Source organism: Pelodiscus sinensis, chromosome 7, assembly GCF_049634645.1.
Source record: "Pelodiscus sinensis isolate JC-2024 chromosome 7, ASM4963464v1, whole genome shotgun sequence".
In the NCBI taxonomy this organism is placed as follows: domain Eukaryota; kingdom Metazoa; phylum Chordata; order Testudines; family Trionychidae; genus Pelodiscus; species Pelodiscus sinensis.
This window is the reverse complement of record NC_134717.1, coordinates 31,862,600-31,976,392: the sequence shown is the minus strand read 5'-3', so window position 1 is coordinate 31,976,392 and position 113,793 is coordinate 31,862,600. Positions and strand designations below refer to the sequence as shown.

The 113,793-nt window shown below is 43.5% G+C and overlaps 1 protein-coding gene and 1 long non-coding RNA gene across 2 annotated transcripts; one reads left to right on the top strand and one right to left on the bottom strand.

Annotated features, from left to right (window-relative positions):
* Window positions 1–4,737: 4,737 nt before the first annotated feature.
* On the top strand, window positions 4,738–111,521 carry LOC142830295 (uncharacterized). Its single transcript, XR_012905449.1, has 3 exons — window positions 4,738–4,817; window positions 110,394–110,504; window positions 110,697–111,521. It is a non-coding gene; the product is annotated as an uncharacterized LOC142830295 (long non-coding RNA).
* On the bottom strand, window positions 7,299–28,930 carry UPP2 (uridine phosphorylase 2). The gene is given in 9 exon segments (XM_075932905.1): window positions 7,299–7,480; window positions 8,180–8,318; window positions 11,991–12,205; window positions 14,452–14,542; window positions 17,537–17,631; window positions 18,907–19,063; window positions 25,301–25,364; window positions 25,366–25,416; window positions 28,905–28,930. Coding segments are annotated over 9 exon segments (1,020 nt in total).
* Window positions 111,522–113,793: the final 2,272 nt, after the last annotated feature.

Genomic DNA, 113,793 nt, shown 5'->3' with positions numbered 1-113,793 from the left:
AGTTCTTTGTTTCTTTTTTACAGTGCAAATATGTGTAATAAAGATAACAGGGCTGTGCCCTCTTCTCACTGTGCTCGCCTACCCCCTGTCTGACTGCTTTTGCTTTACTAAGAGAGCCTGTTGATGTTGATGATGTCATTCTGTTGCCTGGCAGGAATATTTTGTCATCCATAAGGCAAAAAGTTTTTTATATAGAGAGATCATATAAAATGAGCACAGTACAGTTTGTATTCTGTGTGTAACTGAAATAAATATATTTGAAATTATAGAAGACATCCAAAATATTTAAATAAATGGTATTCTATTATTGTTTAACAGTGCAATTAAACAGATTTATTGTGATTATTTTTTAATCTCTTGACAGCCCTAATCAAAAGCTTTACTAAAGTTCTGATATATCATATCTACTGCTTCCTCCCTATCCACAAGATACATTACCCTGTCAAACAAGAAAACTGGGTTGATTTGACATGATTTGTTCATGACAAGTCCATGTTGACTGTTAATTTATCACCTTATTTTCTTCTATATGCTTACAAATTGATTGCTTTCTTGTTTTCTCCATTATCTGTGTGGGTGCCAGTGTTAAGTTGACTAATCCCATAAGGCCTGTCTACTTTTTATAGATCAGTACTATATTTGCCCATTATTGTTGGGGTTTTTTGTTTGTTTTGTTTACATGGTAGAGGACCAACTATCACACTTTGTTGGGTCCTGAAACTCCTCGGGGAGGAATCCGGCCTTGCTTCTCAGGTATTGTAGTCCCAGAGAGATTTGGTTGGCATGGCAATGCCAAGTCCATGAGGGGTGCCAAAAAACACAGGGCCTCAAGCAGTCATTTATTTCCTTTGTGATTAAGAGTAGGCCCAGAAGGTAACTGCAGTAAAGTAAAATATTGTCAAAGCATTACCACCTTTTACTTCTGCATAAATGCTGGGGAAAATAAATGTTAACATGAAGCAGAGATTGTCTTCTGAGGCACAGGAGATTGAGCCTATACTAACAGTCTTATTGTTTTTGTTTCTGTTCTACCACAAAGAATTCATTTTTTTCTGCCACTCCCTTGAAATCAACTTCAACTGCTGAACCTTGTGCCATTGTGCAAATTGCTCATCCCCCAACACTGCCTGTGTGGAAGGGAGCAGGACAGTATCACCTCAGTCAGCAGAGCTCCCAGGACATATTAACTAGAGTTGATTGAATTGTTTTTGATTAAATGGAAATTTTCTCACAAATTTAATCATTTTAAAATAAATTGTAGGAAAAAAACCATTGCCACAAAAGAATTTCCAGTTTTCAGGGGGGGTTGACATTTTTAAATTAACCCCCAAAAATTCTGTGAATTTTTATGAAGGAAAATGTCTTCCATGTGCAAAAATTTTCACGGGAAATAAAATATTTCCCAACCAGCTCTAGCACTAAAGTTCTCACCAACCGTGCTTATTTTCTCTCCTCTTGCACTTGGGTAGAACAAGGCATGGAATTCTAGCTGGCCCCTTTGCATGAGCATAAGATATATGAGATATACATTAAATACTGCTCAGATTGTCCCTCAGTTTGGTGTTGGTAGCTTTGAGTTTGTGATAGTTTGTTGTAGCATTATTGACTTCCTGCACTTTGGCTAACCCTGAGATCAACTTATTTGTAATAGTGAAGTCTTGTAATATACTTTATTTCTATGAATAAAAATAATTCCCTAGTCAATAAATAGCTTAAATGTTAATCAGTGATGAAAGGTCAAGTATCCAACTGGCACCAAATTTGTTTGGCCATATTCTACATATGCCAAGGTACACTTTCTCAGTCTCTTACCATTTTCAGGCAAAAAGGAAAGCAGAAAGGCCTTTACATTGAAATTTTGAAAATCAGCTTCCCAAGGTCATAGTTTTCTGAACTCTGTAAACTGTTAACTGAAAGCCTTATAGAACATCAAACTTCACATCATTAAGCAGAGGGCAAAATAGAAAAATGAATGTTCTTGCTTACCACAAAGCATTCTGGGAAAATGAAGAGTTCACTATAATTGTTTAATTTAATAATTAAGAATATGGTTCTCTAAGCTATAATATACTCCCTTTAATGTTTTTGAGGATAAATAAATTATTGCATGCAGTGTGGTAGTGACGTTTTAGATGACTACAAGAAGGAAATTGGAGTTAGTGGGATTTGAGGAGCCATAGAATTTAAAAGTCCTCAAGTCCAGCCTCCTCTTAAAATAAGGAATAAGGGGCCTTTCAGAAAAGGTTTTATTTTCTGAAAGATCTGCGTCTAGACCGGCGCTTTTTTCCGGCAAAGCTCCGAGCCGGAAAAAAGCGGCAGCCGTTTTTATGCAAATGAAGCGGGGGGGATTTAAATCCCCGCTTCGTTTTGCAATTGCGATGTGTCTAATTTGCATCCCTTTTACGGAAAAGGGATGCAGTCTAGACACAGCCTCTATGTCTCTTTTCTGACAGAAGGATCAAGCCAAAAGGTATCATCGATCAAAAAGTTAATTGGGAGTGTGATGTAGGAAGTCTTAAGAGCACTGATCCACACTAAACCTCGCTCTAGCAAGTGCTATTAATCTCACTTTCTTTAACAGCAAATTTAAACACATTTTTAAAAACATTGTAAAAAAGACCTTAAACATTGTTCACTAAATGCTCTGATGGTACCATACAGTTACCTTAATTGTGTGGAAACTGATGGATTTTTAAGGGATTGGTATTGGAATATGAAACCACTTAGCCCTAAATACCCAGGTTTGATTTCAGTCTATTGCTAATATTTGAAGTCAACTAATGTGGTGGTGTTGTTGCTTATGTAGAATCAGTTGGTACTCTCTACACAATGCCTGCTGGATAGGTTTCAGTATCAGAGAAATATTCCTGCAATTGACATTATTTTTAATTAAAACAGTTTTGAATTAAGACATTCAGATTTGCAGTACAGCATATAAAATACGCAGAAATTAGATATGTACAATTACATTATACAATCTGTTAAGTACAATGTTGTCTATAGGATCCTTACTGACAATCCCAGCAGAGAACATAAGAGCAGCCATACTGGATCAGACCCATGGTCCAGCCCACCCAGTATCCTGTCTTCCAACAGTGGCCATTGCAAGATGTGTCAGATAGAATGATTAGAATAGAATGATGTGACAACCCCAGCTTCAGTCATTCACTGCCAGCTTCTGGCAGTTGGAGGCTTGGGACATCCAGAGCTAGGGGTTGCATCTCTGACCATCATGACTAATAGCCATTGATAGACCTTATATACATGAACTTTAAACCCACTTATAATATTGACCTTCATAACATCCCCTGGCAAGTAGTTCCACACGTTGACTATGTGTGGTATGAAGTATTAGTACTTCCTCGTGTTTGTACTGCTGCCTAATAACTTAATAGGTTGATCCAAGGTTCTTGCATTATGTGAAGGGGTAAATAACACTTTCTTCTTCGTTTTCTTCACACCATTCATGATTTTATAAACTTCCATCATATGCCCTGTTAGTCATCTATTTTGCAAGCAGTCTCAGTCTTTTTAATATCTATTCATGTGAAAGTTGTTCCATATCCCTAATCACTTTTGTTGCCTTTCGCTATATCTTTTTTGAATTCCAATATATCTTTTCTGAGATGGGGTGACTAGAGTTGCATAGAATATTCAAAATGTGGGCATACCATGGATTAATGTAGTGGCTTTGTAATTTCTGTCTTATTATCTATCCCTTTCCTAATGGTTCCTGACATTAGCTTTTTTTTTTTTTTAATGCTGCTGCACATTGAGCAGATGTTTTCAGAAAATTGTCACCAGTGATTCCAAGCTCACTTTTGTGAGTGGTAACAGCTAATTTAGACCCCATCATTTTGTCTGAATAGTTGGGATTATATTTTTCCAGTGTGTATTGCTTTGATTTTATCAACAATGAATTCCATCAGTTATATTCTTGCTCAACATTGTGAGATCCTCTTGTAGTTCTTTGCAGCCTGCTTTGGACTTAACTATTTTGAGTAATTTTGTATCATCTGCAAATGTTGCCATCCTACTGTTTATCCTGTGGCAGCCCGAGAGCCGGGAGCTACAAAAGCCTGGAGGAAGGCAGATACATGAGGGCTGCGTCTAGACTGGCATGATTTTGCAGAAATACTTTTAATGGAAAAGTTTTTCTGTTAAAAGTATTTCCACAAAAGAGCATCTAGATTGGCACGGATGCTTTTGCGCAAAAAATGCTTTTGCGCAAAATCATCTGTGCCCAGTATAGATGCGCTTTTGCACAAGAAAGCTCCGATGGCCATTTTAGCCATCGGGCTTTCATGCGCAAAAAATTAAGGTGCCTGTCTACACTGGCCCACTCGCACAAGTATTCTTGCTAAAGAAGGCTTATCCCTGAGCAGGAGCATGAAAGTATTTGCACAAGAAGCACTGAATTCTTACATTAGAATATCAGTTCTCTTGCACAAATTCAAGCGGCCAGTATAGACAGCTGGCAAGTTTTTGTGCAAAAGCAGTCGCTTCTGCGCAAAATCTTGCCAGTCTCGACGCACCTGAGGAGTTGGGTATGTGGGTTTATGTTCCCTGAGTTGGCTTTCAGCGACTGCAGCCCAGCCATTAGGACACCTGAAGCCCATCTGGAGTCAGCCTGGGGGGAAGGCTGATTACAACACCTGCCACCAGTTAAGGCTTCTGGGCACACCATAAAAACCTTCCCTCAGGCAAGGCAGGGGGAAAGAGAAAAGGGATGGACCAAAGGAGAGGTGAGGAGAGGCAGAAGACAAACCCAGAAGGCTACATGCCAACAGGGCCTGTTCCAAGACACCAGGGACGAGGTACCCAAAGAGTGGTTGGGGAAGTGGCCCAGGGAGGGGCTTCTCCTCAGTAGTGCAAGGGTCAAGCCTTAGGGCTCTGGACCGGAATCTGGAGCAAGTGAGTGGGTGAAGGTTTCCCCCCAGCTCTCTTCCTAGCTGGTGGGCTGCCAATAAGGAAAGGGGTACCCTCGGAGTATTGAAGGGACTGACTTCTAAAACCATGGCCTGGCCAATGATGAAGAGGGCTCTTGGAGCGGGATACCCTTGCCTTCTCGGCAGTGGTAGGGACGCTGCAAGCCTCTGAGGCACATGCAAAGACCCTGCCAGGAAGAGCAGAACCCAGGGAGCTTAGCCCAGTCTTGCCATAACCCCTTTTTCCAGATCATGAAGAGCCCAGGACCCAGTACAGATCCCTCGAGTACATTGCTTTTTAGGGGTTTAGAGGTATCGGTTTGACATGAAACTTGAACTGCCCATTACTCTTACAGGTGAGACCTCCAGCTCAGGCTGAGGCATACTAGTAATGAGGTTATGTGGGGGTGGAGAGCCTGTGCAATACCTGTTCTATAATTAAATGGAAGACTTCAATTCAAATTGTACCTGAGGCCTGATTCCTTTCACATGCCAGTGAAAAACAGAAATAATTACAGTGAACCCAGTGTAAAATAGCATAGGTGACAGGAGTATCAGAGCTTAAATGCATTAAACAGATTTTTAAAGGTATTATTTTCTGGACTTACTGTGGGTTGTTTTGGGTTTTTTGTTTTGTTTTTTACTTCAACAGCTGTATGATCTTAGTGTTATGAACATCAATCTTAAGAATGCTTTTATTGATGGAACAGGGGAAATTCACATAACTAAAGTGATGTCCGTGAAGAACAGGTTGACCTAGTTTCACATTCTGGTATCTTCAGTGTATCGGCAATTGGTTTGCAGTGGTTTGACGGACCAGGGGAAAGCAGTGCAGTGCACCAAGCTGTAATGAATGCACCATACTGGCTGTATTTTAAGGATGTTCATTGTGGTGAATTTTTTGATTCCATGAAGTCTTTAATCTCCAATTAGCTCATAAAATTGGGATTCTCCTGTATTTAATGAATGTTGGCCATACATATTGTGGGTGTAAGCCAGCCCATGAAAAAGATTTTTGTAACAGTTTCTTCTGATTTAGTTTTATATTTAAATGCTAAAAAAGTGGTCATTTTGCAGACGTGTTCTCTACTTAATGTGATATATTAAGTTTATAAATATTTAAAATAACATTACAATTATAAATTATTACAAGATTGTAAGATTTTCAAAATTCATCGCAAACAAGACTTAAAATGGATCATAAAAACAGGGCCTGAGTCAAAGCCCACTGAAGTCATGCGAAAGTCAAGTCAGTGGCCTCTGGATTAGACCATAAGTTAAATAAAATATCCAAACCACAAAGAACCTTTTAGCCATTTACACACCTGAGATGATGATTTGTATTTCTAGGTGCTGATTAGCAAATACATATGGAGAGATAGTACTTTTAGTAATTTACACTTAAATTCAATTTGGATCACTAATATGTATTCTCTCTTTATAAGCTGCCTCTGACCTGTATTTCCTGAAACTCAATGAAGAACAATAATGCCACAAATGCTGATTTACTTTGGTTTGAGTTTACCTTGTTTTGGTTTTAAGCCAAGCTCAAAACAGGTGTCTTTCTAGGTAATCACTCCACCATTAGAAACATGTCATTTTTGCGATAAGAAGTATTTTTGTGGCTTACACTTTTGTATTCTAGTAATACTTACATGGTTTCCATGTTACACCCTTCCTCAGATGTATAAATATGTAAAATTTAAACAAAACCAGTCCTAGGTAGGATTGGATTCTGGAACACTACTGGGCAGATGTTCAGAGGTACTGAACACCCATAGAAGCTGCTGAAAGAGTATATGGGTCAACACCGTATAGATCAGGTACAGTGAGTCCCACCTGACTACTTGTGATTCCATTCAGGGCTGGCCTTACCAGGTGAATTGAGCTGGCTGCCTCCGGTGCTATACTGTATGTGTGTGTGGAGAGGGGGGCACTAGGACCCAGAGAATTGAGACTTTTCAAAGTTTTGGCCCAAGCGAGGAGGTATGGGGGCATCATTTGAGCTCTCCAGGTCAGGTGCCAAAATGTTGTGGGCCAGCCCTGATTACATTCCTCTGTTTTTATATCTGTAGAGGGATCTGATGTGGACAGTGTATCTTTTATAGATAAACATAAATTTTATAAGAATGTGTATGCTGTAAAATACCCTTATAGGACAAAATGACTATACTTGTAACTGGCTTCAGAATTTTCACTAATTATGGATTGAAACAATTTGGAATTTCCATTCTGCATCATTATAAACAGTTTCATTTATATATGAATTCATCATACAGCAACTCTATTTATGTCTTCCTATATATATCAATATACAGAGATAAATACATAAGGCATTCATTTTGTATACTGGCAGGGTATAATTTTTCCTTAGTGATTCAGGAAAATGGCATTATCCAGTAATTCCATTAGGTTATATAACCCAAGACGCTTCTTGATAAAAATTGAGATCCACTGCTGAGGCCATCGCTGATATTCTACTAGAACTTCATGGGATGCCTTGATCTGGTCACCTTAAAGTCAGTTAAGGAGTGCCCCCCACACAACAGCAGCTACAAGAAAAACAAAACCACTCTTCTAATTAACTCACAATATACCAAATATGCATGGTATTTGCTATAGTGAAGCATTATGTTCCTAGGCCTACGCAGGTAATTCAGGGTTATTGGGAGACTTAAATTAAATGAAGGGCTCAATATATCTCTCTGGAAAAGTGTATGTTGCACTTCCTAGAATTGAGGAGCCACTGTTCTGGAGAAACAGAGGCTATCGCATCACAATGGGCCTCCCTTTGCAGTGCTTCAACTGAAATCATTAAGCTTTATTCTGAGCTCCTTCGAAGCTCAGTTGGCCGAGGTTGCCTGGCAAATTCATTCATCACACTGCACTGAAAAAATGGACCACAATATGTTAGGATAAGATGAGAGATCTTGGAATCCAGTAAAAGAAAACCAGAGACGGAGGCATTGCCAGGAAACTTTTCAGAGCTGGACTGAGTAAAACTTGGATTTTGCCAAGACAGTTGTTTTTAATATGCCTTGGACTTCAAAACAAGCAGTTTCAGGTAAGCATTTTTGAAGTCACTGGATAAAAAGTGTTTCTATACTTTATAGTGAAAGAAGTTTGGAATGCATTTTCAGTTTTCACATTGTATAAATCCTCAAGCTGACGATATTCATATAACTTTAGGAAGTGCAAAAGTGTGTGAGAACAAATATGAAAAGGAAATGGCCTGTGACAAGAACCCTTACCTTTAAGACCACAAAGTCCACATATAGCAGCAAATACTGTTGATTCCATTTCAATATTTCTAACACCACCATCATAAGCTCTTTTCAAGTACTCCAACTTTTTTCTTTGGAAAAAACATAATGCTCCATCTAATTGTCCCTGGAAGGAAAGAAAAACCTGAGTGCTCATCCATTTTCTAAAATATGGTTTTACAGTCAGAGGTAAAAGTAAGGCAGTGAACCGCAATGGGTTGCTCTGGTAAGAGCTTTCTGGGGCACTCTCCGGCAGGAGGAGGCTATGTGCTCCCAGCCAAGCTCCTGAGGCTCTCCTGCAGGCTGTGGTAGTAAGCAGCAGGCAGGTCAAAAGGGCTGGCTTGGGGCACCTTTTAGGGAGGGCAAGGGACTAAGGGAGGTTGCCCGCCCCATTCCTACTGGTGTTTCTTGTTGCTTGCTGTTCCCCTTCATCGCTGTTGGGGAGCGAGAGAAAAGCACCTAGCATCCCTGAATTCCTCTCCTTCCTGGCTAGTGTGAGGAAGAGAGCAAGCAGAGAAATGTGTGATCTACACTGAGTTTTCTCCTCACTCCCGTACAGTGATGGAATGGGGAAGAGCAAGTAACATCAGTAGGAATGAGGTGGGGTCTTGAGCCCTTCTTCCTCCCAAAAGGGTTTCCTTGCCCTTCTACACTCCCCTCATACACCTTAAATTGCTGCCCAGAGATGTGCTCCAGGACACTTAAATTTCTTATAGGTACTGTCATACTGCATACCCCCAAACCTTGTGCCCTGAGCCCCAATATGGGGCAATACAACGGTACCAGTAAAAAATGTAAGCTACTTTCACTCTTTCTTACAGTCCTAGCAAAACTGACTGGCATCTCAGACAATTTCCTTCAAAGTTCAAATTTTGTCTAAATTTCACTTAAAACTGCATCAAATAATTTAATTGGCACTATTAAAATAATTTATTTCTTATTGCATTTGTCATGTATTGTTAAAGATAATCTAGTATAACAAAATACAACTGAGTTCGCTATAGAAGTTTTAACAAAAGCAAGACCAAAAAACCACACGTGCATACAGATGTGGTGGCAGATTGTCAGCATGTAAATTGGCATAATTCTGTGAGTCTCTTGCAGATGAAATCCACAAAATACCAGGTTTCTTTAGAAAAGGATTAAGAAATTTAGGTACACATGCCCCTAAATTTGTAGAGACAAGGGAGATGGAAAAGACCTTTTAATCTAAAGTTGAACTCGTTTTATAAAAGGCAGATGGGTAATTATAGGAAAATCAAAGTAGTTTAAGACACTCCATCTATCAGTCTATCAGGGTATGTCTACACTACCCCTCTAGTTCGAACTAGCGGGGTAATGTAGGCATACTGCACTTGCAAATGAAGCCCGGGATTTGAATTTCCCGGGCTTCATTTGCATAAGCTGGCCGGCGCCATTTTTAAATGCCGGCTTGTTCGAACCCTGTGCCGCGCGGCTACATGTGGCACGGGCTAGATAGTGTGGAATGGCTTGCTAGTTCGAACTATCTAGCCCGTGCTGCGTGTAGCCGCGCCGCCCGGGGTTCGAACAAGCCGGCATTTAAAACTGGTGCCGGCCGGCTTATGCAAATGAAGGCCGGGAAATTCAAATCCCGGGCTTCATTTGCAAGTGCGGTATGCCTACATTACCACCCTAGTTCGAACTAGGGTGGTAGTGTAGACGTACCCTCACTGTTGGTCCCTAATCTCCCTAGTTTAGAAGGGGAGACTAGATATTTATGTTCAAAATGCTTTTAGTTATTGTTATCCCATAGGTTATTTGCAGCAGATGGTGACCAGTCCAGAGGACTGATAAATTTTGCTTAGAAAATAAGTAAATCATTCATTGCGTTCAAGTTGCTGTGACTTTATGTATGGTTTTTAACTGAAGGTCTTAAGTTTGGCTATACTTAAAACTGTATAGCAGCACTGCTTCAACTGTAGCACTTCAGTGTAGACAGCACCTGCACCAATGAGATGGATTCACCCATCTATGTCAGTATCCACCTCCCCAAGAGGCAGTAGCCAGGTCAACAGAATTCTTCCACTGACCCTGCGCTTTCTACTAGGCACTTAGGTTGGCCTAACTCCATCATTTAGGGTTGGCCTAACTCCATCATTTAGGATAATAGATTTTTCACACCTCTGAGCAACATAGTTATGCTGACTTTTCTACTGCTGACCAGGTCCCAGAACACTTTCTAGTAGACCTTAAACAGCCTCTACACAGTTGCTTGGAAAAGTCTGTAACAGAGATGAGTAAGACTCAAACCTGGAGCTCAATTAACATACCTTTGTGGTACCATTCTCTTGAATTTGCCTGTAGGTCTGATATCTAATGAAAGAGAGTAGTTCTTGCAGTCATTATCTCAGTTAAAATTCCTTTAGAAGGGTTTCTTATTAACTAATCTCTGAGTGGGGTAATTATCAAAGGACCAAAAAAAGCTGCTTACTAGTTATTGAATCCATATTGCCCAGTCACCTCTCCCACTTTTGAGACTTTGGATGTTTGTTGAATAAGCAGGAAAAGGAAGTGATTTGAGGTAGAAAGTATTGAAGCTCTTTATAGGTCTTTGGTTCTGGAAGTCTGGATCTGTGCTTCTGAAAGTCTGGATCTGTGCAGGAGCATGTGTATAACAACGGTGGACACAATTCGTTTAGTGAGTTCTGGTTGTATACAAGAGACACGTGCATATCTCTACAAGTGTGGCTTTACCGAGGCAATTGACTCAGAACTACAGCTCCTGGTGAGTGACCTATCTTGCTAACTTCACTGATTGTTTTTACTAGTATTTTCTAATTGGATTTTGATCTTCAAAGAATGAATCCTTTATTTGTGCTGGTATTTCTCACTTGGGTGTTATGTCCTCAGCTAAGGCAAATGTACACCTATTGCTTTACTAACTTGCACAGACCTTTTAATTTTATTGTTGTTCCTACTGTTAATCCTCTTACATGGCTTTTTATTTAAGTGAAACATGGCTTTTAGCCACATACAAATGGCTGCATTTGCAAGCAGAGACAAAGGTTTATAAATAGTCATCCAATTATTAATTGTCCATTTATTCTGTTTCATCCACTATGCAATCAACATTTAATTTTGTAAAGGAAACGGTTCCAGGATATTGCTAGGGAACTAAGGTTTATTTACACAAATGCCACACACTTACTGATATTTTTCTTCTGTTTGGTAAGTATGAAGCTATAATCCTGTTATAGGAAGTAACTTAGTTATAGGAAGTAACTTAGTATAACCCATCTGTTAAAATTATGTTAAGATTATAGACAAGGGGCCATTTACTGTAACTGCTTAATGTTATGTGCCTGTTGCTTTCAGAGATTCCCTGAATATATTCTAGTTTCTCTGACTTGGTATGGCTAAGGGACAGCAGGAAGTGCCATCCAGGGAATCCTATAATTTCCTAAGGGAATCAGTGCTATCCAGAATGAATTGTAAGGTTGATTCACTGCCATGGTTATAATAATAGTGTCTTTGCCGATGTGTTTTATTACAAAATTTGACTAAGTGGCAGATACAATATAGGCCAATTACACAATGGTTAATGGTTCTGTTATTGATATGACATATTATGAAAGTAGTTTCATTTCTGACCTGTAAGCAAGTCTCAAATATATGTTATCTTAATCAAATCCTGAAGTCCTTCTGTATTTTTTACTCAGTACATACAAAGGCAACTCTCCTACTGATTGCACTGGTCATTTTGCCTGAGCAAGGGTTTCAGGATCTAGTTTTATGGTGGTTTTTTTCCCTCCCCCCAAGAATAGAAAATTAGTGATACTCCTCACCTTCAAAAGTCATAGGTACCCATAGTATGCCCATTAAGAGCTGGGAATTTCTGAATCTCATGGTTGCAGTTCAGTAGCTCCTCAGCAAGGTCCTTATCCAGTTCTGTGCTTCGTACAACTACATTATCCAGTATCACCTGTTCAAAGCGAGCCTTAAAAAATGAATCCACTGCAGTGTGTGTTATTACAATAGTTCCAGGTTCAATGACTACAGAAGTGAGGAATGGAGATAAATTAAATTATAATCTATAAATATCATATGGCACTAACCAAAGAAGAAAAGAGTTACTTGGTGTTGCTCATGTCCTTAATTTGAATTTTTTCTTCTTTTTAAATCATTGATCTGGGGTGGGGCTGGAGGTGAGGGGTTCAGTATGCAGGATTCCCTGAGGAGAGGACTACCTAGCCCTCTCTCGCCACAAACTTGGGGCCAGGTGAGAAGTGCCTGTCCATTGCCACTGCAGCTCCATCAGGCACAGCTGGGGGAGGAATACATGAACACGCAGACAGACACACAAACAGACTAGCTCTCTCATATAATAGATAGCTGTCCTTCTCCACCGCTGCCCTCTGCTGCCCCAATGAGGTTATATTTGTCCTAAGTCCTGGTCCCCATCTCTAGCTCTTGTTACCCCCCTGTGGTCATTATACAATATAAGTGTCCCTGCTAGCAGATACCTCCCTTTCCATTTTATAAGAGATCACATTTGAGGCACATCCCATTGTCCTGGCACAAACCCTGGCCTTGCTTTGTGTTCTAAGAGGAAGCTGCATTCTGAATTTGGTGATCTTCGCTCTTACCATAGGAGGACTGCTTAGACAGACAGACAAATTCAAATATATAGTAGATTTATTACAGTAAAATCTTAATAAATATGAATGTTTATTGGCAAAATATGAGAGGACCATTCAAATATATACAAAGTAAAACTCCGTAAATGCATATGAAGGGTTACAAAGTGGGTATGTGGGCCATAGGCTATTTATTTGTTACTTTGAACCCAGATAGGGGAAGGAAAGTTTATGTATAACTATTGGTTTCTATATATGATTTGTCTATGTTTAATGTACATTTGCTCAGGGTGAAAAGATTGGCATATACTTAAATTGATTTCTAACTCTCCCCACCCTTCCCCCCAAAAAACTGTATCTTAGGCCTTGTACTGCTAAAAGCTAAAGGAGATTCTTGTTTATCTGATTTCTCATGGGCTTTGGGCATTTTGAGCAGAATATCAGCATTTTGTCCCACTTCTGCCATGATATTCCAAATGACCTTAGATTAGTTAAAGTACTTTACAGTGCTCCTCAATTTGGATTTAATCCTCAAGGGTTTATACAGTCAGGGTGTGTCTAAACTACATGGCTCCATCGATGGAACCATGTAGATTAGGCTGATCGGCAAAGGGAAATGAAGCCGCGATTTAAATAATCACGGCTTCATTTAAATTTAAATGGCTGCCGGTCTGAGCCAACAAACAGCTGACCTGAAAGCCCTTTATTGACCTCCCCGTTATGCCTCGTAGGATGAGGTTTACCAGGGAGGTCGATAAAGGGCTTTCATGTTGGCAGGGGAGCGTCCAGACTAGCGCGCTGACTAGCGCGCTTATCAGCTGTTTGTCGGCTCAGTGCGGCAGCCATTTAAATTTAAATGAAGCCGCGATTATTTAAATCGCGGCTTAATTTCCCTTTGCCGAACAAACAAATCTACATGGCTCCGTCGATGGAGCCATGTAGTTTAGACATACCCTCAGTGTTCTCATTGGAGGAAATGGAAGTTTTGTCTGCATCCAGACTTGAATGATCAGGACTGCCTTATTTCCATTATATGGTTATTCTCATTCCTTTCAGAAAGTTGGTTTGAATTCCTAGTTTCTGAACTTCAAGTTAATGGAATAATTATTATTGACTGAACACTTCCATTATAAGAGAGATTTCTTAGTCCCCATTCCTTGCCTGTCTTTCCATTCATCCTTAGACTGTAAGTTCTCTCACACAGGAACTGTCTCTCCATTCATGGTTGTATAGCACACTGCACAATAGAGCCCCAATCTTGATCAGAACCTTAGGGCTTGATTTACCAAAAAAACTGATTATATTTTATTACTATTAAGTGGGTGAAAATTATTCTACTGCGGCTGAAATTGTTCATGCATGGTATCCACTTATGGGTGAGTAGTTTGCCAGATAAGAATACATTTCTCTCAGATATTTGGATCTGAAAACAGTATTCTTTAGTTGTATTAGATTTCAAGATATCATGAATTATGAACATGTAAACCTGCTAAGCCAGCCATTAGAAGTTTGATATTCATTGACCTGACATAAAATCTCTTGTTGTTTGATGTTTGAAGACCTGAAAAAAAAAGTGTAAAGCTCCTAATAATTAGCTCTATTGCTTAGCTGTGTTTTATTAAACATCCTTTCCACCTGGCAGTAGCAAAGCTGGTCGCTCACCTAAGCCCCCAGAAGTACCGATGCGTATAATAGTAACATCACAGCATTTTGCATTGTATAATAATTTGATTAGTTCATGAAACTTCCATTTCTATTATGCAATACCCATCCCTTGCTGTTGAGAGGACAGAAAATGAAGACAATCATTAATTATCATTTTTGTTTAAGCTGATACATACTTTAAAAATTACTTCAGAATATTACTAGATAGCCAAAGGTATCCTGTTCCCATTGATGTCAACAGGATATTTCTGTGGCCAAAACAAACTCTAAATCATGCCTACATAGACTGGGGTATCCATGTGTGGCATCAGCTCCTCTGAACTACTCTCTCTGATCTCACTCGGCAAGGTTATCCTGCTGATGGTTCTCTGTATCTACTGTGCTCTCAATCCACATACCTCTTACTGGACAGCATATAAATGGAGCTCACAAGAATGGTGTCAGGCTAAGCAATAGTTCCCATGGGCGTTTTTCTCCAAGTGTATGATGCCATGTAGAAAGCTCTTTGGTCTCAGTCTTGTTTTGCCATGCTTGGGAGCAGCTCCCTGAAAACTTCTACAAAGCTACCTCTTTATCCACTTTCAAATTCCTCCTCAAAACTCTCCTACAAAATGGCTACTGCCTAGCATGGTGACCAACACTTTTTCTTTATTTCATCTTATTTTGAGATTGTAGGCCAATTGGGGCAGGGACTGTCTTGCTGGTCTGTGGTTATATTGAGCACAATAGGGTCTGTTCCCTGACTAGGGCTCATAGGTGCAATAGTAATATCAAAGAAATGTAAATATCAGAAAAACCCCTCTGTTCTTTTAACTTTATTTCGAAAACACGATTGCAGTGTGGACATAAGTGAAGTATTTTTCAGAAAAATGGCTGTTTTTCCAAAAAAAAAAAACAACCCTGCAGTGTAGACATGCCCTCAATGTCTACATAGGTCTATTTTTAGCCTTGTAGAGAAGCCCAAGTCAGTTGACCTCATGCTGAGGGTGTGTCTACACAGCAAAATTATTTCAGAATAATGGCTGTCATTCCGAAATAGCTATGTGAATGTCTACACAGCAATTCCATTATTTTGAAATAACTTCAAAATAACAGATGGCTTATTCTGACTTCTGTAAACCTCATTCTACAAAGAATAACACCTATTTCAAAACAGATATTTTGAAATAGCCCCTTACCAGGACCATTCTAAGTTATTCCTCCTGGGACTCTAAATTGAGGTAACACGTCTACATTAGGGAAGTCTGCCTCGGACTAATTTTGAGGCTTCCCTGCAGTGTAGACGTGCTATTTCAAAATAAGCTATTTCAGAACAGCTTATTTTGAAATAGCCTGAGACTTGCTGCCTTGGGTCTTCCTTTGCAGTTTCCTACTACAGTAAAATTCCGATAATCTGGCACCGTTAGGACCCAGGGGGTGCCGGATTATCAGATATGCCAGACTATCGGAAGGGGGGAATATGAGCGGTCTGGCCCCAGACCCCTCATAGCCCCCCCCCTTCCGATAGTCCAGCTCTGCCCCAGGCATCCCTGATTCAGCCGCTGCTGGTCAGTTTCAGCAGCGGCTGAATCGGGGACACCTGCAGCAGAGCAGCTGGAGTGCTGCCAGGTTGGTCCGGTAGCGTCCACCCTTGGCGCTGCGAGACCAACCCAGCAGCACCCCAGCTGCTCTTGGGGATGCCTGGAGCAGAGCAGCTGGGGTGCTGCTGGGTTGGTCCAGCAGCGCCGCTCCTAGGTGATACTGGACCAACCCGGCAGCACCCCAGCTGCTCTGCCCCAGGTATCCCCAAGTCAGCCACTGCTGAAACTGACCAGCGGCTGATTCCAGGAAGCCCGAGGTAGAACAGCTCTGCCTCAGGCTTCCTGAAGTCAGCTGCTGATCAGTTTCAGCAGCGGCTGAATCGGGGACAGCTGGGCTGCTGCCGGGTTGGTCCCGCAGCCCCGAGGGACAGCGCTACGGGACCTACCCGGCAGCACTCCAGCTGCTCTGCCCCCAGTTTCCCCGATTCAGCCGCTGGTCAGTTTTAGCAGCGGCTGAATTGAGGAAGCTGGGGGCAGAGCAGCTCCAATGGTCCGGCTGCCCGGAGCACTTCCGGGTTCCCGATGGTGCCGGACCATCGGAGTTTTACTGTACTTTCATCTCCTGTGCCTACAGTCAGTCCAGGGAGGATGCCTTTTCCCTAAATTTGTCTTGTCAGCAAATTAATTTTTCTTTCAAAAACCCAGAGGCATGAGTTTCTAGAGAGGTAGGATCTATTTTGGTGCAATGGCAACATCACTGTGCAGTGTGTCCCCATCTCTCTCTCTTTCTTTGTTATAGGAAGATGATTTTATTAATTTTATTGCATTTTGTGTTATCATACTTTTATATTCTTATTATTCATGCACCACTGCCTAAGTTCCTTGTTAGTGCTGTGAAAAAAATATTCTTATGAAAAATAGCCAAGGCAGAAATCTCACAAATACACCTAGTGTTTGAGCCTGTTTGCATCTTGCTAAAATATGACATAGTATCCTGATAATGTCACAATTTTCACTGAATTTATAGACTGAGCAGTAATAAAAATATCATTATTTCCTCTTTTGTTTTTCCCAGTGCCGTCTGTGTTCTAGGCTCAGTGATCTCCTTAACTTCTCATGTGGGTAAAGTTAGGATTACTTAGATGAGTAAAGTGCATGTGATTGCAGGATTAAGATTTTATGTGTTGCCAAACATATTGTAGACATAAACAATAATAGCAAAATAAGATTGCCATCAGGCTTTTAGTAGTTGATTGTAATATTTTCAGCTAAACTTCATAGTTTGTGCATGATGTGAATCTATTTGATCTCTTGAACTTTAAGGTTGGTGAGCTCAGCAAAATGAGCCCTCTTTCTGTTGTAACACAGGAACCTGCAAACTGAATAGGCAGGATGCCAAGAAATATTGCAGAGTGACTGAAATGTAAGAATATTTTTTTAATATAAATCATCATTCTTGGTTCTGATCCAACTACTATTGAAGTCCTTGACAAAACTCCCACTGGCAACTCTGGGAGCAGGAGCAGGCTCCATGCCTATTAATCTTTTGTTTACATGTGTACTAGAAGTGTGGAAAAGTAAAAGGAAAATTCATGTGCAAACGTGAGGATGTGCGCTAGTCCATGTATTGAAAGTAAGGGAACATGTTCATAGAAACCTAAAGAAATCAAGCAACAGTAGATTTTCACAAGGCTTATTAAAGTTTAAAATGTAGCTTTTTAGCATGACTAAAAGCTTTTATTAGTGTTAATAGCTGTAATTTTTTTGAGGGTAAGAGGAAAAATTTGCCACTGGATTAGTCCATTATGAAATAAAAGCACAGAGCATCTCTAGGGAGCTGGTAAGGTACTTAACCTCTATGCCTTGGTCTCACTGTAAAAGGAGGATAATTATACTTTACTACCTCAGAATATTGAGACGTTTTAATCAGTTAGCACCTTTTGGATCCTCTGATGGTGGACACAAGAGAAATGCAAAGAGACTAGGAGTAGTTTTGTTGATGTTTCCAGCTTGTGACAAACTGACAATAAGGCCATGTCTATATGCACTACAGTGGCACAGCTATAGTGCCATAGCTGTGCCAATAGTACCCCATAGCTAAACAAACTACTATGACAGAAGGGGTTTTACAGTTGCTGTAGGAACTCCATCTCCCCAGGCACAGCCAACTTAGTTAACACAAGCTAGGTCTACACCAGGTCTCGGGGTGTGAATTTTTCACACTTCTGATCACCATAGCTCTGTCGATCTAAGTTGTAAGCATAGACCAAGTCTAAGAGATGTGATGGAAGAAAACTGCCCTGTGGTAATCACTGTGTTTAAACCATCTGGCAAGTTGCTGGCTTGTTGACCTATACTGTTGTTTCTAAATGCACTACCTCTAGGAAATAGCAAATAGAGAATAATGTAACAGTGTTAGCTGTTAGCCCTTTTGAAGAACCCAAAACTTTCCTATGAGTTGAAAGCCGGGTCTTTATGGCTTGGGAGATAGGAACCTTTTAGCTCTAGGACACAGATTTGAATCTAGCTCAGGTCAGTGATTCATAGAATTTATTACAACCTCATGGCTTTTTGACAGCCAACATGAAATTAACTTGATAGGTTATTCAGTTATCAGTGCATAAAATTACCACCATAACTGACACCATTGTTGGCAGTTTCAACAATGAGGCCTTGAAATGAAGGATATAAATACTCAATTAGCTTCTCACTTCAACAGGCAATTCCGCTAGGTCAGCGTACTATGGATGTTGCTGCAATGCAGTTCCCCATATTGTACCTATTCAGTGTCCTGGGCTCTCAGTCCAGCAGCTTTCAGAAGCTCTAACTTCACATGAAACATTTAAAAAAGAAATACACGCAGAGTGCTAAATTCTTCAGCTATTGCTGGACTGAAAATGGAAATGTTTTGTGTACACTGGAAAATACTTACACTGACAGAGCACTGGACCATCCTTGTACATAGAGTACCGATCTGTCCCAGCACAAATATCTTTCAAGTCTTTCCCATCTCCTTCAAGTCCAAGTTCATTGTGCATGAGCTGAGCAAAAGCTTTCATTCTATAAGGGCTGTCACCAACACAGACAAACTAGTAGAAATAAAATATAAGATTCTGTATCATTCTAGCTAAAGCAGGGATTAAGACTCAGTCTGCACTTCTAATGTTATACTCAGTTGCTCTAGTCCTGTGGAATCATATATCCAAAAGGAACAAATGTGAAAGTAAAGCAACTACAAGATTCAATTATCTACTCTTGTAATTTTTATAAGGAGATTCTTTTTAGAAACATTCAGTGTTTTATAATTCCAGCCCCATCACAAATGCTTCTTTTTAAAAATATGCCAACACAGTGTTTTAGAAGGATTAACAGTTTATAAGACCCATATCCTAGCTAGATAACCACTGCTCATATTGTAAACTTGTTAGGGGACCTGGATTTCTACTGATACTATCAAGTGTTTATTTGGTGGGCTTTATGGTTAGAGGATGAAACTCAGATTCTATTCCTATTTGTTAGGCTCTTCTAAGATATATTGATCAAATGTCCTGCTGTTGCCACAGGCTTCTTTCCAGACTTACTAGACAAATTACTTAATCTCTTTGGGTATGTCTACACTTGCTCCCTAGTTTGACGTAGGGATGCAAATGTAGCTGACCGAAATTGCTAATGAAGCAGAGATTTAAATATCCTGTGCTTCATTAATGTTGTTCTGCTCTCCAGCTGACTTGAACCAGGAAGTGCACTCCAGGACATGTTAGTTCAAATCAAACCTCCTCAAAAAATGAGGAGAAATGTTAGTTCGAACCGAGGGGCTTGATTCGAACTAACGTGTCCTGGAGTGCACTTCCTGGTTCAAATCAGCTGGCGAGCAGAATAATGCATGGTAGAGATTATGCTAATGAAGCGTGGGATATTTAAATCCCCACTTCATAAGCAATTTTGGTCGGCTACATTTGCATCCCTAGCTCAAACTAGGGAGCAAGTGTAGACGTACCCTTTGTGCTTCAGTTTATCCCTCTAAAATGGAAATAAGAGCTCTTACTTTACCTCACAGAACTATTGCGGAACTTATGTTTGTAAAGTGCATCAAAATCCTCTGAAGGTGCTGTGAGTACGTAAATGCATTTATTAGGGTTTCTAACCATTGTTCATGGGAATAACAAAACAGGTTATCGCTGTTAGTATTGACTGAAGAGGATCATATTATTTCATGGTTCTAAAAAAACAGGAAATAACTTCAAAAATTACATATGGTGTTATTGTAGGATTTCACTACAGTACAGCTGCAAATACTTTGATATCAATTTCTGGCCAAGTAAATGTAAAATAACTTGTGTGTAATATATGCACTGAATGTAAGTTGTTACTATTACTACATAAAGCAAAGCAGAAACAGATGTTAGAGTATTAATATTCTAATTTATTCTACCAACAGTGTCAACAAGAATTATTGAGCTTTGCTGGAGAAATAGACAATGGAGAGGAGGGACAATATTTCACAAATGACCATATTTTGAAAAATCTAACTCTAAATTTAAAATGTGACTAATTGTTCCCCTCTGACCATCTGATTTCAGATCTGGCTGCAGAGGTCAGACATAACATGAAATTTCAGACTACCAACACAGTTTCTAGTGGATACTTGTTTACATTATAAAACTCCTGCACAATTTTCCATATAGTACTCGAGGGGGGAAAAAAGAGAGGACTAGAATAGTTGCAGGCCAAAATTAGGTCTATTTGGCAGACCTGTGGGGACAGCTTGATTGCCAGTGTTACTGCTAGGGCCTCGTTTCAGGTGTACATTTGTCCCCCAAAAGTGTGTCTTAGGAAGTTTTAGGGCTTGTCTACATGGGAAATTTAATCCATCTTTTGAAGTTAATCCACTCTGAAATTGCTTGTGTACGCATGCTATGCACCGCTGTAGTACACTGATTCTCTATTGTGAACTCTGCAATCTTTTTTTCAAAATGAACTTTTCTGTGAAGCAAGTTAGTCCAGCCTATCGTTTGTGTGTAAGCAATGATACTGCAAATTATTTTGGCAGCCCTTCAACAGCTGTCTTACTCAGCTTTGTAGGTGACCATTACTGACTTTTTTGTTTACCTGTGTGACCTCCCCAGCTCTCGGGCAAGCTGACCAGGTGTCCAGTCCACCATTTATATGCTGGCACAGCTCCAGATTGTTTGTTCACTCCTAGGTTCCAGTTTATCATAATACTGTACCTGTGATAATACTCCAGAAAAGGCCTCAAGCAGCCACATGGCTTCAGCGAGACCCTGAATCTAACAACCACCTGCAAACATCAATGCAGGAAACTCTTGTGGCCAGCCACCAGAATAAACATGGACATTGCTCGGCAGATGTCTGTGAGGGGTCATGACCAGAATATTGAGCAGTGCTGGATTAAGTGCAAACAGCTCATGAGCACTTATTACCCTGAGGGACATCTGGAAAAATCCTTCAGGGGACACGTAACCTGATAATTTTTTTGAGGAATTGGACAGGATTGTGCAGAGGTGCCTGACCACTCAGCCCAGGCAGCTGGTGGAGCCTGCTGGCTCCCTTCTTTCTCTTTCTCCCTCCTGCCCCCGCCGGATAACATGCAATGTTCATTGAGGTATCAATATCTCCCCATACAGCCAGGATTGGTTCAGGACTCTGATGTTGTCTAGGCAGAAGAGGAGCCCAATTCCTGCACTGTAGCAATCCACTTCAGTCCTCAGGCAGCCACTTGGACCAGGACTGAGTCTGGTTCTATGGAGAGAATCTCAGCATAAAAGGGTTTTTTAATTATTTTTAATAATTGATGCTATACAGCCATGCTGGCTTCTGTCTGGGCACCCCATGCCCGTGACTGTTGATAACCCCACAGTCCCTGCCTGCCTGCTTTCCTAGACCAACATTGTCCATTACCCTTCCCCGCCCTGAAACCTTTCAAAATGATGCCTGCCCTGGCCAGGCCTCTGTCTCATCTAAAGCTCCAGTGACTGGCCAATTTCAGGCCTAAGCTATAGAAGAAACATGCCCATGCTGTGATCTTCATTTCCTCTTCCCTCAGCTGGTAACAGTGAAGGCTTCAGGCAGTCATTGCAGTACTTTGTCTGTTTTTCTTTCACTTCCAACATGCCTGAAGGGGAGATGTCTGAGCAATGGCTCAGTGTTTGTTCTGAGTTTGAGGAAGAGCAAAGGTTGCCAGTACTTCAGTATTGGCCTGGAGTCTCCCAGAATCAGCATCAATCTCCCGGTGACTATTAAAAGCCATCCTGGAGGTTTTAATAGAATATTTTAAGAAAATGACATAACATCCTGTTAGGGGAAAAATCACCCAGAATAGCCCCAGTAACAGTTGGCAACTCGAGGAAAAGTTGTACAACCATCCTCACTGGTATAGCTAGTGGCTCCCTTCCATTCCTGTAGGTCTAGAGGGACCATTTTGGTGAATAACTTCATAGAGTATCTCACTTGTCTGCCTTTTTGAATAAAGGTATTCTCTATCTCCTGGTCACCCACCTCAGCATAACCTCATCCAGAGTAAGGACAATCTAAAAGAGTGTATTAGTATATTATTATATAGCTCACCCCAGTTTCACCCAGCTAACCTTCTGACACCACATAATCTCTTCAAAAGGCACAGCAAAATTAGACAGGGAAATTAATTCCCAAGCCTGTCCCCATCCAGCACCACCCTCCAAGAAACAATGGGAAAGCCACACAAATATACCGCACAGAGAAAAATTCCAACCGAAACACCACTCCAAGGTTCCCCCAAAGCTGGAAAGAATCCCAGAGAGGTAAAAAGACAAGTGTTTAAAAAAAGTAGCTACCAAAGCCTTCCTTGAAGGTGAACAATAACTGCTTTGGGTTTTTTTTTTTTTTTTAATGCTGCGAACTGCAATGTACTCACACTGGTCAAGCCCTCACACAAATCTGAGAGGGAGAAAAGGGAAAATTCCCGTGTAAATGTTTATGGATAGTAATACAGAATCCCCCAACACCTTGAAAAATGCTTAACAAGAAGGCAGGAGCTGAGAGTGAAACTGACGACGAGCTTTCTGTGAGATGGTTGCAATAGTAAAGGACATCAGCCAACTGCCAAAGAAAACAGTGCATTAGTCAAAGACAGTATGAAAGAGACAGATGTAGATGCAACTCCTGGTGGCAATATAAAGCCAAAAGGCCTTTTTACAGCATATAGCATACAGCATAGTTACTCTTCGGGCAGCAGGCAATGTTTTCTTTCTGCTGCTTCCAACCTAGTCTGCAAACAGCACCATAGGCCTTTCATACAACCAAAGACACATTCTGCTGCTGCTAAGGTGGTGAGTAAACAGTTCCTTCCTTTCTTATGTCCGAGTGGCCTGGGAATGATTTCATTAACCAGGGCAGCAAAAGGTAAGAAAGGAGCAATGTCCATATCATTCATGTCTGTTGTGTTCCCAGGGGCAAAGGATCTTAGAACTGTGGACCCTTCTAAATCACACTGCATTTATGTCTGTAACCCTGCCACATGGTTGTCAAGCCTTTAGAAGTACTATGGAAAAATATCCTTGAGTCCCAATATGGGGCAAAGAAGAGGCTCATGAATCCCATCAGTTGCCCAATTCTGTACAGTTAAAGAATGCCATGCATGTGAAACCACCAATAACCTCCTGAGCAACACCTCTTCCCTGGCATCACACACAATTGTACACAATGCTGAATAGATTCAACAGACTAGTAGCATTCACTGGTGGCCAGCTTCCAGATGGCAATGGCGACCCTCAGTCTTCCTCTCCACTCGTATGGGACACTGCCTGTTGGCACGCTACCACTGTAGAGCCAGAATTTGTTCTGCATGTATCTCACAAAAGATTGCCTTTCCCATCTTGAAATTCTCTCATCACTGGTGGTGGTTGCAAGTCTGCAGAACAAGCTGTTCCCACCAATATATTGATTTCCTGAGCCCAAAACCCACATTGCATGCTGCGTAGCTGCTCAAAGAACAGGTCCTCCACTGATAGTTGGTTAGTGTCTTTCTCTTCATAGTCATCTGCATCACAGTTACACCCTCACTGAGGTCACTCCTGTTGCTGGAGGAGCTGCTCTTGCTGCCACATCACGTGCTCAGTGGTGTGGTAGACACAGTCCCAAGCTGAACTGATCCAGCTTTGAATGGTGAAATGCTACCCGCATAGCAGTATGGGGCATTGTTGGCTCCATGCTGGCTGGCAGCAGTTCAAAAGTGGCAGAAGCCTGCCCATAAAGGAAGTAAAGGCAAAGACAGATGAATCATGAGAGTTTTTTTTTTTTTTAATGTTTGCTTGGTTTCTGCAAGGCAACAAGAAAAGTCCCAGATTACACAGCATGCACATGCCCCAGCATCAGTGGATTCTCTGCTGATGCATATCAATGCATACAGATGGCAACAGTTTGCTGTAAACCAAGGGTTGGCATTTCCATGCTTAGCTGCTGAGCAGTGTGCAATCTGATGCTCAGCACAAAGCCACACATTAACCCTCTTGATTCCCTCCATGTAGACAAGCCCTTGGTCAATAAACAGAAAAAAAAATATTTGCATGATGAGATGTATTTTGACCTCCGATCTCTATCAGAAACATGAAGTCTTATGCCATTTGTCTCAAATAGATGAGGTCCGGATACTCCAGGCCAAATATTCCTCCTCTGTGTAACTCCACTGATGCCATGGCAGATTGGAAACTAGGTTTTACTAAACTGAGGTGGGTTTTATTAAAAAAAAACTTTCTGTTTGGGTTTCTGACCATATGATGAACTTCAGAACATCTTAGATTTGGGGCAGGAAGAATCTTTGCCTGACTACTTCTCTGTGTAACATCTTATCTTTGGGTTGTTGGGGTGAGTAGAAATTCCTTAAGAAATTGAGGCCTAAGCCATTCTCTGAAGTAATTTGGAATCCGTGCTGCTGATGCAGCAATGGAGCTCATCCTTCTTCCCTCAGTTATAAAATACATAGAATTGGAATGACTGCTATCATAGACACCATGAGCCAAATTCATCCTTTGAAGTCAGAGTACTCGTTCAGTTCTGAAGTCAGTGGAACTCTGCCAGGGAGGATTTTTCCTCATTATATCTGTGATCAGTTTAGTTTTTGATTCTGCATATTTTATTTTAAAAAAGAAGGGTACTCTCTACTATCTGCAGCTCAGTTTAAGTAAGTTGCTTCACAGAATGGCATTGGCTTCTGGGAAGTTTAACTTATCTTCGTAGTAGGGCTAAGAAGATACTAGATAAAGGTAATAGTAAGAAATGTTTGAAGAAAGGTGAGTATGAAGAAAATGAGAAGTTGTAACTTTTTTGTTTACCTTCACATCACGAAACATCACTGGTAGGTTGTGTGTTTTAGTTCCTAAATTTAAGTGATAGAGTATCTTCATCCATTGAATCCAAATGAGGCTTTTTAACACAAATAAGCCCATTTCTGCAAAAAAGTTTTGAGAGGTTTTATGGACAACTCAGATCAAACTGAGAAGGGAATTCATGACACGAGACATTATCAGAGTGTTCTCTTGGAAACTTAGCTTCTTTGTTAGAATGTTATGCTTGTGCCATCAGGGCTATGTGTCAAAGGCCCAAGCACTGGGGAGGGTAACAGCTTGTCCTCTTCCCATTCAGTTTTTGAATCCTTGCTGCAGCACTAGAGCACCTTCACACTCCTTTCCTCAACATTTTTAATGTAATTTTGCCTCTGCTATTGGTCATGTGACTGAAATGGGCTGTTACAGGTATCAGACATGGAGAGTGGGGTCTGGTACCACCACCTGTGAAGTGTAGAGTGGGGTGACTGCAAAGCAGCTCACCGAAGAGATTATTTCTCATGAGCAAACCACTACGCTGGTAGGAATGGAGAGGGCTGCTTAGGCTCCTTCCCAGAATAATGCAAAGCCAGAACGGAAAGAAGAGGATAGAATTCCCCCAAAAAGGGACAGATGAGGCACAAGGAGAGAGTATAGGGAGGTTTTGTAGGGGTTGGAGTGAAGAGGTAAATAAGGAAAGAGGGTAATAGGATATCACTGATGGTGGAATTAAAGGACAAGGGGACAGGTCATACAGTGGATGGAGAGGTGTAAGTGTAGGGACAGACAGACTACAGAGGAGGAAGAGAGAGAAAACTTGTGAGAGCATAAAAGAAGTAGGGAGACAGAGAAACAAGAGGAGAGGCAGCGTTAGAAGATCTTAATCTCATTGTCAGAACTGAGAGAAGCTTCTCAGGAAGAAGCAGTGCAAACATCAGGCAATACAGGAGCAACAAAGAAAGAACCAACAGTTTTATATAGGTAGGAAAACAAAGGGAGTATGGGAGGCAAGGCTTTAAAGTGCTTGCATTCTGCATTGGTGCCAAATAAATTGTTTCCTGGGTTTGTCTTTCCAAACACCCATCTGGATTTGGAATTTATATCCAACTTCTTCTCCACTAATTCCACTTGCCCTTTTATTTAATTCTGAATTAGCTGCAGTGCCAGCATCTGCCTATCGTTTGCTGCCAATGCTATGTTGCTGGGTCCCTTCTTGGGTTCTAAGCATCTGGCTATCCCAGGCTCCTGTTAGAAACTTAGTAAAGAGAGCCAGCATTTCCACATTCCAGCATTACCACCAGAGTCTCTGGCTGTGATTTTTAAGGAAAATCTTACCGTTCTAGGTCTCACAAAAGTCATGTCTCTTGAAATGTTTAATGTAATGTTAACCATTTTTGCAGCTCACTAGAAACCTTAAATACTTGGTAACTGCTATCACCACAAAGTTCAGCAAAAACTCAATATTCTTCACTAACCTTAGCAATGTGAAGAACAGTAATACTTTCTTAATACTATTCTCCCAGAATGAATGGATTATCCTACATACAGGAATTTGCTGAAATCTTACAACATATTCATATTGGTTTTTTTCATATTGTCCAAACATCTTGATAAATGACTGTGAAATAAACTGCATTTAAATTAAAGTGAGATCATAAGACAATGATAGAATCATAGAATACTAGGACTGGAAGGGACCTCGAGAAGTCATCAAGTCCAGTCCCCTGCCCTCATGGCAGGACTCATTACTGTCTAGACCATCCCTGATAGACATTTATCTAACCTACTCTTAAATATCTCCACAGATGGAGATTCCACAACCTCCCTGGGCAATTTATTACAGTGTTTGACTACCCTGACAGTTAGGAACTTTTTCCTAATGTCCAACCTAAACCTCCCTTGCTGAAGTTTAAGCCCATTGCTGCTTGTTCTATCCTCAGAGGCCAAGATGAACAAGTTTTCTCCCTCCTCCTTATGACACCCTTTTAGATACCTGAAAACTGCTATCGTGTCTCTCCCCCTCCCCCCCATCTTCTCTTTTCTAAACTAAACAAACCCAATTCTTTCAAAAGCGGCGAGGAATCCTGTGGCACCTTATAGACTAACTGAAGTGTTGGAGCATAAGCTTTCGTGGGCAAAGAACCACTTCATCATATGCATGTAGTGGAAATTTCCAGAGGCAGGTATAAATATGCAGGCCAGAATCAGGCTGGAGATGATGAGGTGGATCTAATCAGGGAGGATGAGGCCCACTTCTAGCAGCTGATCTGGAGGGTCCCTCATCCTTCCTGATTGGATCCACCTCGTCATCTCCAGCCTGATTCTGGCCTGCATATTTATACCTGCCTCTGGAAATTTCCACTACATGCATCTGACTAAGTGGGTCTTTGCCCATGAAAGCTTATGCTCCTACACTTCAGTTAGTCTGTAAGGTGCCACAGGACTCCTCGCCGCTTTTGCAGATTCAGACTAACACGGCTACCCCTCTGATACTTGACACCAGATCATTTTGAATTATGACTCTATCCTCCAGAGCAGTTGCAACCCCTCCCAGCTTGGTATCATCTGCAAACTTAATAAGCATACTTTCTATGCCAATATCTAAATCGTTGATGAAGATACTGAAGAGAGCCGGTCCCAAAACAGACTCCTGCGGAACCCTTCTTGTTATACCTTTCCTTCAGGATTGTGAACCATTAATAACTACTCTCTGAGAACGGTTATCCAGCCGGTTATGCACCCACCTTATAGTAGCCCCATCTAAGTTGTATTTGCCTCGTTTATTGATAAGAATATCATGAGAGACTGTATCAAATGCCTTACTAAAGTCTAGATATACCACATCCTCCGCTTCTCCCTTATCTACAAGACTCGTTATCCTATCAAAGAAAGCTGTCAGATTGGTTTGACATGATTTGTTTTTTACAAATCCATGCTGGCTGTTCCCTACCATCTTGCCACCTTCCAAGTGTTTACAGATGATTTTCTTAATTACTTGCTCCATTATCTTCCCTGACACAGAAATTAAACTAACTGCTCTGTAGTTTCCTGGGTTGTTCTTATTTCCCTTTTTATAAATGGGCACTAAATTTGCCCTTATCCAGTCTTCTGGAATCTCTCCTGTCTCCCATGATTTTCCAAAGATGATAGCTAGAGGCTCAGCTACCTCCTCTATCAGCTCCTTGAGTATTCTAGGATGCATTTCATCAGGCCCTGGTGACTTGCAGGCATCTAACTTTTTTCTAGGTAATTTTTAACTTGTTCTTTTTTTATTTTATCTTCTAAACCTACCCCCTTCTCACTAGCATTCACTATGTTAGGCATTCCTTCAGACTGCTTGGTGAAGACCAAAACAAAGAAGTCATTAAGCATCTCTGCCATTTCCAAGTTTCCTGTTACTGTATCTCCCTCCTCACTGACCAGTGGGCCTAACCTGTCCTTGGTCTTCCTCTTGCTTCTAATGTATTTATAAAAAGTCTTCTTGTTTGCATTCCTTTACCAATCGTATAATAGATGCAAGAGGATTAAACAGCAGTGTAGTTCAGTGTTTAAAATAAAAACTGTTTTTTAGGCTTTATTTTAGTTATCTTATCAAAACAAATTCAGAACTCACCCAGCATAACCTTTCCTCTCAGTCATAATGGGTTTACTGGAGTCAGCTAAAAAGGATGTTACAACTTCCCCTGCTTCAGAAAAACACTCCTTGGTTTACACAAGTACAGTGCACTTCTGTTGCTTCAGCTGCTAATTTATGGTATCTAATATGAATATTTGAAGAAGCTTGGCAGGTCAGCTTGGCAGGTCCTTGGCAGCTTGGCAGGTCCAGTGTTATTTCCAAGAACAACAATATAACTTTCTCTTCTATTTTCTATTCAACCAATCAAATGCAAAATATTCCTCTTTCTGTAGATGAACTGCTATTTGTTTCAGTAAATTATCATCAGGTCAGTATTACAGGATTGTTTACTTCTGAGGGAGTGTCATTTCTCCCCTTAACTCACCTTCTTTTATTATGGTAAGGCCTTAGATTGACTATTTTTGAAGGAGTGTCATTTCTAACTTTAACTTACCACCCATCATTATGCTGAGGTAACAGAAGGGCAAGGCCTAGCTAACCTCCTGCTGTTGATGTACTTATTCTTTGATCAGGGTCCCTGGTTCTGACACTACATATTGCCTATTTTCATAACTCCAGAGGTTTCTGTTGAAAATGCTTATAAGGTACATTTGACAGTCAGATCCAGGAGAACCTTGATGGTTTTGGATCACAAGGATTTATGCAAACTAGAGTTCTGTCAGACATGTTTGGATAGCAAAACATTTATCAGAAATGCTTTTATTTGAAGAAAGTTTGTTTGGAAAGAACCAAAATTCTGTTTCAAGTTTAAGTTGAAAAGAAACATTTCAACTATTTGCTAATGGAGGTCAGTTGCTTGGGACACAAATGTAAATAGAAGTCTGGTATGAAATTGGCATTTCTGGGGCAATGGGAACAAGAATTTCCTCTTATTAGATTCTCTGGCTGTGGAACTAGCCAGATTCAACTGGTTGAATTTTGTGACTAGAAAACATCTTTATTTGGGTTGTGCTAGCACCTAATGGCTCTACTCATGGGCAACATCCCCACTGTGCTAGGGACTGTACTAACACAACAAAAAGACAGTCCTTGCTTCAAAGGGTTTATAGTCTAGGGAATGATTCGGTCACCCATAGTTAATTGTCATTCCTTCATGGAGATCTCTCACAAGAGTGAATGTTACAAGACTGAGACCAGGAGTGGCTCGAGGAGAGCTGCTGGCAACTGGTGCCCTAGGTGGAATGTGTGATTGGTGCCCCCTCCTCCATAGCCCTCAATGGCATGACGTCATCATTGGGCACCGTGTTAAACGCAGCGCCCTAGGCAACTGCCGAGGTTGCCTACATCCACGGGCTGCCCCTGACTGAGACCCTAGAGCAGTTTGAGGCTTGGCTCCAATAACTGCCTAAAATTGCAGCTCCTGACTTCATCCATATTAGAGTCACCTGAGTAAGTCTCCCAAAACTAAGTTCTGTTATAAAATGTTTACTTCAGCCTGCTTCCATAATCTAATTCTCCCAGGAGAGAGGAAGTGAAATGAACATCTCAAATCATTCAGAAAGGTGTAAAGGGAGAAATTATTCCCAAATTAGCACGAGCAAACCTATGCTGGTTTAGGAGAAATTAATCTATTGGTGCATTGAGATTAACACAAGAAACATTCTGTACCAATCTGCAGCTGATTTTGGCTATTTATGTTTTAAAAGATTTTCTGACAAACTTTTAAAAAACACTATAATTGATGGGAGTAGCTGGCTTGCTATCTATTAAGAAATTGCTTGTAATGAGTTACATTGCAAAATACCATGACGCTTCTATTGGACATTTATTAGAGGAACAACTCTCAAAGAAAGAAATATTGACAGCACTTGGATCTATTTGAGATGTTGGTGCACTGACTTTTCCAACAGATGAACTCTCTTTTAGGAACATGGAAAAAAAGAAACTAAAGGTGAGGAGAATGATGGTGGCGACGGTGTTGCTGCTGCCTAGAACCAATCCCTCACAGTCTGTTACATGCAATCATTTTTAAATATGTATTGATTGGATGGACCCAGAGCTCCCATTTGGCATTTACTTTCATCTGCCATAGCCAGAGGTATTGGCTAATTAGATAAGTGTTAAGTAATTAATTACTCCTGTGAATTAAACTGGAGTAATTAATTAACATGTCTGATTGCAGTGCCGATTTTGTTAGCCAACACTTTTGATCTGCAGCAGTCACAGAAAACTCAGTGTGAGATTTATGTGTCATATGTAAGAGCTCTGCTGGTTGTTCTAGCTAGTGCTCATTATCTGATTGAAAGATCCCCAAAAGGCTGGGTAGGAAATCTGAGCAGAGCACTATACCCTCCAGAGACTGATCATAGCTGTTGGTCAGAGATGACTGGTAAAGCAGTGGGTGTTACCAGGGCTGCTTTTTAACTACTATAAGAATATGTGCCAGCTGAAGCCATGTCCCTTACAGGCAGATCTGGCAATCATGGTGATTCCTCCGTTCTGAGGCAAGACCAACAGCAGGATAGTCTGGTGGATCATCAAAACACAGATCCATCTCTAGCAGCTCTTCCACCAAACTGTTGCTGTATTGCTGTTGCAGGCAGTAATGATTTTGCCTTCCTGGCACTGGGTTTACTTCTGTGCTTTGACTGTGTGGCCACAACTTCAGTATTAGTTGAATAGTTGGCCTAACTATGAAGGTGATGAGTTAGCTGGGCCGGGTTCCATGGTTCTTTTGGATCTTCTACTTCCTTCTCTGGCTCTGGCCCCTGGGATTGGTACAGCCAAGAGGGCTACCCCTCTCTTCTCACCATGCTGTGAAATGCCCCTTTCTTTTGATCTATAATTAACCAAGATATTGGTCTTGCTTAAAATGAGTTTAAAGGCATTTTCATGTGAAATAGCTTTAGAATTTTGTACATGGTGGTTTTATTCTTGTACAAGAGTCAGTTAACTGTCACTATAAAAAAAAATCAAAGCATTACGTAAGAATCTAGCAATTCAGATGAACCATCATCTCCTGCTAAAAACACATTTTGGGTGGTATGACTTTTGTAAGTAATAAAATCTAAGCCACAGTCTAATGTACCACTCAGTCATTCATCCCGGGCTAGTTCTCAGACACAGCTCAGAAATTTTATTCTCCTGCCTTATAAGAAGTAAAAAAACACTAAATAGCTGAAGTCATTATGGAACAATGTGTATGGGAAGAGAAGTAACCTAATAACATTAACCTTGTAGACTGAGTTCAGATAATCTATTAACAGTCCCATGGAAGCTTAAGAATATTGAGTTCTAGCGTACATAAGTCATATCAAAGTCTTGCCTTGGAGTGGAGAACATCTGCTACTGAGGCTGTTCTAGCCTGAGATACACTTCCAGGTTGGCGAGACAAGGCACGGTTTGGACTGAGCTCGGCTGTAAGAAAGAAGATTGGAGGGACAAGTGGGAAAAAGTCTTAGAGCAGAATTCTGCTCCTGGATGTGAGTTTGGTGACCTTTGACTTGCCTGTCCCTTTTTCAGATAAGCAAAGCACAGCTGAAGCCTGGCACATCTGAACACAGAGTCTGTGTTATGAGCTTTGTTTTTTAAATACGGGACAAAGTCGGGATGCTGGGAGGAGATCTTAAATAAGGGACTGTCCTGGTAAAAATGGGATGGATGGTCACCCTCTTTTAAAATCATATTGAAATAAAAAGCTTGGCAATTCCTCCGTCAGGGGTGGGGGAATCTGACCATTCCACTTAACTATAGTGCATGGCCACAATGCACATCCCATTTCCTTACTGTTTGCAGAGGGGTTCTGCCCTTTGTGTCTCTCCTTACATCTCTGTGCCTGGAAGAGCAAAATGAAAATCAGAAACACCCATATATTCAGGGATACTCCCACTCTGCAGTCGCAGAAAAGGGTGGTGGGGGTGAATTTGTAGTGCTGCCAACAATCCAGCCCCAGCTCAATGGGTTTGGGAAAACCACTCTGGCTGGATCTGTGAGGCTGGCTCAGCCTGTTTGTCTCACTGTAGAAGACCACTGTACCCTTCTCAGGGTCAGATGGAACTTTCCTGACCAGGAGTTCCCTGTACAGCTTCAGGATAGCTCCTGAAGTCTGCTCTTTTGGGCAATCCCAATCCTGATCCTTTCCCCCACTAACCATTGTTTTCTCACTTCTACATACCTCCTGTTGATCATGCATGATTGACAGGGCAGGAGGCATTGGAGTAGCCCTGCTGCCAGGCCTATCTGGCACCTTCCTTGTCCATGTAAGACCTATCCATCCCATTATACATGGAATCTTGTTTCAGTCCTTTACTGGAAATGCGCTAGGGGACAGAATAGCTTGGAGTGTGAGTAATCGGACATAGTTTTGTTCCTCAATGCAAGTGTGAAGCTGGAATATGCACTGTTTTAACCCCCCACAATCTTGGATACATTTTAATGAGAAATGCATTGGCTTTATATTATAAAGCTACCTGTCTTTTCAGCACTTTTCATCCAATGATCTCAAAGCATTTTACATAGGTGAGTAAGTATTATGAGCCAATATAACAGAAATACAACGGTTACATGACTTACCCTCGGAAGGCTCGTGAAGAGTACAATTTCTGCCTTTGGAATGCAACAGTTTTCACTCTTAGGTATTAAAAAAACATTCCCTGAGGTGTCTATGTGCGTCTCTTCCCCCTCTCCCCATCTTAAATTGCAGAAGTCAATCAACACTATCAATCGGTATACTTCTCAGAACAAAGCTGTGCATGTTTCAGCCACTTTCCACTTAATACAGTGATTGCCATTAAAATCTTTACAGTTTTGCCTAATTAACATTACTTGATAAAGGGAATTCAATTGCAATGTTACTTGCAAATAGAAGTTGTAAAGATTTCAATGGAGATGAGATCACAGTATAAGCTTGCCAAATGGGGTTGTCTCTTCCTTTGGAATGTTTTTGTTTGTTAAACTGAAATGGGGTCCATCTTACGCAACAGACCTGTTCCTGGTGTCTTATTCAGAGTCTTCCATTCAGTGACTCAAATATTTTTTCTGCTCTTTAGCTGTGGGGGAATGAGCTGGATTCTAAGCCTTCTTGTGTGTCAGACAGAATTGTTTACTGTGTTCCAAGTGGTCACATGTGTGCAAATGCACAGAAATCAGTGGGGCTACACAGCTATTGCTAGGGAAACAATTTGGTCTGCAGAAGCCTTATTACCAGTGATGACTTGGGTGTCAGAGCCCAGGTGCATTAGCAGGACTAGTAGGTAGAAAAAGCAATCTCTGCTTGCAAATGTAACACATCTGATATAGAAATCATTGAGAGACAGCAGAGAGGAAAGCCCACCATCACATTTTCTTGCCTTTTCAAACTAGCACTACCACTTCAAAAAATTGCGGCCTGGTACTAGGGAACAGGTTTGCAGTCGTCGCTTGTGGGGTCCAGTAGTTTAAAAAAGATTTCTCTCTTACCTGAAGATAGGGTGGTTTCTGGGAGATGTCCTTTCTTGCTGCTTTGTGCACCTTTTCTCCTTCCCCATCACTGAAGTCCCTTTCATGTGGCACTAGGTTGCCAAGTTGCAAAGTAAGCCAACAAATAGGTACTGAAACTAGGCTATCTATAAATGAACACTGTATGTCTACACTTGCATCCTATTTTGGAATAGGGCTGCAAATGTAGGCATTTGGAATTGCAAATCAAGCCTGGGATTTAAATATACCGCACTTGATTTGCATCTTCCCGGCCAGGCACCATTTTTGAAATTTGAAATTAAACCTCATTGCAGGAGGAATAACAGGTAGTTCGAAATAGGGCTTTATTTCAAATGCCTGTTTCACTGCCGTGTGTAGATGTAGGCAGTTATTCCGGGCTTGTAAATTTCAAAAAATGGCACCCGTCTGGGAAGATGCAAATCAAGTACGGGATATTTAAATCCCAGACTTGATTTGCAATTCCAAATGCCTACAATTGCAGCCCTATTTCGAAACAGGCTGCAAGTGTAGACATACCCTAAGGCTATGTCTACATTTGCATCCCTCTCTCGAAAGAGGGTGCAAGTGAAGACATTCGAAACTGAAAATTAAGCCGGGATTTAAATATCCCATGCTTCATTTGCATATTCGTGTTATGGCGCTATTTAAAAGCATTATGTGTTATATGTCTGAGCTAGGAAAATATCCCTCTTTATAACAGGCTTTAATTGATTTCCGTTATTGGTACAGAGCTAGGAACAGAACATAGATTCCTGATCCCAGTTTGGAGTATTAAACCATTCTTATCCTGCTAAAGCAAATGTGTCTTGTTGCAGAATCATCACTGCCTACCCCAACCACAGAGCTACTAGGCATTGTAAGAGCTGCTGCGGCTGGGCCAGTCTTTTTGGTAGCCCCCATAGAGGAAGTAGCAGTTAGCCTTAACTCTGCATAATAAAAGACTGGTCAACCGAAAGCTTCAATACTTGCAGGTGGGCTTAAAACAAACAAATAGGAATGTAAGAGACTGTAATCATTGCAGCTGCTTACTGAGGAATATTGATGTAGCATCAGCAAAAACAACATTTACTATGAAGCAGGAAAGTGTCATTTTGACAGCCTGAGGCCCATGAAGCACACACAGCTCATCAGCATACAAACCATGAGGCAAGCAACACTGAAATTGTCCAATAAACCATGTTTTATAGCAATGCAGCCGTGTTTCCATTTTTATATATGGTAACAGTGGTTTGCAGCAAAGAGCTGCGCTCCCAATTTCCACACTTCCTTTCCCAAGAGGTGCTATAATGCAGAGACTGTCAGGCTTGCTGGGCAGGAATGGGGCAGGGAAGGAGGTGGAAGAGGGCAGCTGACCCCAGTGCTCAGAGATTCTAATGGGCTGGGGCTCCCGGCTGACACTACTGCTACAGTTGCAGAAGTAGCAGATGGAGCTCTGGGCTCTTTAAATTGCCACCAGAACCCCGCTCTGGGGAGGAGAGCATAGCACTGCTCGGTTCAAGCAGCGCTGAGGGCTGGCTGCCCTAAGCCTCATCCCTTCCAGGAGCACAGAGCTGGCCTCTCCCACCTTGCCCTGGGACCCAGCAAGTCTGACGGCCCCCTGGTGACTGTTAACCTTTCCGGATTACTGTGCCCTTTCAGGAGTCTGATTTGTTTTATGTACCCTCAAGTTTCACCTCACTTCAAAACTACTTGCTTACAAAATCAGGCATAAAAATACCAAAGTGTCACAGCACGCTGTCACTGAAAAATTGCTCTCTCTCTCTCATTTTTACCATACAGATATAAATCAATTGTAATATAAATATTGTACTTAGATTTCAGTGTACAGTTTATACAGCAGCATAATAAACAAGCCATTCTCTATATGAAATGTTACTTTGTACCGACTTCACTAGTGTTTTTTATGTAGACTGTTGTAAAACTAGACAAAGCTCTAGATGCGTTGATGTATCCCCTGGACGCTCTGTGTACCCTCAGAGGTGTGCACCCCCTTGGTTTAGGACAACTATTGTAGTGCCTGTAGCTGAACAGCCCTTAGACAGGGTTTGCTGTTGGAAACAGTAAAACGACCGTGTTCATTAGCAGCCACAAGAAGTTCATGCTAAGTACTGTTGTGAAAATGGATATGCAGTGCCCATAGGTGCAGGAACTAGAGGGTCTAGGGTGCTGCAGCACCCCTGGCTTGAAGGGGTTTCCACTGTATACAGGATTTACAGTTTGGTTCAGTGGCTCCAGGCTCCCCCATGTTGTTCCAGCACCCCTGGCAATGCCTCCCTCAAAGGGTGCGTCTACGCAGCAGGGCTTAACTTGGAATAAGCTACGCAAATTGAGCAACGTCAGTTGTGTAGCTGATTTCACAATAGCTTATTTTGAAACTGGGAGCATCTACACAGCACTTATTTTGAAATAGAACACTCTTCCTCCAACTTCCCTTACTCCTCAGACTATGACGGTTACAGGAGTCGGAATAAGAAGTCCTCCAGCTTGACAGTATTTTGACATTATCTCAAAATAACTGCCTGCTGTGTAGACGCAGACTGTTATTTCAAAATAATGTTGCTGTGTAGATGTCATGTATCCATAGAGACGCCATCTATTTGCTTTTGGCACCAGGGAACCCTCTTCAGGACTGTAGTCCCCAGAGTTTAAGCAGAGCAATGGAGCCATCTGGGAGCTTTCCCAGAGGATAGATCTAGTACCAGGTTCAAGAACACACAGTGCTTTCCTCTGGGAAATAGGGAGTACAGGCCACTGTCCCCTCAGAAAGCCAGAGTAACTCACTCAAATTAATGGGGGCTGTTTGCACAGTGGGAAGCCAACAAAAGACGTCAACCACCATACAAAGCTGTTATACAGACGGCATTTTTCATCCCTGGGTCCCAAAATGCTTCACAGAGGAGACTACTATCATTATCCCACTTTCACAGATGGGGAAACCAAGATTCAGGGAGGGAAAGTGACCAGTGGCAGAGCTGGGAATTGAACCTCAATCTTCTGAGTCACATGCCCATGCACTAACTAGACAGTGCTGCCTCCTGACAAGTAGATAGTAAGGCTGAGTAGCCCACAGGCCCTGCATTTCAATTGGAACTGGGGATCTATTTTTCTTAGTCTCTTAGGAAAATCCCAGCATAAAACCACAGGAAGCAAATGACCCATCCTACTAGTTTTATAGCTAACTCTTAAAACAACAACACTGGTCAGCGGAATCATATAAAAACCCCACTCATATCCCACCTCTTCCTTCCAAATCCCCATGGAATGGCTTACCCTGATATGAAGGCAAACTCTCAATACATTGTCTTCACTAAGGGTACGGCTAGACTGTGGGGGGAGGGTTTCGAGATACTGGAGGTATCCCAAAACAACTCCACTGCATCCAGGGAATGCATTTGCTTTTCTGTTTTTTGGAGGGGAAGAGCAAGCATGCTCTTTCGGAAGCCCCTGTATTCCTCATTCCATGAGGAAGAAGGGGGCTTTCAAAAGAGGTTTTTTTTCCCAACATATGGCCCACTCTAGATGGGCCAAATTTTGGAAAAGCCTCTTCCGACAAAAATATTGGAAAAAGATACGCAAGCTACAGAGTGCATTTTGTGTATCTTTTTCCGATAGACCCTCGCAGTCTAGATGTACCCTTACGAAATAAGTGGTAAACCTCATTGTATGAGGAATAAAGGTTATTTCAAGAGAAGGGTTTTCTCTCGAAACAACCGCATCTTAACAGCGTCTGTTATTTCAAAATAGCCTGAGCGAGAACTAACTCTGGAAAACAAGAGGGGTTTTCTTGGGGACTAATGGCAAATACAGTGGATGGGGCACTGATGGATTGGAGCTGGGCTACTCATGGAGGGATTCTTTCTAAAATATAGAAAGTTCTGCTCTAAAGAAATTTCTCGCACAATATTTTGAAATTCTTCAAATTTTAGTTGACATAACGTTACTTCATGCCAATTGCAATTATTTTGGTAATTTATTACCAAATACCTATCGGCAAGTAGGTGTGTAACAATACAGACATACACTAAATTCCCCTAGGAGTAGAAAGTTAAAGAAACCCCTATGACAACCCAGTTTCTGTTTCTTTGCCCCCCTCTTCCTTCCAAAACCCAGTTATGGCCCCCCAGCCAATGCACACAAACCACCTCTCACCCTCCCCAGAATCCAGCTGCAGGGCTCCCCTCCAGAGCCCAGATGTGGTCCTCCCCAGATACCCACCTGCCTACCCCTCAGCCAGGGATCCAGAGGGAGAAATGAGCTTGTGCTGGCTTCTGGGCTTGCCCAGTTTTCAACTGCCAGTAACCTTCTGCTCCCTCTTCCTGCCCGCAGCAGTGTCTTCTATGTGCGAGCTGTGCTCTGTTGGGCTATGTCTAGACTGCAAGCCTCTTTCGAAAGAGAGCGTCTAGACTGCACGCGGAACTTTCAAAAAAGCAAGCCGCTTTTTCGAAAGAAAGCACCCAGTGAGTCTGGATGCTCTCTTTCGAAGAAGCCCTATTTACATTCAAGAACGCCTTCTTTCGAAAGAGCACTTTCGGAAAAAGGCATTCTTCCTCGTGAAATGAGGTTTACCACCGTCGAAAGAAAAGCCGCATTCTTTCGATTTAATTTCGAAAGAACGCGGCTGCAGTCTAGACGCAGGTGAAGTTTTTTCGAAAAAAGGCTACTTTTTCCGAAAAAACCCCTGAGTCTGGACACAGCCTTGGGGCCAATGGCCCTTAGTGGCAGCCAGTAGCATTGCAGCCCATTTCTGTGGGGGAAAGGAAGTTCTACATGAACAATGATAATTTCTGTGAATTTCTGTACAGTGCAGTGGTGAGGATTCCCACAGGAGTGCTATGTGTGTCTGATACTACAGTAGTGAGTGCATTATAGGAACCTGTATAGAATATAATAGACCAGATTAGTGGTTCTCAAACGTCATTGCACCATGACCACTTATCACAACAAAAATTATTACATGACCCCCAGGAAGGGGGAATGAAGCCTAAGCCTGCCCAAGCCCCAAGTGCTTCAACCTCAGGCAGTGGGCCTATATCTTGAGCCACCATCTAGGGTGGAAATGCTCAGGCTTCAGCTTCACTCCCTGAGGCTGTATCTACACTGCTGTTGATTTTTTTGGAAAAAGATATGCAATTTGCATACCTTTTTCCAATACCTTTTTTGGAAGAAGCTCTTCTAACATTTGGCCCATCTACTCGGGGCCAAATGTAGGAAAAACCTCCTCTTTCAGAATTCCTCTGTACAGGGCTTCTAAAAGCACGTCTGCACTTTAAAAAAAAAAAAACCCTCAGAAAAGCAGACACATATCCAGGATGTGGCAGTTTTTCTGGGGTACCTCCTGTATCCCGGAAAAACTCCATAGTGTTGACATAGCCAGAGGGTCAGGCTTGGGTTTTGGCCATGAACACCAGATCTAAACACTAGCGTTGGTGACTTCACTGATGTGGGGTTGTGAGACCCACTTTGGGGTCCCAACTCCCAGTTTGAGAACCCCTGGAACAGATTAAGCAGAAAGCCAGAGGAGCAGTGGTGAGTGTGGCTTTTTGTTTCTATTGGATTCAGGAAAACAGAACGTTGAGTATTCTTGGTAAATAAGCAGGATTGTGCTAAAAAAAACCCAACTCATCAATTTATCTTTCTAACTTAAACAGGCCATCACGGCCTTAAGTACTCGCCAGGTGTTCAAGCCAAGGAGCAACAATATGCACAGAATCACACAGTATTTTTAGCATCTAGCTGGAAAATAATGGAATCTGCTTTTACTATCTGGACCTGACTCTGAGCTGTGATAAGGCTCTTCGTGTCTGTTCTTTTCCAGAAACAGACAAATCATGATTCTTTTTGTCAGGACCATTCTTCTTTAGAGTGGCTTTAAGTGCAGCCTCAAGTGAAACCCAGTCACTGTTTTCTTAACTAACTTATTGTACAGCTGTCCAAAACAGTTATAGATAGACCTTGTTGTGTTGCTCTGTAGACTCTAAGAAGACAGTATTTTATCCTTGTTTTACACATAGGGAGAGGAGGAGGGAGTAGAAAAAGAGGCACAGAGAGCCCTTGCTGAAACATGAGGCTTGTAGTACAGCCAGGAATAAATCTAAGATCTGCTGCATTCCAGTCAGTAGAGTTTCAACCATCTATGTTGAAAGATGAAATAAAACAAGATGAACTATAGAGCAGAAATGCATATGTAATTGTATTTCTAGTATAGGTGTAACAGAAAAATATAGCAATGTAGGGCTCTGGAGTGCTAGTGTCCTTAGGTCCACCCAACACCTTCATTCCAATTAAATGCCACTTTAAAATACAGTTAGCTGTACCTCAACCTTTGTACAGAAGAGATTCTACCTACTGTAGTCCAATCAGCAGTGCTCTATTTTGGACACATCTGAACTGCAGATCATTAGGGTACATCTACACAGTAGTGCATACCTAAAAATAAGCTATGCCATTTGAGCTACGTAAATTGTGTCGCTTATTTTGAAATTTGGTGCTGTCTACACAGCACTAATTTTGAAATAAATTGCTATTCTGGTGTCTTCCTTAATCTTCATGTAACGAGGTTTACAGGAAGCCAGAATAAGAAGCCTGTTATTTCAAATGTATTTTGAAATAATGGGCGTGCTGTTAAGATGTGCAGGACAGATGTTATCCCGAAATAGCGCTGCTGTGCAGATGTACCCTTACTGATTTTTATCTTGTTATACTTCTGCTGCAATATTATGTAACTTCTGCACTGTTTGAAACTGCTAAGTGAGCTATTACATTTGCAGAATAGGTCCTGGTACAGTGAATGAGGACAGGCAGCCTACTGTGAATCCTTTGAGGCTGAAGGCCCCTATTGCTGTGAAGGAACAGAGTGCCTGTATTCGTAGGAGGAGCACACTGTTTCATTGTATTTACAATGGCATATGCAAGCCCATGCTCATGAGTGAGTTATTGTCAGATTTTAAATGCACAGTTGTGCTTCATTAGCACAAGACTGATGTTAATACACCTTGCAGGCAATACTTGCTACATTCTTCTAGTAATGATTTCTGATATTAGTCACAAACAGAGCCAAAGCACTCAGGATACATTTAACATAGAGGAATGGTCAGCTGCTTTTTTTTTAAATCTATGTTTAAAATATAGATGGAGTAGCACACAGGATAGGCAGAATGTATATTTTTATAAACTGTTTCATTTGTGGTTTTGTATTGCCTTGTTTTATTATTTGCATAAATTTGATCCAGGCGGTATGAGAAGGAAGTAAAATGCTGTAGGGAGGAATAAAATGCACTAATCCTTAGAGACATGCAAAGAATTAGGAGCTTGTCAGGACATATCTTTCCCTGAGATGAAACTGTCACTAAACCTACTCAGTAATGTTACAAATCTTAGAATCAGCTCCCTCATCCTCTACCCCTTTAACCATTTGTATTGTTAAAGGCCTATGGACATCTCTCAACCATGTATTCACAACTTGTACTGTAAAGGACTAACCCTCCTCCACATCCCACTATGTATTGTTTAAGCGTTTCTCATATCCCTCCTCCCACAATCCTGCGTCCCCACTCTGTACACTCTGTATTGTTAAAGGCCTACACATCTTGATTGCTGCATTTTCTGCACCCCTCAGCTAGTCCTTGGTGCTTCCTCTTTTAGACCGCAAACTTTTGGGAAACGTTAAGGGGGAGATCTTCGTAATATACTTCTCCTTTCATTTACGCTCTAAAATATGTTACATGTCAACATGGTGAACTATCATTGATGGCATTTAGATGGGCGGACTCGAGTAGGGCTCTTCACCAAGTCACACTCACTTCATATTTGGAAAATATTCTTCCCAAACTTAGAGCTAGAATCTTTTTTGTTCTGAAAGCTGAGACTCAAGAGAAGAATGTAAAGGCCTGTCTGCCCTCCTCTAGCCATTCCTTCATGCCCTCTATATCTTCAGTTCACTCTCACTATCACTCCCAGGGTACCCCTTGTAGTCTGGGAAACTCTGTTCTAGTATGACCTTGTAATCTCTAATTTGTGGCAGCAGTGAGCATACATGGAAAAACACCAAACTTGAAATGAAACCACCAGCTGCAGTGGGTTCAGGATCGTCACTAACTACTTATCACTACATAACAGGAAAAGTTGCTGTGGTTTAGTTCATGTCTGGCACACATGGGCATAGCTCCATTGAAATGAATGAGATGTACCTGCTCACACCAGGGCGGTTGTCTCCATGTATGTGTCTATTCAGCAAACAGCAGGTTTAATTGCAGCACACACAGACATGTCCCAGCTAACTTTGATCAAGCCAGCCAGGTGCCAAACTGGCTCCGAGACCAAGTGAGAATGGACAACAGCAGGACCAGTCCCAAAAGGATACTTCTGCTGGCTGGGAATCAGCAGAGCACATTGCACTGTAGCTCTACACCCGCCAGCCCCTGTCAACATGCCTGCGTCAAGGAGTGGCTGGCTGAGAGCTAGGGGAATCTTTAGTGTCCCCCTTTAAAGTAGCTTTTAGGCTTGCTCTGTCAGTGCAAAGTGACCTTACCAGATCAACCATTGAGGATATAGTCCTGCTGGGGGCAGGGACTTTTATTCTGTTTATATGTCCGCACAATACCTAGCACAATGAGGCCTGAGGATGCTATAAGAATACAAATAAAGTAAGATGGGTTAGCAAGACTGTTTGCAAGTGTCAGCCTTAAGCAGGGTTTACTGGGAAAGTGCTCCATCACCTCTGGCTAACGTCGTCTGGGAAATGCCAAAATGCAACCATGTAATGCTGCCTAGAACCCTATATCAAACAGGCAATAGCATCTACCCTCCTGTGTGGTCAGTTCCCACTATTGAATATTGATAACAATTTTGTATGGGACGCTACATATAGAGAATGTAAACTTTAAAGTAGGGCTAGGCTATATCAACCAAATGCAGAAGAGGCGATTGGATAAGAAAAATTAAAAAGCAGAAACAGAGTGAAGAATGAGAGAGGCCAGGATGAGACTTAAGAAAAAATGTGAGTCATGTATTGAGTTCATCTATATGCTGACCTTTTGAAATGATAGCCATGTATGGAAAGAGAGGAGGAGTCAGCACAGAAGTGGTTATCTGCAGTGACAAGCAATGCTGTAGAACTCTGTTTTGAGGCAGGATTTATAAGATGGAAAGACTCTTGGCCCACTGGAAGAGTGAAATTAGGGGAAAGTCTCCAATGGGACTTTGATAGAAATTAGACCAGACCCTCAGAGGACACAGAAGAGATTGTAAGAAAGAGATTGAAGGAACAAGGGGTACGTCTACACAGCAGGGCAAAAGTCGAAGTAAGCTACGAAACTTCAGCTACATCAATTGCGTAGCTGAAGTCAAAATAGCTTACTTCAGCTTTTGGCACTGTCTACACACCAGGAAGTCAAAGGAAAAACACTCTTCCTTTGACTTTCCTTATTCCTCATGAAATGAGGGTTATCGTGAGTTGGAGTAAGAAGTCCTAAACATTATTTCAAAATAAAGGCTTGTAGTGTAGAAGTGTATTATTATTCTGAAATAATGTTGCTGTGTAGACATATCCAAGGTAAAGAGAATGAGAAAAGCACTGGGTGTGAGGTCGAGAGTGACAGAAGAGGAAAGAAGTCATAGGCAAGGCATAATGATACAGAGCCTTAAATGAGGACAATTTGACTCTTCTATAGAAAGAGGTGGAGTGGAGAGGGAGAGAGAAGGAAAGATGTAGTGGTCATAAGTGGGACAGAATGGTTGCTTTTGCAGCTGAATATTGGGAAGGAACAAGAAAAGGATACATTAGTCTAGAAGGAATGCTCCCTGGCCTGAGCCAGGTTTTTGCTGTAGAGATGGGGAGGAAAGTGTGGATTTTAGATGTTTTATAGAAGCAGTAATAAATGCACCAAGAGCCTGGAGACGAGGAGAGAACATAAGAACGGCCGTACTGGGTCAGACCAAAGGTCCATCTAGTCCAGTAGCCTGTCTGCTGACAGTGGCCAGCACCAAGTGCCCCAGAGAGGGTGGACCGAAGACCATGATCTAGCAATTTGTCTCCTGCCATCCTTCTCTCGCCTCTGACAAACAGAGGCCAGGAACACCATTTCTATCCCCTGGCTAATAGCCTTTTATGGGCCTAACCTCCAGGAAATTATCTAGCTTCTCTTTAAACTCTGTTATAGTCCTAGCCTTCACAGCCTCCTCTGGCAAGGAGTTCCACAGGTTGACTACATGCTGTGTGAAGAAGAACTTTCTTTTATTAGTTTTAAACCTGCTACCCATTAACTTCATTTGGTGTCCTCTAGTTCTTCTATTATGGGAACTAATAAATAACTTTTCTTTATTCGCCCTCTCCACACCACTCATGATTTTATATACCTCTATCATATCCCCCCTCAGTCTCCTCTTTTCTAAACTGAAAATTCCCAGTTGTTTTAACCTCTCTTCATATGGGACCCATTCCAAACCCCTAATCATTTTAGTTGCCCTTTTCTGAACCCTTTCCAAGGCCAAAATATCTTTTTTGAGGTGAGGAGACCACATCTGTACACGGTATTCAAGCTGTGGGTGTACCATAGTTTTATACAGGGGAAGTAAGATATTCTGTGTCTTATTTTCTATCCCTTTCTTGATAATTCCTAGCATCCTATTTGCCTTTTTGACCGTCGCTGCACACTGTGTGGAAGTTTTCAGAGAACTATCCACTATAACTCCAAGATCTCTTTCCTGATTTGTCGTAGCCAAATTAGCCCCCATCATACTGTACGTATAGTTGGGGTTATTTTTCCCGATGTGCATTACTTTGTACTTATCCACATTAAATTTCATTTGCCATTTTGTTGCCCAATCACTCAGTTTGGTGAGATCTTTTTGGAGTCCCTCACAGTCTGCTTTTGTCTTGACTATCCTAAACAGTTTGGCATCATCCGCAAACTTTACCACCTTACTGCTTACCCCTTTCTCCAGATCATTTATGAGTAAGTTGAACAGGACTGGCCCAAGGACTGACTCTTGGGGGACACCACTAGTTACCCTTCTCCATTCTGAAAATTTACCATTTATTCCTACCCTTTGTTTCCTGTCTTTTAACCAGTTCTCTGTCCATGAAAGGACCTTCCCTCTTATCCCATGGCCATGTAATTTACATAAGAGCCTTTGGTGAGGGACCTTGTCAAAGGCTTTCTGAAAATCTAAGTATATTATATCTACTGGATCCCCCTTGTCTGCATGTTTGTTAACCCCTTCAAAGAACTCTAATAGATTAGTAAGACAGGATTTTCCTTGACAGAAACCATGTTGACTTTTGTCCAACAAAATATGTTCTTCTACATTCCTCACAATTTTATTCTTTACTATTGTTTTGACTAATTTGCCCGGTACTGAAGTTAGAAAGAAAGAGATTATTCTGGGCAACTCAAACTTGTGAGATTGTGTGACAGGGAGGGATATGATAAATGATAAAATGTTTATGAAGCCAGTGAGGAAAAGTTTTTAAAAAAACAGCAGGTTTAGTTTTGAAAAAAGGAGACAGAGAATAAACCTTCAATATGTTAAGAAATGTTATAATGAGGATAGTGGTCTATTGTTCTCCATGATCACTAAAGGGAGGACAAGAAGTAATGAGCGGGAGCAAGAGAGATGTAGGTTAGCTATTAGGAATACCTTTCTACCTAAAATGAAAGGTAAGTACAGGAATAGTATTCTGAAGGAATTTGTGGAGTCCCCATCATTGGAGGTTTTAAGAACAGGTTGGACAAACTCCTGCCAGGGATGGTCTAGGTTTACTTGGTCCTGTATCAGCCCAGGGAATGGACTAAATGACCTAGGTCCCATTCAGCCCTATGTTTCTGTGAAGCCGCACAGGGAAAGATTGAAAGTTCCATTTTGCCATGCTTAGTTCAAGGAAAGAGCAGGACATTCTTGAGGACATTCTGGTTGGTCAGAAAGATTATGTGCTAAGAGAAGGAGGGAGCAAGGAAGGGCAGGCAATGAATAAGATGAGGTAAAGTTGTCAAAGCAAAGGGTTTGAAGCAGGCAAAAGGATAGTGATCTCAGTGGTGGATATATGAGTAAAGGACAAATCAAGGAGCAGGGTGAAGGAATGAAGAATTGGGCGGAGATCTTCTGCTGACCTCTGACAATCTTTACTTGAAAGAAGTTAGCAATATATGGAGCAGAAAAGAGAGAAGGGGCAAGAGTTGAAGGGAAATGCATTTTGAGTGGGCATTAAAAATCTGCTATGGATTAGTCGCGAGTAGCTAAAGCAGCGGTGGCCAACCCATGGCTTGCAAGCTGTATGTGGCTCTTTGATGAAAAAATTGTGGCTCGTGATTACATTTTTTTTTATTAAAAAATTATCGTCAGGCTGGCCACTCTGCACAAGGTTGCTCACGGCTGGGCCACTCTGAGCTGCATTGCAGTGCGTGCTTGCAGCTGCTGCTCTGCTCATGCTCACGCTCCCGTCTCCCTTTCCCTTGCCCCTCACGCTCAGTGTTCCAGCCAGCATGTGCTAAAGGCCACTCAGCACACGTGCCCCGTGTCTGCAGGGAGAGGTTAGTGGTGGTAGTGACAGCGGTGGCTCCAGCTCCAGGATCTGGGCATTAGATTGGGGGAAGAGTGGGCTTGGGTTAGAGTGTGGGGGGATGGCTCTGGGGGAGAGGATGGGGATTGGGTTGTGGGGGGAGAGTAGGAATCCTGGTACTGCATACCAGCTCCAACTTCTCAGGAAGCATGCAGCTGTTGTGGGGAGCAGAGAAAGAGCATGTGCTTCCTGAGAAGTTGGAGCTGGCATGCAGTCCCGGGACTCCTACACACACACCCTGTACAGGCAGGCAGCAGTGGGGAGGAAGTCCCCAGCCCAGTGACAGACCCGGTGTTTCAGGAAGTGTGCTAGCTGTTCATGGGAGGGGAAGGGAAGAAAGGGGAGGGGAAGAGCAACCAGTGCACTTCCTTAGACCTGGGATCCCCAGGCACCGGCCGAGCTGTCCCCGTCCCCTCCCCCTGGCCAACCTCCCCCCCACCAGCACCCTGTCCCCTGCCACCTGCCCCAGCACCCACCAGCACCTTGCCCCAGCACTCTATCCTCTGCCCCCACCAGCATAGTTGGGGCCACATTAGTGAGGCTTGGGATGTTTTTTGCATCTTGCTTGTGTGGCCCCAACTGACTTTTCGGTGGGTCAGTGACCCCTGACTCAAAACAGATTCCCTGCCCCTCTCATAAATAAAGACAATGCTGAAACATGCTGTGTTTGACATAATACTTTATTTAAAAACGAAGCCTGGCCAACAAGCCCCCAATTGGGGCCAAGTCTCCATATGGCTGCAGCATCATAATACTTCTGCACCCTCCCCAGATCCCAAACCTGAGACTGTCATACACTGGAACCCCCTGTCCTGAGCCTCTCACATGCCCAAACTCCTGCACCCCCACATCCCCAGTCTTCTGCCACAATACTCCTGCACCATCCATACACTGCAAATCTGTGTCCTGAGCCCATCATACTCCCAGCCTCCCTGCCCTGAGCCCTTCATGCACCCCAGCCCAAACTCCTGCACCCTCAAAGCCACAAGCCTCCGGCTTGCTCAGCACCCCCAATCCTCCCCCTGATCCCAACCCTCTCCAGCATGGAGCCCCCTCTCTGAACCAGTATTCTCTTCTCTACTTCCTCCTGCACCCAAATTCCCTCCCAGAGCTTGCCCCTCTCACCCCTTCCCTTTTTTGTGATGGTATGTTCCCCGGTGAGGGAATTTTTTTTTTTTTTTTTGCTCAACAACTCCCTGCCCCCTCTCCCCAGTATGTGGCTCTTCAGACGCTGTCCACTGCTATTTTGGCTCTTCATCTCCAATGGGTTGGCCACCCCGAGCTAAAGGCTTGGCTTTACCATTGCACTTGGCTGATTCATAAGTGAGCCATCCTTATTCCTGCTTAGCATTACTTGGGATGGAGTCTTTCCTTCTCGTTAATCCTGTGTCAGACAGCTGTGCTTTCACCATGCCTCTGAGCAGAATTGTACAACCCACAGCCTGGTGCTCTGCATTACCATGTTTAAAGCAAGTCAGCATCCTCATGGAGACCCTTCAATGTGGGTCAGTGGTGCAGATGTTATTCTCCCCTCCACCTGCCCCACAATCTCCTTTGAGAATTCTTTTTTCATTTCAGTTTATTACCATCTTTGCAGCTGTTTCTCTGGAAAGTACAGCATCCTGTCCACACATTGTTCCACTCCTGTGTCTGCCTTGCAGATTCCAGGCAATGACATTTGAAAGCCAATTTTATCTTCTTTGCCAATCTGGATTTCCACTTTCACAGGTGGTGCCATTTTTTTATGTGGCTTCTTAGATCCTTTATCATCAAGGAATTCTCACAGGCCTGGAAACTAATCTGCTACAGAGCTCTTGATTGAGAGCTGTCTATTCATCTTATTTAGTTGAAATTGCCTTGCATATAGCTTCCCTCTTAATCCAATCTGGCTGAAGTTCTCTGCAGATTCTTTCTGAAGAAGAGCTAAGTTGTTCAGCTACTTGATAGTATTTTAGTTCATGTCTGATGTTTATACACAAGTGCGAGAAAATGATCCATATACTCCTCAAATTCTTTGAATGAAGCCATGATAATTTTATGTCAATCAATACTTGCTAACTGTAGGATCCTTCTCGCTGCTTGGACTCCTAAACATAGCTAACAAAACAAGTAGATGGGATCATGTCAGCCGACGGTCAGGGCTGTGTGTGTGTGTGTGTGTGTGTGTGTGTGTGTGTTTCTGAGAAAAGGTTTAACGTCCGTGTCTTTACTGCTAGGACCGGGGTCCTGTCGCAGAGGGTGGTCAGCAGGCCAACAGATGCCCCTTTATATAGGAAGAGCTTATTACACCTTAGATTTTAGCTGCTAGAACACAGGGTTCCTTCGCAGCGGGCAGCCTGGGAAAGGCTGAAAGGTGCCCCAACGGATCTGTCACCTGGGAGTGACACAGATCCAAACGCCCAAGCTCTTCCTATGCCTGTCCCTTTATGACCGGCTGAAGTTCTTTTAAATTGTGCTTGGTTCTATTACAGCAACTGAAGGAGTCAGGTTAAAAACTTAAACAGTTACAGGTTTATTAAAAAGACTTATAAAAGCATATGGTTACAATGGCTATTGCTCTCTTTCTTAACTGTTAGAAAATACAGATTTTAAAAAATAGTTACAAAGAAAATAAAGATAGAAAATTGAAATAATGGTACCAAGTGACAGCTTAATCTTTAAAGAGCTCTACGTCTATGTGTACACTTAAGACAAAGGACCACATCCAGGTACAATTTTTACCCCTTTTTGTGCCTCTCGACTCCAGCGTGTCAGGCCAGGGCCGGTCTCTCAATTCCTAGGAAAGACGAATACGAGGTGGGCGTCCCTTTGGAACCTCGTGAGATCAAACACCTAACCCGACCAGCAGATAGATGGTAGATTGACACTCAGAGTAAATATGCTGCTGGACCCATCTTTATACCCCTGGGGGCCTGTATCCTCTTTCTTATCTAAGATGCCGAATTGTACTGGTCTGTTCTGTGGTGCCAGTTCTTACAAGCAAGTTTCAAGTTAATTTACACTTGCAAGAGAGAGAACTAAATTGTGCGTACTAGACTTTTTTTACTGCGCGAGAGATTCCTCTCCCCGCGGACGGCTGTGTATTCGTATCAATATGGGTTAAGTCAAGGGCACTCCTTGGCAGCCTCTTGGTTAGCAATTGGCATATCTCTGTTTACAGCCATTCACGGTCACACAGCCTGGGCTTTCTGTTCTGTGTGCCCTGCATGCTCCAGGCAAGCAAAAATGGATGTTACAAGGGGAGGTTCCTGTCTGGCTACAGATCATGAGCTCATAATACCATCTACACGTTTTGTTAGTCTTTAAGGTGCTTTTTAAGTTCATTGTTTTTTAAGTTTTTCCAGTTACAGACTAAGGCTGTGTCCAGACTCAGGGGTTTTTTCGAAAAAAGTAGCCTTTTTTCAAAAAAACCTCACCTGCATCTAGACTGCAGCCGCGTTCTTTCGAAATTAAATCGAAAGAACGCGGCTTTTCTTTCAATGGCGGTAAACCTCAATTTACGAGGAAGAACGCCTTCTTTCGAAAGTTCTTCTTTCGAAAGAAGGCGTTCTTGAATGTAAATAGGGCTTCTTCGAAAGAGAGCATCCAGACTCACTGGATGCTTTCTTTCGAAAAAGCAAGCCGCTTTTTCGAAAGCTCAACGTGCAGTCTAGACGCTCTCTTTCGAAAGAGGCTCTTTCGAAAGAGGCTTGCAGTCTAGACATAGCCTAACTCGGCTGCCCCTCTGAAGCTTTTACACATAGCTAAGATTTCCTACTTAAAATATTTAAAATAAAAACAAAATACTGCACCTTCACTCCTTTCGGTGCTCTGTTTCTTTAATAATTATTGCATGCCCTATCACTTCGTAATTGTAAAATAGTTCATATAAGATTAGCTAGAAAGAGGGAACAGCAATCCTGTACTTACAGCATAGTTGTATTTTAATAGTGAGATCAGGCTCTTGGAAGAATATTCTTTATTAACATTGGAAGACTGTCACTAGACATCACTTAGAAATCCTTTTTATAAAAGCAAAGATTTTATGGATCCAGGGAAGTAAACACTCCTACTTCCAAAGGGAAAAATCTATAGCATGAGGATCTGCTAATGGAAAATCCTTTAGTATTCTTAAGGTTTAATCACATCCCAGTCACTGCTTATTCACTCACTCAACCAATCACAACACAGTGTTACAGAGAAAATGTTGATTACATTGCAGCACCATTCTAGTTATCACCTTGAATCAGTGTCTGAGATTAACTCTAATTAACTTTTAATGCTCTGATGTTGCCCACCACACCAAATAGAAGCTTTTGATCTTTGCCTCTTATTGAATACAAAAGGGATTTAGAATAAAAGACTGCATGAGACTCATGCGATAAGTTCACTTGTCTTTGCTTCTAATAGATTAACTGCCATCATCAGAAAATCAGACATGAATTTTAAAAAAGCCTTCTGTTAAACACTTGTTTGAAATTGGGAAGTGCCCAGTTAGGCAAAACATATAAAACCATATCGATTTCTCACAAATAGTAGCAGCAAGAGAAAAGACACCAGGATTATTGGCCTAAAGTATGATTATGGTTATACATTTCCGTATTTGAAAACAGAGTTCAAAGGGCCAGATTTTAAAGGTATTGAAAGACCATGGTTCTATTCAGTGCTGAGCTGAGTCAAGAGTCTGAGACACAAGGAAGGTGAGATAATATCTTTTATTGAACCAGCTTCATTTGTCTCACCCACCTTGCATCAGGCTATGTCTAGGTGCTGCTAGACTATTTATTGTTTTTTAAGTTTTTTTTTTCACTGGGAAGAGTTGGTGGCAAAAGTGCTGTTGACATGCAAAAGTGAAAACCGGTCAGACTAGTTTTTCTGCCTCCCATTGTTGACATTTTATGGCCACGTTGTTGCTAGCTCTCCTGTGGACAGATAGAGCAAAGCAATGTGGGTAAGCATCCCACAGTGCAGTATTGTGGGAAGGCAGAGCAGATCCCTGTGCTTCTTGGGATTCTCTCAGAGTTTTGGGAGCAGCATCCTGAGTAACTCTGTGAGTTCTCTGTGCTGAGGCATGTCAAAGCAGCACAGCAGTCTCTCCAGCCCTCCCCCGGCAGCAGCAGTCTGTCTGTTACTGTGTTTTTAGTGGAGCAGAACAAGTGCATTCCAGTAATTTGCTCTTTTTGTTTGCTCACGAAAGGGAGCAGCTCACTCAGCTGTCAGTTGCTTCCCGGAACTTTGAAGATGAGGGGTGCGTGCCTGCAAGGCAGCAGAGATCACAAAACAATGGCGCACACCCATCAAGGTAGGCATTGTGGGATACTGGTGGAAGCTAGTTCTCTCGACAAAACAAACAGGGTCCTCACTAGGGTTGTTAAATTGGGGTTAATTGACTAGTCAAGTAGTGGATGGAATTTCCATCGACTACTCAACTAGTCAATAGGCACTTCCGCATTCCTTCTTTGAAATGTACAAGAGTCCCCACTGACCCCGGGCTCCATGCTGCGCTGCCAATTTGAAATGCCACACGGAGCCAGGGTCAGCTGGAGACTCCCCAGCTAATCCTGGGCTCCACATGGCATTTCAGCGGAACCCAGGATCAGCTGGGGACTCTGCGTTTCAAAGCGACAATACCACACAGCTGATCCAGGGCTCCGTTTCCTCCCCAAACTTTGCTGCCTTTATCTGATAGAGGCAGCAAGGGGGGGAATGGACTAGTTGACTGACTATCTGATAAGCATTTGCTTATTGAATAGTTGACTAGTCCTTAACATCCCTAGTCCACACTAGGTCTTTATTGACAATAAAGGGAGGGGAAAAGACAAAAGTTTTTGTCGCCAAAATTAGGTGTTTCTCCTGACAAAAGTTGCATTGTAATGTATACACTCTCGCTATTTTGTCAACAAAAGGCAGTTTTTGGCAACAAAACATGATAATGTAGATAAGGCCTAATATCCTGGGACCAACATGGCTACAATTGCACTGTGTACAACATCAGGAATCTAAGCATCATTTTCAATAGTGACTTTGAATGAGACTTATGTGCCTAAGCCACTTTTGGGAATGAACTTTGGACTCTTTAAGTCAGATGCAATGTTGAATGGAACTATGCCTCAATACATTTGGAAATGTGGACCTACCTTCACAGGTGTTTGTGTAGTCCTACCAGTTTTGTAAACATCCACTATAGTGAGACAAAAGATTGTGCTACCTTTTGCATTTGTACAACACCTAAGTTTGTGAATACCAGAAATCAACCAGCCTGAAGAAGGAACACTTATTATGTTAACTGTGTCAAGCGGATGGTCCTATGAGCAGTCCTGTGAACTGCTAAACCTTCAGCCCGTCCTCCTTTTCATTCCACAGTTTCCAAAGTCAAGGGAAACAGCAACAAGGGAATGAACCAGGTCAACCTTTTAATTACCACTAAAGCCAAAAGAGGAAACTGTGAGTCCGTGAATGTCCACACTGTGCTAAAGGACATGCAGCATAGCTATGGCTAATCAGAATCAGCTGATTCAGGCTTCAGGGCAAGAACATGCAATATAGACATTAAGGCTATGTCCACACTGCAAGGTTTTTGTGCTGAACCTGCTGTTTTTGCTCAAAAACCTGCGGAGCATCCACACCTCAAATGCGCTATTTTGCAAGTAAATTGGCAGTAAATCAGCAGAATAGAGGGCTTTCTTCAGTGTAGGCAAACCTCCTTTTATGAGGCATAACTCCTTTTCATGCTACAGCTGTTGTGCAAAAAGGCATGTGTGGACGCTCTGCAAGAGTTTCTTGCATAAATATAGCCTATCCAAAAAAGGACAGATACTCTGATGGCCATTCTGTGAATGGTCATCAGAGCTTTCTTGAACAAGAGCGTCCATGCAGTGTGGACATGCTTTTGCACTCTTCCACAAAACACTTCTTGCGCAAAAACCTTGCAGTGTAGACGTAGCCCAAGGCTTTGGCTGGAGGCCAGGCTCTGGGACCCTCTCCTCTCACAATGTTATATCCCTCAGCCTGTGTCAGCTGACCCAGACCAGCCACAGGTCTTATTGTAGCATAGACATATCTTCCATGTCTCCTTGCTGCGCTGTTGGAGGGTTGGACATACCTGAGTACCTAGATGGTTACCCATGTGACAGATATGGTAATTTCTTGCAGTACGTTTGAGAGATCTGACTGTATTAAGTCTATATATATATTGTGAGTCGAGCTATATGTAATTCCATGCACTTGGTAGCCACATAGGTTTGCACTGCAGATTTCCACTTCTCAAACTGTTTTGACAAGTTCTTGATCTCATGCACAGAATTAGATAAGATGTATTGTCATTGTTCCTGTCACCTTCCTTTTGCCAGGCAACACTCTCTGGCTGCATCGACACAGCAGGGCTTAACTCAAAATAAACTACGCAAATTGAACTACATCAGTTGCGTATCTTATTTCGAAATAGGGAGCATCTACACAGCACTTATTTCAAAATAGAACACTCTTCCTCTGACTACCCTTATTCTGGGACCCTGAGCTCCATGCGGCGCTGCCACTTTGAAGTTTTCCTCTTTTATCACCCAATGCTGATAGAGGCAGCAAGAAGGGAAGCGGCCGGGGGGGGAGGGGGGGAGAGCTATCCTGTCAACTATCCGATAAGCATTTGCTTATCGGCTAGTCGACTAGTCCTTAACATCCCTAACAGGGACGTGCTGCCAGCAGTAGTATAAAGCTCATAGCAGGAAGCTGCTGTTACTTCAGCCTTGTTACCGGTGGTGGCACTGGGGACCCTGGGTGGGGGATTAAATAACCTGGGGGCAGCAGGCAGGGCTAGGGATGTAAGCACACATACAGACTCCCCACTCCTACCCCACCCTCCTGAGCCCTGCCAGAAAGGGGTGCCCACTGGCCCACTAGGAGAATTTGAGGACTGGCTCTGGTGCTAAGGGAAATTGAGTTTGAGACCCCTGTTCTAATACTATAATAGTAGCCTCTAGAACCAATGTCACATGACAGAAATATCAACCTTTGTAATCCTGACCCATGTTGTATGACTGAATTATAGTAAAGCTTACATGCTTTATTAATAAAAAGAGTAGAATTTGGAATGAAAGTGTTTAACTGTATAAGACTGAACTTTATTCAATCAAAATAAAACTAATTGTGAAGCCATTTGTATTACATGGGCTATCAATTAACACATGTTAACACCTGTGATTGATGCAGGGCAGAATTAATGCGTTAATTTTTTAATGCACATTAATTGCAGGTGTTTCCACAGAGCTGCCCCTGTGAATGCTGGTATTTCAAATGGGCAGCGCTATGGGAGCCCAGGATCAGCTGGAGCCTCGGGTCCTGAGCCTGGGGTCAGCTGGGGACTCCAGCTGATCCTGGGCTCCCACAGTGCTGCCCCTCTGAAATGCTGCGGTGGTGTTTCAAAGGGGCAGTGCAACGCAGAAGCAAGGGGCACCTGGAGTCTTATTATTGTTTAACACCGCGATTAATCATGGTTACTTTTTTAATCGCTTGACAGCCCTATCGATCGATCGCTTTTCATCACAGGAAATCAGAAATTATTTTGATTTTTTTTTTTTTTTTTTTTTTTTAGGATCTATGGTGTATTCAACTCTCCAAAAATTCAGCAGATTCCAAACACTTTAGATTGCACTGGAGAGAGTGAGGAATAGGGGAATATTAAAAAACAAACAAACAAACAAACAAAAACACACACACATACCCTGGGTAGCTACTATAACTGGGCTTTTGATTTCTTCACCTCCACACAGTCACATGGGAATGCATCAAACATTACCATAGATGGAAACTACATAAGCCCAAGAAATTAGAGAAAAATCTGCAGGGAAGAGACCCAAGGTCTCATTAACAGATGCTCTGTCCTCCTAGGTATTACTGCAGCCCAGAAATTGGAATGAAAACAAAATAGGTTCTTGCAGGCTGTCTGACCTTACTGCTGAGTGTGTCAGTAACCCATGGAAAAGACTTGCACAGCCTTGATCAAACAAAAGCGCCTGCTTCAAATTGCATTTAAACAAACAGAGATCTAATTGAGTCACTTAATTTCCTGCTGTACATATTGTGCATACTCTAAAAAACTGAGAATACAAGAAAGTGACCTTGGATCCAATGCATTACTACTGGAAATTACAAATTGGTTTGATAATGTTTTAAAAGAGAGAGAGGGAGAAAACAGTAAAAGACATAACTAATTCTTTTATACAGTAGAAAAACATGCCCAGAATCTGTCTTCCTTAATCCTCGGAAGCAGAGAGTTCACTGTGGAGGTCAGGCATATGATTTTCTTTCTTTACAGAAGCATACGCATTTGTAGACGATAAAAGACAGGGAGAAATGAATGAAAACAGTAGGGAGAAATGGTATCAGAGAATGTCCATAAGTATCTTGTAGTGAAGTAAGCTCCAGACGGCTTTTTGTTTCCTGTCTAAAAAGTCTTTGCACAAATGTCCTCCAGAAATTGTAGTTATGCTGAAGGAAGGGTGGAGCCTTGTTAAAGATTGTAACAGTCCCTCATTCAGGATAAATATAAGGAGCAGTTAAACTCTTTTTAGAGTAAATTAGCTGAAACAATTGGAGTAACCATCGAAAACACAGGCCATAAAGCTGTCAGGAGCTGAGCTATGTCATAGCCTTTTGGGAAGAAGCGGTTCACAGAGGGTTGACTGCAAATCCAGGGAGCTGAGTATTTTTTTTTGGTGGAGCTCTGGATTTGTGTCAGAGCTACCAAGGAGCAGACAGGGAAGGTAGCCTGAGAAACACTTGTAGAGAGAGTGCGCACACGTTCTCTTTTCCTTGAATTCTGCGTAGGCTTAGAATTTTGAGCAAGGAAACTGTTCTGCTGCTTGAATTCTCCTGTGGTTAGGGAAACTGGATTTTGTACATTCTTTCTTTATAAATAACAAAGGATTGCATCAAAGATACATGGCTCCATCTTCAATTTTTCTCCTAACAGAAACAACCATCAAAATCCTGAATGCTGGCTAACCACTTGTATCAAAAGGGGAAATATATTTAGGATACATCTATACTGCACGCTTATTTCGAAATAAGCTATTCCAGAATAGTTATTCTGAAGCAACTTATTTCGAAATAGCACGTCTACACTGCAGGGGAGCCTCAAAATTAGTCTGAGGCAGGCTTCCCTAATGTAGACGTGCTATCTCAATTTAGAGCCCCAGGAGGTACTGGGGAGGAATAACTTAGAATGGCCCTGCTAAGAGCTATTTTGAAACAGCAGCAGTGGAGCGTCTCCACACGCCTTATTTCGAAATTTCTATTTCGGAATAGGCATTATTCCTTGTAGAATGAGGTTTACAGATTTAGAAATTATTTCAAAATAATGGACTGGCTGTGTAGATGCTCGCATTCTGATTTTGAAATAACACTAGTTATCTTGAAATAACAGTGCAGTGTAGACGTGCCCTTAGTCTGATCCCAAATGGAAGAGGATTTCTGTGGTGGTCTTAAGAATTATTTGTTAAGATCTTCATATTCTTTGTGATTAATTCTGCTCAGTACACAAAACTGTATGTTCCCTACTGAGAGGGCATGTTTTCATGGGTTTGGGATATTGATGCATAATTTAATTCAACAAGAAATCTAGCAATAGGGAATGAGACTGAGGCTGGTGGGACTGGGGATATGTTTGGTAACAGATGGAGAATTGGTTGGAAGCAACTGGTGATGGAATCAAGTCTTACAATGCGCCAGGCCAGGTTTGAGATAACCGGAGGTCTGAGTGCCAGAGGCTGCCTTATCCTTTTTGGTTGTACTCAAGCTGAAGAGAAACATAGCTAGGGTTATTTTGCTTCCTTTTCAGACAGCCAGTGTTCTCCTTTGGCGAGGGCTTCTGTACAAAAGGTGAAGCTAATTATCTTCTTTAGCTGAAGATTTCTAGGGTTATGATATTTTCCCATTATGTTCCTTTAGACCAGTGATGGGCAATTAAGACTTGTGAGTGGGCTGCATGAGTGGCTGTCCTTTTTCTCCATGAGCTTCATGATCAATGGTGGGCACCCTGCAGCCCACAGCCCGTACGGGGAAGAGGAGGCCAACAGGATGTGTGTGGGCTGCAATGGCCCACAGATTGTCCACCTCTGCTTTAGACCCTCTCAATCTGCTAAGTATCACTGTGCTTTTCTACCCAGTCCATGATGCGCTTACAACAGACACAGCTGGGGAGTTTCCACAGAGCAGTATTCCCCCATGCACCGCAGTTCCACTGTGTATCTGCTGTGTCTGTACATCCACACTTCCCATGCTGTCTAGCCCTATTTGGATGAGTGCTTTCTAGGAAAATCCAGACAGCCATCCCATAACATGTCAGCAGGGGAAGAGAGCAGGCATATAACATCCAAGAGTGCTTGGGGCAGTGTGGAGGGGCAACTGTGTCATGATGTACTGACAAATGCTGTTAGAGTGTAGTACAGTCAGGACCTTAGTCTTAGTTCCACCCGTTTGAATTTCAACAGGGACTTTGCCTTTATGTGTCACAACTTAATGTGTATCTTCCAACTTGGAAGTAACTTTGTGAGCTTTCCAGTGAAATGCTGGCCTTGCTGAAGTTGGTAACAAAATTCTCATTGACTCCAACGGGGCCAGGATTTCACTGTTCATCTTTACATCAGTGTCATCCATATGGCATCAACTATGGTGTCAAAAACAGATGTTTTTGGGTTGCTAGCAACATGTTTGTGTGTGTCCTTCTATATGATCTTTCTCCTAGGCACTAAATCTCCCTTTGTCTATGAAACAAGAAACTATGCTATAATTCATTATTAAACTCATTTCCCCCCTTATCCAGCACTGATTTGCTTTAGTCTTTTATGAAACACAGTGGCAAACATCATTGCCACCAGACTGTTGGCTTGCAGTGGTAGGCCTTGTAACAGGCATGAGCCTTTTTCCAGTGGTCATATGGCCTCCCTTTGAAAACTGCTTACTTTCTGTGTGTCTAAATCCTTAGACCAATGGAAGTCTCTCCCCACTCCACTCCTAATGAATTCCCGCTCAAATAAGTCGCTAGAGCAGACATACAAACTGGACATGCTTAAAATGAAAACAACAAATCCTAAAATCCTGCATGCTTTGCTTTATAGTGAATGGATTTGAGAACTTGGTATAAACTGGTTTTACAATTCAGCAATGTAATCAGTGACGTAGCTATCCATTTTCAAAGGGGTGCTCAGCCTATTTTTTTCACTTTAAATATCACTGATCTATAGATCACCCTATAGAAATGATGAGCATTTTTTCCAGCACTTCTGTCTTTGTTATAGTACAATTTCATACCAATATGCTTTACAGTCTGTTCAATGAGTCCTACAGTCAGGTCATCCAACCCTGATTCAGCTCCTTTGGAAAAGTGTTCAGGAGTGATTTCCAAATTTCATAAAAAATCAGCAATTCATCTCCTTCCAAAGCTGCATGTTTATCCCTGTTTAGATCTCCACAAAGTTATTAGTGTGGGTGGATGTCTCCAAAGTCCAACATGGGATTATACATTTCCAGGCAGCAACAAGCTACATGATGATTCTATTACCCTGATGAAAGAGTGTAAACAGAAGGAAGGTATGTTAATTTCAAAGCAATCAAAGCCCAGTCCTGCAGCCTTTACTGGGTAGCTCCGGAACAACTTTCCATTGGATTACAACTGAGGGACATACAATTGATGGGCATGCTGCCCAGCATGGGATCAGCAGGCTCTCTTTTTGCATTTCAATTAACCTGGGTGTGAATTTGGAACACATATGCTAGGCACAGCTGGAATAGTAAGTAACACATGGTAGGTGTGATGCAAAAGATCAACTGGGGGTTTTACATTTTGAATGCATCAGAAATGATTTTACGTCTAAACATTTCCTGATACATTATTCATGAATACTATTGTCTAGGCTCCTAGGCTTTCTTTGCTTCTTCCCGTCAACTGAAACAAACTTACTGAATTTTTTCATCTTCTAAAAATCATTTTCCTTTTCAAGACTTTTCTTCTCTGTCCTTCTTTTTACTGTCCTAATTTTGCCTCCCTCTCTTCTCTAATCTTTCTCTGCCACCACCCTCCCTTTCTTTCACCCAGTTATCCTCTCTGATCCACTTTCCCTTTCCCATAGGTCTCCTCTCTGCTCCTTTCCTCTCTCCTTATCCCTTAAGCCTCTTTAAATAGAGTCAAAGGATTAGTCTTTTCACCTCACACTCACGGCTGTGTTAAATGATTTTGCCAAAACTGCAGCTGTTGGTTGCTGGTTATGTAGACCCATCAGCACTAGTGTGATGTTTGCTATTGGTGGTCCTAAGCTATGCCACATGGTATGGAAGGAAGTAGCTTTATGCAGCTAGAACCCCATGTTGATGGTAACTTGAGCTATCTAGGGAATTAGAGTGTATATTGCAGGATCATTCCTTGTGTTTAACAGGAAATCTCTGTTCACTATTCTCCTTTGCCTTTCAGAAACACTCAACACATCACTGTTCTACAGTTTAGGATGCATTAATTATCTCATCCCCTACCCCTTACATGGCATAGGAGAAGCACTGCCAGCTCCGAGCATTCAAAAATCAAGAGTCCAGCCCAAAAGAACCATGAGACTAGTTTAACAGTCAAGGGATTACAAAAAAAATCATTATATTCTTTTTCTTTTATCTTTCATTTTTAAGCCTTCAGGGCACACTTGAATCATATTCTCTGACTTTTCTCAGCATCTATGGGAATGAGACAAAAGCTGGGATTCTCCCAGAGGATGGTTCCAGGAACCAGGGCATTAAGAGAAACAGCAAATATTGCAAGCCTCTTGATAAAATCTCAGGAGTTGTCAACACTCTGAGTTTAGAGGGGGATGGGCTGGAAAGCTATACACATACTCTTGCGCATTGAGTCCGTTGGAGGTCATCACATGACTTTTCAACCCCATCCCCTTCCAATCCGTTTGATCTGACGCTGCACAAAATACGGATAAAAAGTGTACTTTGGAGGGAACCAAAACAAACCCACCAAACCTAACAGTGAGAATTTAGATCACCTGACCTATTTGCTTTCATGCTTCACTTGTTTTGTGTTCATGCTGCTACGATTTCATTTGATTTTTTTCTGTCTTATGGCGCATTGGAGTCAGCAGGAGCCTTTTGATTGAGTTCAATGGACTTTGGATAAAATGCTAGGTGGGGAGATGTGTGATGTTAGTTCTACTTTAAAAGGAAATGTTAATAATTAAGACCAGCTGTGTCCCTGATTTCATGGATGACTGACATGAAGGTGGATATTTTTTGATAAGGACAACATGACAAATCATGTGTATGCAACTTTCCTGTATATATTATTACTGAAAATCACAAGTTGTCAGTGACCAGGGATGTTCTTTCTTGCCTTGTTTACAAGATTATTGAGCAATGTGGGGAAACTGAATATCTGAGTGGGACACTTTAGTACAGAGCCAAACTATTTACACATGGAGGGCTAGATGACACACAGGGGTCTTCCAAGTCCAATTCTAATGCCTCTGACTACTGTAGCTTTGAAGCACAGGGACACACTGTTCATGCCTCATTTAAGTGTTAAGACAAGACAGTAAAAACACATTTTACAAACAGCAGAGAATGTGATCTTATCTCCACTGAAATCACCCTCTCATCTATCTGCCTGGTATCCCTGAATGGGTCAAATATAGGTGTTAGATTAGAATGAACTGCGAGTGTAATGAAAATAAAACCATTTTTAAGACCAGGGCTGCATAGATAATTTGCTGTCAGCTGTGATGACTTTTTAGAACACTGGTCACCATTAACACTCCTGGGAATGGGGCACTGCAATAGCAGAAACACTAAACTAGTTAAAACCAAAATGGCATTCTCATGCAATTGACTTCCAGCGGGAATAAGACCACACTCTCGTGGCCTCGTTTGCATATAGGTAAATAAGTGGCAGAGGGGTTTTATTTTTTAATACCCAAAGGTACCAGGTTAGCATCTGTTCAGATTCCATCATCTTGTTAATTTTAATGGTATTTGCATCGGCATATAAAACAGAAATATGTAACCCGTGACTCCCAAGCTACATGCAGCTCTTGCAGTGTGTCTGGCTCAGTGGAATGTTGGCAAATGGTTGAACACATTGTGTTTGTAGCATCTGCTGGCATCTTCGCTATGTGCAACCAGCTGCTGAGATATAAGTCTTCATACAGCAAAACAAACAAAACTTCAGCCCAAAAGAACTTTATTCTATATTTTAAATCATTGTACTGATTTGTTTAGCCTTTCAATTAATTCATAGAAGCCCTTTAAATCTCTACTTGAAATCAGATTCTATTTACATTTTTTAAAAGTGATCATGCAATTCTACTAGCACTAATGGTCTGTTCCATGGACAGGTGTAAGACAGATGGAGGAAATAAGTGGCAGCTTGCCAAAAAAAGAGATGTATCAGATCCCTGATGGAATCAGAGCTCGGGTGGGAATGTACTGGTTTGACTCCAGCTTTTGATTCTAGGCACAATGAATGTGATCTTAACCCAGCACCTAGTTTACCATATTTACATCACAATGCATCATTTGTTATCATGGGGGTAGTTGCCAATCTCAGTTTAGAAGACACCCAGGAGAAGTTAAGTATGGAAACTAAATTGCTGTTTATCTGTTTCTCAAGTCTTAGCTATGGTTGTTTTGCAGTTACTGTGCTGCAGCTGACAACACAGCCATCTGGACTTTTGTTAATGATAAAAGTAGGACTGTCATAACAGTCCTCTCGATCCTCTTTTAGCTTAAAAAATACAGCCACGGCTACCTGTGTCTAAGAATAGGCAAGATCGTGCTTTTTTTGTTGAATCAGTGGAAAATGTCAAGATGATAAAACAAAAACCAAAGAGCAAAGCAGTTTTATTCAGTATGGTTTTGGTTACAGGTTGTACCTCCCTTAACTGGGACTCCCTGGTCCAGCAACATCTGTGGTCTGACACACATGGACCATGGATGTTCCTGGACCACAGAGCCCAGGAAGATGGAGCTCTGGCGGCGGGGCAGGAACGCCATAAGGGGCACCGACTACTCAGCCAGGAGCCCAGAGTGTGGGAAGGTGGGGGAGGGGGAAGACAGATAGCATGGCAGGGAGTTCTGGCCCCAGAGGAGCTCCCTGGCCCAGCCATGGCTGTGGACCTCTGACCCCAGTGAGGGAGCTCTGGCCCCATCCCCAGCTGCGGAGCTCCAGCCACATTCTGGCTCCAGTGGCCAGGGAACTCCAGCCCCAACCCCAGTGGCAGCCAGGAAACTTTAGCCCAGGCTACGGAGCTCCAGCCCCAGCTACAGAGCCAGGTGGCTGTGGAGCTCTGGCCGTGGCACTCTTGTCCCGGCAGAAGTTGGGGGGTGGGGGGGCAGGCTGGAGCCTTAGCCTGGTGGCAGCATGGCCACGAAGAGGGACCTGTCCTGGTCCAGCAAATCCCCTGGTTTGGGACCAGTCAGATCCCAAGGATGCTGGACCACCGAGGTCCAACCTGACTCTAGCAGTGTCTGAAAGCAACTCACTAAAGATAATTACATGTATAAGTGAACAAAAGGGGTTTATGCAGTGGAGCTGCTGCTTTTGGACAATGAAGTTCCCAGCAGGAATGTTAGCTGTGATCATATATAAGATACAAATGGACTGGGGAATGGAGGAAAAGATGCAGTGGAAGACAACCACACTTCAGTGATCAGGATAATTCACCAAAATGGGTCTGCTGCTTGGATCATTAGCTTCTCTGGTTTGGGGCTGGGTACAGATTGGGAGTGCAATGCGAACTCTGATCCATGCCCCCCCATAAGTAGCTACATGATGATATTTCTGAGGGTACGTTAATATAGTAGGCAAATGCAATAACAAGACTCAATGGCTTGGAGTTAAAGCTAAATAAGTTCAGACTGGAAATAAGATACAAATAAAGATAATTAACTATTGGAACAAATTACCAAGGGATTGGATGGATTTTTCATCACTTGAGATCTTTAAGTCAAATTGAATATCTTACAAATAGAATACTGTAGTTCAACCAGACATTACTGGGCCTGATACAGGAGTTACTAGGTGAAATTCTGTGGCCTGTGCCATGAAGCACATCAGTTTGGGTGGGTTCTCAAAATTCATGGCACGGTGACCCCACTCCTTTACTGGCCCAAAAGCGCTGCCCCTTCCCACCATTGACCCACTCTCACTGGGACGTGGCTTTGGGGACCATCAGGGTGCCTGGCGCAGTGCAGTGGCGGCAGTCATGCGCCCCACCCTCCCGTGCTTCCTGTGATGACAGGAGCTGTGGGGAAGCAGAGTGAGTGCACCCACTCAGTGAGCTCCACTTCCCCCGCAGGAGTCTAGGGGTGTGACCACTGCCACCATGATGCACCAGGCCTCCCCTGGTGATCCCCAAAGCCATGTCCTTGGGGACAGACACTGGGGGTGGGGTGGGGGGGGGAGGCCGGGGCCATGGTGGGAAGAGTCAGCACTAGGGGGCTGGAAATGGACACCTCCCACCCCAGCCCAGTTGCAGTCCTGGGCTAGATTGTACAATCACTCCAGCTGGGACAGACCCTGGGGATTCAGCCTCAGGCGATGGGGCTCAGACTTTGACTCTGGCTCTGGGCCCCAACATCTCTTAGCCAGCTCTGGCAACCCCATTAAAATGAAGTTGTGACTCACTCTGTGGTCCTTACCCACAGTTTGAGAGCCACTGGTTTAGATAATCTCAATGCCCTTTGGAATCTTAAAAATCAGTGTTTTCAGACATGCCAAGTACCTGTAACTCCATTGACTTCTCAGTAGTTTTCTCTGTTAAGTACTTCAAGTGGTTAGGCCCAAAGGGTCTCACGCCAGGCATTCAAAATCAGTGGCCATTAGAAAACAGTAACATTGGCCTAAAAGCTCTTTAGGCTCTATAGTGGTGAACACAGACTGAAAATATATTGATGTTCTGGTTCCTGCACTATCACTCTCACTCCAAACAGATGTCCATATATTAAGGAAGTGGTGTATGAGACAGGCAGCTGGATTATGCTGAGCACTAGCTGTCTCCTGGCCCTGAGAGGCCCACTGGCCATGAGATTAGGTCAGAGCAGCTCTAGGCTGAGAATTGTTAGAAAAAAAACTGCCCCCCTCGCCCCCGTAAAAAGTTTGGCCAGGCCTCTCTTGCTATAGTGCGCTGCAGCACACTCCTCCGGAGAAATCGGCCACACCCTTCCTGCATACCATTGCCTTTAGAAAAAGGAAAGATGTGAAAAGGCGAAAATAGCCTCAGACTCTCTCACTCGTCACCTTGGCGTGAGAACTGCGGGGCTTACCTGGTCGCATGAAACCTGCTCAGTTTCAGCCCAACCCCTGGGACACAGACCCCCCCCCCCCTCCACTTGGTGACCATTGGGCCATATATGGTAATATGCAAGCACGGGAAAGCGATGTGCAGATTTGGGGATAAATACCCATCACACAGTTCACTCTAGGAGGTCTTCGCAACACATGTACCACCGTGCGTGTGCCTTCTTGTATACTTCAAAGTGCTGCCGGCCTGATCAACCGACCAGCCACCTCCCCCGACACTCGGGCGTAACCAAGGCCTTCGTAACCGAACCGATATCCTTGAAATGTTCCGTGTGCTGTGTAAGTTGGTATGTATGATTTGATTTTTTTTCTTGTTGTATAAGCTTAGTGTTGTAGTTGTTTTGGGTAGTACATAAAGTTTGTAGTTATCACTGTTATTTAATTAGTGTAGCTGGATATTTTTAGAATAGAGACTTATATCTCTGACACGTTTAACTAGAAATCATAGAATAAATATAATAAATACTGTAAATTCATTATTAACATGGTCTATTCAAAATCTCAGAATAAATACTATAAATTCATCACTGTTATAAATAAATATTTTTTTATTTGATAAAACGGTCCACCTGGTTCTGTCTTTCCCCCCTTGGGTATGCATCATCGGACCTGTGATTCTCGCGACAAGAATCAGGGAGCCATAACCAGACTCCTGATGTTTTCATTTCTCCCTCTTCCTTCTCTCCATGTTAAAGGTAAACTCTTCAAGGCCAAGAATCAAGGCCACAGATTTTATTCAGGCACTAAGTGAAGAAGATGGATCTAGCAAAAGAGGTCCATTTTTTCTCCACTCACAATATTTCCCAGAACACTGTTTCACAAATCAGTAGCATTTTAACCCCATTTCTTTTGCTGTTATCTGTCCTTAGAAGATGAACACAGTGAATGTGTCTCTCAATGTCTGGCTCTACAAATATGATGGCTAATTGCTCTTCTTTGGGGATGTGATTTTGTTCCTTTTTTAATGTTTTCGGGAGCAGTAAAAGAAAAGGTGTGTATCTTGATTATAATAGTTCTAATAAATATGCAACTTTGGATATAATACGTCAATCCTGCAGGGCAGATAGCAGGGGTGTCCTTCACAATCAGCTATCAGAGTGCCAAATACTATGCTCTGTTAACTGGGTGAGTAATCAGACTAAGTTCACTGACTTCCAGAGATTCCCTCCTATCTAACAGTAAGCAGAATTTGGCTCTGTATCATCATCTGGTGAACATAAAGGGTAAACTATCACTTAACATTCTCAGATAAACTAAAACATTAATGTACATTTAAATATTCAAATACTTTGGCAAATCAATTTAAGCAATCAATGCCATCACTTTAACATGCATATTTTACAAAAGTGTTTGATAAATATGCATGCACAATTTTGGAAACTCATTACATTTGCAGGTTGCAGTGGGCTAGAAAGTAGATAGAGTTCATCTGATCCATGCAAAACATAGTGACTCTTTTGTCGTTCTGTTCCAGATTATTAGCAATCCAGAAATTTAGTTTTCCATGAAATCTCAAAGAACTGGTCATTCGTACACTGAAAGGATGCAAAATATTAAACTTAACAAAGAATACAGCAAAATGTATTAAGTGTTTGAACAGGATCAACCGAAGGTATTTTCCTGTCCAGAATGAAAAACATTTTTGGTGACTCTCACTGCCCCCTCCCAAAGCAACTGAGCCAAGACAAACAAACAAACAAAGAGCTGAGCTGTGCAACAGTTCTACACTCCTGTAAGTTGGTACCCTGCTTACCTGCCTCTAAAACTATCCCTGAATTTACAAAACGAACAATCAATGATTGCTTCATCTGATGTGGAGGAAGTCTGTTCAATTTATTACTTAGAGCTAGAAACAGATCTCACTTTAAACCAGTTTAACTATAGAATCAGAGTACCACGGTTAGAAGGGACTGCAAGCGTCAAACAGTCTAACCCCCTGCCAGGATGTAGGATTTGTTGTGTCTAAACCATCCAAGCCAGATAGCTATCCTGCCTTCTTTGGTAAACCTCCAATGAAGCTTTCACTACTTCCCATGGAAGTCTGTTCTAGAGTCCTGCTGTTCTTAAACACGTTTTCAAGCACGTTTTCCTTGAGATTTAATCTAAATATGCTGTGCTGTAGTTTGAACCCAATGCCTCTTGTCCTGCCCTCTGTGGCAAGAGAAAACAACTTTTCTCCATCTTTTTATGGCAGCTTTTCAAATATTTGAAGAATGCTATAATCCCTCCTCCCCCCATCTCCTTATTTCCAAACTATACATACCCAGCTTCTTTAACCTTTGGTTCATTGGCTTGAATTCTGGCTCTTTGATCATCTTTGTTGCTTGCCTCTGGATCTTTTCCAGTTTCCCTATATCTTATCTATACATTGGTGACCTTTTCCAGTTTCCCTATATCTTATCTATACATTGGTGACCAGCTGAGGCCTAACCAAGTAGAATAGTAGTATCATTTCTCATGACTTACATGAGACACCTCTGTAAATGCCACCTACAATAGCATTTTTGGGGGGTCCAACAGTATCACATTGCTGACTCATATTAAGGATGTGCTCCATCTCATCTCCCAAATCCTTCTCCTACCAAGCCAGGTACCTTTTATTCTGTATTTGTGAATTTGTTTTTTCTTTCCAAAGTGAAATCTTTGTTGATTTTTTTTTTTTTGTCTATAGCCCAGTTCTCCAGTTTATCAAAATCCTTCTGAGTTTTGTCTGTCCTGCAAAGTGTTATCAATTCTTCTTCTTAGCTTGGCATCATCTACAAATTTGATTATTATGCTCTCTATACCTATGTACCAGGGTGTACCAAGCCCACACTGGGGCTGCCTAGATTAAGCCTGACTACCTGGCTAAGAAGGCCCTGACCCCAGAGCCCTGCTAGGCATGCTCCAGCCGGAGGCCAGCTAAAAAAGCCTGTGGAGCAGCTCAGTCTGGGCTGATGGCTGATGAGGAAAGAGGTTCTGCAGGAGCAGAAAGTCAGGTACACTCAGAAACTGTTAAGGGTTAAGCTCCAAGTGAGAGGCCTCAGAGACCTGACACCTCCTCCTGAAGGGAACAGGTGGGTTCACCCTGTGACAACCTACAATCAGGCCATTTATATAGAAGGAGGGCTCAACTTCTTAAGTGACATCATGCCTTTAATAGGTACTTTTTGTTTGCATTTTAAAATGGTACTTAATGGTAGTTCCAGTGAGCCTGCATTTCTGCAATATACTTATCACAGTGTCATGTGGGACTGTCAAAAGCCTTGCTGAAGTCCAGGTATAAATTATGTCCATCATATTGTTCTATCCACCCAACCAGTTACCATATTAAAAAAGGAAATCAAGCTTGTTCGGCATGATTTGTTATTAAATCCATGGTGTCTGCTAGTGTTTACTTCTACATCTTCCAGGTATTTGCAAATTGAATGTTTTATAACTAGCTCTAGTAGCTTTCCAATGTGCAAAGTCATGCACATCAGTCTAGTTCCATAAACCATTCTTTTCCCCCTTTATAAGGTGGGCACTACATAGCCCTTCTCCTGGGGCCTCGCCTATCATCTATGAGTTTGCAAATATTCTTATCAGTGGCTCTGGATTTCTTCAGCTAATTCCTTAGTACCATGGGGTGAACAGCATCGGACCCCTCTGACTTGAGTTAATTCAGATTGGTCAGAAGATCTCTGACTTGTTCATTACTTATCCTAATCTGCAGCTCTTCACTTTTATTGTCTATAGTAACTTTGTTAGTCACCTGGTTCCATGTGGTATGTGTGTGTGTTTTGCGTGAAGACTGAAGCAAAGTAGGCATTGAGCAGTTCTGCCTTCATATCCTCCCTCATTACAAGTTCACATTCTCCATTAATCATAATCCATGCCCCTACAACCCATGATCTTTCTTTTCTCTCCTGGGGCTAGGTCTACACTACACCTTTCTTTCAGAAAAAGGATTTTTTTTTCAGAAGAGGCTTTTTTTCCCGCCCCCGAAGAGGCTCCCCTCTTTTGGAAGATCCCTTCTTCCTCATAGAACAAGGAAGACGGGGCTTGTTTGCTCTTCTGCAAAAAAAAGTGGAGAAGTTTTTCCGGGATACCGGAAAAGGAGGTATCCCAGAAAAACCTCGCAGTTTACACATACTCTGATATAGTTGAAGAACCTCTTATTGTTGTCGCTAACATTCTTTGCCATCCGTAACTTACTCTTTGCCTTGGCTTTCCTGATTTGGCCCAACATGTTCATGTGAGTCCCATGTACCCTTCTTTGGTGACATGCCCTTTTTTCCATCCCTTTTTGGGTTTTACTCAGCTATAAACCATTTGGTGCAGCCACATTAGTCTCCTGTGGCTTTTCTTATCTTTCCTCTGCATTGGAAAACCTTGATGGTGAGACTCTAGTATTACATCTCTTAGGGTATGTCTACACTACAAAGTTAATTCGAACTAACGGACGTTAGTTCGAATTAACTTTGATAGGTGCTACACTAGCGCTCCGCTAGTTCGAACTTAATTCAAACTAGCGGAGCGCTTAGTTCGAACTAGGTAAACCTCATTCCATGAGGACTAAGCCTAGTTCAAACTTACTAGTTCGAATTAAGGGCTGTGTAGCCCCTTAAATCGAACTAGTGGGACGCTAGCCCTCCCCAGCTTTCCCTGGTGGCCACTCTGGGCACCGCCAGGGAAACTCTATTGCCCCCCTCCCGGCCCCGGACCCCTTAAAGGGGCACGGGCTGGCTACGATGCCCGTGCCAGGTGCAAGCCTGCCAGCACCCAGCCAGCAGATCCTGCACCTGGCACGGCTCAAGCCAGCCACCCAATGCCCCCTAGCCCTCCCCCTCTTCCTGGGACCAGGCTGGTGGCTCCCGGGAGCTTGCCCAGGACCGCAAGAGGCAGGCACCCACCTGGGCTAGTGCGGACATCGTGGACCTCGTCCACGACCTCCGCACTAGGCACAGGAAAGTGGCCGTCTAGGGCAGGAGAGCTGCCAGCCTGGCCACCCAGGAGCAGGTGTGCATGAAAATCAAGATGGTCCACTGAGACCCCCGACCCTGAGCCCTGAGCTTACAATGGCCATACTGGGTCAGACCAAAGGTCCATCTAGCCCAGTAGCCTGTCTGCCGACAGCGGCCAACCCTAGGGACCCTGGAGGGGATGGACCGAAGACAGTGACCAAGCCATTTGTCTCGTGCCATCCCTGTCCAGCCTTCCACAAACTTTGGGCAGGGACACCACTCCTACCCCCTGGCTAATACCACTCCATGGACCCAAACTTCATCACTTTATCTCACTTCTCTTTAAACTCTGTTCTAGTTCTAACCTTCACAGCCTCCTGCAGCAAGGAGTTCCACAGGTTGACTCTTTGCTTTGTGAAGAACAACTTTCTGCTACTAGTTTGAAGCCTGCTACCCATTCCTTTCCTTTGGTGTCCTCTAGTACTTCTATTATGGGAACTAATGAAGAACTTTTCTTGATGCACCCTCTCCACACCACTCATGCTTTTATAGACCTCTATCCTATCCCCCCTCAGTCTCCTCTTTTCTAAACTGAAAAGTCCCAGTCTCTTTAGCCTCTCTTCATATGGGACCTGTTCCAAACCTCTGATCATTGTAGTTGCCCTCCCCTCTCCCACCCTCTCTCTTCCCCTCTCCCACCTCCTTTTCCTAGTCTCCCCGAGTTTTGTTCAATAAAGAGAGATTCTATTTTTGACCACACGTTTTCTTTATTTTGTACATCAGGAAGGGGGGCTAGGGAAGGGTAAGTGGAAGGAGGTGAGGGAGGAATGGGGTACGAGCCCCCGATGGGGAGGACTGGGGTGGCTCTGCGGGCTTCTGGGGGTGGAAGCTCTCCTGCAGCCCCCCAATTGCCCCCTCTCTCCAGATGGCAGCCTGTGGCAAGTGCAGCCGGTCTGATGGCCGAGTGCTGTGATGTGCCCAGTGTGGGCACTCAGGGCACTCCAAGACAGGACTGCTTTGCAAGCGGGGCACCCCTGAGAACTGTCTGTCCGGGGTGGGGGTCAGGTCCCTTTAAGCACAGCCCTCGGCTAGCCCTCGGCAGCAGCTCCACGCTCTAAGTCCTCATCTGATGCCCTGCCGGCACTGCTTCCGGCCATCCTTAACCCCGGTTCAGGGTTCACTTAATGTGGACATGCTAGTTCGAATTAGCAAAACGCTAATTCGAACTAGTTTTTTAGTCTGGATCCGTTAGTTCGAATTAGCTTAGTTCGAATTAACTAATTAACTAAGTTAGTTCGAATTAGCGCTGTAGCATTGACACACCCTCAGAAACTGCCAGTACCTTTCAACTCTTTCTCCTTAAGGGCATGTCTACACTAGGAAATTATTTTGAAATAACTAAATTTGAAATAATTCCAGAAATAACTATTTTGAAATAAGTTTATTTCCTGAGGAAAGCAGGAGCACAGATTTTGAAATAATGGGCTGGTTATTTCAAAATAACTGGCTTGGTACTGTGGACGCTCCCCTTATTATTTCAAAATAAGGGGGGGGAGGAATTGAAATAACTCCTTAGTATAGACCAAGGCTCATTGGTCTTTCCATGGGACCTTGCCCACTATTTCTCTGAGTGTTTTAAAATCTGACTTTCAGAAGTCCAGTGTCCTTGTGGTGTTGCTGTTCTCATGTTCTGCTTTCCATAGAAACTTGAAATCTGTCATTTCAAGATCACTTCCTCCAAAGTTCCTGAGCATCTTCACGTTCTCAACTAATCCATTCCATTCTCTATATACTATGACTTCCAATTCCTCTTGCTTGTTCCCCATACTCCTGGGATTTGTATACAAAGATATTTGTATTGAAGATGTTTTGCAGACAGCCCTGTTACTTTTCTTGTCTTTTTAATGCAGTTGCGGTTTCTAGTACGTTCTCTAGAAAATAACCCTTCCCCTTGTTTTCATTACTTGAATCTCAAGGCTCATTGGCTGGATTTTTGTCATCCCCCCATAAGATCTAATTTAAAGCTCTTATCAGCTTAGCCAGCCAAGGGCCAAAGATATTCTTCTCAATATTTGTAGATGGAACCCATCTCAGCACAGTAATTCTCTTTGCTGGAACATCAGCTCATTATCAAAGAAGCCCAAGTCTTCTCACAGACACCACCTGCATAGCCATTAATTTATTTCCATGATGTGATGACTCCTTCCTGGGGCTTTTCCATCAACAGGGAGGATGGACAAGAACACCACTTGCATCCCAAACTCTCTTTTCCTTCTTGCCAAAGGTATGTAGTGTGTAATTATTTGCTCAAGATTATTCTTGGCAATATCTTTGGTGCCCATATGGATAAGTAGGAAGGGGTAGCAGTCTGAGGGCTTGAGCGGTCTTGGCAGACTCAGGGTACATCTACACTGCAATGCTATTTCAAAATAACAAGTGTTATTTCAAAATAACTTAGTCCGCATCTACACAGCAGGAAGTTATTTTGAAATAGTGTCAAAATACTGTCAAACTGGAGGACTTCTTACTCCAACTTCTGTAACCCTCATTGTATGAGGAATAAGGGAAATTGGAGGAAAAGTGCTCTATTTCGAAATAAGTGCTTTGTAAACGCTCCCTATTTCAAAATAAAATACACAACTGATTTAGTTCAATTTGCGTTCTTTATTTCGAGTTAAGCCTGCAGTGTAGACTCACCTTTAGTTGCATCCTGAATTCTAGAGCCAGGCAAACAGTACAGATCTCACGATTCCTGATGTGGATGGCAGATGTATGACTGTCATCCTTAGGAGGGAGTTCCCAATCATCACTGCCCTGCTCCTTCTCTTGGGAGTGGTAGTTACGGAAACCCCATCCCTAGGACAATGTATCTGGTTGATGGGGGTGGGAGGGTGTCTCTTTCTGATCCCTTACCTCAGAGGACTCATCCAAGGCAGTCTCAGCAGTAGTACCTCTGCAGAGAGCCTGACATTATTTGCTTAATTCTAGCTCTATTTGGGGTCTATTGGTTCTCCTCCTTTAGATACTGCCAGTTTTCCTCCCTATTCTTTTGTCCTCCCTTCACCCCTGCTGGCACTACCTTCTCTCATTCTTCTGCATGCTGTGCCCACAGTACCAAATCCTGACTCTATCCGGGAAGCTTTCATTTTCTCTGATGCAATGTAGGTTTAATACTTGGATCTCTAATCCTTTTACCTTTTCTTCCAGTATGGAGACTAGTTTGCACTTAGGGTGTGTCTAGACTACCTAGTTTTGTCGACAAAAGTGGACTTTTGTCGACAAAACAATACCAGCGTCTACACTACCGCGGAGTTCTGTCGACATAACGTCGACAGAACTCCGCGGTTTTGTCGACGCTGGTATACCTCATTTTAGGAGGCAAAACACCTTCTGTCGACAGAGTTCTGTCGACAAAAGGTGTTATTGCCTGTAACGTTGCGTCCAGACTACGGAGTTCTGTCGACAAAGTGGCTTGCTTTGTCGACAGAACTCCATGTGTCTGGACGCAAATTGTCGACGGAAGTTTTGTCGACAGTATCTGTCGACAAAACTTCCGTCGACAAAACGCGGTAGTCTAGACGTACCCTTAGTGGAGACAAAGTCACCTCTATCCTCTGGGGAGAGAGATAAACATGACACATCCTGCATAGGTCACAGCCACTATACATATTTTCTTGCATTATAATGTATCCCAAGTCTTTCCGGAGGATGTATTTACTGCTTGCAGAAGCCTGAAATGCAAAAACTCAGAGGGTTCTGTAAAGTAACTCAGCTTAAATCAGCATAACTACCAGATTTACACCAGCATGTCTGAGATAAGAAACTGGACTTTAACCTTTAGATGCTAGAATGATGTATCAAAGCAGTACCATTTGTGAAACTTTTCGGACTCGAGAGAGATCTTGGAGTCATTGTGGGAAGTTCTCTGAAAACATCCACTCAGTGTGCAGCGGCAGTGAAACAAGCAATTAGAATGTTAGGAGTCATTAAAAAGGGATAGAGAGTAAGACAGAAAATCTCTTATTGCCTCTATATAAAACCATGGTGCGCCCACATATTGAATACTGCGTACAAATGTGGTTGCCTCATCTCAAAAAAGATATACTAGCATTGTAAAAGGTTCAGAAAAGGGCAGCAAAAATTATTAGGAGTTTGGAACGGGTCCCATATGAAGAGAAATTAAAAATACTTTGACTTTTCAGCTTAGAAAAGAGGAGACCAAGAGGAGATATGATAGAGGTCTATAAAATCATGACTGCTGTGGAAAAAGTGAATAAGGAAAAGTTATTTACTTATTCCCACAGTAGAAGAACTAGGGGTCACCAAATGAAATTAATAGGCATCAGATTAAAAAAAAACAAAAGAAGTTTTTCTTCACTCAGCGCACAGTTAACCTGTGGAACTCCTTGCCAGAGGATGTGGTGAGGGCTAGAACTTTAACAGGGTTCAAAAAAGAGCTAGATAGAGTCATGGAGGTTAGGTCCATCAATGGCCATTAGCCAAGATGGGTAGGAATGGTGTCCCTAGTCTCTGTTTCTCTGGAAGTGGGAGTCAGGGGAGGGATCACATGATTGGTCACTGTCAGCAGACAGGATACTGGGCTAGATGGACCCTTGGTCTGACCCAGTATGGCCATTATTATAGCTTAATACCTTTGCCTCCTACCATGAATTTTGCGAAGGCTGAGCTCAGTGCAGTTCAGGATTGAGTCCAGGTGTCTAAAAGTCAACTAGATTGACCTTTAGGGTCATAGATCCTCTTTGAAACAAAGTCAATCTCCACTAGAACAAAACCTATTAAATCATACGAAACCAAACTGCATATTTTTGCATTAGCAGTAAATAGGTCAATGTAACAGTTTAACAGGCTGCACTATTGACTAATATTAATGGTTAACTACTCAAACATTCAGCAAAAAAGTTTTAAAAAACAAAGTAGGTTCTGACAGCACACATTAGGGGGTTACTTTACTGAAGTCACTGAAATCACATGATCAGAATGATTTAAGTGAGCAAAGAGTGATGCCTTTTGTATTGTTTTGGTGTAAAGGATACGAGACAATGATGAATTGGTAGAACTGCTTGGGATTTTTCCATTGGAAAATGCCAGTTTATCATAAGTAAAATGTCTTGTGGAAGTGGGACAAATTTCCAGTTAGAAAAAATGACAAGAAGCATTTCAGTAATGTTGTGGTGGTTTAACATTTTTTGAATGTAATGATTAGATTTTTGTTTCGAAAAATTTTAAAACTGGACATTAAATGTCCGTAATGGAACATAACCTTTGGATTTTGTGGAAATGAAACACATTTAAATTGTCTTGACACAAAAATAGGTTTGAGCTTCATTTTGCAGAAACTTTGAAAATTCTGTTTTATCTCATTTCAGAACAGGAAAAAAAAATCAAAACTGAATTCCCCACAAAAAAGTGCAATGCCATGCAGTACTAGTGATGTTATCATGTAGTACCTTGTAACAAGGCCTGTTTGACCTAAACTCCTGCCCCAGGTCTGAGCTGCCTCATACCTATGCTTTGTCTGAGCAGACGATACTAATTGTATCAAAATAAAGAAGCACCCTTGTAGTCCCAAGCGTACTCTAATAAGTTCTGTGAAAAATATGTCTTGTGAGGTATTTAAAAATTAATAACACATGATCATCCATATGCTTGTGTAATTAATGTACAAAAAGCATAGTAAGAGGTATGGCCATAAGCTGAAATTATGAATACAGTGTTTTTACCAGACGAGTCTAGGGAGGGGACAAACTGATTTCTTAAAGACAAAGGACACACTGACCCCTCTAGGTAGGTATTATCAAAGCTGATTAGCAATCATCCATCAAGAAGTAATTCTTTGGCAACAAGGGTGGCAGGAGCAGACTGATCTGCATTTTAGCAAATAACAGCATAGAAGATCTTTCACCACGAGACTCCATATCTCTACCCTTACAGCTGGAAGGAACTTAATCAAGAGGTAACCCTCAGGAAAATGCATTTCATAGGGTGACTGGACCATAACAGGGAGGTGCAAAAACACGCCAAGTGAGCGCTCTCTCTTATATAAGAAGACAAAGGAACCAGCCCTTTGACTTTGGAAAGAGATCCTAACCTGAGAATTTGATTAATAGTTTTACTGGGAACCTATGATAAGGATGCTACCTTGAACCAAGTCTAGCTTGTTAAGTTTTTAACTACTAGGAACCATTTTATCTTTATTTTTCTTGCAACCATTTCTGACTTTAAAACCATATTTGCACTCATTAAAATCTCTTTGTAGTTAAATAAACCTGTTTTCATTTTTAATCTAAACTGATCCAGTGTCATGTTTAAACTAAACTGTTTGGTAATTCCAGTTAAAATAGCAAACTGTTGAATAATGACCATTTACAAGGGCAGGAGACTTTTAATGCTTGAACTGGTCTGGAGAGGGCTAGACAGTGCAGAACACACATTTTGTTTGGGAGTGTTCTGGATTCACCATGCAAATGGTACCTCAACTAGTGGAAGCTGGAGTGTGACTGGGTGTTGCTGACAGGTGGCTGAGGTCAGAATTGCTGGACCAGGGCTATAGCTATAGACACTCAGGATGGAATCTGCATGTTAGGCTGTTTGTGAGCAGCAGTGGTTGGGAATTACAGCAGCAAAGTATTATGAGGCACCCAAGGTTGTGATGATCCAGTCCCTCATTGGTCTGAATTGCACCCCGGAATGGGACAGATATGGACAAATGCCCAGTGATCTTAGCCAAGGCTTTTCCCTCCCCAAAGTCTTATGTGGGAGAGATGGGCACATCCCAGCCCCGTACAATTCCTCACCACAGGCAGATGGGATGAGAAGTTGCCCAGGGATTAGAGGGAAGGGCTTCCCATCCTAGATGGTTGGTGTGGGGAAACTAGCTTGCTGATCTTTCCCTAAACAGTCAATGAACATTCTTCCAAAGAAAACTACGGCTGTGTCTAGACTGGCCACTTTTTCCGGAAAAGCAGCCGCTTTTCCGGAAAAACTTGCCAGCTGTCTACACTGGCCGCTTGAATTTCCACAAAAGCACCGACGATCTCATGTAAGATTGTCAGTGCTTTTCCGGAAATACTATGCTGCTCCTGTTCGGGCAAAAGTTTTTTTCTGAAAAAATTTTGCGCAAAAGGGCCAGTGTAGACAGCAGAGATTTGTTTTCCGCAAAAAAGCCCCGATCGCGAAAATGGCGATCAGGGCTTTTTTGCGGAAAAGCGCGTCTAGAATGGCCACGGACGCTTTTCTGCAAAAAGTGCTTTTGCGGAAAAGCATCCTGCCAATCTAGATGCGCTTTTCCGAAAATGCTTTTAACGGAAAACTTTTCCGTTAAAAGCATTTCCGGAAAATCATGCCAGTGTAGACGTAGCCTACAGTTATAGCAAATCTGTTTGGGAGTAGCTTCAGGGTATTTTTTGGGAGGGGGCGGGGGGGTAGGACAAATTGTCAGGGATTTCATAGGGGGTGTAAAGTTTGTCACCCAATGTTTTTATTTATCTGTCTTAACTATCACCCGTTTTGCAAGTCTCGAAGTTTGACCCGCACAGTGCGAGTCCTGCACTAGCCCTTCTCAGTTGTGGTTTGGGCTAGTTCACATCAGGATGTAACGTAGTATAGTTGGGCAGCAGGGTGAGGGGGGCCTGGGCCCGCCCTCACTCATGGATCCCAGCCCAGGGCCCTAAGGACTCAGACCTAAGGTGGTCCAGTCCGGCTGGTGGAGCTTCCCGCCGAAACATGCCAGCCTGCAGGCAATATGCAAATGCCTTGCCCTGGGCTGCTTCCTCTCCCCTTACCTGCCTCTCTCATTGCTCTTTCTCACTCTGTCTTCTCCCACCTCCCTTTTAAATCACCTATGTTCCGGCTTGACGTCCTCAATCCCTAGCAGGTACCGCCCTCTTCTCTCCTCCCTCAGATCCCACCCCCTTGTCCACATCACTGTCCTGCTGCACCCTTCTGCCATTTTCCCAGGTGCCATCCCGGACAGCTGTTGGCAGCGCGCGGGCACGCTGCACATGCGTCAATCCCAACTCGCCGTTCGCCGGGCATGGCCAGCGCTGGGATTTTTAAAGTGCAGGGTGATAGCATCCAAGCACACCCAGCTCACCGGGCCCCGTACATAGCCAACAAGGGGGGCACAGTAGACACAGTGCCTAGGGCCCAAGATACTTTTAGGGGCCCACGAAAATGTTTTAATTTCTTTTAAAATCAGAAGAAAAAAAATGAACTTTTAGGGTCGAAGAAAATGTTTTAATTTTTTTCTCACATCAGAAAAAAATGAAACTTTTAGGGCCCACGAAAATCTATTAAATTTTTCCTAAAACAGAAAAAAAATTTTTTTTTAAGTATTTAAAGTTATATCAAAAATAATTTTTAATATTGATATTTCAGGGCTCGCTGAACTGCGGCGAGCTCTGCTCGCCAGCTGCGCTGTCCGGTGATCTGCGCATGCGCAGATCACCTGAACCCGGCTCTTGCGGGTTGCAATCTACTCGCCACGGGTAGATTGCATTATTTGTTGAGCCCTGGATATTATTATGGTGGGAGGGGCCCACAAAGGCAAAAGTGCCTAGGGCCCACGAAGTCATAATGCGGCCCTGATGGGGGGTTTTGGAGTGCGGGCCTTAGCATCCTGTCACGGGGGAATCTCCATAGATGTGAGTTAATATTCATTTCCCACCTACATAACAAATTTCAACTGTAACATTACTGGGTAAGGGACAGTATCACTATCTTGTAGCTGGGTCCCAATCATCAGCTGTAACTATAAAAGCCCTAAAATGTCCTCTTTTACTGCCAAGGATATTTAGTTTCACAAGTGGATGATCACGTAACGAGAAGTGGATTGGTTGCTCTATTACATGCTACTAGTGTACCTGGGAAAGTGCTCTATTTTTATATAGAAGTTCTGGAACTTTCCAGAGTGTTTTCAATATTTTTCTCACTAGAATTATAATACATAATCAAATTTAAGAATTTTTGTATTGTTCCTGGAGGGATTAGATTCCCTGAATATAGAAGACTGATATAAATGGTTTCCTAGTATTCCTGAATTCAGGTATTATCTTAAATCCCATTGGAATTTACATTTTAGAAACAAGCCCTATGCCAACGACTGGAATGGATCACATTAAATTCTGATTTCTTTCCAATATCCCACCATCAAGGTTCCCCCTAAGCTGTGTGGTTGCACAGCCCTGCAGCTACTTAATGAGCCCTGCCCAGCCAGGGGCTCAGGGCTCAGCACACTGAACCCGCTGGGAGAGACTTGCTGCCCTATCCTCAGCAGGGAGCTGATGCTATAGCTGAGACATAAGTGCTCCTCCCCCAGCCAGGCAGCTCCGTATGCAGAGCCCTGAACCCCTGCCGGGGCAGGGCTGATTAAGCAGCTGCAGGGCCATGCTATTACGCAGCTTAGAGGGAACCTTGCCCACCATCTGGGTCATCCACAAACCCACTACTAATGCAGCCTTAGATACAACACTTGATTGAAGTTGTGAGATTTAATATACATAGTTAAAACTAGCTGATGCCTGTTGGCTGTCTGATTGTCCTGGAAGAGACAGAAGTTTCTGAGCTCTCTGATCAAAGAAACCATTTTCTGATGGCAGCACACGCTGTGTTCCTGACACATGCTGGCATCAGGAGATGCTGAATGCTGTCTCGGGTACAATAGAAGTTTCAGTATTGCTCTGAGCTACAGCACTCTGATCTCTGCCTTTCTCAAAAGTACCAAGCAAGTGGCTATCCAAACATGAGAAGCCTGGATATTCAGCCGCCAAAGAGGAGCTACAAAGGTGGCTTTGCACTCGCATCATTCTGGGCTGGCCGTGTGCATTCAGTTACACTGGCTGCCAGCGATGCCAAGGAAGAGAAATGGTGCAATTGAGAAATCACTGGAGCAAAGGGAGAGCTGCCCACATCCCTGTCTTTGGCTGTGCGTGCTGGCTATCTGCCATGGGAGAAGCTTCCTGTGATGGGTATATCCTCCTGGGGTTGGCTTTTTAGTTCCACTTTGTAGTACTGTAGAAGATGAAGGTTGGAAAAACCTCAGGAAGTCATCTCATCCAACACCCTGCTCAAAGCAGGACTAACCCCAGCTAAATCAAAAGCATGGAAGTAGAATTAATAGAGGAGGAGCCTGGGCCAGAGCTTAGCTCAGATAAGATTAGACATGCTGGGAAGCCTATGCCAGTCCTAGCACTGAGTGGATTTCTAGCAACGGGAAGCATTTCTCTCTATACATAGATCCTTTATATTAAAACCACATAATCCAAGATCCCTAATTTCATACAGGATACCAGAACTATGTGTATTATATCTTCTAAAGAACCAAAACAAGAGTTAGAGCAGTGACTTAAGTTTTTTGTCCCAGACTGAAACAGAATGAAGGGAGCAAAGGATGTTGAGCTAGATTCAAAGGTTGCGTGCATGGTAGTATAAGTTATACATCACTAAATTAATGTATAAATTGCATGCCAAAGGGGTGGAGGGTGGGAATTGTAGCAGGACAAACAATGACAGGAAAGTATATGATAAAATAGTAGAAACCTGCTTTAGTTTATTTCACTTTACAGTTGTCTATTAATTGCTTTTCCTACTACAGTATTGACAAGCCATCTTCTTAGCATCAGGTTTCATCCCCTAACCAACCACTGGATTTGAGCCTATATGTAAGGAATAGGATCCAGTAAGCAAGAACTTGGCTCAGGGATCCAGGTGACTGATACTTCCACACTGCCACCTTGCAGCCACAGAAGAGCCATGATCAAGGCACTATAAATCCTGGGAGACAAAGCACCACAGGCAACATATGCTATGTCCCCTGATTGGTCCAGATGCCCTATTTAAGCATGGACGGAGTTTCAGGAAGGTTAGATTAGATGGATCCTGCCTTGGCCATTTCTATGAAAAAGTTCAGGTAGGGGCTCCACAGGGCCCTGTTTGGGAGGCAGGGCTATCATTTGTACCTGGAATGCAGTGTTCGTCTCTTGCGAGTGAGTCACTTGTGCACGAAGGAATTGGTTTCCTGCCCAGAAACTCCATCTAGGCTCTGGGCCCCTGTCACCATGCACTTCATTGTAGAACTCTCTGAATCCAATGGTTACGTACCAGCATTGATGATCTGGTTCAAGATGACAGAGAATATGACTCCAAATAAAATGGGGCAGTCTGTGGTACTTCCTAGACTGGGAAAGCTATTGCCCCAAGAGCGGTTTTGAGAACTAGCTGGTAATATTCACGCCCCTAAACTGCAAGATAATTTTCATGGGAACCATTCAAACAAACCTGGTCCAGTGACACCCCTGAAGAGGTAGGAAGATAAAAGGCCCTGGGGGGCTAACAGCCAGGTTAAGACTGGGGGAGACCAATGCTTTCACCAGATTGCCATTTGGCAGCCATGGCAGAGCTATGATGAATGCACTGTAAACCCTGGGGCTATGTCTACACTGCAGGCTTCTTGAGCAAGAACTGTTTTGCACAAGAGTTCTTGTGCAAAAAGTCTTCCACAAGAGTGCATCCACACTGCCATGTGCTTTTGCGCCAGCGATGTACTTTTTCACAAGAGCATCCATAGCAGCAGCGGCGGATATAGGGTAGGGCGAGCAGGGCAGCTGCCCCGGGCCCCGCGCTCAGGGGCGGACTGACCCACGGGATACCGCACTTTAAATTCCCTACACGCTGCACGGTGGAGGAGTGCGTGCACGGCGTGCTGAAACGCTGTGCAACACAGGTGAGAGAGGAGATGCCTGGTGAGAGGGGCCCCGCGAAATTGTGCTGCCCTGGGCCCCGCAAAACTCTCATCCACCCCTGCATGGCAATGTGGACACTCTCTTGGGCAAGAAAGCTCTGATGACCATTTTAGCCATAGGGGTTTCTTGCGTAAGAAATTCATGTAGCCTGTCTACATTGCCTTCTTGTGGAAGAGGTCTTGTGCAAGAGGGCTTATTCCTTGCGGGGAGAGGAATAACTCTTCTGGAAGAAGCCCTGTTTTCTGATTCTGTACTGTAAACTTATTTGTGCAAAAATGCACGTGCACTATAGACGCTCTGCAAGATTTGCACAAGAACAGCCGTTCTTGAGCAAGAAGCCTGCAGTGTAGACGTAGCCTGGGAGACAAGGTACTATTATTCTAGGAGGGGTGGGTGAGATTCTGTGGCCTGCATTGTGCAGGGGGTCAGACTAGATGATCACAACGGTCCCTTCTGACCTTAAAGTCTATGAGTCTACTGCAGGAAGTGGAAGACCCAGTTGGCAGCGCCCCACTGACTTCTGCTTAATCCAGCTGCATAATTTAAGGCTGGAGGGAGTTTCAGGAAGCTGTCTGTGAGACAAGGCACTGTGATCTACTGTGGAGACAGCCCCTGCTTGAGGTCCTGGATCCTTGCTTGGTTCCAGCCTTGTTGCAGCCTCACTCCTGCCCCAGAGCCAGCACGTCTCCTGTCTTCCCTGACTCCAGGTACCCCAGTTCTTTCTGGCTTAGATTTCTACCTCTGACTCTTATTTGACCCATGGCCCAGGCATTCTGCTTCTGCCTCAGATTCCTACTCTCAGCTCCATGCCCACTGCTGGACTTCTAACCAGTAGGCATGACTGCGCAAGCTCTGATTCTTGACACTGTGAGCCTAATTGTTTGCTACCTGGCATAAATCACTATCCCCTGTGGAAAGAGAATGCAAAACATAACCATTCTGATCTGGAAACATTTAACATCTGCTTTGCACAAAAGCAAATGCCACATCTAGAGCCAAGACACCACAAAATCAGAGACTTTTGTTTGCATACATAACCCTCTGGTCACAGGGCGTACGTATACGCAGCAACATTATTTCAAAATAACAAAGTGAGCATCTACACAGCAAGCCCATTTTTTCAAAATCTGTACCCTCATTTCACAAGGAATAACACCTATTTCAAAATAGTTATTTCAAAATAGGGCATGTATAGACAGCACCATTGTGGCGATTTCAAAATAAGGGGCCTCTGGGGCTTCCCACAGGGGCCCTGCTGGCCACTCTGTCCACACTCATCAGTTCCTCTTCCCCATAGGCTTTAAAGGTGCAGAAGCAGGGAAAACAGTGTGCAGTACACAGCAGGCCCTCCTCGCACCGTGCCATGCAGCAGCCATTCCTGTCTTCCTTGGTGCTATGGCAGACCAAAGCACTGCACCTGAGCCCCCCAAGGCTGCCAACACAGCTGCAGACAGGTCTCAAGTCCCTGACTCCGGGCAGAAGAGGCAGGAGCCTTCCTGGTCTGGTGCGGAGATCCTGGATCTCATTGAGACCTAGAGAGAGGAGGCGAACCTCCAGGATCTCTGCACAGATGTAGGAATGTGGACATTTATGGCTGGATGGCCGATAGTCTGGGACAGAGGGGACACATCCACATCCAGGAGTAAGCATGGATGAAAGTGAAGGAGCTGAGGCAGGCCTATACCAAGGCTAGGGCGCATAGGTCTTGCTAAGGGGCAGCATTCTGAGCTGCCAATATTACGACCAGCTCCACCATACCCTGGGTGGAGAGTCAGTCCCTCCCCTCCAGGTGTGGTCTCTGGCTGGAAGACGCCCATTGTTACCCTCCCGGAGGGCAGGTCTGCAGCCGAGGAGGAGGAGGAGGAGGAGGAGCAGGCCTTGGGATCCATGATGCTGGCCAGCCGGGATCTCACCCCATCCTTGGAGCTGTTACCACCCTCCCAGTATGTTGCCCAGAGATCAGCCAATGCAGCAGATGGCCCATCAGATGAGCAACATCTGTCCCTAGACACTCGGGGGGAAGCGGCAGGCAGTAAGGTGTTGCACACTCCTCGCTTCACATTCTCGGCCCGGGCATGGCGCAGCAGCCTGTGTATGTGGGTGCACATGGATCACCGGTCCTGAGCACTCCGCCCCAGGAGGATGCCATAGAGGACCCTTGTGCTCCTGCTCACAGGGTGCCTGCACAGGCCTGCCTTAGTCCCAAAGCCATGGTGGGACACCCTCCCACTGCAAGCCACCACTAAGAAGGGCGGGGTCCTGGACACACACACCGAGCAGTGCCGCAAACGGCACATAGTCAGAACCTCACTCTCAGGGCAGCATCCACTCCCAGACAAGCATGGTGAGGTGGAGGACAATGAGCTTCTGCTAGGGGAGCCTTCTGGGTGGGGAAGGAAGTGGAGGGGAACCCAGTAGCACCCTCCCAAGCAGGAGGCGTCTGCCACTGACACACCTCCCCCAACACCCTCCTAACCCCACCTCCAGCAGGTAGGGATACAATTCTTCTCCCTGCGGGACGCCACCACTGCCAGTCCTGGCATGTGCATGGTACAGAGGGAAGCCGAGTTGTCCCATTGCCCCCCTCCTGCCCGCAGGCTCCCGGCCTGTCTGGCACCTTCCCATGCCTGCTTGTCCCCAGGACATGGGGGAAGTGAGGTTCCCACTGGGGACATCTGTGCCCCTGCAGGAAAGGGCGTGCTCTGTAGGCCACAGATGGCCTTGTTCCAAGCACATCGCCTTCGTCTGACCCAAGGCTTTCCGATGTAAGCTCAGAGATGAGGGCTGGCTCCAGGCACCCTGTCTCCTGCGATGACTGCCCTTCACTTTGTTCTTCACAGCTGGACCAGCTGTGAGTGAGGTGCCCAGGACACCTCCCGTGCCAGCCTCCAAACCCTGTGGGAGCTGCCACCACAGATGAGCCCACAAGAAGCTGGAGTGGGAGCACATCGCTGCCCTGCGTGGCCTCCAGAGGTCTCTTGACATGGACGTGGAGCTGTGCTGCATTATCTGCTGGGAGCTTTTGCAGCTTCACCACTGCTGTCAACCACCTGCTGGTTGCTCCTGCCCCTCACCCTAGCACCCTCCCAGGCTGCTGAGGGCCCAACACACATGGTGGTGGGACCACCTTAGCCCAATCCCTGAGCCTCTCCTCCCCGCTTCCTTCCCCCTCTTTCCCCCTCCTAGGTTCTTTCCCCAGGTACATTTACCCCAATTTTTAAAAAAAAGTCTGCTTTATTGTATCATCTGGGGGAGGGGAAGAGAGGGAAGAGAGGCACCCTGGGGCAATGCACAGGCCTCTTGTGGGGAAGCCTGGGGAGAGTCTCACTGGGGTCGTTGTGTGAAACTCTCCCTCGGGGCTTCTCGGATGCACACAGCCCGCTGATGGGCCTGCCAGATGGCAGCCATGTGTGGCTGCTCAAAGGCCTTTCTGTGCTACTTGGCCTCTGCCCCCCACCCTTGCAGGAATGTCTCCCCCTTTTTCTCACAAATATTGTGCAGGACACAACAAGCCGCCACCACTTGGGGGACATTCTGCACATCGAGGTCAAAACAGGTGAGAAGGCAGCAGAATCTCCCTTTCAGGTACCTAAGGATGCCCTCCACCACAATGTGGGCCCTGCTAAGCCTGACATTGAAACGTTCTTTGCTTTGGTCCAGGTGTCCCATGTAGGGATTCATCAGCCAGGAGAGCAGAGGGTAGGCTGCGTCCTCCCCATGCACATTGGCATGTCAATGTCTCCAAACCTGATGATGTAGTCGGGAAAAAAGTGACAATGTGCATCTTCTCATAGAGGCTGGAGCTGCGGAAGACTTGGGCGTCATGCACCTTCCCTGACCACTCGATGTTGATGTTTGTGAGCCGGCCTTGGTGGTCCATGGGGGCCTGCAGGGCCATAGAAAAGTACTCCTTGTGGCTGATATAGTTGGGTGCCTGGGGGTCAGGAGCCTGGATGGGAATGTGGGTGCTGCCAATGCCCCCCCCTGCAGTTGGGGAAGCCCATGGCAGCAAATCTGGTGATATGGGGATCCATGTTGCCCAGGTGGATGATCCTGCAGAGCAGGATGGTGTTGATGGCCTCACCACCTGTAGAAAGAGACAAACAGAGACTCACAGGGTTGCCAGGGCCATCAAGGGGGTCCCTGAGCCCAACCCGCCCTCCCCCATCCCTCAGATACCATTCTACCACTCCCTCCCGCTTCCCTAGGGAATCCCATTCCAGCAGTTCACCACCCTCCTGGGACACTAGCATGAGAGCTCCATACTTGCATGACCACTACCCTACTGGTTGATCTCCCCATGCCAAACTGGTTCCCGACAGAGCGGTAGTTGTCTGGCATGGTGCCTTTCCCCAGAGCTATGGGGACCCACTTTTGGGCGGGGGGGTCTCATGTGGGTGTCCCATTGTGCGAGGGCAGGGGTGAGCCATTCACACAGTTCCAAGGAGGTGTCCTTCTGCATGCTGAAATTCTGGAGCCATTGCTGGTCATCCCACCGTTCCATGACGATCTGGTCCCACCAGTCGGAACTGGTATTCAGTTGCCAGAAAAGGTGATTCATGGTGTGCAGAGAAAGGTGGGAGGGGTCGTGCTGCATGAGCAGCATGTGGAGAGAGGAGAGGAGGTACCCCTCAATGAGCTGGGGGTTCTGTTCCTGCAGGGCCACGAGGGCAGCCTGCAGTAACTGCAGCAGGAGGTGTGGCATAGGGCAGGAGTGCTGTGGTGTCTGCACGGGCAACTCAAGCAGGCAGTGGAATGGGTTTCCTGTCCCTCAAGGAGGTAGGCAAAGGAGAGGAGCCTGAGACACGGCTGTACAAGCAGGTCCCTTTAAGCTCAAGCCTCAAGAAGCAGTTCAAGAAGTGAGTGCTGTCCTGATGCCCTGTCTGAAGTGCTTCTGGGTGGCCTTAAATGCGATTCAGTGTCCAATGAGTGTGGACGCTCTATTTCAAACTAGCTCAGTGCTATTTCAATGGGCATTTGCAGTGTAGATAGCTTATTTTGAAATAGTACATTTCAGAGTTTCTATTCTGAAATAACCCTGCAGTGTAGACGTACGCTAAGGGCTACATGTTCCCCCTTGATCCACTATCATGTACACTCTTACTCTAGTCAGTAGCCAGCCCAGGGCCTGTTTCTAACTCTACTGTGTATTTCTGAAATACAAGAATGTGAACAATACTTGGTAACTTTTCAGAATGGGAATGATGAAAGGTAAAGATCAAAGGAGAGAGCCATCAGATAGCTGTAATGAGCACTGTGGAAACCAAATTATTAAATGTTTTGCATTTGAATTAAAACCACATAATCTTGTCACCTGAATGCTAATTGCACTGCCATGTATATGAAAATATATTTTTTAAAAAGTCTTAATTATGTTTATAAAACTGATAAATTATGTTCCATCAAATAAAGCACAGGACGAAGCCTTTGGGAGTAAATCAACCTCTTTGCTAATCTGTAGCACTATAGGAGGCTAAAAGCAATGTCTTTTTATAAGCTGTTGCCCAATAAGTCATAAGGTTTTAGAGCCATAGGCCTTGAACCAAGTCCTTTGCACTGCTTCAGCAGTGCAAAGCACGTCTAAAACCTTTAAGATTTTAAGCCTCTGAGTCCATGGTGAATCAGCTGTAGTTGCCTCTATACTGACCTCAGCAGGCCCACCTACTTGTAGTGAGGTGATGAAGAAGAAAGGGCAGTATAGCTGGCATCCTTACACTCTGCAGATCCCCCAACTGCATGACTACTACTCAGGAACAAAGGACAATAATCTTGGAACTCTGGGGTAGTGCAGACCAGACCACTGTCCTGGGGCCATAAAGGTTGCGTCAAAGTACCAGCAACAGCGGAGTGGCAGTTGGCTGAGGGAGGGCCTGCAACCGTGGGGCCTGGTTTTGTTCCTTTATCCATTCACACATCCAGGCGGAGTTCCTCTGGGCAGCGTCTGCCGGCTTCCTCAATACTTCCAAGGAGCACTGGGCACTCTTCAGGGCTCTACTTGGTGTCCCCTTCTAGCGCCCTTCTTTTGACCCTTTGACCATCACATCTGCCCAGGTTTTCTTTTTATTTGTCCCCAGTACTCATTTGGTTTCCTGGGCTCAGTGGATCCTCCCCATATGCTGGGGACAGGTCCTTTAGCTGTGGGCAGGCTTATCAATACCCACTTCCCAGAATCCAATAGGGCTTATTCCCATCACCTCTTAGACATGGAGTTAAGTGCCCATTAGGGCACCTGTGACTGTCTACTGGCCAGAGGAGAGGGAGCTAGGTCAAGATAGTTAGGCACCTGGGCCGTATAAGGAACTAATGGGAGCTCAGCAGGGAAAGTCTGCAAAGAAAACAGCATTTTGTTGTAAAAAGAACACTCCTCCTCCTCTGGCACCCCTGGGAGTTGATCAGTGGAGAGCTCTGAGATGTGGCCTAAGCAGACAAGAAACTATCTAAGTGCAGGGTAGGCCCATGATATAGGATTAGTAAAACAAGAGCATGAGAGGGGAGAAGACTTATGAGTTCAGCAGAGAAGAGAGAAGCTAGAGGACTCAGAGCCAACGTGAGGCTGTGTAAATCACAAGCTATGGGAAGCAACACAAGACGACTTGGAGATAGGAAGCAGCCCATGGAAACAGCAGCATGTGTGGAGAAGCAGAGCTTGTTTCTTGTTAAAGGCTCTCTGGGCTGAAACCTTGGGTTCCTCTACCAGCTCCAAAGAAGGGGCAATCAAGCCCAACGTACTCAATATTGGGTCCAGAGTGGCTGAAGATTGACCCCTAACAGATGGGCTGAGGAATAACTCAAGGGAAGGGGCCGAAGGCTCTTTCATGTTGAAACCATTTTGTGGACTTTTAGTTGAACTTTTTTGTTACCTTGGAAGGAGACTAGACATACCCTGGCTGGAGGACAGAGGCAGGGAAGATCCAATGAGAGGCAGATGGCCTTCAAGAGTTGCTGAAGATGAGGTCCTCTTACTGATGTCAGGGTGCAATGGATGGTGAGTATCCTGTATTAAAGAATCTTTGCCACCTCTCCTAACCCTTAGCTGTGCTAAGCACAGTGCAGCTGGACCAGAGGATCTGTCCCACAACCTTATGCTATATAAGCTTTCTGTCCTAGACTTTAGAACTCTACTCCTCTGTTTTCTTGGAAAGGTTTATGGTGAAATCCTGGTTCTGTAGTGAGTGGAGACAGGATTTCACCCCATTGTTCATCTGAAGTAGATTCAGCACTGGGGCCTATTACAATCTATGCAGGGTTCCTCTCAAATGTAAATATTTAATTCTTCTGTTCAGTAGCTCTGTGAGCTATGAGTGAGTTGTGCAAGTAGTGATGGCTGTGTTGTGAATTAATGAAGACTATTAGGGTATGTCTACACTACCCCGCTAGTTCGAACTCATGGAATGAGGAGTAACGGTAGTTCGAACTAGGAAGCCTAGTTCGAACTACCTAGTTTGTGCCCCGTGTAGCTGCGCTGCACGGGGTTCGAACGAGCGGGGTTTTAAAAATGGCGGCTCCCCGCTTATGCAAATGAAGCCCGGGAAATTCAAATCCCGGGCTTCATTTGCAAGTGCGGTATGCCTACATTACCCTCCTAGTTTGAACTAGGAGGGTAGTGTAGACATACCCTTACTTCCTGGCTTTTCTGCTTTTGAAAGTTCAGTTTTGGAGAATACTTTCTGGCTTCTTTACAGTAGGGGACTATAAGGAAGCAGAAAGAACTGAATTCCTGCTTTCAAGGAAAGAAAACTATTACATCAATCAATAACTCTTTCAAATCTTTTCTTCACACTATAAGTGAAAACAGATCAAATGTCTTTTAAAAAATACAGTAGAACCTCAGAAGTAACAACACCAGAGCTATAACTTGACCAGTCATCCACACATCTCATTTGGACCCTGAAGTACATAATCAGGCAGCAGCAAAGACCAAAAGAAGGATAGTTCTGTGTTATACTACACTAAAAAGTAAGTGTGTGTGTGTGATGAAGGGGAAGCAGCATTCTCCTTTTGCATATAAACTTCAAAGTTGTAGTAAGTCTAAGTTAAGTTGTAAAGTTCTGGAAGCAAACTCAAACATCCTGTTCAGAGTTACAAGTAACTCCATTCCCAAAACGTTCACAAATAGAAGCTCTACAGTAGAACCTCAAACTTTATCAAATGTTTGACCCCGTCACTGAAATGCAGTCTGCTCTGGATTGGAATGTGTCAGCTGTGTAACAGTGTACAGCAACACAAAATGACTTTGAGAGGCAGTGATTAATAATACCAGTGGAAACCTAATGGCAGTTTAAGCAGATAGAACTTAATTGTAATTTGCCTTATGCAAGAGAGGATATGGAACTCTTCTCTATTATGTTATGAAGTTGATTTTTTATTGAGGCCACTGGAAACAGGCACAAATATGTAGCTGTCTCTGACTCCAGACTATTTGAACGCAGCTTGTGCTACCGAAGGTCACTAGACTGAATCTCCTTAAGTCATCCCCTGGACTCAGAAGTTATGGAAAGGCATGATGATTGCAGTATCATAACGACACATTCTGTGATTTCACCAAGACGTCTGGATTACATCCCCTAATCTTAGGGGAAACTAACCTAAAGCATGCTGGTTCTAGCATTGCCCAGACAAACAAGAGCTACATTCACCTCTGGCTACGTCTACACTGGCAGCTTCTTGTGCAAGAACTCTTTTGTGGAAGAGTTCTTGTGCAAAAACTCTTCCAGAAGAGAGTGTCTACACTGGCATGTGCTTTTGCGCAAGAGCATCCATGACAGTGTAGATGCTCTCTTGTGCAAGAAAGCTCTGATGGCCATTTTAACCATAGGGCTTTCTTGCGCAAGAAATTCATGCTGCCTGTCTATACTGGCCTCTTCTGGAAGAGCTCTTGTGTAAGAGGGCTTCTTCCTGAGCGGGAGCATCATAGTTCTTGCGCAAGAAGCCCTGATTTCATTCATTAGAATGTCAGTTTACTTGCGCAAGAACACGCAGCCAGTGTAGACAGACAGCAAGTTTTTGCTCAAGAGCGGCCGCTTTGGCGCAAGTTCGCGCCAGTGTAGACACAGCCACTCAGAAGAAGAGGAAAGCTCTGAAGATGGTACAAGACAGTAGTGGAAAAATTTCACTTAACCCCAGTGTCACTGCTGAACTGTCTGTCTTGAAAAATGTGAGCACATTTAATGACCACAAGTACTCAGGGCTGTAGTTTCAGAGCTTACCCAAAACTAAACAATTCCAATTATGGATGCACAGCCCAAGGGAACTTCCCCACCTGCTTACATATGCCCATCACTGGTAATCCCAACCAGCCACTAACTGTAGCCACACCTCTTTCCAAGAGCAGCAAGCCTTGAGGTGCCTGGAGGTTTGTCTATGTGGTTGGGTGAGGGGCTAAAAGGGTGTGTTTTCTAACACACACCAATCACTGTGCATTAAATGGTTTGTTGAGACTCACCGAGCTCACTTTTAAGGGGTTCTGTTTCAAACAGCACTATTGCCAATGTGTGTGCTAGGGAACATTCAATGTGCACCCAAGGTCCACGCAGACCAATTAACCCTTGGCCCATTATAGTGCTTTAGAAATCACACTCCAAAGAGTGCATTTCCCCCACGTGTAGATAAGCCTGGAGCCTCAAGTCTTAGCTCTGAAAAGTACAGTAGGATCAGAGGTTCATTTTCTCACTGGGGTCTTTAAAAGGCAATCTGGTGCCTCTCCCCAAATGCTTTGAGAAAATTGATTTAGGAATAGCAGATCACTCCCTCTCTACATCTTGCCTAATTATCTAAATTAAAGTGATATTAAAATCTCCCAGTACTGCACTACTCTGTGGAGAATCAGGCACCTCTGAAAAATACTCAGTTAACATATTTGATTCCAGAGCAATCTAAATATTGCACAGATTAATCCTTTTCAAGAGAAATCCATCTGAAATAAACTACTTGCTCTTCATGTTAGCTGGGGCTTTATCAACTGTTTTGGCAAGAGAGCTACATACAAGTGCATGCACACTGGAATGTCTGAGAGGAAAATGAGTGAGAGAAACTTAGCCTCTTCAGTTCCATTATTATACCTATTTACATGCTGAACTCTGTCAGGCTGCTTAGCCCTGTATGGATCTGAAGTGGGAAGTAATCTTAAATATTCAGTGTTACAAAGGAGTGTCTTTTGAAAGTGCAACTTCCAGCTGGGTTTTGTTCAAGACCCACCCTTTTAATGTTTTGGAGTGTAGTGTAATCCTTGGACCTTCTATCTATAAATATTTACAGCCTCCTTAATCTTCATTGCTGGATTTTTTTAAAAAAGCCCTCAACAATTCCTCTCCTTCTCCTTAGTGCCCCAGCAATGATTGCCTAGGTGGTTTTGCAACTGTACTGGAAGTCCAAAGAGATGTACTGTCAAAGGATACTCTGAAGACACACTAGTCCTTACACAAACTCATCCATAATCAAACAGCACAAGGAAAGAAAAATACAACACACACAACTGCAACATGCATATGCCTGGTCTCTTCCACACTCTGTTACTGTACTTGAGACAAAGCACCCTGTATTGTAGCCATGTTATTACCAGTCAGGGGCTTGAATATGACAGGATGGGTGTTCACAGTATAAAACCTTAGAATAAAGAAGAAAAAATGTACCTATGCTTGTCAGTCTTGCTATCACTCATTTATGTCCCTCTTTGCACCACTTTCCTGATGTGAGTGTGGGTGCCGGCATTAGGTTGGATTTGTGTTCATATCCAACTGATTGCAAAATCCAATTTGAATTACTATCAAATTATTAAAATGGCTGTCCCATTCATGTTTAGGAACCATGTCAACACTCTCCCCATTCCCTCATGCCCTGTTAGCTGGATGCAGACTAGAATTTGCTGAAAACTTTGAAAGTGAAGAAGTTGTGGTAGAAGGGGGGAAACCACAAAAATGTTAAGGAAGAATGTTCCTGTTCCTTCACCAGTCTTTCCTGACTGTGCCCTTCCAGTGCCAAGCTACTTCTTCCCTAATTACTATGAAAGGGAAGAGGAGGAGACACTTTTCCTTCATCCTTTACCTTAATGCCCTGAGCATCTTTACCATCTTTTCATTCAGCTTTCTCCCATGGCCATAGCAGTGCTCAGTATCTGGGTTGGTACACTGGTCTCTGTCAAGCAGATGGTTGGCAGTGGCACCCAACAATTCTTGTCACTTTCTTTTGTATGTTTGTCATTAGTTCCCAGGGATAGTTGTATATTTCAACCAGTTTTTCACACTCGTGGTTCATCTCCTTGGAGGGTCAAAGCAGACAATGAAATCTTAAGGGAGAGTTGATCTGTGTGTGAAAGGGGAGTGATTTCCGGCCAGGTCTCTTTTGCAAAAAAAAAAAAAAAACAAAAAAAAAAACACAGAACCTGATGTTGTCCTAACCCTTTTTATAGCTATGTATTGCCAAAAGATGATGGACCTTAATCGGGGACTCTAGATCCACCCTTAAGGCATAATCCTGCACCACTGGAGGCAATGGGAGTTTTCTCATGAATGTGACTTAGAGACCAATCAAGCTTTTTCTTAGGAAGTGCACTGTGTGCTGGTGAATAGCACTGGATAAGAGAAAAACTTGCCATTGGCTGTGGAGGTTGCAGCACAATACAGAGATGTTGTGGATGGATCTTGTAGTAGCAGATCCACTGGGCTCACCCAGCTTTATCCCCATTCCTGTGACACACAGCGAGGGTACTCAAATAAAGCTTCACCACACAGACCATGAATATCTGCTGTGAGTGTATGCTTCCCAAAATCCTAGCTTTGCCTCTGTGTCATAGAATCTACATTGGTGCAGGTGCCCTTGTGCTGCGGAAGGAACTGAAAGAACTAAAAATATATTGCCCACTGTCTTATTTTATTTTGCCAGTTGGGTGCCAGTACATGAATTCTGCCTTACAGCCAACGATCAAACAACATTAACTAAGCAATAAACCTCTGAGCATCAGAACATATCTAGCTTTTCAGATTAAGGAATTACCCTCTACCACACACACCCTCTACTTTCTAATCAGTCTGCATCTTGATAAACTCTACCATTCCTGGTGTGTTGGAAGACTGCCCTGCCCCAAATTAGAGATGGATCAAATGAGACATGAATCCAAACTCATTCATGCAGTGATAGGGGCTGAATGTTCAGATTTGATTCTCTTGTTGTTTTAGCTCTGGGTCAAATCCCAGATGGGGGAGCCCTCACTTCTGACCCAAGTTTTTTGTGTGGATACAGTCTAGAAGGATCAACTTGTAAGAAAAACTTTAAAAACCCCCCAATGAATAGTCTAGTAGCACCTTAAATAATAACAGAACATGTATATGGTATCATGAGTTTTCCTGGGCACAATCCACTTCTTCAGAAGAGTTCACTATCATGAGATCCATACTGGATTCAATTTCGGGTAGCACCAAACCTCCCCAGACCACCGCTATATGAGACATGAGTTTCTGTTTTGGATGACTACTTTAGAAATCTAGGCGTCTCTCTTCCATAAAGGAACAATACCTGTTAAATATTTTTCCTTGGTCCTGTAGTTCCTTCCTTCATCACATTTCATTTCACCTTTATTTGCCGAAGTAGTTGGGCTGGGTGCCTGAATACTAAGTGGAGCTTATGCTAATATTGTGGGTGATGGATTTCTTCTTTCTTTTCATCTTGGATTCCTACTCATGAACTGGTGTGTTAGAAATGCTTTCTGATTTGCCAATGGACACATTTCCTTTAGAAACAGAATCTAACTACAGTTACATTAATGAAAAGCTCAACACGGGGTGGTGTATAGAACACACGGATGAAGCAGCCACATCCACACATGTCAAGTGCTCTTTCAAAGTGGAGCATGGGGTTTTAGCCACATGAGTACCCATTAAAGTTAATAGGAACTGCACAGAAATCCCTGCCTGCTGCTTTGATAATATAGAGGCACATGTTTAAGATGTGCAGATTGAGTTGACATGGACTCTTATCTCTTCAGTGTTTCTACTGACTTCTTCACTGGTGTCTTTACTGAAACACCCTGTACTTATCCCTTTCATTTTTGTTCAAAGCACATGGTGATGTATAATCAGTTGAAGCAATCTGAAAATCAAATGACTAGAGATACATGACCTGGGGCATCTCCGGGTTTCCTACAGGCACCATGCCATTTTTCAGGAGGGATTTCTGCACTGAGTAAATAAATCATCTCCATAAGCAAAATACCCTTCTGGGCTATTCACTATCATTCTCTTTGCCAGGAGCTGTTAACATATGATGAAAACTGTTCTGAAATCCCTTTCACAGAGAGCCAGATTCTGCCACCCATACTTACATTAAATAATCTCTTGCTTTAGTTCCATTGACATCAATGAGATTGCTGTCAGAGTAATATATCCCCCCAAATTTGAACAGGGAGCCATATACTAGTGCAGAGATATTACTGTAATTTTAGTAACACCCCTTTCAAGTCAGCCCCCCAATAATATTAATAATGGCTATTAGCTCTTTGGATACAGAATTCTGTCACTCAGCTTTTGCTTTTTTGATTATTTTGCCTCAGGTGTTACTGTAAAACCTATTGTTTTTATAAGTTAAATAATTTAATGTAATTAGATTGTAAGGGAACTTTTACTATTCCTTAATTTGATAAGGGCAGCAATATTACTTCTGTATGACAAGCCCAGCTCCACTCTCATCCTTAACATTTCATTCATGCCTTGCTTTCTTCTTTTTAAGACCTAAAGCATTTTAAAAAGTGAGATACGGTCATTTAATGTTCTATTCTATGCAGGGTGGGTGTTTGCAATGTAGCCTCCTTTAAACAGATGCTAAAGCTCGCCATCTTGTGGTCTATATGACAACTATTGCTTTCAGGTTTTGTGTGTGTTTGAATATGTACATTTTTACTCACTAATGTAAAGAACCAATACTAGTGTCTTCAATCAGGACCAGCAGGAACATACTGTGCAAGTTTTCTTCACCCACCTATGCCAGTCCCTCTGACACCAGGGGACTAGATACAGTCTTGGGCCTACCTTACCATAAACTAAATTTGTGCAGCAGTAGTTGATAGCGACCTCCTCTTCTGTACGCTTTTTCTTGTAACCTGGAATAAGGATTGGACACCAGGTATCTTGTTCTGCACTGCTGTATCCTTGTGCAGTTATATATACGCAAACTAAAGAAATTGCTACCAGATCCAGAACGCTGAATTTTAAATAGAATCTGCAACAGATGCAGATGGCTACGCAACGTGTAAAGCAGTGGAGAAGTAGATCCCACCTCTCCATAAGGTTGAAGCAAGTATGGCAACATATTGCACTGGATGCTACCCTAGGGGATCAGAGCTAAGCAAATTCTCACTGCTTATCAAAAACCTATTTCTCTAATTTTCTGGAGCAAGAGAAACATGCATTGTTTTTTAAAAATGTAGGTTGAATCTTAAATACATCTGTCACATTTTTGGCTTGAAATTCCATATACCTCCTCCCTGAATAAGTCAGTGATATTTTTTTCTATGCATTCTTTTTACAATAAGGATGGTGTTCACTGAAACTGAAGATGTAACATTAGGGTTGGATTTGGTTTGGAGATTTTTTGGAAGGGAATCCCAAAGTTGGAAACACTTTTTGAAAGTTAGGAAATTAATTAACTACATTACAATATGTATTGAAGGCCTTCAATGGGCACAACATTACAATACAAATAAGGAAATCAGGCCATTGATTTTTTTTTTAACTTGGGTCAAAGACAAGAATGTAGGCATGCAGGTCACCTGCCCTGTAATCATGGGATTATTAGTTAGGCAGACTGGAAAACATGAGGTGAGTCCAATGGATCAACAAGTCAAGATAGGTCTTTGTGCACACAATAGAACCATGGGCTGCATGTGGCACAATGCAGCCTATAAGACCTTGACAAATCAGTCTGGCACTTGGGAAAATGACCCTGCTTCCTTCTGCAGCTCTTGTAGGCTACATCTAGACTGCGGTGCTGTTTTGGGATGCTGGAATAACAGACGGGTTATTCTGGTGTCCCTGTAACTCTCGTTCCATGTGAATTAAGGGACGTTTTGGAACAGTGCTTTATTTCAAAATTACCTTGAAATAAGCTACCCTTTTAAGCCCGCTCTCTCCAGCACTGGCTTCTGCCTGTCCCTCTCCCCTTTCCTCCCCCCTGGCTGCCTCAGGAGGTGAGGAAGGGGGAGAGAGAAATGTGTGTAGTCAAGATTAACTGATAAGCCTAGGCTTATGGGTTAATCATATAGTTGACTACCCGTAGACATCCCTAATACAGAGTGCCATGGATTGTGTAAATGACCCAGCTTTCTGAAGCTACTTACTGTAGTGTGGAACTTCTGCCAAGAGATCAGATCTTATTCCACACTTATTCCACACTGGCTGATGGGAGATAAGAGATTTTACTGGGGGTAGGGACAGTGCATGAAGCCTCTTCCTCCCGCCCTCCCTTGCCCTGCTGGCAGTGCAGAGAGCCACATGCACTGCCAGCCAGCTGTCTGGGACTGGGATGGGGGAGCCTGCCTGAGAGTGCTGCTTGCCAGGTAGTGCTTAGGTAAGTGCCTTCCAGACAAAGCCTGCCTCTCCCTCCCCACAACTCCCTTGCCAACCTTGTACCCCTCCTAAACCCTCTCCCAGGCCAGATTGTTCTCCTGAACCCATATGCCCCTCCTGGACCCTGCACTCCAATCTCCTGCCCCAGATCACAGCCCCTCCTTTAAGCAGACCCCCTCTCAGACCCCATGCCTTCTCCTGCACCCCAGTCCCCTACCCCTAGCACCCTTCTGTACCCAGCCTCCATCCCAGACCCCACAGTCACTCCATAAAGAAGCCCGGCCCTTGACCACTTACCAAAATCTTGATGTGGCCACCCCATCAAAAAATGATTGTCCATCCCAGCTCTAGACTGAAAAGACGAAGTGAAATAGGAACACGGGCAAAATAAAAATGGAGAGCCTGGGGCACAGGAATGGTGACAATCCCAGTATAATCTCTGGTTCCTCTTTTTCCTGCCCTCTCTATGTTCAGTTTGTCTGAGTAAGGCTTGTTACTTCTTATTTTCCCCCTGAACATCAACAAATATGCCCCTTTCTGGCCACTCCTACTGTTAAGTCCCTTGTCCTTGCTTTGCTTAGCATAAGTTTTTTTCCAGCTCCTCCTCCTCATTCCACGCTAATCAAAACACAGCTGCTAAAGACATCTTTCTCTCCTGCCACTCAGTCCACATCCCCAGCTGCCTCAAATCCCTTCCTGTCTCATATTACATCAAATCTGAGGTCCTTGTCATCACCTTTAAGCTTCACTCCCCCCATACTTCCCTCCCGGATTTCATTTCCTTCTGCTTTCTTGCTTACTACTTACACTCCTCCCACACACGTCACCACCTCTCCATTCTTTTTCTTGCACTTTTGCTCTTTCCTCACAAGTCATTTCTTTCTCTTTCCTTAGATACTGAGTTCTGTTCCTGGCTCTGCTCAGTGACCTTGCACAACCCATTTCCCCTCTTGTAAAAACCAGGGATAATGATACAGGGCCACCTCTGCAAAATGCTTTGAGAACTACCTATGAAAAATCTCAGAGTAGCCATGTTCAGCTGTAACTTTAAAAACACGTAGTCCCGTGGCACCTAGAGACTAACAAAAATATGTATAGTATCATGAGTGTTCGTGGGTAAAATCCACTTCATCAGGTGAGCTAGAAAAGTTCCCTATAAGAGCTAGGTGATGGCATTTATATATAAATAAATTAAAATCCACCTTTGCCAAGAATCTTTTTTTCTCCTTACTTGAAAGCTCTCCTTACTTGGGCTGTTCTCCCAGATCTAGTCTTGTACTTGTATTTATCTTTGTTTGTAAAATTCCTTTGGACAGGAGATGTGCCAGGCACCTTGCACACTTTCTGTGATACATAAATAAATTTCAATAATATATTAGTGAGACTGACCAGAAATTCCCTCAGCTGTGGGGGAGAGAGAAATCATCGAGGCTGGTACTCCCTGAAACAGCAAGCAAGTTGAGATCTAAACAAATGGTTACTAGTAACAAAATCCAGGATTTCTGCCTCTCTCTCTTTCTGTGTTTGATGCACTCACCAGCATGATATCTGAATGCAGCTATCCATCTATACCTGAAATATGACTCTCCTACCCTGTGCTTGCTCCTTCAGAGCATGCTGCCTCCCACAATGGTGGTTATGTCTCATCTGAAATTCCAATCAGCACACACAGTTTACAATTCTTGAAGTAAGCTCTTGGGTTTCTGATCACGTGACCAAAAAAGAATTTGGTGGGGAGAAAGTGCTTCATTAGCTTGTTTGGATCACATAAATGAATTATTTTTTTAAATTATTTAATTACACTTAATACGACCAATTCATCTAAACTTTTACTATAGTATTGCTTAATGTAAAAAAAGCAGCAAAGAAAAATACAGACAATCCAATAGATCTCATGGGAAGGGGTGCCATTTCGGATTTTGATGATGTGGGTGAAGCAACCTGTGAATGCCATGATAGCAGGGGAGAAGAGAGTGAGAGCATGGAGGGGCAGACTGAGAGCAGAGGCTTCAGCAGTGTTACTGAGCATGTTCAGTACAAGCCAAGCACCAAATTTGGGAGGAGGGGGAGAGAAACCAGGCCTATCCACCCTATTCTCCCTCCCCCGCCACACACACACACACACACACACGCATCGCATTTCTCCAGGGGCTAACAAGGCAATGGAAAACTCTACTTTTTTGGCAGACAACTTAGCAGTTAGCTGACAGGAGCACTGTATCTAATTCCTATATAAAAGAAAGAAAATTACATTAATATTAGACTCACTCAGCTCTAACATTAACCTATTCTGACATCTTGTGGCAAGTCAATTAAGGAACACTGGTTAGCCTTAACATTTTAAAGTATATTCCTGTTTTGTTACTAAATGTGGAGAGAGACAGACTCTGTCAGGACTCCTGGACTCACTCTCAGTTCTGGAAGGGATTAGGGTTTGGTGGGTATAACAAGGGGGCAGATACATTTCAGATATGTATAACAACATCATAATAGCCATACTGGGTTAGACCAATAGTCCTTCTAGTCCTGTATCCTGTCTTCCAACAGTGGCCAATACCAGGTGCTTCAGAGGGGAATAAACAGAAAATATCATTATCATGATATATCCTCTGTTGCCTATTCCTAGCTTCTGGCAAACAAGCTATGTGTCTACATTGTGCTCTCTTGTGCAAGAACATATGCAAATGAGGCATGGCGATATTCATAGCTGTGCCTCATTTGCATATGTTCTTGCACAAGAGAGTGCAATGTAGATATAGCCACAGAATTTAGGGACACCATCCCTATCCATTCCGGTTAATAGCCATTCATGGACCTATCCTCGTTGAACTTATTTTGTTCTTATTAGGACCATATTATGGTTTGGCCTTTCCACCATCTCCTGGAAAAGAGTTCCACAAGTTAACTGTAAAAAAATTATTTTGTTTTGTTTTAAATCTGCTGCCTATACATTTAATTGTCAGAATCTTATGTTATGAATAATATTTCCTTATTCTATTTTCCCACATAATTCATGATTTTTCTATACCTTTGACATATCACCCTAACCTTTAATCATTTATTTTCTAAACTGAGAAGTCCCAGTCTTGTTAATCTCTCCTAATATGGAAGCTGTTCCTTATCCTTTATCATTTCTGTTGCTCCTACTGTACCTTGTCCAAATACAATGTATCTTTTTAAGATGGAGTGACCAGATCTACGCACAGTATTCAAGATATGGGCATACTATAACTTTATGTAGAGGCAATATGATATTTTCTCTTATATACTCCTTTCCTAATGATTCCCAATATTCTGTTAGCTTCTTAGTTTTTAGACTGCCACTGCACATGGAACAGATGTTTTCAGGGAACTATCCACAATGATTCCAAGATCTTTCTTGAGTGGTGTGAGGGGGCGAGGCAGCCCTGCACTGAGCCTGCAGGGCCCAGCCAGGGTTACCTGGCTGCAGAGGCCTCGCCCAGCAGCCCTACCGAGCATGCCCGGGCTGCAGCTCAAACATAAAAGCCTGGGGAAGAAGTCAATCTGATGGGATAGCTGGAGGAGAAGGACTGGTGAAGGGAGCGCCTGCACAGCTGTCACTGGAGACTCCAGGAGAGGCTGGGAGGGGACATGGAGGTGAGCTGGTGCAACCCAAGGATGGCCCGCCGGGGAGATGCTGGCCTGGAGGCTGCAGCCAACTGGGCGAGTACATGGGAAGGAACCCCTGGGAACCAGCTAAGAAGTGGCCCAAGGCAGGAGCAGGAACCGCCCCTCCTGCCCTGAGAACGTTGGTACGTTTCGGCTGAATTGCCCCGCCGAGGGACTGACCCTCTACTCAGTTGCTCACAGGGCCCTGGGCCGGGATGTGGTGTAGGGTGGGCCTGCGTCCCCCTACCTAAGGGTGCGTCCCCACTACAGACTTAAACCGTGTTGTGGACTCAGGTTAGAAGGCTGTGGCCTTGCCTTAAAGGGCCAGACTTAAATTGTGTTGTGGACTCAGGCCGGAGGGCCTTGGATCTAAGAGGGCAGGCAGGAGGGGCCCACCACATGTGGTAACAGCTATTTTAAACACCTCAATATTTGTATGTATAGTTGGAATTATATTTTTCCATGTGCATTACTTTGCACTTATTAACACTGAATGCCATATGTCCTTGTGTTCCCCAATCACTCCGTTTTGTGAGATCCCTTTGTAACTCTTTGGAGTTATCTTTGGATTAGTGTCACTGTTCATCACATTTTCAAGAATATTTGTAAGTTTAACAGTAGTGATTCAAATGCAAATCCCAGCAGTACAACACTCGTTTCTACTCTCCTATCTTTTAAGTGGCATATCCAGCAATGTTTTCATGATGATCTAATCATCCTTTAATTACTTGAATGCCCAACCTTTTGTTATTCTTAATCACCCTGCCTCCCTCTTTTTATAACAAATTCCCTGCACCAAAGGCAAAACTGCAAGCAGCTCAAACTCTGTTGCAGTTAAGACCTGTGTCTGGAGTCAGGGCATGCAGTTTTAGCCAGACCTCAAGTATGAAATCCAGGGATTCCAACTTCAGGAGGGGAGCTACTGCCCTCCTAGTCCCCATAAATGGTGCCCTTGCTCCATGAGCAATCTTTGGGCAATACAGAATGAAATATGGACTGCTACATCAAATTGAAGGAATACGATCAAGTTTTCAGACCTGCCTAGTTTAGAATAAAGGTTGTCATGTGGTTAGCGTGGTGCTCCAGAAAACTGCAGTCTCCTTTTCTCCAGCATAGCTTTGACACTAGCAGATTTGCTCTTGAATTCTGAGCTCTTGGTGTTTATACTCATTGTTTGTAGTACAGTGGAGCCTAGAGGCCCAACTGAAATCAGAGCCTCTTTGTTAAATGTTTACATACAGTAAGAGACAATCTTGGCACTGAAGAATTACTGTAGGCTGTCTTTCAAAACAAGAGTGTGGCTTTTTTATTAAACTACACCACTGCCCTCCCACGTAATTCTTTATAAATAAAAATACATAGATCTGGCAAACAAAGTGTGAATATTAATCAGACTTTGATCTATACCAAACTTGGGAGGTATTTTTTTTTAAATCTACAAACAGGTTAATTGATACTTACCTTCACTCCACATCTCTAACAGTTACTATTTGTTTCTTTGCCTTTTCATGTATACTTCTTATACCAAAAATCACATTCTGAGTCAATCCCCCAATTTCTAAACTCCACTTCTAAGACAACCATTTGTCTGCTCTACTCCACTCTGTAAGTGAGACTCCAAATTTTCCCTAGTAAACTGGATTTAAATCCTGCAGCATATGTAACCTCCACTTGGAGTTTGCCAGCTCCTGGAACTCTGAACTGAGGCCCTATGGCAGTGATACCCAAACTTTTCAGGGTCATGTCCCTCCAGCCAGAGCTGGGCCAGAAGCAGGGCCACAACTCAGGGGCTACGTCTACACTGGCATGATTTTCCGGAAATGCTTTTAACGGAAAAGTTTTCCATTAAAAGCATTTTCGGAAAAGCGCGTCTAGATTGGCAGGATGCTTTTCCGCAAAAGCACTTTTTGTGGAAAAGTGTCTGTGGCCAATCTAGAGGCGGAAAAGAAATCTCTGCTGTCTACACTGGCCCTTTTGCGTAAAAGTTTTTCGGAAAAAGACTTTTGCCCGAACGGGAGCAGCATGGTATTTCCGCAAAAGCACTGACAATCTTACAGGAGATCGTCAGTGCTTTTGCAGAAATTCAAGCGGCCAGTGTAGACAGCTGGCAAGTTTTTCCGCAAAAGCAGATGATTTTGCGGAAAAACTTGCCAGTCTAGACACAGCCAGGAGGTGGGTGGTGAGTGAGACATGGACATGGGTAAGGTAATCCAGGTTAGGGCTGCAGATATGGGAACAGAAAACCATGTTCAGGCCAGAGCAGAGCTGGGTGGTGCTCTATCTCTACCTCCCATGGGGGCTGGCCATAGGACTGGAGTAGGGATGCTAGATATTGGGTAATTGAATAGTCTAGTAACTACATAAATTCTTATTGGTTACTTGACTATTGTATAGTCCGTGGGGCTGAGGCCAGCAGCCAGTGTGCTCAGCCCCCACTCCCAGGGAGCCCCCATTCCCAGGGAGGCCCCTGCCTCCTTGAGCTGCTGCCTCTGTATCAGAAGCAGCAGTGTGGGGTGCCAGGCAGGAGCCAATGCATGAGGGGAGCCAGTTTAAAAAACAGCTCCCCGTGCAGACTGCCTGCCACCCCATACTGCTGCCTCTGGTACAGGGGAAGCAGCGTGGGGTGGCAGAAGCCCCTGTCTGTGGGGGGTCTGAGCTGCCCACAGACAGAGGTTGCTCCAACTCCCTCCCACAGAGCAGCTTCTGTCCACAGTGAGCCTGGGCCCACTATGGACAAAGGCTGGTCCCCAGCAAACCTCCTTCCTTTCCCTCCCACAAACAGAGGCTGCTGCTGAGGACCAGTCTCTATCCACAGCAGGCCCGGGCTCGCCACGGAGCAGCCTCTGTCTGTGAGGAGCTTGGGCCCACCACAGACAGAGGCTGCTTCACAGCAGCTTCTTCTGCCCCCAGCCCCTCTCCATGCTGCAGCCTCAGAAGCACTTGGGAATTTCTTCCTGTGGGGTCCCCCAAGCTCTTCAACCCTCTCAGGAAAGAGCTTAAAACAAATTCATAATTGCTGACCTTTCAGTTTTAGGCATGTGCACACACAACCTCCTGCCTTCTAGGACAGAGGAATCAGATCATAGTCTTAAAAAGGTTGTTTTATTAAAAAAACAAAGACATACAGTAGTTGGTAAAGCACACTTGGTTACTAGGTATTACAGAGCAACGGGGGAAAAACCAGAGAATTAGCACAGAGAATTGCTTCCCTGGGACTCAGTTTAAAATTTACATTGTACGGAGGGGGGGGGGGGGTGGAGCAGCATATATGGGCTCAGCACAGAGGAATTCACAAACCAAAAAAAAAAAAAAAACAAAAAAAACCCCCCCACCCCAAAACCAACTGATTGTTTAACTAAACATTTCTTGTTTACTTACATATCTGCTGTTCCAAGATTTAGTCCTTCTCTAGTCATGGATATCACTGGAAATTCCATGTCTTGTTCCTGGCTTAACTCCTCTCTCCTTTGCGGGGAGGGAAGACATGTACTTCAATCTGTCTCCCTGCAGCAGACAATTCCTGCTTTTTCAGAAATGCTCACTCTTTTCATTGCCTCTCCTGGTTCCCTGCCAAAATCTCCTGGAGATTCCCTGTCTTTGGATTTAACCCTCATAGGCAATTTAGTTAACTGAATGGCTGGGATTTCCAGAAAAGGGTAATACCCCTCCCATTCATCAAAGCTGTTCTTTATCATCTAGATTATAATTTGCCCCTCTCAAATAGTAGTCTTTTGTCTAGTCAAAGCATAGGCTACAACCATCACAAGCATCCGGAGAAGGCTGTATCTCAATTCAGTGGTGCAAAAGTCACCTTTCCATTAATTATGTGAAACCTGTCAGGCTGGTCCTAGGAGGGAATTGCCTCACTGTAATAGCTTTAATTCAGCATAGGGGTCTGTATAATTGTTGGAAGGCAGCTGTGAGGATGAGGTCCAGGTTGGTGAGAAGGAGAATAATTTGCTCATATTTAAATCAATTGGAGGAGGATGGGCACAGACTAACCAGGAATCTGAGATGCTGCTTGCAGCCTGGGGTCTGTGAAGATGGAGTGAAGTTTCCCAAGGATACCCAGGTGATGGGTTCCAACAAGGAAAAACTGGTGTGTGCTGAGCATCCATTGACAGTCTCCCATCAGCTCCCTCAAGTGCTGCCCTCCTGCTGGTTGACCCTGTGGATCAGTGCCTCTCCCTCCCTTTGTGCACCTCCCACCTGCTGCTATCAGCTGACTGGTAGCATTTGGGGATGGGGAGGAAGTGAGGTTGCAGAATGCTTGGGGGAGGGAACACAAATGGGCAGGAAGAAATGGGTCAGGAAGGGGCAGGATGGGGCTTTGGTGGAAGAAGTGGAGTGGGGGCGAGGCTAGGGCAGAGGTAGCCCTACCACTTTGAAAAGTCAGAACCTGTGACTCAAGTAGCAGGAGTTTAAGGGTGAAGGCTCCCAGTATTCTCACCAACTTTGAAACCCTTATCCTAGGAAGGGATTGTCTGTTGCACAGGGAAACTTGCAGTCCCTCTGTCCCTTCTCATCTATTTTTCTGGGGGAGGGCAGGGTGCAGTCATTGGATATTGTGGTCCTGGGAAAAGGAACATTTCAAGACATTTGGATTCCCCTATAAAGCTAGTGTTGGATTCAGACCTCCAGCTTCAAGGGTTATGATCTAGACCAGGCCCAGCTGAATTCCATGTGAGCTGACTGCAGGGGGGGGGGGAGATGACTGGGGCTGGTCAGAGAGGATAGATAATATGCTCAAAATGGTGTGTGTGTGGATCAAGGAAATGAGGGCTAGCTTCATTTTCCTAGTTAAACAGAAGAAAGTAACCACCACAGATGTGTCCCACGCAGGTCTGGGAAAGAGTTAGACATGCTGATTCCTAAGGGAGTCCACACCGCATTAAACAAACGCATGTTCCGCATCATGCAGCACCTGTTAAAGTAGGCATAGTGAAGAGCCCAGCAACTTAGGTGGACTCTGTGATCTGAGAGTCTGAAGCATCCTTATCTGGAAAACTAGCTTAGTAGCCCTACTGAAACTAAAACCCAAAAGCTGTTGAGGGAGAAGGACATAGTATAACTGAAATAAGAAAGAAGGGATTTTCCTAATTTGAATGCAGTAACATTGGTTTATTAACTCATTTCACAACAACACAATAGATTCTCTATTTTGATAGCAAAGAAAAAGAACAAGAGTGGCTCAAGGCAGGGTTTGCAGATGAGGCTTACAAAGCCATTTGTGAAACTGGGAGCAAAGTTCATGTTTGTTCACCTGTCAAGTGTATATCAAATCTGTATCTTGGCTATTGTAAAATAATGATATTTCACTTCAGTTTCAATACATAAATCACAGCACAGCAAAGGTGTCTAGCAAATGTCTAATTTAAATATTTGTAATTATTAATTTAGAGGAAACTTTTATTTTTCTACTTTTTATTGTAAGAAAATTAGGGAAATCAAATATGAATCCCCTTTCTTGTTTGTGGTATTGAAATGAACCTACACAAGCTTTTTGATGGACTGGAAATGTTGAATTTCTAACAAAGACATCTCTTCTCCCAAATGTTTCCCAGACATGTGAGTTAAATGTTAACAAAACTAAAGAAAAAACATGAGTTTTATAACGTCTGAATGAAAGTTGCTTTCCTGGAGGTTTAATTTTTTCCTGGAGGTTTCATTTTTAATGATTTAATAATATTGCTAGTTCTCTCCCTGCAGAAAAATTGTGCAAAACAAGACATCTATTTAAAAAAAAATATGCAAAACCTTGCCTCTCCCTTCCCTCTGGCTCTCAACATCTTTAAACAAATCTGTCAGGTCTTTATCCAGAATAAAGTGGGGGAAATAGCATAAACCTCTTCCCTTCCACAGATCTCGTTTTGAGCCAATAAAAAGTCAAAGCAACAAGCTGAAGAACTGAAAAGCTGTATCTATCCCCAACTGTTTGGATTTTTTTCAGATAAAAATGGCAGTGGATTAAAAGCCTGTTCTTGCATTCTAGAGCTTTACAATTAGCAAATCTCTGCCTCTCCTTCACATATAATATGTTAGTGGCAGAGGAAAAGTATGCCCTGTTATTACATGCTATTATTACTGATGACCTGAACTGTGGACTCCAATTACTGAACTCTTGCATCAAATTGAAACACAAAAACTGTGTTGCAGCTGTATTAGAATTCTAATTAAATGGTCCAAAATTACAAAAAAAGAAAAGCTTCATCCTGGAAAGCTCTTGGCTTTTATTCACACCCCTTCCCCCATTTTAATGTATATTAATCAGTGACATCTAACCTTCTCCAGCTACAATCAGTTGTTTACCTGTCAGCCCTAAGCAAATGTTGTTGCCACTGGCTACCATAGCAACATTAGCTTAGATTTTATTTCTGCTGTCCTTGTTCAATATTTCTTTGTAATAACTAAATTCAGAACTACTAGCACCTAAATGGCAGGGTTCATGACTAACGGGTTTTAAATATTGATCCATTCAAAAATATGAAAAATTATCTTCAGAAAATTATTTGCTGGCAGAGACCAGACCAGCCTGACATAGTGTGATGGAATTTAGATGCGAATTCCTTAAATAGAAAAGAGGGTTATTCATCCTTGTAGGTAGGACCTCCCCAGTAAGGCCAGCTCAGGAGGGAGATGAGAGAATTCTTCCAAGTATGTCCAACTAGCCTACTGCTATATTTTTGTCAAATACCAAAAGCTAAGCAGAGTTTTGCCTGGGGTTGAAGGACTCCAAGGAAAATGTAGGGGCTAGATGAAGTGTAGTGGCTGTCAATAAATGACACTCCTCTCTGAGTCAGCACTGGCCAGGAGTTGCATCGGTGTTGACATGTTTTAGACCTAGGTATGGGAAGTAAGAGTGCAGCGGTGCTGCAGCACCCCCAGGTTTTACAACTGGCCTCCCCACACCTTAAAGTTGGTCCCACCGTCAACTCCTCCTGTTCAGACCTCCAGCTGGCCCCTGCAGGATCCTGCTGGCCCACGTGCTTTGCTGGCCCCCTGGGGTTGTGCTGCTGTGGGCTTTGCCAACCCCTTGGGGTTTTGCTGGCTCTGTGGACTCCACCAGCCCTTGGGATCCTGCCACTCGCTGGTCCCATGGGCTCCACTGGCCCTTGGGGTCCAAGTACCCATTGGCCCTGCCACAGAGCTTGCCAATCCCACTAGCCCTGGGATCCTGCCACTGGCCCAGGGCTCTGCAGCTGCTCCAAGCTTCAGCAGTAGCCTGGGGTGGTGAAGGTTGCCAAATCTCCTTGACTCGATGGAGTGGGTGCAGTTTATAGCAGTGGAGTCTGGTCTATCTGGCCCTGGAGAGTTGGCCATCCGATCTCAACAGATCTAAAGAGGAGGTGGGGCGCAGTTCAGCAACCCCACCAAGATAGTTCTGCTGGGTTCAGGAAAGTCTCACGTTGAAAGGTGTGCAGTGGGAGTGTATGCAGGGCCTCTTGGGCTATGTCTAGACTGCAAGCCTCTTTCAAAAGAGGCTCTTTCGAAAGATACTTTCGAAAAAGCCTCTTTCGAAAGAGAGCGTCTAGACTGCACATTGAACTTTCGAAAAAGCGGCTTGCTTTTTCGAAAGAAAGCATCCAGTGAGTCTGGATGCTCTCTTTCGAAGAAGCCCTATTTACATTCAAGAACGCCTTCTTTCGAAAGAGGAACTTTCGAAAGAAGGCGTTCTTCCTCGTAAATTGAGGTTTACCGCCATCGAAAGAAAAGCCGCGTTCTTTCGATTTAATTTCGAAAGAACACGGCTTGAGTCTGGACGCAGGTGAAGTTTTTTCGAAAAAAGGCTACTTTTTTCGAAAAAAACCCTGAGTCTGGACACAGCCCTAGTGTGTGCTTTTCCACCTCTTGGCCAGTGGCCAGACAGGAGATGGGATTCAGATTGGTTCCTTACTCCCCACTATCATTAATTTAAACCTTTGCCTGTATTCTTCTGAGTGCTTTTGCTTCATTTTAACTGATTGGGTAAATGTTTAATTAATCAAGGTGGCTTGTACAATCTATTCATTATTTATTCAGCTGATGTCCCCAGCACAGCACTTCTGATTAAAAGGTCTGTTGTTGAGAATTCCTTTTGCCATCCTAACTTGAGTGGGCTTTAACATTCCCCCCCCCCCCTTTTTTTTCTTGAATTTGAAGGAATCCTGCAGACAGTAAAATGAGATGGAATTAGACAAGCATCTTTCTTCATGTCCAAATGTACATTTGGGATTTCAGGGGGCAGGTGAATGCTCCATTTCAGCTCCAGGCTACACCTAAGGAAGTGATCAAACCGCCATTTCTTCTTAAAGGTTTTCCTGCATAAACAGTCTAGTCAAACTGAATCTTCCTGTTAATCTGGAAGACTAAATGAATCCTGTCAGTGTGTGCATTGGAGAGAGGGGTTAAGGCTAAACCCAGTGTAAGAACTCAGATTAACTCTTCAGTGTAGATTTACTCCAGACTTTGGCAAGGGATGTGATCTCTCCTGTCATCTATGGGGAAGAAATACATCACAATGCAAAATATGTAAGGAAAGGGTAGGAAGAAACTCCTTTTGCATATCCATTCATCACCATTGAGAAAGATTCATGCTGAGTTGGCCCTCTGAACTCTGTGAGTGGACAGAATTATCGGTCTGTTATCCTGATTTTACTCTAGTACAACTCCATTGGCTCCAATCTCTGAGGATCCAGATCTTATTTCATGTAATGAATCCGAGGTAATTACATTATGTGTGTCAGCACCAACATTGATATCCTACACATTAATCCACAGTGGCATTTTAGGCACATGGATCTCAACACTTGCAATATAACATAACTCATGTTAGACAGAATATTTGGGCAACTTCTATATGAGCTGTTAACTCCTCTGATTCCCAAATATTCAACTGCTTAGAGTTGCAATGTGGTAATAGTGTAATATATTTTTTCAACATCTCTTCTCATATACCTTTTGGATCATTAAAGTTGGAAGTGGCTTCTCCTTTAATACTGTGGTTTTGATATCGAGATGCGTCCTGTGTTAAGCCAAAATGCACAAGGTTTTTGATTACTTTATAAGAAAACGCTTGAGACAAATCTCTGCAAAACTAGTGGAGGATAACATCCCCTTTGACAAGGATGATCTGGATCCATTTCTTCTTTCATGCTGACACACGGGTCTGCTTCAAACAGCTGCCCTGCAGAGGAGCTGCTAAATGGCTGTTTATAACCACTCCTACCCTCCACCCCCGTTAATCTCCCCCAAATACCATTCACAGCTGAGTTGTTGCAGTGATAGTTTGGTATAGACTGAAGTATATTTAAATCTCTCACTCTTCCAGGCATTGCAACAATTACATCACCAAAAAAGGGTTCTATTGGAGTCTATAAAGATAGCTGCCTGCTAGATCATTTTGGACTACTCAGACTGATTTACTCAAGGCTATAACCAGGTATGTGCCAGTCACAGGAGATTTACAGGAATCTTGGACCTTCCCTATCGCTTTAAATAAAGTATAATGGTATCTCACAGCAGGCTTTACCATTAGCTGGTTTACTCTGTCTGCCTTCTGATATACTGCTGAGTTATTTTTGTCACGTCCAATATTAAATTAGTAACAGAGATTTTCTCTTTTCTTTTCCAGCTGTTCAGAAACATCACAGCAAGCAGATTTCAGTTCCTTGTCCCTAGTCAGATGATAAATTACACTTCTTCCTTTTGCCAGCTCCTTAATCAGCTACAGGAGAGAAGAAAATAAAAATGGCGTCTGGGGGATCTGATTTTATAATTACTCTCTTCTCAGTGGAGTTCATTTTCTTTTTTTAACCTTTGCCTCAGCCAGAGGTGGGGAGTTTTACTCTACTTGCCTGAACCCAAGCCCTGCATTTTGGAGGTATTTGAACTTGAATCCAAACTTGACAGATGGGTTCTGTCATTATAATGGGATGACCAAATCCCTGTATCTGATTTCCTTCCCCCCACTCTCCCAACTCCTATGTCCAAACCTAACAGCTTTGGTTCACATCCCTTTTTAATGTCTCCTTTTTCAAAATGAAGAGATGATATAATGAACTGTTTCTGAGCATGCAGCAATTGCTTTCAGAACACACACACAGAAGGGCTGCGCTCATCTTGTGCGTGGAAGAATAAGGTCAGTGCCTTATACCAAAAGGAATCATGAGCTAGCTGAAGGACTTGGGTGTTCCTCTGTGAAGATCTGTCCCTGTAACAATGAGACAGTAGGCCATTAATGATTCTTTATTTACCTCCCTCCTTCCCCCCCCCACCCCCCGGCCAAGAAACTCTATGGCTTTGTCTACACTGGCAAGTTTTGTTGAGGAAAAGTGCCTTTATTCAACAAAACCGTGAGTTTTTATACTGCAATGTGACTTCTGTCAGGAAATATGGCCATTTTTGTCACCAAAAAAATTCCAGCTTCATGAGGGACTCTTTTCTTTTTCCCTCTGAGTACAGCGAGACGGGGGGGGAGGGGGGGGGGTGTTTGGGATACCAGAGGTATCCCAAAAAAACCTCCGCTGCGTCCATAGAATGCGTTTGCTCTTTCACTTTTTTGGCAAAAAAGCAAACACGCTCCTTCAGAAGCTCCTGTATTCCTCATTCCACAAGGAAGAAGGGGGCTTTCGAAAGAGGGTTTTTTCCTAAATTTGGCCCAGTCTAGGTAGACCAAATTTCGGAAAAGCCTCTTCCAAAAAAAGTATTGGAAAAAGATATGCAAAATGCACTCTGCATCTTTTTCCGATAGAGCCTCACAGTCTAGATGTACCCTCCCTGTGGTGTTGGCAAACATATAGCTTAGATACCTTGAGGTGTTTTATCACTATGGCCTCCAGGAAATAGCTCACAACTCCCAATCAGCTTCTCTGTTGAGTCCCAGCTGAGAGTGACCCACAGGATCTGGGACATATATGGGAACATTTCTTGAGCTTTGTGTGAAAAGGTATATGAGCAGGACATGGTGCAGTGCAGATCAAAGATTAAAGAACTTGGACAAGTCTGTCATAAGGCCTGTAAAGCAAACTGACACGCTGATGCTTCACCAAAGACCTGCCATTTCTGTAAGGAGCTGGATGCTGTCCTGGGTGACCCCTCCCCCCACTTCCACCAAAAGCTCTGAGGTTACTTCGGAAAGCACTGAGATAGTATACAGAGGACCTAACCTGGAGGCTGAAATAGTAGATGAAGAAGATGAGGTAGAGAGTTCTCCATTGGTTGCTGGGTGTGTCTGGCAGACAAGAACTGTTCTCCACTGCTGAGGGACATATCCAGTCTGAATAGCTGCTTTCTGAGGACCAGGGAGTAGGGGATGAGATGCAGGGTAAGTGGCTGTGGCTTATGGAGTGCAGGTATTTCCCCCCCCCCCCCCAAAGATTCAAAACTCTGTGTCCAGAATTCCCTGCCTACACACACATTCCTTTTTATTCCTCTGAGATGCCTCCTTTTCCTGTGCACTTCTCTCCCCCCCCCCCCCCCCCGCTTTTTGCCAGTACCTTCCTTAGTAGCTATTGGAGATATTTGATTGCACTTCAGTGCCCTGTTTTCTGATGAATAAAGACACACTTAGAATAGTTCTACACTTTTATTTACTGTTCAACAATCTTGCAGACTAGTCACTGAAATCCCAGGTTCAGGCTTTCAAGGCATGTTCCTGACTATATGTTGCATTGGAAGGGGGTGGGAGGTGGTGGTATGTGCAGCCTGTAAGCAAATGTAACAGAGGTTTATTTCGGTGTCTTTCATTTTAAGAAGTCTCCATCAAAGCCTCGCTGAGGTTGACAGCAGTCCAATGAGCTCCTCTGACAGCTCTAGTGTCTGACTTATCAAATTCTGCAACCAAGTGCTGTGCTTCAGTGCTCTACTCTTGAGCAAACAATTTCCCCTTAGACTTACACAAATTGTGCAGAATGTAACATGCTGTGATAACCATGGGAATATCATCCTCAGAGGGGTCTAGCTTGCCATAGACAGGGCTCGACAATCTATGTAATCTACTCGCCTGCGGCTGTGGAGAGTAGATTACAACCTGGAATAGCCGGGTTTGGGCTATCTCGCATGCGCAGATCGCTGGACAGCACGGCTGGCGAGCGGGACTCTCCATGGCTCGGCAAGCCCTGGCCATAGAGACACTTCTATCTTGCCTTCAATCTCCCCAAGGCACATTTAACCACCACGAGGCACCCGCTCAACTGGTTAAAATGCTACTTAGTGCTGTCCAGGTGCTCTGTGTATGGTTTCACAAACCAGGGCTGCAAGGGGTAAGCTGGGTCTCCCATGTTCATAATGGGTTTTCCATATCCCCTACTATAATCTTGTGGTCTGGAAAGAATGTCCCCCACCTGCAGTTTTTTGTTCCGGAAAGTGTTTCCGAAGGAGCATGTATCTTTGTAGACCATCCCTCACTAATGTCTGTGAAATGCCGCTGGTGATCCACATGTGCCATCAGGAAGTATCCCATCCTGTTAATATACTTGTTGGCAAGGTGGGCTGGTGCTAAAATCGGAATGGGTGCCCCTCTCCCCCCAATTTGGGAATCCTGTGTCTACAAAGCTAGTCACTATGTCATGCACATTTCCCAGAATCATGGTCCTCAGTAGCAGAATGCCCTGGATGCTTGCAGCAACCAGCTCCAATGGTAAACTAACCAGCAAACTGATTTGCAACTGACCAATAGCAATTGCGAGTGCCCAGCTTCCAGACAGCAATTGCCACACTTTTCTCAACCC